Below are 131,524 nucleotides of genomic sequence, written 5' to 3'. Positions count from 1 at the left end.
TGATAATGCTGCTTTGTCATTTGCTTTTTTGGCTTGAGAACAATATGTTCTGACGCCGCTCACTCGCTCGTAGCACCGTCTTCCATTACAGAGCAGTTGAAAATAAGGGAGGGGGGGTTTCCAAAATGGAAAACAGGCCAGGAAGTGAGAGAAATCTCAGCACCTGATGGAGTGTCGTTGAGTCGTTGGTATTGATCAAAAACCCTATCAGCCTCCTACAGATATATTATGGCCATTTGTGCTATAGGACAGTGAAAACCATACTTAAGTTTTGTCATCGCTGCCTGTTTCTCTCTGCATGTGAAGGGGATGGGCATTATAGAGCAGCTGGATCCCATGTCCTTCACCAACTACTTGAAGAAGTACCACAACACCATCTGTGGGCGTCACCCGATTGGAGTGCTGCTAAATGTGAGTATCACAGTCAGCGTTCTATAGGAGGGTTGATGGTGGTTCGGTCAGCAGTGAGGGACAACTTAAAAAAAACTTGCTCGATGACAAATATATCTCATTTGAATTGCCTGACAAGAGGAAGAGGGGACACTCCACCCTTATTGCGTGTGTGTGTATACACTGGTGCATATGCGGCATGTCATGAACAAGTGACTGAGCGTGTCTCGTTGTCTTGCAGGCTGTGGCTGAGCTGAGGAAGAGCGGGATAGAAATGAACTTCTCTTTCCTGAACTATGCCCAGTCAAGTGAGTGCAGGAACTGGCAGGACAGCTCCGTGAGTTACGCCGCCGGGGCGCTCATCGTTCATTGAGGTCGACTTTCCCAGGGGGCCGCCGCAGCGCCGCCCCCGCCCTTACTATCTATCGCCATAACCCGACCCAGACACCTACCCCACCCACCCACCCCCCACCCCAATTACACCCACTATCTGCAGGAAGGACCTAGACACTCAAAAGCCAATACAGTCTCCTTTCTCTCTCTCTCTCTCCCCCTCAGCCCTCCTGCCTTTCTCCACCCCTCCTCTCAGTTTGAAGTGTGTCTCGGAGCTTTTGGTTGAAACATTTTTGCTTGAAGTGCAGTTTTGAGATTATGTAGGAGCGAATGGTTAGAGGAGATAGGAGGAGTGCTTATTATTTTGGCTTGGAGTAAAGCCCGGGTGGGGGGGAAAGTCTTATTTGGGATCTTGCAAGGACTGTAGTCGTCCTCTTCGTCCCTTTTGTTTTCCCTGACAAAAAGATGGATTTGAGTTGTGACAATGTAATCTTTACATTTGCACTCTTGGCGATCTGTGCTCATGTAATTTGCCTCAGAAAAGGAATGATAATAAAACTGCAGATATAAATGGAAATCAAGAATATTATATATATGTTGCCAGATGAATATGAAATGAGTGTTTTGACTGACTGCTTCAAGCTATATGCGACTTAAACTTTGAAAATAGCATCATAGGTAGCTACTACCGCCGCTCTTCAACATATGTTGTAGTTGCTAACAAAGGGCTGCACCCAACAAAGTTCACTAACCCCCTGCTGTACAAAACCAAAAACAGTTATTATTATTATTACTCTCATATTAGTCTATTAAATATTATCTTCTTTCATTCATCTTTTGTTCCCTTTATTTCTCCCTTTTTTGTAGTTTTATTAGACTTAGTATTTACCAGTCGTATGGCGGTATATTTTAACAAAAGCAGTGTTGTCATTTATGCTCCAAAGCCATCAACGTGGTTTGCCCAATAACTTGGTGAGAGCAACACTGAACCCAGATTCTAATGAGATTCTAGTAGCATTGACAATATGTTTTGGCGGTGTCCGACCGCAGCTGTGGGTGCTACAGAAATGTAATCAAAACTGGATATTGAGTAAATTACTCATAACCTCTGACGCATTTAGTCTTTGTTTACACTGCCACCTTGAATCTTCTCAGCATAGGAGACCTGAGCGCGGATTTTTAGGTCAACATTTCATCAGTCAGAAACAATTCTAGATCAAATCTGGATTTTCTTCTAAATATACATTTAATTCAAAGTATTTGGAGAGCAGCAGACATTTTTTTGTCTTGGTCTTAATACTCTCAATGAGCAAAAGGCTGAAGCGCAGATTGTCTGCTGAAATTTTAAGGGATTTTCAGTCTTATTCGTTGAACAATTACAAAACTACAGCTCGTTTTGATTAATGGATGCCAAAAGTAGTTGGGTGGATTACATTTTTATTCAATAAGGTATTGAAGTCAGTGATGTCAGTCATTTTTAGTATGTAAACACTACTGTGCAGTGACTTCCAGAAGTCTGAACTCCATAATCACCACCTGAGTCTTTATCTTTATTTTCAGGTTTGCTCTCCAGCCTTTTTCCATTTCAGTGTATGTGTATGATAATTTAGCTGTGATTACACTTCAGAATTACTCCATGGATAAATGGGGTTAATGGAAACAAGTAAACAAGAGTCTGAGTTAAAACTGCATTGAGTCACCATGCTCCTGCCAGTGAGCCTAAAGACTGACACAGATAACTGACTGCTGTTACTCCCTACTGTTTTCTCCCTACTCATTTTCTCACTGAACTCTGTCTCATCTTGGATGTTCTGTTTCCAAGATGAAAACAAAATATGAGTATTTGCACTTTGGAATGTCAGTCACCCATGAAGATCAGTAATTATGAGCAAAATTTCAGAAATTCTTTTTAAAAGTGATGTTTCCTGAACCCCCCCCCTTCCCCTAATGTTTTCATAGCTGAACAAAATGCATTCATGAAGCCCGACAGGGAAACCAAAATGGATTCAAGGTGGTAATGTAAATGCAGGCTTTTTTCTGGACTTGCTTCATTTGAGGTGTGCAGTGCACAACGTCTGCCATCCTATCTTTTGACCTTTTGATTATCAGTTGTCACTGATGGATGCTTTTGCTGCCGAAGTCGAGCATTTCCCCTGTTTTAGACGATGCAGTCCTCTCATCTCTATCCCTCCCTCTCGGCCCATGCAGGGAAAAACCTTGGTTGCTGTTTTTGCAGCACAACACCGTGAGCGGCGTCGCTCTTAACATTAAGCTACCTGGTTGAACCAAGAGGGCACAGAACTGACAGATGAATCCCCAGACTCACTTGACCTCTGAAGTTCATTTAAGGGAAACTAGTAAAGCATGACACACTGTGCTATTGTGCCTTGGATCACTGTTGCACATATATACATTTAAAGCGTATTTTTCACTTTGAGTCTTATCTTAGAATGTGTATCTTGAGTTTTTTTTTTGTTGTTCCACCTCCTCTTGCCTAGTGCCCGACAATGTCTCCCAACTCGCCCAGCACTCCAGGGGTGTGTGTGTGACCCCCCGTCCCCCATCTGTTGGTCTAAAATGGCACCAACTGTTATCTCCTTTCTCCAGCAGGGAGTGGTGTTCTGTTTTTCTCCACCTCACCTCATTCCTGTAGAGAGACAAAGGCTGAACCTCAACACTGTTCATTTTCTGTTTATGGATCTTTGTTTAACTATAGACTATAGAAATGTTTTTTTGTATTATTTTTCTTGCTTAGAGAGTGGGAAATTACACGTCACAACCTAAAGTATACTACTTAAATACTCCCCAAAAGGAGTTTTTTTGATCTCAGGTTCCACTGACAAAGCATCCCAAAATGCTCTCCAGATAAGGCCGAGGATTCATGTTACAAAAAAAAGTAAAATCTACTGAAAAGCATGTGTTCTCTGGTGTCTTATTCTTTAAGTTTTTGCAATCACGTTAGTGACTGAATGCATTAATGACTTGGAACTATGAATTTCATTTTTGAATCACAGGTTTTTAATTTATATGTTTGTTTGTTTGTTTATGTGTCTGTTCTTGCAAAACTGCAGTAGAAGAATATCCTGATGTATTTTCAGTGCCGCTGCAGATGAAGCGTCAAATATTAGTTAAGTCCTAAACTGTTTGTGTTTTTGGGGAAGAAAAACAGTTCACCCCTTGTCGTTTCTAACTAACATTTAGCCAAATGTGGCCAGCAGAGGGAGACTGGTGAATGGAGGAATTTAGTCAAATTCTCTCCTACAATGCCAAGAGCTAGCAATACCTACCATTAGGTAATGTTGTACATTGATCCAATTGGATGACATGAAGTACTGCGTCCTTATGGTGCATCCTTTATTTGAACTGTTTTTATTTGAATTTTCAATAATAGAGGATGGTGGTCACAATATACACAATAAAGACATACTGGCATGACCTTCACGTATGACCATACGACCAAAACATACCAAAACATACTCCATAACATCTACGTCTTTAACCTTTCTGGTTCATGGGAATATGCCTGCCTCCGACTTTGCAACAGTGCATCAAGAAAACGCTTGATTTAGCGCCACCAGTTTATGACCAGCCAGCCTGGCTGGTCATAAACTGGTGGTTACAGAAACTGATGAGGGCAGTTCATATACTGTAGGTGTTTTCTAATGTATCCAGACCACTCAGTTTCTCTTTTGGTAATCATAAATCACACTGATTAATGGTTAATGGTATTTAAATTGCTCAATGGTTAACAGTCAAATTGCCAAGAAGTCTTGAAACAAAGGTTAAATTTTTCCTATAACATTATGCTTTATGTCTTGTTTGCTCACTGTGATCATCATCCAAATTGTGAGACATCTTAGTGTATGATCTACTACACACTTCAACAAACACTGTGAAAGAACTTCTAATACACACTCTGAAACAGAAGCTAAATGTTTTCACCTGGACGTATACAGTGCATCCCTATATTTGACCTAAAAGAATGACCAAGGAATAATTTGTTTGCATTTCAAAATGTGTATTTGCTGTCTGTATTTGGCAGACCTGTTGCCTTTTTTTCTTTATAAAGGGTAATGTCAGGTCAGCACAATGTGTGATTATATGTAATCTTCAACAGCAGCTAAGCCTGTCTGGAAGTGTAAGATGTGTTGATGCAAGTTCTTAAAGCCCCAGTTGAATGTTTTTTGAGTGCATCAATCAAAACACACACACACACACACACACACACACACACACACACATACACACTTTTAGCTTTCACATACTAAGGCCTTCTATCAAGATTCCAAAAGCCATGACAGTTAATTTACTTTTCTTACTTAAATTAGTTCGGGGAAAATGCCTTCTGTCCCATATTTAGTTTTCCTGTCCTTTAGTTAAACCTCAGTGGATTGTGCGTCTGAATCATAAATGACTGCTATCGATGATTATGCTACAGACTATTCACACAAAGTTGCCTCTCCCTGAATTTGACCTATTTCATTTCCTACATCTCTACCAATTCTTATTTTCATTCTAACCACCAACAACTTAAAATGACATACAGGATCATTTACTTTGTTTAACTTGGTGAGAAAATAGCTACGTGTGCCACAACTGCCTCTTGATTAATGAATTTGGATGGGTTTTGGGGGCAACGGGGCCGGTAAGTGCTCGGGGCCAGGCGCACGTGTGCCATACAGCGAGGCCACCCAAATGCCTCCTCTGCCTCCAGTTTCCAGACAAGCAGGAACAGCTGGAGGGAGGAGGCTTTACTTGGCACGGGCTGGTAAAGCACGAGCCCAAAGGTGTCAAATGCTAGCCGTTGACCCGTCGGAGAAAGCCATTTCATATCCAATAGCAGCTCCGTCCATTATGCGAAATCATTACTTCTTACCGTATGTGTTAATCAGTAATGAGGGACGTCAGAAGAACAGGGTGGCATGAAAGATAGTCTGGCGTTGAAGTGAATTTACTGTGATCTTGTGGAGGAAAGTGGTGCACATCTACATGCACCATGTCTTGTCTATGTGTGTGTTTTTGTCACATTTTCCCCTGTCCTATTTAGGCTGGTGTCACTGGGTTGGAAGGTGAGGACTGTTGTGTCCGAACTGTCCTCAAATTCAAATACAGCAGCCTTGTTTCCTAGGTCTAGAGAAAGTCTAATTCTAAACAAAAAGACGAATCTAAAACAAATTAATTTGCTAAATGCAGTTGTAGTGGCTATACAGCACATATATATGGTCATGATTTGGGGAACTGTTATCAAGTCAAAAGTGTTAAAAGCATTTTGGCTGCATCTGGACCATGTTGTGATGTTGTGGTGAGACCGGTCAGTCCTCCTGTTCAAGTGTCCTGGCAGACGTCTAAACCTCTCACTTATTCCACCCACTCTTCTCTCCGGGACTGAAAAGGGTTGGAAAAGCTCGGAATCTGTCATCAGCGCTCAATTTGTGGGCTGTTATGACCATCAGCCTATCCAGGAGACTGGCTACCTTGCACAGTTTGGGATAAAAACAGAACAGAGCCCATGAAAAAGTCAATATTATGTTCATTTGAAGGCTGAAATCATACTTCATTTTAATGGGGCATGTTCTACACTTTGCAAATTTACTGCTTAGCTATATAATTTGGGTTTGGTGCAGATGTTGCCTTGTAGCGGTAAACAGGATAAACAGAACAGGACAGAGACAGACAGACGAGGCTCTCGGCAAGGGATTTCGTTAAGACATTTGACTTGAAACCAAGCAGAATTCCAGCAGCTGGTCGACATATTTAATTTTATGCTGATTACCATATTCCGTGCAATTCTGTCATAACCTTAGGATATTGTGCAACTAGTACATTCAAACACTGTACTCCACAGATAAGTGCTGCTGCTTGGCTGACTCACCTCTCTGTGTGTTGGGGAGGAGTCAGTGTGAGTTTCTCTCTCCTGAGCCTTACACAGATGCTTCAGATAAGTCTATGAGAGGAATAGGTTGCTGAGACCTGCGAGATGCACTGCTGCGGGGACTTGATCAACTGTCTCAGCTGTGGGATGATCCTGGCAGCTCTGGGGTACTTGGTCTGGCACAACAAATGCCAGTCTTCCTATGGGCGCCACATAGGACCCTCTCCTCTGGTTAGGACGGTGCCAGCCAGACTAGCCTGGTTCCTCCAGGAGATGCCAGCTCTCCTGGTGCCCCTACTGTTGTTGCTCATCCAGCACAAACCCTCCAGCATGGGGAGGCACCTGCTGCTCGGCACCTTTTGCACGCACTACTTTCAAAGGTAAAAGCACATGATAAGGCATTGATAGAGGCTTTTGATTTAGTTGGGCAGTCCTTTGATTGGCTGTGAAAAGGGGGAAATGTACTTTAAGATGTACAGCAGGGGTCAGGGGCTTTAAGTGTAGTGGTACTGGAGTTGTACGCAGCAGGTAAACACACAGTCATTCATTTATGAAGATACTACAAGAAACTAGACAAGGTTAAACTCTGTCAACAGGACGGTGTGGACTTGGGGTCACTATAATTTTATGATCTACTATTGTTTTATGTGAACATTATTTTCAGATTTGATTTGATTTGATTCCATTTCAGTTTAGTTTCAGTTACTGTTCAGACTAGTTTTGTGAGGTTTAGTGTTGTTTTACTGAGCTTAATCTTTCAATGATCATGCCTGAGGGATGTGTTGGTAGGGCCTGTTTAGTGTTTAAACTGTCAGAAAATGCATCTTTATATGGGCACACTGTGATTCTCTATCCATGTTGTTTTATTATAGCACTAATCCAAACACAGAGAGAAACATGAACCAAATTTGATAAAAACTAAGATGAATGCAAGTTTTCATTCAAAAACTTGCAACTAACCACCTGCTCCAGCTTGTTTTCAGCAACTTTGTGCAACAAGACAGATTTTCAGATGGAGACATTGAAAAGGGAACTTTGGAAACAAGCAGACTTCCTGCTGTGATAATCCCATGGCCAAAAACACCATGAGGAATGCACTGGTGACCTGCCATAAAGAATGGGCCCTAATGGCACCTCCTTTGACAAGGCTCACATGCTGGATCTATGCTAGAGACCCCTCAGCCCGGTTTTGAAATATGATTTTTGCATGTTCCCAGCATGGATGAAATGCAATTTTCCCCCTGTCTTTTCATCTACTGTATTATATTTCTTTGACAACAATAGGACATTTGTTTATTCCCTACTGATCCGTGGACAGCCTGTCCCACTGTCCGTGATGGTGGCAGCGGGTTTTTTCTGCTCTGTGAATGGGTTCCTGCAGGGACACTACCTGCTGCACTGTGCCCAGTTTGATGATGGCTGGTCAGCCGACTACCGCTTTAAATCTGGTAGGATCAAGATTTCACCTTCATTGGCAAGCAAGACATTTATTTTGAAATTACTTAGGCCTAATCAATTGCTTTGGTCTGTTTATCCAGTTTCATCCACTGTGAAACTTGTTGAAACAATGTTGATTTTACTTTTTAAGAGGCAATATTGCAACCTCATAACTAGGCATTTCTTCTAGGTTTAGTATTGTTTTACCTTGGAATGGCCATCAATGTACACAGCGACTATATTCTACGCAACCTGAGAAAACCAGGAGAAGTACTTTACAAGATTCCTACAGGTAAAGAATAAAGATCACACTTGGATTACCTTTCTTCTGTTCTGTAATTTTGGTGACTCGTGGTCTTCTAAATCTCCTGCAGGAGGTCTGTTTGAATATGTGTCTGGTGCCAACTACTTAGGAGAGATTGTGGAGTGGTTTGGCTATGCCATCGCCACCTGGTCCCTTCCAGCACTCTCTTTTGCTATGTTTAGCCTGTGTTTCATTGGACCAAGAGCGTATCACCATCACAGGTGCCTGAGACACTAATGAACAGCTACAGCTAAACACTGAGACTGTAAACAAACACTCCAGGAGAGTAATTCACCCATTCAGACTTAGAATTGATAAGTGTTGCATTCCAAGCATAGCCATAACCATGAGCAATTTGTGGATGATAACTGTTATCTTTTGCTCCATTGTTACAGGTTTTACCATGAGAAATTCAAAGATTATCCCAGATTACGAAAGGCTTTGATTCCATTCATCTTTTGAGAGAAGAGGCCCGGCCCTACTCTTATAGGAGCAGACTATGACTAAGCACCTTCTTGGAATCAGCAGGAATTTTTGCACTTTTGACACTCCTATTGTATTTTTTAATGTGAAATTGCACTCATTTTACTGCACAAGAATCATTTTGTCTTTGTCTTTTACTTGTACACAACCACAGTAATTACTGCATAGCATCCTGACATACAGACTGATTTACTGCTCTCTCACCATACCACAGATTTAAATGTATATGACTGTGCTGTCACTCTGTGTATGTTCTCAGCTGTCTGGTAATGAGTTATCTCACCAATCAGCAAGTTTAGTGTGGGAACATTTCTGGATGTAACATATGATAGAAATCAGGGTGGAAAATTACCACCAGCCAAGTGCTGGGTATCTTTAGCTGTGGCTGGTAAGTTTGTATAGTCTAGGTCAAAAAAACTGTTGCAACTGTGCAGCTCCTCCAACTGCTGACGAAGGCTATTGCAGCCGAAACGCACTGGCTTTTAATATTAAGGCTTTCTTCAATTGTTCCCCAAGAGTTGCTGAATGCTTTTCGTTCCTCAAGTTTGTATATTCTATCAGACATTTCTAACCATCAATCCCTTGGAGGTCCTATTCAAAATCTAAAAGTCTAATTGGCTGGTAAAGTTGTGAAATTGGCCAGTGAGTGGGGAAATTTACCAGCAACCATGGACTGCATATAGAAAAGTTTGTTTGTCTGACAACAAATATTATGGTAGCTCATACTTACACATTTCACACATGCAAGCCAAGTACAAAGCTGGGAAATGATTGTGTTATAATAATGTACTAGAAATGGAGATTGCACAGCAATATCTAATAAACCAATTTACACCCTATATAGATGTGGTTTCCTTGTGTGCATTTAATCACATATGGCTCATTGTTTTCCACATTACACCTTAATCAGTTAAATCTATAGTATCAAATTCTGCAAAGAGTGTGAGATTATATCGCAGGAAATATTGTAACATAAAGTCATATTACTGACCAGTAATAAATAAATAAATAAATAAATAAGCAAACAAAATGTTTAATGATAACAATTTCAAAAGACTATAGTAATAGAATGAATGCAAGACAATCCCACTGACTGACTTCATGGTTCTATTGTCAGTGATCAGACTAAGCCAATACTAACATCTAGTGTCTGAACTGAACACTGCATTTGAAAAAAATATAGCAAGACAACATTCACTCCTTATTTTCATCATCACAAATCAGAATTCTACACTGGGAAAAAAAACCTATTCAGCTAGTTCACATCTTGAATTATATATCGAACATCCAGCACAAGATTAGCAGTTTCTACAGCGACCTGCAAAGCATTGATCTTGGCTGCGAAGGAGTCCAGCACACGTGGCTGCACGGTAGCCTTTCTAGACAGGGGTGCAGGACAGAACTCTGAGTATTTAGAGTTTAGAAAGGTCCACTTCTCACCGGGCTGACTCTCCAGCAGCCCACAGCCACAGGAGCCCAGGGCGTCCTCCCTCTGGGCTTCCACCACATCCGCAGGCAGAGTCCAGTGGTGAGCGTGGGTCAGATCCATCAGAGAATTCCCACCGCTGTGCTCCAGCACCTCGGCCACAGACTCCAGAGAGCGGCAGAAAGCCTGCATGCCGAGCAGGTACTCTCTCTGTGAGCAGCCAAGTAGCGACGCTGCCTCTGGCACTTTATTCATACTCTAGGATGAAAACATGACATAATCAGGACATGCTATTACTCAAAACATACCACCTGTGATAGTGAATGTAAAAGGCAAGTCAAGTCAAGTTTATTTGTATAGCTCTTAATCACTGTTACAGTCTCAACGGGATTCACAACGCCCACACTGTGAAAACAATATATGAAAGCGACAGGTCAAGCGTGCAATGGGTGCTGAGAGTGAGCAAACAAAGATGAGTTATCTGTTACCTGTTCTACCTGCTTACTTTTTGCTGCTGATTTGTGCAATCAAAAACAAGAGTTACTGCGCTGCTAACTGGTTTAAAACTCAACAGTGGGTCTGACCTTGTTTCTGATGTAAGCAGCTAAGTGGGTCTCAGTGCACCCCCCTCCGAGCAGGGCAGATGGCTCCCTCAGGGTGAGCCTCAACACATGTTCTGTCTTCTGGCACGCCACCTGAAACAGACAGACAGGGAATTTAAAAGATCAACTCATCTTGTACATTTTCTCATTAATGGACATTCCAGTCTGACGTCTGTGTGATGTGAAACCAGTTTTATGATTGTTTTCAAAAATGCATATGTCATTTGGTGGATGACCCCAGCGGGAATTGAACCTGTAACCCTGGCAGTGTTGGTGTCATGCTCTACCCACTGAGCTATACAGGCCATTTCTGCTTCATTATATAATGTAGAACACAGACAAGAAATTTGGGAGACAGGGAATGAGATATTTTGAAGGGAGATGGAAACTGAGCTTACCTTCAACTCACTTAACATTGTCTCGTTCCTATGGCAGAGGATCATAGTGCAGATCGCTGGCTCTCCAGGAGGATATAGATGCAGCATTGTCTTGGATCCAAACTGCCTCATACTGAGATCCTTCACCTGCCCATAGGCCTTGGCTGGGATTGTGGTCTGCAATGTGGCCACAGGTTGAGCACCTGGTATGTAAAGGGGGACAGAAATGAAACAGGACCTCAGATACAGTGCAAAGGAGCAGTGCAAGATATACCATGGACAGTAGACTATACATATATACGTTCAGGTCTATGAAAGCTTTTAGCCTAAACACAGCACCCAATCCAACTATGCTAACAGACCAACCTGTCAGCTGAGAAAGTGGCTCCATGAGAGCGATTCCCAGTCTCTCTATCACCACTACACCATGACGCCTCAGGTATTGCTGCAGGACAGGGTGGATGACCTTCTGACATACAAAGAGCTTCACCTCATCTTTTACCACCCGTTCCCCGAGCTCCAGGAGCTGATCCAGGATCTGCGAGTCCGTGTCCGCACCCTGGTGCGCCTCAAGAGTCCCGTCTCCCAGTTCAAACAGGTCCCCAGAGAGAGACACTCTGAACAACACCATTCGTAGTGGATTAGAGTGGAGATTCTCCACATCGCTGAGGCAGAAGACATCAGGCGCGTCCACCAGCAACCCTGGAAACACTGCAGAGTCCAGAACAGGATGGCCTTCAACAGACACAGTCACTATCTTGCCAAGACTGACTTTACCTGGACTGTCACAGGGAACAGTCAGTACAAAAGCTTGCACGGCCAGTTTACTGATGTACAGCGCTTCCAGCTCTGTTAGCACACAGGCGGGCTTGCTGGAGATAACACTCCAAGCCAGTGTGATCAAGTCCTGGCTGCTGCAGAAGTCGAGCTTCACTTTGCAACCGCAGTCCTCTTGATGAAGGTAACTGGTGCACATACCCAATAAATGCTTGTTCACGCTGATAGCCACATTTCCCCTGAGGCCAGACTGCTTTGCTTGGTCAATAACAGCCAAACACAGAATGGCAGTAAACAAACCACAGTCACTGAAACGAGACACGTGGTTGAGAACAGAGGTTGTTATGAGTTTGATCAAAGGCTGTGAAGATGAAATGGCTTGAAGGAGAACTGAGGAGGTTGAGGTAGTTATAACGTGCCCTCCAATGTTGTTATGGACTTGCTTCAGCCTGCCAGACGGGCCAAAACAGGATTTGAGAAGCTGCCGTAGAACATTAAACTTGTGACAAATATCAGGGTTGTCAAGCGGTAAATCCGTGCACAGAGATGGCGATTTCTTGGTGAGTCGAGACATTCTCAAAGCAGGTTCAGGTTAACGTGAGGAAAGCCCTAACTTTCGGTCGATGATAGCCCGCTAAAGAAGCTTTGCTAGCATAGATAATGAGCTAACTTGCTGGCTGACGGTAGTAAAATAAGCGACGAACACATATTTTTCTCCTTTCGACAGTCTGTATGACCAAGTCAGATGGACAACACGTACAGGTAAACACTGACACGATCTGGATAGTGAGGATTAAGGCGATGCCTGATCTTAATAAAACTGATTTTTAGAATTACAGATGATTATGCTACGTTTAAATACATTAAAATATATGTAATTGGTGAAAGGATGGGTTTTGTGGAGAAAAGTTAAAATATAGATACATCTCGATGAAGTATAATTTCAAGATTAATACAGGCTTTTTAGTTCCGCCAGTCGTTTCCATGGTGTCGGTCATAGCGTTGGGTCCTCTGGGGTCCTACATCTTATGGCTAGAAGAGATCCGTGATTCGACAAAACATTCGTTTTCTCTCGCGAGTCTTTGTAATCAACACACCAAAATACCATAAACCTACTTGCAAACAAAGATTGTGAATTAGTTCGCTCGCTAGCTTAGATGCTAAAATATGTCTCCAAGTTTAACTACTTTACTTTCTGCAAAAAACTATCCGCTCATAGCTCCGACTCACACTTCCTGGTTATTCAACTGCGGGAGTATGACGTCATTTTTTACTAACCGTAGATCTCCTCTAGCCTTGACAACCATTCAAAACTATTGGCGGTAGGATATTTGGAGTTATATTTATACATATATCGCAATATATTAATGTTTATGTAACCGCATTGCTTGTAATGTAATCTCTTTGGACAATGATGGATTGGATCTATACTGTTTCTTGACAATACTAGTGTGTATGCTGCTGTTGAGATTAGAGCCCAAACTGCTAGCTAGGCTACTTGAAAACCTAAACAATTAAACATTAATTATAACCAAGATTTGAAGAAGCCACATGGATAGGCTAGTAATTCATATCAGTCAGGTACACTGTCAAAAAGACGCTTAGCTAGCTAATAAATAAATTGATTGCAGTAATCCTATTATAAAATGTAAGAGGACCATGTAACTACTATCAGTCAAAAAAACTAACAAAATAAAACAACAAAAAAACACCTCAGATCCTATCGTAAAACCATTATAGATTAATATCAACTACGATATGGTCGCTATAAACTCACTGTACTACCATAGACACACTATAAGTGCCTGTAGTACTATCGTAGTGTTTTTTGTTAGGAAAATGGTAATAAAATAAGGTCTCTATAAACACTAAGACTACCACAGACACACTATAATTATAGTGTGTCTGTGTACTATGTGCCTATTGCAATATTAACGTTACAGTGTTTTGTTTTGTTTTTTTGTATGGAAGGTGGTAACAAAACAGCCCACCAGTACAAAATGGTGTCTAATTTATTTTTGTTGATATGTGATCATTGGAGACTCTGAGGGCAAAGTACCATGTGTGATCCTTGAGCTTGCACTTGTTTCAGATTAAATTGACTGACTGCAATGACTCCTCGCAAATTTGTCATTAAGGTGAGTGCAAGTGAAATATATGCTTTCATAATAACACACTATTCTATATCATAACCAGATGATATCATAGCCAAGACTGGTTTTATTTGCATTACATTACATTACAAGGGCTACTAGTATGACAAAGCAAATACATTCTGCACCATCATATAGACAAACACATTCCCATTATTTAATTCCATGTGAAATGTTCCCATTAATTGCAGAATGAATTAAGTTTGTATCCCACAACTTATAAATGCATAATGTTTCTAATGATGCAATTTCAGTTCACAGTTGTTTACATTTGTATCATCATTCATTTATTCAGGTTTAGGCATGTGCAGCCAGTAATAGTTTGAAATGTCAGGCATACCATGGAGTACAAAATGTTTGTTTTTTTTTGGTCATTAAAAATGCATTAAAATGTTCAATATTCAAATGCCACAGCTACAAATCATTTTAGAGGGTTTTAGGCTATAGCTATTCGGTTTTGTATTGTCAGAAAACCTCCTCCAGTTCTATTAAAGGATAAAGGGGAAAAAAAAGATCATCTGAAGTGGGCTATTTGGGGTATGCTGGACATAATTTACCCATCATTTGAATAAACAAGAAACTGAATGACAAAACGCAAAATAAAAAGTTATAAATATTTTAGATTTTTGAGTTTGATTTGATATTGATATTGCCCAAACCTCCTCAGAACAGCAAGCTCCATTCTGTTATTTTCATGTTACCTTATAAAACATAAATTTATATTCTGTGTATTTACTGCACTGGCTGCTCGGCAGTTGGAGAAATAACAAAAATACTGGTCACATGGTGCACAGTGATATAATCTTGCTACTGTAACAATTACCGGCTAAACATCTGAACTTCATGTTGCAATGTCTGTGTTGCCTGTTGCCTATTTCTTCCCGCTCTACCGGTCACCCATTCTTCAGCCACTAGAGGGAAGTATAGATACACATTTCAACTGTCTTGCCTTTGACATATTTGACATTGCTTTAGTTCCCTTCTATGGAGTAAGTTATTCAGTGTTTCAAGTCACCTTTTGCAAATCTTAAGCCTGACTGTCTCTTTGAAAGGCTTTTGTTAATGGCCACAGCAATGCGGGGCAGAGGAAACTCATTCTATTAAACAAGCTGAGCCGTCCATCCTCCGTCTAAAGCTCTGTCAGGAATAATGCACATCAGATGTTTTTGTTAAGTGCAGGGAAAGCAGCTGGTCTCTCCTGTTGTTGATGTTTCATTTATTGAGAGTTTTGGATGAGGGCCGTGGACATTTGCACTGATCTCTCATATCCTCCATAATGCCATGTGTGCCTAGTTGACCAGATATTGCGTTCACTCTCTTTATTCGTTTCATATGCATGCCTGCGTACAGGCTACCCCACCGCCCCCTCAGTCGGTTGTGGGAGAGTAAAGCCCTGGAGGTTCATGAAAGGTTCCTTCCCAGTGGGCACATAATGATACTGTTGTGTTACCCTGCCTGAGAAAATGCAGAGAGCCTCTACCATTCTTAACCAACTAACCACAAACAAGCATGCTAGAAGGGATCAGTCCAAACAATAGCATTTAAGGCGCAACCCTGAGCTCCTCTTTCGCAAAACAAACAGCACTACCACCATGTTTTTTAATGAGCGAATGACTTCTCGGGATATGAAAGGATGTAGAGACGTTGTGTTCAGGAAGGGCTCTTGCAAACTTGTTTACCAGAATGCCTCGAGTGCAAGGATAACCCGAGGAATTCTAAATAATGTTCTTGGATTCAGCTTGCGGTGTTTAGGTGGGCTGTTCGGCAGTGTGTTTTATGATGCTGTCTCCTCAAATGTTTTCCAAGCAGCTCTCTGCCTGGTCTGGGGAGCTGCAGGAGGTGCTGGTATGCTCCTACTTAAATAGGCTTAGACTATAGTGACCTGCCACTTTTCAGACCTCCCCAAAAGGGCCTGCAGGCTAAAACGCTGATCCACTGAACCGCTTGCTGTCTGCCAGGACATTACTGCTCCAGAGCCCTGCAATCTGCCTTCTATTAGCGTTATGTACTGCTGACTTTCTAACCATCTAATGTAGTGGGATGACAGGGAGACCAAATTGTTTTTGAGTATAAAACGTTTGAGGTATCGCAGCGCAGTTTAATGTCAGAGGTTTATGTGCTGTTTAGTGTTGTTGTCACTCTGTAGATGAGCTCATATCAGACCACACATCGGGCTTCTGTACAAAGTCATTGCAGTCTGATCAGAAACATTTTGACACATCCCAACTTGGGGGAACCTTTCCGGAGGGTAAAGAGAGTGCTCTTTCACCCCCGCGCTGCCCCATACTGCCCTATGGAATTCACGTGTCCTAATGAGCACTTCTCAGCTGCACTGCTTATGTCTATCTACCAATTCTCAGGGATGTGTCTACTTGAGTTTTGTTTGCCGAGTGTTACCTGGAGATATTCCTGTCTGTTCTTGCTGCTGGAATTCCGCTCCTGGGTTGTGTCCCTTTTTATCATCAAATAAAGAGGACTCAGGTGTGCTAACATTCACCTGAATGAAAGGAGCTTTGCACACAAAGCACTTCCGCCAACTCTTGTCAGTAAATAACATTTTGCCTCGGTGATAATCACATTCATGCTCTCAAGTCTCTCACAGCCCAGTATCTGGCACAGTATGAAATATTGGAATAGAGACTTGTCTTTTTTTTTTCTAAGGGGAAACCCAGGTGACTCACAGAGAGCAACAGAGAGCTGGGAATGAGGCGAATAAAGCCTAAAGAGCAAGGTTGTCACACCCACAGATCTGAAGAGCTCCCCTGGGCTCTTTGCAGACTGCAGAGAGAGAGACAGAAAGAGAGAGAGAGATGCAAGTTTTATTGAGTGAGACCGCATCTGCTGCCCCTTCTCTCCCAATGTAAACATCTGCGGCTGGTTAGTGTTAGCCTCTGAGCTAAGTGCAGGCCGAGGAGGTCTGGTTCTTATACGGCGCGATAGCAGTGGCAAAGGGCAGCGAGGTGGGGAGGCGGGTAGAACTGCTCCCAGAGTTTGGGCCCCGTGCCCAACTTGGAGCGGAGCAGGCGGGAGGATGGAGAGCGGGGTCTGGGAGAGAGATAAGGGAAGGTAGAAAGTGTCTTGGGAACTGAGAGTGATGTAGACCAGAGCCCCGCAGACCAGAAAAGGGAAAGGAGCCGTCAGTGGGATTGATTCACTATTTGTTTATTTACTGATTACGGACAGAAAATCGAACGACTTTGTCTCGAAGCTGAGCTGTGGACTTCTGGGTAGTTTAGGTTTCGAATGTTTCTAATGTTTTTGTCTGTGTTTTTTTTTTTTTTTTTTTACGGGTCATGCTTATCAGATTGGCAGCGGGGAGAATTAGGATAGAGAAGTTGAGCTTAGCCTGCAGGAAGACTCGGTCCTATTCATTCACTGTGTGACGGCACACAAAAGATGGCACAATAAAGGATTTGGTATTAAGTAGCACTCTTAGCCGCTTCTCATTCAGCCTTCAACCTCTGTTCATAACTCTAAAAAGCCTGTGCAAGGCAGAGAACAAAGCAGTACTGGCCCACTTTAGTATGTATGAAAAGAGTAACTTCCTCTAGAACTTGGCCCTTTATCCAACCTTTCTTTCCAACAACAGCGGCTCAGTATATTGCCTTAAATGTGTCAAAGCAAAGTAAATATATTAGGATATCTTATGCATTTGATAAATAAATATGTCATATTACTAAAATCCTTTAGAACCATTATACTGCAGACATGGTATTAAAGAGAGAGGCACATGTGCAGTATTTGCTGTGCGGGACCCTTTGAATTAGCTCTATTTTGCTATTTTTGGTGTACACTCTTTCAAGGAGAATACTGGATTTTGTAGTTTTTTTTTTCCGATCTCCTCTTTGCTCAGGGAGGATAAGGTTCTTGTGGTTTCTATTACTGCATCCACAAAGGATTAGGCCGCTTGTGGAGATCTCACTAAACAGAGGTCATAGCTGGGCTTGAGGGGGGGGGGGGCCTCATCACATGGAGGTCATAGGTCATGGCAGGGTTCACCTTTAGAGACCCACTGGTCACTCTTTGTGCTCAGAGATGACAAATTTGGATCACATGATCTGATTGTAGTCAGAGCCTTTGTGTAAAATTAGATTCTGCCCCTTTTTTTTTGGCTCTCTTCATCCAGTCTGTCACCATCCACCACACTCAGCATGAAAAGCCTTTTCTAAAACCACTGATTGCTGCACCTAAAGAGTGCAGCAAGGACTAAAAGATTCACGCACTAGAGGGAAATTAGTGCCTCCACTTAATCAACAATTATGCTAGCAAATTAATCGTTGTCCCATTAGTGCGATTGCGTTAGTTTGCATTCCTGGCAAAATCCCCCTTTTCCGAGAGGCCCAGGGAATCACATGCTGTTTTTGCGTGAGGGACAGACCAATGTTTATCATTAATGTCCAGTTCCCAGTCTTGTCTTGTCTGCTGCTCTAATGTGATAAAAGGGAGCTAGTCTAAGGCTAGCTAGTTGTCTGGCTTTCTGCCCAAAACACAAACTCAATCAGAAGCTCAGAAACCACTTTAGGGGATTCACCCAGCTGTGCCTCTCCACAAGGGCTGCACTCTGAGACCTAACTGCTCTCTCCAGTCCAAGATATTGATCACATTATCCTTGTGTTGCTCCTAAGACCTCGCATTAGGTTGCGTAATTCTAAGCCACGTAGCCTAGCGGAGTGATCCCGTGTTTCTTGCTAGGATTTTTTTTTTTTTAATTTTTTTATCACAGATATTCTCTCCTTTAGGTATTGACTCACTCAGTAATAACACTCCTTATGATTAACAACATCTTTTCCAAGTCTAATCCTTCAAAATGTAGCATGGTTGATATTGACTGTGACATATACATATTAGCATATACATATTATCATATAACATTCCTATGCTTATCTGTAATGGCATTCTGAGGTCTCAAACGGCAAAAACTGAAGGCAGGATCTCAAAGCCAGTCCAGCGTCTGTCAAGTCCAGCCCAAGAAGCCACTGTGGGACTGAGCCGCCAGTCGGTCCCTCTCTGTGTGATTGACAGGGCCTGGCCCTCCGCTGCTAGGCTTTCCCACGCACTGGTAATTGTTGGAACCAGTCAGCTGAAGCCACCGGTCATCCGTAGACCGCCATGAGACAAAGGGCAGAGGACGGGGAGAATGCAGATCTGTAGGGAAGAGCTGGCCCTACACTGACACTGACAGACACACATGCACACATTTTATACATGGAGGAGCTTGCACATAAGGAGAGCTCTGTTCTGGCCCATGGCTTTTATGTTTTTGTGAGAGCGTATTGGTTTTTTTTTTTTTTAAAGGAAAACAACTAAACTTGTGTTTATTTCCTTCAGGCTAAGCTGTGCAAAATCCTATTATGTTTTGTATAGACTATTTAGTATTTAGCAAGATTCTATTCATGGTTATCACATCTAGATGTTAATGTACGGAATTTTGTTCACATAAGTTTCATGATATGTATGGATAGAGTCAGGGGATCAGTGTTTACTGAGCCACCTTGACAGACTCAGAATCACATTCATTAGAATAAGTACTAAGGAATTTGTTTTGGTGACATGGGTGCAGAGACATATTGACAGTACATACTGACACACACAGTACCTAACATTCTGCAAAAGCATGGTGCAAGACATAATAAACATGAAGTGATCAGCCATATGGGGGCGCCCTATCCACTAGTTGACCTGCGAGGAGCAGCTCCACTTCCATCATTGTTTACAGAGAGACAATTAGAAAGAAAAATGCTCTCATGTGAAAAAAGAAAATATTTGGCCACTTAATTTGCCCAGAACCATCCTTTCACTGATTTAGCCTTTTAATCCCACTAGACGAAAGGTTCTCAGCCCAACTGTCATTTTTATGATCAAAGTAAATTAGATTCTCTCTCTCCCTTTCTCTCTGAGGAGCTGGCCTAACTGCTTCTAGTAAAGGAGAGGAGGAGGCAACAGGAGGGGAAATGCAGGCTTGTGTCCAGACTTGGGACCTAAGTAGCAGGGGCCTTCCCCTACACACACCCTGTTAATTCTCTCTCCCGCGTCATCCTGAGAGCAGGGCCGCAGGAACACCCCTCCAGTCTGGGTTCGTAACTCCGCCGGTGGAGTTTAGCCATCATGTCTGTGAGATCAGCCCAGGGGACGGGCCTGGCTGGGGCTGATCGAAACAAAGCTGCTGTCTCAGGCAGGATCTGCTATGTGGAGTTACTCTCTTTGCGTGCTTATACACTCACTATTGCTAAATGACTACCATTATCATCTCTTTTCTCTGTCCACAATCTATTCCAGTTCTGCATTTCTGAGCCTGAACTCTCCTGTATGTCTGGTTTTGTCTTTATATGTCCCTCTGTGTCCTCGCTCTCCATTTCCATTCAGGTCGGTGCCTCGGGTGCATTATCAGTCTGGGCTCCAGGGCCGTGCTTGTTGCTCCTCAGTGTCGTGTTGCGGGTGGTCTCAGTCCATCCATCACTTCCTTGTCCAGGGAGAGGCGAGGTTCACACGAGACCCACATCCATTCGCTCTCCGCAGCGGGCAGCTTTTGCACTCATGTGTAAACCATAATCAGGCTAGCTTGAGAAAGATGTAACGGCAACTTAACCAGCCGCGGCGTTTCTGGCCCCTCTGTCCCATGTGGCTTATTGTCGATGACACGATGACATAGTGCCTCAGGAATCCACTCTGCAGCCCTCCACTCAGCTTTCTACAGCACTCACAATTTGCAGCTCAGAAGTACAGAAACACTGAATGCTTTAAGGTGGATGTTGTGTGGTGTTTCTTCACCACTCTTCTAAAACGTAGGATAGTGCTCATTTACAAAGCACATCTTTAGGCTGTTTGGTGCAGCCTAATCTGGCCTGAAATAGTGACTATATGGCACAGGTGATGGAACAGGCAAACCCTTTTTATGCTGAGAAAGGGAAACACGAGGAGACAGAGGTTAGGCCATGCTTTTTTGTGAGATCGGTAGAGAGATGGCTAGACAGAGAAACAGGAGGGAGGGCACTGTTGCGAGAGGCCTGGGGTGATGTTTGAGGACGTAGGGGGTCGTTGTGGTTTGTCTCGCTGTCAATCACCCACACTCTGATTTCCTTTGTTGTCTGTGAGCCTATTGCCCCTCAGCAACCTGTGGCTGTCCTCCCTCTTTGTGTTACAGTGTGGGAACTTTGCTGTGCTGGTGGATCTCCACGTTCTGCCCCTGGGCGGCCAAGAGGAGGCCAGCTGGTTTACTACGGACCACATCGAGGTACAGACACAGGAAGAAGGGCGTGTGTGTGAACAAGTGTGTGTGTGTGAATGTATAGCTTATGTTCTGGTGGGAGCCTTTTCAGAAGAAAGCAACAGCGTGGAATCTAAAATGACTTTGAGCCTTCTCTTTTTTCCTTCCTAGGGATTTTCATTGTTGCAAAATGCAAACTGTCCCCCTCTCTCCACCCAGCCACTCTTGGTGTTGCCTCTCTGGCCTTGCACTTGAGACTTCTGCTGACCTGTGCGACTGGGCTCCTCATTAGATTAATCTTTACTATAAATGCTATGCTTTGCATCTTATCTTCCACCAGTTTTTGCTTCCAAGTCGCCATTGGAAGATACTGTATCATGCACTTCTACCAAATTGCAACCTATGTAAATTTCCTCAGCATTTCACAATATGTTGCTCTATTGAATTATCTGCACACCGTTTGTAGGAAGTTACAGCTCTGGTTCGAGATGCTGTGGACCAGAGAGTTAAGCAGTACACAGAGTCTCTCCACAATAGAAGACAGCCCAAACAGAAGAAGGAGCTGGCACCTGCTGCAGCTCTTTGTGTGAAAGGTAACTACATCACGTCCTGCAACACTCATTCTCTCACACACTGCACTAGAACCAAATAGTCCACATATTAATTGTCATGTATTATAGACCATTCCTCCTCCAAAATGCTGTAGAATCCAGTATTAAAAGTACAACATTAGCTCCTTCTTTGGTTACTTGGAGCATTCATTTTAATTGTTATAATATGATAATGAGAGCTTAAGTTATTTATTACTTCTGTTTTGGTTTCAAGTCTTTTCTCATTCCTTTGGCATCAGGTCATTTTTGTCTTCCCTCGCCGTGTCTTAGGTGTGTCTATCATCAGCTTGAATAAGTGAAATGGTTTATTTTGGCTGTGAACTCAAAACCATTATTTATTCACTTGGACTTCAATGCGCAGATATGACTCTCTGCATGCAGGCAGGGCAGGTTACGAAGCTCTGTAAGCAGGGTGGGAATAGAGTTGCAAAACATTCTAAAAAGTATGTCATGGCTACCTTTTTTGAGGAGAGTGTGGGTGGAGAAAAAACAGAACTAGTCGGGACACGGTGGCTTTCGACGCCCAGGGTGTGACCCGTGGAGGTGAGAGCTGATAGGAGTTTTTATATTGTGCTACGCTGTTTAACTTGGCACGTCTCAGTCACATTTGTACATGCAAGGTGTAAGTCCTTTAAAATGGCTGATGTTTGTTACCCTTGTGTTCAATGTGGTGTTGGCACACCTATGTTGATCTGCATTTCTTATGGTTAACTGGATGCCAGCAAAAACAGTTGTCTTGACACCTAACCATACACACAATACACAAAGAGAAAGATCAATATACTCCCAGCCCACACAAAGCAGCCAATTCAAACCATCCCCATCTATGCAATCTATGGACATTCCCCCAGCCACCCACACACATGCCTTTGAAGCACTGTGAACCCAGCTTCACAGGAACCCCCAGCTGTGTGGTGGAAGGCAGACAGGTTTGTCACAGGTAGCAGTTAAGGGCAGTTAAACCGGGCTCACTCAGCGGGGCAGGCCTACTGTGAGAGTGGGATTACAGGGCAGCCGGCCCCATAAAGTTTCTCCTGTGGCTGCAGCGCTGCCTCTCACGCTACTCTCCACCAGTTTAGTCTTCCCCTCCACTACATCTGTGTATCCGTGCATGCATGTGTGCATACATTCATGCATGCGTTGTGTGCTCATGCATGTATACATGTATACAAGTGTACATGTTAAACCCACCTGTGGCATTTTCTTGGTATACAGGAATGTGTGCAAGCATACTGGCTGAGGTGTGTGTGTGTGCGTGCGTGCGTGTGTAGCGTGCATGTGTAGCGTGCGTGCACACGGGCACACACACACATGCACACACGTCAGGACCAGTGAGAATCAGAGGGAGCGACAGTGTGTTGGAGAGATATATCCTCCCCCTGGGCTAGGTGTGAACAGGCTGACAGTGTAAGGTTACTGAAAAGCCTGACTCATATTCCCCGTGACAGACTGAGGAGAGACAGACATCTCTAATGATGGAGATCACAGACCGAGACTCCACACACACACTTATGAGCACATACACACTCCACTGTGTGAACAAGGGGACGATCGGTATTTCAACAGTGAAATATGCATGTAAAAATGATTAAGCTCCTCGCAGCTTTGCCAAAAAGAACGTAACCAATGGAACATGACTCCATGCCATATCAGAGTGTTTTCCCCTCTCAGAACATGAAACGGGGTAGCGCCTCAACAGGCCTACACAGTTCATGCGCTCCAGTCCTATTAAAGGTCTTAAGTGAGTGTAATGACATTCTTGGTCTCTCTGTTGTCCCATGTGAGGGAGGCGGCAGAGCAGTAAAGGTGGAGACTGTGAGTGTGAGAAGCAAGCAGGCAGGCAGGAGCCATAAAAAGGGGAGGACAGACTATAGGCTTAGGGAGGGAAGCCCAGCAAACCTCAGGGTGGGTATTAAGTATTGGGGTCATCTATTCTGCAGGCAGGTCAAACGCTAACCTGCTAATCCTCACAGAACCTTCAAACTGTCCATAGCAGGGGGAATGGAAGCTGAGTTTCTGTGTGTATCTGCTTCGGCGTAGGAGCTATGTGTATCTATGTGTTTGTGCGCAGCATTATGTTATTTGAGAGGAGAATTAAGTAGGCTATCCCAGAGTGAGGTGTGTGTGTGTGAGGACATATGTGTCTGTGTGTGGGAGCACGTGCACACGCATGTGTTGCATATAGATAAAGGTGTCGGGTGGGGTAGTATTGATGTCTGGGCCAAGAATAGGAGGATGGAGCGTGGTGCGTGGTGCTATGTCTGGGCTGGGGGCGGAGGGGTATTCTGGGTCTCATATGAGGCGGTGTTTGCGCTGGTGCCAGTGTGGAATCACAGGGGCTTCCGCCAACACCCAGCAGTAAGAACAGTGTAACAGCCTCAGCTGTTGGCACTTCAAATGAGCCATCAACAGCTTTTAACATTCCAAGGCCCGTCAGTGCAAGTGTTTGTATCCGATTATCTCCACGGGTTATTATATTTATGTATGAATGCTGCGTTGTGTGCATGTGTGTGTGTGCAGTATGTATAGCACCCAGTGAACATGTCAGCTTGTCCCATGTCTCCCGCCAACATAAATCCAAACCATTACTCTAAATCTCAGCTGCAGAGGCCAATTTCCAAATGTCAGTCCCCCCCGTTTTTTTTAAGCAGGCTACTTGAGAATTCATGATTAGCTCATAGTGATGTGATTTATTTATGTTTTTAGAGAGCTGAACAGAGGGAACTTTTCCCACCAAACATCTTGGCTCTGGACATGCAGAATGGACATGCCGGACTTTAGAAGCCCAGGGAAGGGGAGCTTGGGAGAGGCTTGTTGCATTCTCCCTGGTAGACTGCGTTGAAACACACCCACATTTCTCAGAGGGTAATTACAGATTGAAAAATGAGTGGATAATAGGTTCTCTGTGTTTTGAGGAATACATTTTTTGTCACTTGATATAACAGATATTTGAGGAAAGAAGCTGCCGGTTATGCTGTGTGAAAGCAAGAGTGTCACAGTTATCTTTATGAAGATGCCACTGATCTGCCCCTGGACCGAGGAGCGGGAAACCCCTTCATGTCAGACGTGGCCCTCTTGGATAACTCGCAGTATCCAACCCCTTATTATGCTGTACAGACGGATTGTTCGCAGGTCTTTACCAGTGTGCTTTTACTTTTTATATTAGATTAGCTCTTGTTTAGTTACAATGCTGATTGTGTGCTATCTCACCTTCTGTTTGGTCTTAGTCTTGTACTATTTTTGACTCAAGTAAATGTTGATTTTGTATTTCTGAGTGGTGCGTGTATTTGTGCAAGTTTGTGTGTGCTAGGCTCCTTAGAGTGTAAACCGAGAAGGTCCCCTTTTTACACGGATTTAGTTAACATGCCATTTCAAACTGCCAAAGCACATTAGCAGATGTCTTATTTCTACGGTTAGTATTGATTCAGCCACATTGATCTCTCCATAACAGGGTTCCTCTTCTGTGTACTTACGGCTAGAGACCGAGACTCTGCGGCCAATCACAGCAGTCAGAGACGCCCTGGCAAAGGCTTCTACTGGTACCTAGCGTTCTTTTCAGCCCATGGGCAGAGCTGGGTCCCTCTTCCTCTCCCTGCACAGGTGCCAGGGCTTAGGGGGAGGGAACACCTGCCAGCCTGTTTCCCCATGGCCACGGCAGGCTGGAGAGGCATTTTCCCAGGCTCCCCAGATGAATGGTCACTAATAGCCGTGGGAGAGGGCTTTGCGAGCGCTGCACAGTGTACCACTGACTCCTCTTGGCAGCCCTATGAAGGGGGCTTAAGGCAGCCTGGCCACGGCCGTTGCGGAAAAAGCACAAGTGTTGCTGGATAACTTTACTGTTGGAGAATGTGTTTACGAATGGCCATCTCCCTCCCGATGAAGAATGCGGAGGATGTGTTGAGATTGAAAGGGAGAAAAGAGGAGTAATGTTAATTTTCGCTCCCCTCTGTCATAGATTTAGCTTTGTTTGGCTTCTCTGCGCCTTTGAAGGCCTGCAGCCCCAGACTAAAACAGTTTTTCAAATGTGGCAGAGCTCATCGGTCAAACTGTCAGCGAGACCTTTCATGAGCAAAATGCATGAACATAATGAAACACTCCCTCCTCTATAAACTGTTACCTGCGTGCTGGGTTGCCTCCCCTAGGGAGAAGCCATAGACTCCAGCCATGCAGCCTACTACTGGGTCTGTTCAAAGCAGCTCTCTGAAGACTCGCAAGTAATTCTGTATTAACAACCTGCAATATTCTGCCTTTTTTCTTCTCAATCCTACCACAGCTATTACTATTTATGTGTGTGGCTGTTGTGCTGTGCATATCCAGGCCAGTGAGGGACTGGTCTGTAAATAGAGAGGCATGCCTGCGGCAGAGTTACCTGCCCTGCTCTGTGTTACTGGGCGTGAGGCAGGCTGGGATTAAGGCGAGGGGGAAACGGAGACCTGTGACAGGAACAAAGGAATTCCAAGGCCCAGGCTGGAAATGGATCCTGATCAGAGTAGCCGCCCCAGCCTGCCTGCCCCTCTCCCCGCCGCCCCTCCCTCCCCGTCCCCTGCTGGGCAACCCCCTTCCCCCTGGTGCTTTGTGGTGTTGCTGCGGCTCTGTAAATCCTTCCTGTAAGCCCCCGGCCTTACTCAGCAGCAACACATAGGACAGTCTGACTCCAATGTTAACCCCCTCCCCATTATTGCACACACACACTTTCTCTCTTTTTCTCTCTGTCTCTGTTCTTGTGTTTCCCATTATCACACATACAGACAAACATTCTCTTCTCTTCTCTTCTCTTCTCTTCTCTTCTCTTCTCTCTTCTCTTCTCTTCTCTTCTCTTCTCTTCTCTTCTCTTCTCTTCTCTTCTTTTCTCTTCTCTTCTCTTCTCTTCTCTTCTCTTCCCTTCATGTCCTCTCACTTTCTCTCCCTTTCCCTCTCCACAGGGTCAGCTGCAGTCTCTTAGGACACGACCGCAACCCCAGCCATAGCTGTCACACCACACTCTTTCCCATATAATTAGGGCCGTGGAATGGTAGCCTGAGCACGGATCACATTCATGTGACTGTTCCCCTTTACCACAATCTGGTCGGGGAGACGGCACACACTCTCCTGAACTCAGGCTAACAATTCGGCCCGACCGAAAGGCCTTGTTTTAGGAATTAGTGAAACATTTCGGAGGATCTCCGTGTTTTTCTCTCCTCTTTTGTTTCACTTTGAGTAATATCCTGGGCCTGTGTCATGTGCTCTTGTGAGCTGTGTGTTTTTCCTGGGAACAGGTGTCATGGCAGCGCAGCGTGCCAAACTGGCCTTGTGTTGTCATTAAAAGGCCTGCCTAGGATGGCTTTATGAAAGCAGCACTCACTGCACTGCACTGCAGTGTAACTGTAGACATTAATGCTTTCCAGGCCTTGAAGGTATGAGGTCAGTACATTACAACACTTAAACTTTTTTTCTTTTAAAGTTTAAAGAAAAACTTTGAAACTTTAAAATTAATCCAACACTTTTTTTCTCCTCGCTGTGGCCTTACTTGTCTGTTGTCGTTAGACACTGGTAGCGAAACATTGATAGAATCTCCATGTGTTCCCTGGGCCTGTTTCATCTATCTAGATTTATAAACACACAGGCTAGCAGATTTACAGGGGGAACCAGCAAGCAGAAGCGGCCTGCTTCCAATGAGACCTTGATCGGAGATTTAAAGGGCCAGCGCAGTGCATAACTCAAGTCCTCAAACTGCCCCGCACAACATTAATCTAAAGGAGCCTAAAACAAAATAAGCAGTTTCCATCTCTTCCATTTTGAATATCTTTTTTTTTGTATAAACAATGGCGCAGGCCTACTGTACTTTGAGAGATCTCCGGCTGTCTGGGCTAATTAAGATATAAGATATAATGATGATTGAATGTGACATTTTGTATTGTGACTGCACTTCTTTCATCAGATTATGTTTCTGAGAAATAGATTTTTTCCCCTTGATAATTCTTCTGTCCTCCCAACTGCTCCCCACCACTCTAGTCACATGCTGCATTATGGGCTGGCCTGCGCTACCATGCTGCGGCGTATTTCGTAACCGCGATGAAGGGGTCACCCAAATGTTAAATTGAACACTCATGTGCAAATATTGTTTCAGGTGGACGTTGAGCGGGATGATAAGGCACAGCGCTCCGCTACGGCTGCAGTTACAGTTACACACAGAGAGTGATGTCCTTCCAGGAAAGCCCCCACTTACATGTGGGTAACTTCCTTCATGCTCTCTCAAGTACAACCCCCCCCATCCCTCCCTTGCCCCAACCCCCCCAACTCTCCATCCCGCTCTTGAGGACAGAGGGAGGCGGTCGACATCAAAGCGGAGATGTCAAAGGAGCAGGATTCTCAGGCACTGATGTCTGACTGTCCTGCTGATTCAACTCCTGTTCATAAAGGGCTTGCGTGGGAAATGCGGCTCTCCTGTCATACAGTGAAGACATACAGTGAAGCAGTCCTCCTTACTGGCCCCTGACCCACTGCGGTCCGGCTAATGCGTGGCAGAGACCCACCAGGAGCCCCCGAAAAAAGCCTCCGTGTCGGCGCAGAAATGCCTACGGATTGCTGTGTGAGTCACAACAACACGGGCCGCCAGGAATGCGGATGGCGAGAAAGAAGTAGGCTATGTTTTCTATGGCTGTTTTAATGATCTCCTCAGGATATGACTGGAGTTAATGAAGTCTGTTCCATGGGGGCTTACCTTTGACCCTGGTCTGAATGCCTCTCACCCCTGCCTGTTCCATTTTACAGTCCTAGTCACTCTGGATGCCTCTCGGTTTGTTGACTTTTCTTTCCTCTCATTGTTTTCCCAGGAAGCGGTGAAAGCTGCAGGGATGTGTGTGTGTGTCTGTGTGTGTGTGTGTGACTGAGTCGCATAAGTACAGTATTCTAGCCTTGGCACCAGCCCTGTGGAGCCTGTGTCTTGTTCAGCAGTTGTCTTGCGGTATATTACAAGATGGTAGAAGTCTCTCCCTACAAGTGGTTACAATATTATCTACCACATTTCTGAAAACATGGCGTGCTGGCTTGTTTACTGTTTGATTTGACCTGTCATAATATTGTTGTGCATCGGGTTTCAAAACAATTAAGCAAGGCCTTCCTCCCTCGAAGGAAGTAGAAATCAACCCCTTTAAGGTCTCTACTCTGCAGATTCGGGGTGTTGCACCACTGTGGGCTACAGTTGCCACAGAAAGGGGCCACTCATTCCCCAAGGAGGCACCAGCAAACTGTTTGTGAGAGAGAAACATGAATGTAAGCTTAGCACGAGAGAGCCCGGGCAGAGGGCCAAGAGCAACTCCGCGCTGTGCAGGACGTTATAAAGTTGGAGCAACAGCTGATGTCTCGAGTCATGCCGTTTCACTGGTTCCCAACTCTGCGACCAGACGTCCCTGTCAGGCTTGTCCTGGGAATTGGCAAGCTCAACCCACCAGGGAAGGCAATGAGAATAGTTGTAGAGCTACACATGAGGCTAAAGAGTCTAATGGACTAAATCAAAGCTTTTAAAAACACACAAACCCATCCATGTGCAATGAAAGATGCTTGCTTCCTGGTCCCTCCTGAACCCAGAATGGGCAGAGAAAACAAAGCAGAGATACCGATCTGCATTCCTCTCTGTGTAGCCATCCAGAATGGTCAGTAGATGACCAATGGGTTGCTATTTAAAGAACAACAGAATACTGGACTTTTTTCCCCATAAAGAAATGCTGCTATTCATGTTGTTGACAGTCAAGGTGCCATACAGTGTATTGAAGCCTGGCTGATATTATTGCATATGTTGTTTGTGTGCACCCCTTATTTGAGGAATGGACTTCTGAGGAGCCCAAGTCTTTAGATAATTAAGTGTTAGGTACCAGAACAGCATGTGGTGCTCATAAATGTGATATTAAACATGTTCTTGCTCTCCTGGCTCAACAAGATGTCCATTCCATCAGTCTCCATATTCATACACATAGGCTACCTGAGCCCTGGGTCAGCAAACAAGTTGTAAAACGACTCTTATAAATCCCCATTTATCATCCATCTAAAGCTGTCACATGGACTGCCTCTTGCTGCAAGAGTCCCACCCAGAGGGAATGGGCCTAAGGCAATCTTGACTGCTGTTCTGGATGGTGCTGCTGTCATATGAGAACTCAATTCCCAGATGGGGGAAAACTTACCTTAAAAAAGGATTTACATATGTTATTCTCATGATCTTTGAGAACACAAACTACTCTATTCCAAAATTACAATCTTGAGAATTACAGCTCTGTTCTGTCATGTTATCAAGCGACATTTTCTGAAGCTGCTGCGCTGACAATATATGGGTTCAGATCTCATTTTTTACACATGAACAAGGTTTGTTTTGCAGTAGCGCTAATATTTCTCAAACAAAATATGTAAGCATATTCCTGGTAAATCGGCCTTCTTGAAGTTTCTACAAAGACGATCTCCTGTTCATTGCCAAAAATACAGATTAGAGATTAGTTTTGTTTCTAGCTTTGGGAGATTTTTTTTTGCTTTGTTCACAAACCTTGACTAAGCTGTCCCAACATCATAAACTGAGAGAACAAGGTACAGAGTTGTACCTTCAAAAGGATACAGCCCAGTGACAAAAGGCCCAACTCTGTACCTTGTTTTCTCACAGTGTAGGAATAAATTGTGGGTATTCTGCTTTAGGCTGAATTTCTACTTTAAAGCTTTGGAGGGTCATAAATATTTCCACAGGAGCCAGACTGGCACTTCTTGCAGCCTGTCAGCTAGATAATAGCTTCACCCTATTATCTTGGAAAAAATATTGATCGTAATTATGTAGTACCATAGTAACAATCTTTGGGTGTTTCATATTTCGAAACCCACATTCCTTTCTCTGATTTGTTGTGCATTATTTCCTCAGGTCATGCTAATGTTGAATGGAGCTTAATATTGTGAGCATTTAGTTCAGACTATCAGACTACTGATATCACAGGCTGAGTTTGTTTGAAGTAGATTTGAAGTAAAATAGACCGATGTCAGAATAATAAATATATAAATAAATAACGTTGCTACTATTAATTCTCACCGAAATGTTCACCATGTTGGCCAAATCATCCACAAGCAAAGGGAAGAAGAAAGAGGTGGTGCCATTAATCATTGACCAGTGGACTTAACTGTTTACCTGTGGCAGTTTTGTGGCAAGCTGTCTCTGTAATTGCATGCCATTACCTACAGAATCACAACATGGCTCTTTTTGAAGACGATAATTAGAGTCTTTGAGCTGGAGCTGGGATGACATCAGCTAACAGAGAAAGGGGAAATGTTCACACAGGCCCCTACTCACTTCTGTGTGGCCTCACGCTGTCAACATGCTGTCTATTTGGTATGTTGTATGTTCATGTCCTGAGTGTTTGTCCCAGTTGTAGGTCAAGCTTTTGTAAGAGAGTGTACTATGTAGGCTGTCAGTATTGATTGTCCAAGTTATTTCTGACTGTAGGGCCTACAGTCAGAGTGGTGCGTGACTGTCAGCATTGTCGCTATTGGGTGACAACCTCCAAAAATCTCCAAAATGTCAATTTTTCAGGAACGAAGACAAACAGCCTTGTTTTTAGCCTGATCACAATGCATTTTTGGCATTATCCAACGGGTGTTGAAAGGGTTTCATGAGCGGAAGAGGTCAGAGAATTTTCTCAACCCGTAGAAGACCGTGTGATCCTTCAATTAAAGTAAAAACCAAATGAACAAAGTAGGAGTTAAAGAGGTTTTCACACGACAACAGCAATATGAAAAACTGAGAATAAGAATAAATTAAGAGCTGGTGATAAGGTCATGGTTTTACAATCCCTCTATGAGCTATAGTGGAGAACCGCAAAGGTAGACTGGGACTCTCTCGCTAGACTGTGCAAGGCTGAAGCGAGGGGTAAGCAGGCTCCGTCAGCCTCCCAGGACTGTTGTCTTGTTTACAAAGAACAACTGGATAGCGTGTTAGCCAGACCCCCGCTTTTAGTCAACAAATTCCTACCAGATTAGCCAACAGGCCTCTGTCTTTGCCCAGCGCATCTTACATTCCGCGGATAATGACAAACAGAGCGGAGGCCAAGGACACGGTTTCCCTGCTCCCGCCAGGCTGGACGGTCAGCTAAATGAAAACAGAATGAAGACTTTCTCACTCCATGAATGGATGAGCTCATCTCATATGCCAGAATGAGACCCAGATTAAGACCGCTGTACAGTGGGGAATGAACAGGCCGTGTTATCTAGGACAAAGTGGATGTTTATAGACAAGAGAAGGTCATCCGGACTGGCCTCAACCTTTGGCACGCAGAACCAACAATATGAATGGACATTGTTTTATGTATTGATGAAACAGACTTGTTGCAACCTTGCAAATTTGGATGTTCTCATCACATCAAAGGGCTCTGTGTCCGTGGGCGTCATCCAGGACAGATCCGAGTGCAGAGATGAAAACAGATAAGGCGTTCTTCCTTGACAGTCCTGTATTCACTTTAATTGTTGCTTCATGGTTTTCGCCTCAGCAGTCTGTGTCCAATCAGTGAGCCCAGTCTGTGTCTATGTTCTTGAAGCGGTGCCAGTTGTGGAATGCATCACCCACAGGGCTTTTCGTCGGAACAGAAATATTTGCATTGAGCGTCCTTTCATTAACCACTTTAACTGTCTTGATAGCAAATAGATTTGAATACCAACAGTGGCCATTGAGTAAATGGTATCAGTCTATCACTCTATGAGAACAGTGCCAGTACACACCATCCAAAAAGTCCAACCCACTGGTGACAGTAATTAATTTTTCCAATCTGAAATGACGATTTTCCAGCCTTGTAAATGGTTCCAGAGGGAGAGGATGATTTTTGGTGTCTAGTCTTACGTTTTACTGTTAACTTGTTTTTTCTTTTTTCTTTTTCTATAGGGAAAAGCTTCAACCTTGTGGCCAGTTTTCTGAAGCGGCATTACAACCTCAGATGTGTTGTCAAACAGCTCTATGGGGGTAGGTAACCTAGAAAGTTTCAGTAAATCAGTTCTCTCAGTTAAATGAATCAGAAATAGCCATCTCAGCCTCTCATACTCGTCCAAATTTCCCACAGAAAAGAGCAAGTCATCTCATGTGGTCTGCATGTTGATTTTTCTCCCCCTCACTTGTTTTTATGTCCTGTCCCTACCTGCTCTGGGTGTTGTGGAGCACAGGCAGCCATTAAGTGGTTCCCTCGAGAGGCTACTGAGAGTGGGAGAGAAAGACTGGAGGGCTGTCTGTGGAGGGCAGTGAGAATCTATCTCCATGGCCCATCTAGCGCCTGTGACCCACGGCCACCTTTTCATGGGACCAACATGGCCCTCTTCCTGTCAGTAAAGTTAATATCTGCACCCCAGGGAGCGGGATGTTAAGGCAGCACTGACCTGCTGCAGGCTGAGATGACGGCTTCTCTCAGCAGGCCCGTTACACATCAAATTAGACCTAGTCACCCAGGGGTCAAAGGTAGTGTAATTTGGTCCACTGCGTTAGCTGTGTATTGTGGTCAGGTCGTTTAAATTTGAAATAAACTATAAAATGTCTCTGACAACTGTTGTAGTTACAGCCTGAGAAAAAATATCTGTGTATCAGTTTATTATTCAGGCTTTGTCCAGAAGCTATAAAAGAATGTACAGGAATCAATGAGATAGTGTGGTTTGTTTATGTGCAAGAAAATCACAGTCCCTCTGAAGCCTCAGTTAGATACTGGCCAGCTAGGCGACTGTTGTCCAGTTGAAGTGGTTATATGAGGTCAGTTCTTTTGGAATATTAATGGACTGCTAGGCAGCATAATAATATAATAAATGTAATATAAAGTATTGTTGTTCTTGTAAATGGTCATTACCCCTGAAGCAGATAAAACATTCAGATTGCTCCCTGAGAGCCGTTGTTAATGTAAAATTTCCTAATATTTCATGCTGTTCACGTGGCTCATAAAGACCGGCAATCGTCTGTAAACTGCCATTTTCTATTTGGTTTGAGGGCTAGTAAATACTTGGAGCTTGTTGATGGCCTTACGAACCTCCACCACAATTCCCTCTGCCTGACTTTGACTCCTAGCCAGAATTGAGCCCACATTATTAACTAGTACGGTCTCTGTTGTTTCTCCGCCTGCCCCAGAGTTGCGTGTGTTTCCTGAACGCTATGTTGTGTGTGTGAGCTGTCCAGAGGATGCCTCAGCGCACCATGGAAACCTGAGCCTGGCCGCGGTGAGTGCTGTTTATACTCCCCTATTTCCTCTTCCAGTCGCCTGGCAAAAACTCCTGCATGGGTCTGTGTGTTATTATAGCGGTGCGTTGCCAAGTTGTGCTCTCACTGTATATATGCCGGTCCTGTTTACATAGGGTGGCCTCTGAACCTGCAGGGCCTGTTTCGGAGCCGGTCCCCAGACCTAATGATGGGAAAGAGAGAGGTGGGGGTGTTAGGGGTGTCCAAAGCTGCTGGGTCACCCCCTCTTAGAACCAAGGTCCAGAGACTTGAACGAAGCCCCGGGGAACCTCTTCTGTCATAGTGGCGTTTAAAAAAGCTGAATCAGTTTAATAAGCTGGCATAGGAAGAACCTAAAGGGGGGCATTGGGGGACAGGTCTGCCCAAGGTAAATCTGAAAATGTGTCAGAGTTTATCAATTGTATCTCCATCAATTTTAATGATTGAATGTGATATATTGCCTGAAGCTTAGATTCTTATCTGCTGATTGATCCCCCCCATAAAGTAAACACAACCAATACTATTTCTCTCTACTCTTCATTTCAAATTCTTCTACCTGACCTCATGTTATCTAAATTCATATTGCCTCTAACAGAATCATAGCCATTTCTTAATGATACAGTCCATATCCTTAGATTTCAGGAATGGTTTTTAACAGTCATGCTGTAACACTGTATAACATACCTTTTATGATAGCTTGTAGGGGGGTAAAGAGGGCATCATTTTTCTCAGAGGGAAATGTAATCATTTCCTCTCATCTCTTCTCAAAGACAATTTTGTAGAGTTGTGTCTTTAAAACTTAACATCCATTTTAGTCCTAGACAAACCCAAGCAAACTTAATGCCATAGAAACCAATGTTTGACAGGACAAAGATTTGATTCTGGTGTAATGTAACATATTTTTAAAATTGCAGTGTCTTTTGGCTTTACAGAATTCGATACTGAATATAGCTGACAGGTTGTCTAGAAACAATAGAGTTCAGGACCTTGTGTTTAAATGTCTTAATCATTGAATACAACTTTAAAAATGGCGGGATTTCTCCTTACATATGGTTCCAATCACAGTATTGATATCAGTCAATCATGTGTTGATATCAGTCATTAACAATTTTATACCAAGACTGCACTATGAAACACATTCCCTCCCTAGGTGCCTGTCTGCCACCTTCCATGAACTTAAAATTGATATGTAGCTTTACAGACTTACAAGGAATAGTTGACAGGTTTAACAGACAGATGTATCTAAAATTACATTAAATGTGCACAATTTTCTTTTGTGGAGCCCCCCCTCCCACTCCCACCCCCGACTTTGCTCCCTCCTAATGTGGGAGATACTGTTACACCCTTGCAGAGCGACACATCCTGCCAAGTCAGCCCAGCTGCACAGTTTAGTTCATTTTCGTCAACTCAAAGACGGGGCAGTTGTAAACGTCGGAATTATTGGGAAGTCACAGGATGATTATACCAAAACTAATTCTGGAAATTGCATGTCCTGAGAAAGTGTAGTTTTGTCCTAGAAAGAATGATGAGTAGAAGTTTGACAGATTCAATATCTGGTTTGGAAAAATGTGGCAGAGGACAGCAAAAAGTTGAAATCTCTCTACTTTTATCGCAGCTCACTCTGCCACTGCAGTCAGTGTAGACATTGTAGACATACAGTACATCATCACCTGATATAAAGATCCAGTATTTCTGTCCACCCTTCACCACCTCTGTCTAAGTGCAAACACTTTATTTTCATGAGCGTAACTTCTCCAGTACAGATCTTTCATGCTGCCCTGTTAGAGTTTATGGAATTACAACAACACCTCTTCATCTTTCTGTTACATGTACATTGTCTGGGTTGTTCAGGCAGGATTCAGTTGACACGATTGTCTGCCGTCAGATGTCATGTGCCTTGATTGATTGGACTCAGATGGAGTTGGGGGCAGCGGGTATTTCCCTTTAAGAGTCCATGCTGTGTATATCGTATTGCACTCATGCCCATGTCATAAGACCTAACACTCTGGTTCTTTTTTGTCCATTCGTATTACAGGCAAGCATCCTTCGGCCAGTGTTCATTTGAACCCAAACTCCCCAGAGTATTCTGGGAAATTGTGGTGGAGCCTCTCACCTTGGCACTGACATCAAGGACAGACATCTCTCCGATCACATCCCATGATCAGTGGCCCGCTGTTTTTCTATGGGGTTTTTGCTATTGTTTCCCTTTGAAATGTCTCTGCACTCTCCGCAGTTTGGCTCCCAATGAAAGCAACGATTGTAATATTTTTAGTGGAGCAGCACAGTCGTCAGTGAAAAGTTCAGATTGTGTAACCAATTTTCCAGTTCAAGGAGGCATTGCTGTCGATTGCGTTCCTCTCCTCAGGATGTGGTTCTCTGGGCTCATACAGTACAAGCGGAGGGAATTGGAGGGTGGGAGTCCTGCGGTGGAGCTCTCACTAGCCCAACCTCGAGCGTGGTTAGTAAGGGAAAGATACCAGACGGCAAGGCTGAAGTTTTTCACATGACAAAAACAATTATTTGTTTACCTCCTTCACTCAGTTCTAATTCGTCAGAAAGGGAGTTTTTGCAGATTTAATGGTGCCAGGAAAGTCCTGAATCTAAATGAAAAAAATGTGGGTTTTTTTGCACAATGAGTCACAACTGATGCAAATGCATAATGTTGCCATCTAAAAAGTAATGGTGTCGTTGGAATTGCACGTCAGAGGTAGTATGTTTACGAGGGGGTCTTTTAGCCCGCAACTCTTAAAAAAAATGCCACGTTTCCCAGCACTCTGGGATGTTATGGACTCTATTGTTTGGATTCAGTGTGTGTGATTTGTTGTACAAAAGTCCTCGACCGCAGTGGAAATATAGTCTCATCAAATTAGCACTTCTCATAAGGTCAGGGGGTTATGTTGTGAGGGAACTAAGGTGACATCATGTTTGGCCTTTTAATGTCCACTGAAAGCCAGCATCACACTCCCACACTCATGCTGTACAGTGTGTCTCTCGCACAGTGTGTTCACTGATTAGTCATATCCTGAGCTGTGGTTCGCCGAAAAAAAGCGCATGGAGAGCTTCAGTCATGTCCAATACTGTAGAAGAGACCAATATTGATTTTTAAAGGCCGATACCATTTTTGGAATGAAGCTGACGATAGCCAATATTTTCGTGCCGATATTCAGTATTTATTAAATTTTAGCATTTTTCATGACAAAAAAAAAAAAAATATTACAAGGATTCAGTGTTTCCCCCCAGATTTTTATTCTTGTCAGGGTGGAAATTTAGACCATCATAAGACACTAAAACTCAGTTGAAACCCAGACTAATGAATTTTTTAAGTGGGTTAGCAGCTCCGTAAGGCAGAACAAAGCAGGTTTCATTACAGGTTTTACATACAGCCCCCCTGAAGCTGGGAGTAAAATCAATCCTTAGAAATTGACTGGCTGTCTGATACCTGATCTTTATTAAAAGGACAATATCGGCCCAAAATATCAGCAAACCAATGCATCGGTCTAACTCTAGCAGGGACTGTTGCCCTGCAGAGGTAGGGCCTTGAAACTCAATGCCTGAGAAGTTTGCACGAGAGTGTGGGAATCGGCAACAAAAGGCATCTCTCAAGACCACATAGCCTTTTTTTTCCCTTGACATTTCAGTATTACGAGTTGCTTATAAAAAAAGATGCTCCCCTTATGAGTCAGCACCAACAGTGAGCCGGGCAGCATGGGAAGGAAGAGCCAGTGTTTTGTGATTGTGGCCGTTATTTTCTAGTCAGGCACAGAGTGGGCAGCTGAGGTGAGTGGCGTGCTGGGCTGCAGAAGGTTGGATCAAAGGCAAAGCAGATGTGTTTCCAGCCCCCCCTCTTTCTCTCTCTCTCTCTCTCTCTCTCTCTCTCTCGCTGTCTCTCTCACTGGAAGAGCCTGTGTGTTTACTCATGACCTCAGCATGCCTCTGTTCTTCACAGCTCTCAACAGCCAGCAGCAGCTCGTTCCCAATGGCCGGAGTAATGGCGTCCTGCGTCAACTGCGTGACTATAGTGTGTTACAGAACATGATCATGCCGCCTCATTGCACCCCGTCAGAAGCTGGTTTCACTGAGACACTGTATGTTATACCGTACCCAGCCTGACCTACCTACCTGAAAAGGAGGCCATCCAAACAGTTAATGGCTCGCCTTGATCCTTGCAGATGGGTGGGTCCAGAAACTTTCTCATTGTGAGGGATAACAACTGTCCTTTTTATAGAAGTATGTGCCCATGCATGTTTGTTGACTTTGTTGCATGGAAGATGTGGTGAGCTTAGACAAACAGGGCATTCTTGGGAGCAAGGCGAGTAGGGGGTGAGGTTTGTGAGTGTTTTGAGGGCAAGTGGAGACGGTGGAAGTTGTAGACTTGCTTGGTTTCACGCACATCTCCACGGGAGCTATTCTACCATGACACTGTTCAATAGTGTTGCTGTTGTTTGTTGGTGCCAGTGTGAGGATTTTGTGGACTTAAGTCTTACCACTAGAAAGACGTTCAAAGGTCCTGCAGTGGAAAGAATAATTGTGTTATTATATCTCTAATACTTTGAGTGACTCAAGCGTATCAAAGTAATATGAATCAAATGGTGTGACAGTGCTGTGACTGGCTTCGTAGACATCTCATCAGTTTTGTGTGGCTTAGGTAAGATACCAAGACAACAAGGAAATCCCAAAACAAACAACCTGGCTCCCAATGCGGTCCTATCAGATCACAAGCCATGATGAATTGATGGTTGATTGCAGCAACTGTAGCTTTCCTATGCAGACCTGTGCAGAAGATGGCCTATTGTCAATGTCGGGTGAAAACCTCGTAAATCCAATTTAGGTGATTTTCTTGTTTTAACTTTAATTGAAGGATTACATGATCCTCTGTGGGTTGAGAAACTTCTACGAATCCTTGGGCTTATGAAATCCTTTCAAAACCCATTGGATGAACTGAAAAGTGCATAGTCATCAAGCTACAAACAAGGCTGTTTTTCTTAGCTAAAAGCTGGCATGTTCGAGATGCAAGGTTTTCACCTGCCAAGAGCACTATGCTACTGTGCAGATGAATACATTATTAAGACTCATTATATAGGGAATAAATCTACTATATGTCTACATAGTCTAGGCTGCTATATAAATAACGTCTTCAAATACTAAGAGGAAAAGTCTCGTCATCCTCTGCAGAAGTTGAGTATTTCGGAGCTGCACTCAGTGGGACCGCCAGTCAGAGCCTATTAGGCCATATCAGTCCATTACTTTCAAGTGCAGCTGCATTAAAAGATAACCAACATAATCTTCCTATCTGTGTTCCTACCTTATCTTAGACGGCAGGAGAGTGTTCTCTCCCTGCGTTTTATACAATCTCAGTCGGTTATCTGTTTGAAGTCGTGTCCAGCAGTCATCCAGGGAGCAGAACAAGAGTCGGGGGGCAAGTTGGGAGAATTGGTACTGGTGTGTTTTTAAACCTATTGATTTATTTGCTCGCCTCTCCTCGCTCCTTTGCCGGGCTTAACTGTGTGTAATCTGACATCCAGATGCGCTGTCTGTCGCAGCTCCTGTGGTGGAACCGTGTTGTTTGGAGGCCAGGCTCCGGAGCCGGGGAGGGTAATGTTAGTCTGCTCTACATGTTGCATCACGAGAGCTGTTTTGCAGCTTTGTGTGGGGGCGAGCAGACTGGCTGGCGTTGGGGGGGTTTAAATCCTTGTTGCTGAGGGAGAGGTGGTGGTGGTGGTGGCGGCTGGAGGTTCTTATTTACCACCATCGCTGGCCCCTCCCTCCCTCCCTCCCTCCCTCCCTCTCTTGCTCTTTCCATGGCCGCTCTCCAGCCGTTGGGGGTTTGCATCATTCCGTACAAGATTAGGCCACCCTGGTTCCCACACGCTACTTACCGTTTTATCCACATAGCTCGTGATAATTATTCATGCGGCATCTCTCTCTCTCTCTCTCTCTCTCTCTCCCTCCCAATCTCCCCCCCTTTCCAGTTGCTGCCCCTTCCTCCCTTCATCCTCTTCCCTCTTCCATCCCTCCGTCCTTGTCTTTTGCTCTCGTCGGATCCCTCTACGCCTCGCTCTTTTGATGTTGTGCCGACAGGAACAGAAAGACACGAAGCTTTCCCAGCGAGCCTCCCATTGGCTTCTTGTTGGTTTTTCTTTCAAGTTCATTTTTCAAACGGCATTTATTCATATTAAACAGATGAGAATACATATCAAGGCATTACAATGCAAATGAACGCACCCACATCTTTCTCAGAATTGTTGTTGTCGTCCGGGGTGGGTGCGTGCGTGCGTGCGTGGGTGCGTGCGTGCATGTGTGTCACTGTCCCAAATCCGAGGCTAGCCATGGTTTGGGGTATGAGAGCGCGTAGAGACAGATCCCCAGCCCACACTCTTAACATGACTCCATCTCCACACAAAGGCCAGCCTGTGGAGGACTTCCTGTGTGTGGATTCTTGTGTTTGTGGGCATGCTGGAGAGACTGCTGAGGTCAGGGGATGTGACTCTGGGGGGGGTGCCTCCTCTTTTGTTGCGCTCCTCTCTATACTCTCTCTCTCTCTCTCTCTCTCTGTCTCTCTCATTCATTCTATAGTATCTCGTCCCTCGTTTCTTGTCCTCTCCGCCTACTTCCCTGTTGCTCAACTCCCCCGCTCCCCTCCATCTGGCCTCTTTATACCGTCCACCGCACCGCAGACCATAGTGCAGTGGCTAGGTCTCAACACCCAGTGCCAAGCCACAATGCCCCAACTTGCCCTTCGAACTCGGAACGATTACTCCTTTCTTGTGTATCGGGTCTTATATTGTCACTGGTATCTTGAAATCTCAATTTTTGTAGTCAGCAGGACGGGAAACAAACTTTTTCTTTTGCTTTCTGGTCACAGTGGCGGCTGGATTCCAACTCTTACAAAACAGTCACTTTGATTATTTTACCAGCCAGTTTTGGAATAGTAATAAACCCACAAATAACAATTGTTAGTGGCTGGTAGAGTAAACATTTAGCTTTTGGCTGGTAGTAATTTCCCACCCCAGTAGTCTATAGAGTATAGGGTAGCTGTTAACTCTTTTTCTTTTGGCTCCTTTCATTAGTTATTTCTAAATACACTAACAAGACATGAGACACAGATAGTGTGTATTTCGCTTTAACTCATCTATACACTCTATGCTCATTCTGATGAAATGAGTCTACCTAGCCTCCATCTCTAAGCCAGAGCTACTCTGACATTCTCCCACCAATGTTTTTGCTGCAATTAGTTTGGGATAAATTGACAGGCTCTGAACCTTTAAGTTCTGCTCAATTTCCCCCCAGCGTCCCTTGTCCTCTCATAAGTCCACGTTCTGTTCTGGCTCAGCCAAGGAAAGGACCCGCGATTAACCTTCATTAGTGGCCTGTTGAAGGCGCACGTTGGTGAGATCCAATCTCTTGCTCTCCCCTCGTTCTGCCTCAGAGGATGCCTTGCCCATCACCGATATTGCAAAGACTTCAAAGTGCGTGTGTATATTGAACTTTTAACCCTTATTCAACCAGGCAAGTTAACTTGGGACACGTTATTTATGACAACGGCCCGGGAGAATAGTGGCAGGGGCAGGGAAGGTTACACACACACACACACACACACACACACGCACACACACACTCACACCTTGGAGGTCTCATGTCAGTCAGCTACAGTTGCTGAAATCAACCATCAATTCATCATGGCTTGTGATCTGATAGGGCTGCATTGGGAGCCAGGTTGTTTGTTTTTGGATTTCCTTGTTGTCTTGGTATCATACCTAACCCACACAAAACTGAGGAGATGTCTTCATACGAAGCCAGTTAGTCACAGCACTGTCACACCATTTGATTCACACTACTTTGATACGCTTGAGTCATTGAAAGTATTAGAGATTTGGGCTGCAACTAACGATTATTTTCGTTGTCGATTATTTTCTTGATTAATCGATTAGTTGTTTGGTCTATAAAATGTCAGAAAATGGTGAAAAATGTCGATCAGTGTTTCCCAAAGCCCAAGATGACGTCCTCAAATGTCTTGTTTGTCCACAACCCAAAGATATTCAGTTTACTGTCATAGAGGAGTAAAGAAACCAGAAAATATTCACATTTAAGGAGCTGGAATCAGAGAATTTTGACTTATTTTTCTTAAAAAAATTACTCAAACCGATTAATCGATTATCAAAATAGTTGCCGATTAATTTAATAGTTGACAACTAATCGATTAATCAATTAATCGTTGCAGCTCTATTAGAGATATAATAACACAATTATCCTTTCCACTGATGGACCTTTGAATGTCTTTCTAGTGGTAAGACTTAAGTCCACAAAGTCATGCTGTTGGCCACAAAGCAGCAATAGTCTGGGATTCAGTGCCTTGCTCAAAGGCAGTGTCAGTGTTAGTTGTTAAGGGCGGGGAGAGGGCTCCTATTCCTTTTCTTGTCTATGGATTTGAAGCAGTGAGCCAACCAGTCAAAAAGTTGCGTCACTACCCATGAGACTACTGCCACTAAATTGTTCATTTATTATCCTCTGTCCCCCTAGACATGTATTTTTCTTTTTCTTTTTTTTGCCTATTTTTGCATTTTTCCATTGCCGTGCTTCAGTTGCATTTTTCCCTTGCCTTGCTCCATCGCCCTATTAATGAGCCTTCTTAAATGGCTGTTTTAACTTGTCAACATGGTTTCGCAGTTTAGTAATTCTGCCTTAGGCTGCAAGTATCACTCCAAGCCTCAGAGTGGAGACTATGAAACGCACGTCACACTATGACGGCCTGGTGATTATTTTCACAAGCCTTTGAAGTGGTTCCTTTGGACAGTGTTAGTCAAGTGGGGGACTAATTCTCTGTGCCAGCTGGGGTGTTAGTAAGTGTCTCTGAAGGCATGATAGCAAACATTCTTAATGTACTATATCATAGTTCAATATAACTGTCTGCCTAAGCTCAGACAATGTCTAAGACAGCTAATCAGTGAGAGTATGAAAGAGGAGACAGCACTGTCTGGAATTCAGCAGAATCAAAAGGGGATAAATTTATATAAACTCAATGCACAACCCACTTCTTTTTGTATTGCATTTTTAATTATATGAATTATTTTATCATTGTTCCAGCAGGTTAAGTCTAGTGGATGTAATCTGCCTTTCTGTAATGTCTGAAAATGCCAGATGATGACAGCAGTCCGCTGTGGAGCCAAACCTTTCCAGAGCATGCCAGGAATAATATTTTTTGTTTACACTGATTCTGTTTGTCCTCTCTAGACTGAGCTGAGTGAACAAAGCAGATCCGAATATTTTTCCAGAGTGGGAGAAACCCAAGAGCCTTTAAACGGCCCCACAAAAACAAAGAAGACCGTGCTTCAAAAGATGTAAGCATGATCTAATGCAGAACTTTCCGACCCCACCAGTCAGAGAGGACGCTCATGTATCTGTTCATATCCTCTTATGCTTTCAACGTTTTCAGGGCCCGACAAGCCAGTGTGCAGCGAGAGCTCTGTGGTTCCAGTGTGGGGGTGCAGCAACCTGACCAGAGAGCCAGTGCTAAAGACCAGAGAGAGGAGCTCAGACCTGGAGAGTCAGAAACAAGCCCTAGAGAGACTGTGTGCAGCCCTGGAGAGAAGGTGCCCCTCCCAGAGGCAGAGCAGCAGCTAAACTTGCTGCCTTGCCCCGCCGCCCTAGTTGAAATGGCCCAGGTTGAGAGCACAGGAGAGCAAAAGCAGGGCCTGACCCGGGAGCGGCTGACTGAGAACAGACTCCCAGACAGCATCAACCCCAATGGAGACTCAGCAGTTTCCTCCCAGCATAAAATCAATCAGGAGACCGGCAAGAGCAAGAGGTGCAAGCCGAGCGACGTGAGGGAAGACCCGCGCCCGCAGAGGGCCAAGAGGACGTGCCTTGGAGCGCCTCCAGCCTCCTCAGCCCGTGAGCTCACCATGCGAACGCACCCCGTCGAACGCTCCTCGCAAACATCCAAGTATGACCTCCTTCCTCCGCCGCCCCTTCCTCCAGTCGAAGCCAAAGCCGAGGCAGAGTCCAAGGCTTTCCCAGTCTCAGAGTGCAACAAAACCACACTGGAAGTAGAGCTGCTTACTCCAGGGAAACGGGCCCAGAGGCTCCCCCTCACAAGCAATAACACGGCACAGACAAACCAAAACAGGCTGGCCGCAAGTCTGAGGGGCCTATCTGTCAAGCCTGCATCCTCGGGCTCCTCTATTAGTTCCAGATCCACACTCGCAGAGGAGGGGAGCGAATATGTGCCCAGAACCTCCAGATTACGACGGCTGAAGAGGTCCTGAGGGGGAGAGACAAGCTACAGTAAAGATGCCTGACGCCACGGAGATAGAGATGATATTGTGTCAGGCTAGATGTTTACCCCGTGCAGTCTCCTCCGCAGACTCGCATTTTTAGCTGCGCACACACTCGTACACACTTCACATTTGAATACAATCTCTATTCTTCTCACAGACGCAGACGCAGACACGCACACACACAGATCAAATGCTTAACATATTGTGGCAATTGATACATGAGTGTTTGAGTTATGCTTTGTCAAATAGTTGAAACAGACTTTGCCTCCACCCATAAGTAGTGGTGGTCAAGAGAGGCTCGCAAATGAAAGTCAAAAACCTTTAATTGGAGTTTAGATTTGGTTTTGTGTTAAAGATTGGGGATTTCAGACAGGCAGGAGCCATGCAGTACGTCATGGCTCTCAGTCTGAAGCACTGGCTCCTATGTGTCTGAAAACTGTCCAGTTTCCCTGCTGAAGCTCTACTATGTGATTGATTTCCCTTTCCAGATTTATTTCATCACCCTCTTTGTTTTTAAAGTTGTATTTAAACCTCTTTTTATATTGTGGTTAGCATGCATTCACATTCTATTTGCTCAGTACTTAGTTACTGAGCACCTGAGGTTTATTTTTAAAGGGAGTGTATTTTACAACTCCTATTTTGAATTTAACTGTCCAAATATGTGTTGGTACTGCAACAGTGTTGAAATATTTGTGGTTTTATGTGGCAATAGCCGGAGTTCTTGAGTATCAAAGGTTAAGGTGTAGGCTGCTGCTGTCTTCTCCTCTGCAGAGGCACTCTCTACCAATTCAGGATCCACAGAGGGAGCCCAGGGGAGGGGCCCAGGGGCCACCCCGGGGGGCAGAGATACTCCTATCGCCCCATAGGCCCAGAGAGAGCGTGGGGCAACTGTCACACGTACCCCAGTACTGGCATGGTGCCCCCATTTAAGGCCCAAGATGTTCCACTAGATGACTCATAAAAGTTGCCTGAACACGTTACTCTTGATTAATCACTTTTATTTTCATGGAAACACATTTTATGGTTTCAATAAAGATGTTTTTCCCCAGGAAAATGAGTCCCTGCGTCTTTGTGGAAATATGCAAATAGGTCTGAAGATTCATGAGGAGCAACCAGCATGAAATACCTTGTTGATCCTTGTTGTCTTGCTCTCACACACAACAGACCGGCTGATGCTGGTGTAGTCAACCAACATGACTTAACAGATGATCATGGCAGTTTGACAGTGTCCTGTCCAACATAACTGATGAACCACTGCTCCTCTGTTCTTCTTCCCCTTCAATTACTTAGTGCTGGGTGTAATCTGAGCCGGGACCATCCCAGTTGCTAAGCAGAGGCCTCTTGATCCAATTCTGTCCTTATCAAGGCACAGACAAGATGGTGGATTAGTGAAAGTGACCCTGGTGTTTCAGATCGTTCTGGAGAGGTGTTGCTAATCTGCTGCCTTAGCTTTAATCCTTTTAAACAGATTCTGCAGAAGACTGGGTCTTAAGCTCAGTTCAACTCTACACCACAACGTAGGCCTGGTAGATTGAAAGGGTTTTGTTAAGTCCGTTAGTTAAACCCGTCCCAACAAGGGCAACATTGTCTGAGGATCATGAGGAGCTTGGGTATTTTTGTCACAATGTCTGTCTTCAGGATTGACTTGATTAATGCGAGGCGCGTTCGCTACAACATAATTAGTTGTAAACACATTTGGACAGAGACCTTGCTCTCGTCTATGATGTGTCTTCAGTTCCCACGCTAAGCTCTCTGAGAAGCCCTTCATATGCTCTGACATGTTTGGCTCGATGCATCAGAGACAGACTCTTTTCACTCGCTTTCCAGAACAAAGACAACTTTAATTCTCTTTTCATACAAAATATTTAATAAATATGACTTTCAAAAATATATTGCCAGATCAACACAAATAATTCTCAAGTTCATAACACAAGTCAAAAAAAAAAAAAAGGACACAAAATGTTGCCATGATCTCAAAGGGTTAACAAATGAGATAAAACATGTTTGTCTTTTAAGAGCCTCATTTAAAAAGAAACAAATGTGCACAGAGAGAAAGCAGACTCCTGCAGAGCAAGGCAGTGTGTTTTATCTGATTCTACAGTGTTCCCATTGCCCCCCTACTGTTCAAGTACTCATGGTCTAGCTTATGATATTATGCTGACTAAAGCAGATGGGAATTCTGGCGTGTCGTATTGATGTGATTTGCCTTACAAGCTGCTGGATTTTGACAGCCTTTGTATGTCAATGGGTTCAATTTTGGAAGCTGCTAAAGGATTTTGTTCCCTTAAGTGTTTATCCATTAGTGGCAAGCAATATGTCTGCCACTATGTGCATCCCTCAACGCAGCCAGCCTCTTCTGTTGTCCTAACCTCACTTGCCTTCAATCAAGGTCCTGGCAAAAATGAATCCAATACAATGAAATGTCAAATGTGTGAAATAAAAAAAGAAAGAAAATTCTTTCAGGCCAAAAGTGCCCATCCTTTGTCTTCTTTGAAATTTGGCATTTATAGAATGAGTAAAAAAAAAAAAAATTAAGTCATTGAAAGAAACGGTAAGCTCCGCAGCTATCAAAACCTTCAAACTCTAGACAGAACATATAAATAAAAAGGAATGATATCTTAAGGCTCTTGATTATTAAGTTAATAAATCAAATATACACAATGATTAATAAAAAAATGTACATATCTACATGTTCTAAATCGACACATAAATTCTTCATATTGGCAGCAACTGCTGACATTGATCCCGCCCTCCCCACCCCACCCGCCCAAAAGAAAACATAAAAATAAATAATAAAGTTGATCTTTTTTTTCTCATTTTTGACAGTTGCTGAGGTCTAAAGCTGAAAAGGCACTTTCTCCAAACAGAACTATTTGTTCGTCACCTAGGGAGAATTCAAACACGTACTAAAACAATTAGCTCTAGTGTTGAATGTGTTGGGTACTTTTAGTCATTGTACAACAATTACTACTAAAGAAAATTTTAAATAATGCTGGAAAAAAATAATAAATGAGAGGAGCGGGAGCCCCTTCGATGTGTCCACCAAATAAATGGGAAATGAAATGCATTGAAGGACACTTTCAGTTCTGCAGTGAAATGTATACCAGTGCCGAGCATTTCCAGCCAACCAAAGCAACCGTCACTGCCAGTGTAAGCCAGCTTGTCAAAACTTAAATTAACACGGGGAATATCTGAAAATACTAACTGCGGGGTCAAAGATTGACGCGACAGTTTAGGAACTACACATCCCGAAGCTTCCCCGTTCCACCCGCCACCGGGGTCTGAGGGCGTAGGGCTTGGTTGCACAGCAACGCAACTGTCTGCTATACAATGTAGTCCATCCTGTTTATGCTGTTTGCTGTCTCTAAGTCTCTGTTGTCCTGTTTATTAGTCCAGTTCGGGTGTTTGCTGGATGTGGAGTTGGGGTTGGAGATGGGCGTCTTCTCGTCCCTCTCCACCAGTGTGTATGCTGGCTGTTTGGCAAAGCGGCCCTTCTGTAAGTGCCTCTCCTTGTCGTCCTCATCCCCCTCCGGATGATTTGTCCTTATTTTGGCAATGATGGAGTTCTTGTCCTCGTAGTCTTTGATGGCCACCGTGAGGCCCACGTGCTTCTCTATAGGGTTCTTGATCTGGTTCAGCTGCTCCCGCACGTTGTTGGTGGTGTTGTCCTCCGAGCCGGTGGCCGACGCGTTGCCGTGGTTGCCCTGTTTCCGCCGGCGCCGCATGCACCACAGGAAGATGGAGACCAGCACGAGAACCCAGATGACGATGAAGACGGAGCTGAGGAGGGGCACCAGGTAGTCTGACAAAACACAGAACGGACAGTCAGGGTCACGCACTAGTTACACAATACACATCCATCTAAAAGAATGAAATCCCCCCCCCAAAAATAACTAATATACTTTTTATTATATATTTGCACTAAATCAAGGCTTCTACCATCACTAACATGCTCCCGCTAGTGCAACCTGACCTCTGAGCCCTAACAGGGGAGGAGGCGAGGCTTCTGTCTGGCCGTGGTAGAAATCTGCTGTCACCATGTTGATGAATGGTGGACACACATGCGGGAGACTTGCTACGTCTCCAGACAGTCAAGCTATGAGCCAATCTAGAGCCAGCATAGCCAAGCGGCTCTGGTCTTTCCATAGAAATCCTGGCTCATGAGAAGGCAGAACTGGGCAGTCTGAGCAGTGTGGGAGGCTCAGGAATTACTTTTCATGTATGTGTGTGTTTTGTTTTTGTTTGCTCAGGCGTAGAGCTGCAACGATTAATCGATTAGTTGTCAACTATTAAATTAATCGGCAACTATTTTGATAATCGATTAAGTAATTTTGAGTAATTTTTTAAGAAAAATAAGTCAAAATTCTCTGATTCCAGCTTCTTAAATGTGAATATTTTCTGGTTTCTTTACTCCTCTATGACAGTAAACTGAATATCTTTGGGTTGTGGACAAAACAAGACATTTGAGGACGTCATCTTGGGCTTTGGGAAACACTGGTCGTCATTTTTCACCATTTTCTGACATTTTATAGACCAAGCAACTAATCAATTAATCGAGAAAATAATCGACAGATTAATTGACAATGAAAATAATTGTTAGTTGCAGCCCTACTCAGGAGTGCCGTCATATTCAAGGCTAGGCTCTCTATCTCATCTATCTCTCTCTCTGGGAAAAAAAAACCCAATAAGCTCCCGTCCCTCTTTAAACATGCAAGTGTGTGCAAGTCTAGGACACTTCTAAGCAGCAATCAGCAGAGTAAGGCGGTGGTTCATACCAGTTTTGCTGGGGCTTGGCACGCGCACCTCTGCGATGGCGGTGATGATGGTGTTGTTCCCGTTGCGCTTGCTAACCAGGTCGATTATCCTGTCTGTGATCTCTTTAATGGGGCTCCTGTCCAACCTGTGGTCCTCAGTGGACTAGAAACACCAAGGAGAGAGTGAGGTTTGAATCTGTCTGTCAGGGTTTGTGTTTTGCATCCAAATTCCATATTGTCTGCTGTGTTTACTTGTCAGCTGTTCCCACAACTCACAAACAAAGCTAAATCCACCACATATCCCGTAAGAGCATGCCTAAACGCTCCTAAGAAAGCATGCTGCAGGCTATCAATCGAAGATAAATCATTCAGCAGCAGGTTAGCTCACAGAGGTTTTTTTTTTGTTTTTTTTGAGTATGATGGAGTCAGACAAACATATGGAGGAGGCGGACGACAGTGGGAGGAGGTACTTACGATGCAGACGTGGATCTCGTTGCTGGCCGAGAACGAGGGGTCGCAGGTTATGGACACAGAATGCTCTAAGGAGAGATTCTTCACCACATACAAGTGCCTCAGCTCCTTGCACACATGCTCCACGGTCAGGCCCTGGACACGACACGGGGGAGACAAACGAAGCAAAAGTTAATGCACACGGAAAATGGAGAAAATAAGAGGGGAACTGAAAAGCAAGGAGGAGTTATGCCTGTATTTTGGCAACATGTCCAACCCTATCTGGTTGGGATCCACCTCATTTAGATTAAAGACCACAGGCTCATATGCTTGTCACTATCTGCTGTCATGCTTGTTAAGCAACTGGCGAGTGATGATCCCATGTGGTGACAGAGTCGCCAGTGGTCCCTGTTTTAGCTCAAATCCATATGATCCTGAAATTAATCTCGCAGTGCGGTCAGGTTAAGAGCGGATTGGCATCAGTCATGAAGTCCTGAATGCTTTAGTTCTGAGGAACACCGAAAAACTTGGATGCAGGCAACAACACAGGGAAAGGAGAGTGAAATCCCCCCATTTTTTCTTCCTGGAACACACCGATATACATGACTGAACACTTCGCGAGAGAGACTTGGACTGGAAACTTTTTTCCCCGGGAGGGATGGCTGAGCACTTCTGAAAACCTGATCTTTCACAGTTTGCTGCTCCCATTGAATTAAGAGGGGTGGTGGAAAAGTAGGGTGGAGGGAGAGGCATGAAAAATGACCCAAAAACCTTTAATTCAATCTGTCTCTCTGGTGCCTAGGTAACTCACTCGAGGCATGGTCTCCTTGTTGAAGGTGAAGGTGATGTTGGCGCAGCTGTTGTCCTGGTAACTGGAGCTGGGGTGGCATTTGGTGGGGGGCGGCGGGGGGTTGGAGCGCCAGCACTCTCCGAGGCCGAGACAGGGCCTCACGAAGCAGTAGCTCTCCCTGATAGGGACGCAGCTCTGGCCCGAAGGACACCCGCCGCGACCTTTGGCACCCAGCTGGCATGACTTGGGGCCGCACCACATCTGGACAAAATACGACAAAAGAAGCCACATTCGTTCAGTAAAACCTAATGTATAATTATGCCTAAAAAGCTATTTATATACCATGGGAATGAAACAGCACTGTAAACAGGGTATGGGCAAAATAATGGAAACACTAACACTAATTTTCCTCACAGTCAAGGATAGTGGCGGCTCTGTAATGGTACATTTCCTCACATGGTTTTCAGCCAACTAGCCCTTAGATGTCAAGGCTAATACTTTACTGGACTGAAGTGCAGATTTATTGGGATCCCTTTGGGTGCTATGGCCAAAATTTCACTGCATTTTAATATATTTTTTTAAGTTGTTTTTGACTGTGTAACTGTATTTCATGGCATTTGTTCCTTCCTTTCCCCCCAGTATAAACTAAACAGTGATGCCTTTTTGGTAAAAACTATGATGTTACTTTAATTATAGTCTATTCTCATCACAAATTACATGTAATAATGCTAATATTGCTGCAATGCACATTTAAAATATACTTAAAAAATAAACTATTGTAGGCAGAAGTAGTATAAAAAACATCTACCTTTTTGTATTCATACTAGAATATGTTTAAATACGGTATACCTCCCGGCCCCAGATCACTTTCATCCCATGATGCATTTCTTTCCCGAGGGGAGCAGAGTCAACGAGGCACAATTGTTCACCGAGTGGTTAGACGAGCATGATAATGATAGCAATACCACGGCCTTCTAAATCACAAAATCTGAACCCCATGAGCTTATGGGAAATTCTGAAATGGCATTTGACACCTATTTTTAACAACGCCTTTGTGTTTCTCTTCAAAGCGAACTGCATCATCTCTGTATAGAATTCGCCACTCCACCCCATGACACAATCTGTTGTTGTGTTTCAGCTCTCTATAAAAGCAGTGGAGTCTCCAATGCCATTACAATAATTTCTTAGTTGATACTCATTTAGGTTTATATGGTGATAATAAGACCATTGTCATGCTTTTCAAATACTTGTGCACCCATCTAAACCTTGTGGATTAAAGCCTTTAACCATTTATTTCCTGGTCTTTCTGCATGGCCCTTCTCCCATCAGTAAACAAAGACATTATGTGTTCTTTCATGGGAAGATAGGAGGATCAAAAGCATGTGGAGAAAATGCACTTCGCAGCATTTTCTCTATATTCAGTGTATATACAATAATAGTGTGTGAAGACCTACCCTTGTACACACAACCTTCCCATTGGAACAGTGGCAAGTGTTGCAGTCTTCGTCCCATTTGGATCCATCAGGGGTGACGTGTCCATTAACAGAGCAAGGTCTTCTTGTCACTGTGTCAAGTGCAACAAAAGTGTTAAAAATACAACATCAGAAATAGCATGTGTGATTGTGTGATTGTGTGTGTGTGTCTGCTCCTGTTTGTTCTGAGGGAGATAAGTACCTTCCTGACAGTGGGGTCCGGTCCTGTCTGGTGGACACAGGCAGCGGTATCCGTTGATCTCATCCACACAGGTGGAACCGAGGACGCAGGGAGAGGACTGGCACTCATTAATATCTGCCACAGAGGAAAGAGCTAGAGGTAAGAAATGGCTCCACCGCAACACTGGATTAGCAGTCAGCACACAAATCTAATTCCTAGGCCAAATTCACTGAAGTCACATGTGTCATTTGAACCATATGTATACATACACACCAGTTAATAAAAGACAAGCAAACATGCTTTAAATCAGCCTTTGGACTATTTGCCCCGTGCAGCTCGATATTAAAAGCAGCATCATTAGCAGGTATGCAGGAGCTAAAGGCTGGACTTAGCAGAACAAAGGGTTCCCAATGGGAAAGAATGTGGCCATCTGAAAGCCTTTAAGAGGGAAAACAATCTGTGTAATCAGTGTCAGAGAGCATGGCTGATTAGCTGTTGGCCTGGTAAGCCCGTTTCCCCCGGGGCCGGCAGCGGGGCCGAGAGCAGGGCCCCGGCGGAGTGACACCGACATGGCTGGGCCTGGCCCGCAGCCCACTGCGCAGATAATTGGCCGGCTAGACCTTCCATTTGGAGCGACCATGACAGTCCCTCGGCCCGGGCCCGCTCCAACCCGCGGCTCAGCCAGGGATCAGGGAGGAGGGGGTGTGGGTTGGGCGGCGGAGTTAATACTCACTGATCCGACAGTCTGGTCCCGCGAAGCCCGGGGCGCACTCGCATCGGTACCAGTTATCCCCGTCGACGCACGTTCCGCTGTTGTAGCTGCACAAAAAAGAGAACAAAACGTGAGGGGAAGAGAGGTCAGTGTCAATTCATCATGGAGACACATCTCTGCCCCTCTGGGCCTTCTTTTACAGACTGACACTGATGTACGCTCCTATGCCCTTAACACTTCACATGAAAAGATCTCAGGCTGGTATTTTCCCCTGCAATCACCATATAATAACCATTTCTGAAAGGCAATTAAGGCAATCAGGCTTGTTCTTTTTAATGGACAAGTATGCATGGGTTTGGGAGTGAGCTCCAGTGGTGTGTGGTTAACTACAGTCGCGCCTGGGAGCTCACAATAGAGGGTTAGCTGATTGCACCCCAGGAATGACAGGGAAGGGCGTGTGCCTGTTTCTCAGCAGAGACAGAGAGACAGACAGAGAGAGAGAGAGAGAGAGAGAGAGCCTGCAGGTGAGAAACTACCGTGCAGGAGGAGCACCCTGTTTACGTGTCTCTAACTCTACAGGAAATGTTTGGCTTCCACTTACCATGGGTGGGGACTGCAGTCGTTGGTATCTGAAAGAGAAAGAAAGAAAGAAAGGGAGGGAGGGAGAGAGACAGAAAGGAGTGAGAGTGTGTTGTTTTTTTTCCCCACACGCATGAGTGTTTAGGGCAGATGACGGTAAAGAGCACGTCTGAGCTTGCGTGTGCAGAGGCGTGTTGGGCCGGTCGGGCCCGGGCTCCGCGCTGCCTGATTACTCTGCCTTATTAACTACACAGAGCAAACAATGCAGTCGACTCTCACCCTCAAAATGAGTTCCAGCTTTGCCAGCACCCCCCCCCCCACACCCCGCACCCTCCACACCCCAACTGCTTCTCCCTCCCGTTATAAATGTAGGGGGAATTTATGTTTTGGAGTACATGCATACGAGGGGCAGGGATCCCAGGGAAATGGAGGAGGGCTGCAGAACAAGCCGACATGTCACTGTTTGGACAGGAATGCACAACGAGAGAGAGGGAGAGAGGGGTGTGTGTTGGAGGAGAGGAGGGGGGGGGGGGGGGGGGGAACATCTGTCTCCACTTTCCTAAGTTTGAACCCCTTTCTCCTGCCCCCCCGCCCCCCCCCTCTTTCTCCTCTCATGGCCAGCAACAGCCTGCAGCCAGAGAGTGAGGGAGAGACAGAGGGAGCGCAGGGAGGAAAGAGATTAAAAAGAAAAGAGGTAAGGATCAAGAGGGGATGGGAGAGGAAAGCATGGGGGAATGAGGAAAGGTATGCATAGGGCTGCACTCTTCACTAGGCGGGGGGGGGGGGGGGGGGGGGGATTTATGATCATTTAATAATAATAATGGTCCCCAGCCTAACTCCAACTTCTCCCCCCTGTAAGGAGCACTTACTCTGGGTGCAGGTGGGGCCCTCCCAGCCCTCCTTGCAGACGCAGGTAAAGGACTCTCCCGCTCACCACACAGGTGCCGCCGTTCTCACAGGGGTTTGGAAGGCAGCTGGAGTTCTTGGCTGAGAGAGAAAGGAGAGGTTCAGTTTTTGTCAGTGTAAATTACAGAGCGTTCCACTACTTTGACGCGGATTATCGGCGCAATCAGCGTTCATAGAAGTTACCAGACATACAAGGCTGGATGTTGGTTAGGTTTTTTCTTTTTGGTGAGGTTTTTATTTTCTCTAAGGGGGAATCTGCGTTCCCAAACTTTGAAGTGTATTATCAGTGCAATCGGGGATTTTAAGCAGATATCTGTCAACGCACACAGGAGAAGGAAAATGGGCGAGGAAGGTGGGAAGGGAGGGAGCGTTGACAGAGTGAGGGATAAAAACTGTTTGTGGACCTCACGGATCCGCCAGATCTGATTAAATCTGAGACAAGGCTGAGCTCTCCCACAGAGCAATCTTCTGTGTATAAATATATATATAGCGCTAACAAACTGCCCCTACTGCGTGACTCACCTATGTTACAAGTCGTCCCCTCCCACCCTGGGGAACACTTGCACTGGAACGTGTCTCCCTCGTCATGGCAGGTGCCTCCATTGTTGCATGTGGCCTCATCACACTGGCTTTCGCCTGGAGGGAGCATTTCAAATCTTAGGGTTGCTTAAGCTGTGCAGAGTTTGCATACACATGCACACACACACATACACACACTTGTGCGGTACACACACATGTATAGAAGATGGGGTAATTACATACAGCCATAAGCACATACCATGAGCCTGCACAGGCAGACAACACGGGCGTGGAAGAAAGAAAAAAGGGCTCTTACGGGAGTGGCACGTCTTTCCCTTCCAGCCATTCTTGCACTCGCAGAAGAAATCAGTCACCAGGTCTCGACATGTCCCTCCATTGTGACAGGGGCTGGTGCTGCAGTCATCAATGTCTGGTAGAAACATCGACAGACGGGAATGTGATTCATGTGATACATCATATATGATCATATATGCAAAGCACTTCACAGCCAACTTTATGCACTGAAACACAGTGCCGATGTTTTGAAGAGGTACACGCGAGGCATGCATCGGATCATTGCGTGCACAAAGGAATCCTACTCACTGATCTCGCAGTGTTCCCCTTCCCAGCCGTCGCCGCAGATGCACTGGTACACACTGACTTTGTCAATGCAGGTGCCTCCATTACGGCATGGGTTACTCTCACAGTCGTTGATGTCTGAGAAAGGGGGAAGAGACAAACACACTTTAGATGAGGAAGTTGATGTTTTCGGAGAGGCTGGGCTCATTTTTCATGAATGCATTTTATTGTGGTCTGTTGTTGGTGTGTATGTGTGTGTGTAAACATGTCTTACTCTCGTGGCAGTAGGTGCCTCTGAAGCCCTCCTGGCACTCGCAGCTGAACTGGCCCCCGGCTTGGCTCCGGCAGCGGCCGTGAGGTCCACACACATTGGACGAAATGTAGCGCTCTCCTCCTGGTGTGCTGTTGGACGCCACGGCAACCGTGCAACTGTCAATCACTGCGAGAAGGAGAGACAGGGACACCCACTGGTTAAGAGGACTATAGGAAACAACTGAGGTCAATGCAATGCGTTTCAATGAGCGCCCACTCCAAAACTTAAAATGCGGTTTGTATTGCTGACTGAAAAAAAGTCTCTGCAAGCATGTGATGGAAAAATTGTATGATAGAGGCAATAGCGATAAGCTGTTATGCTTTCATAAGCAATTCAGAGTGATCTTTTTCATTCTACACTGAAATCCCTCCCTTTCCCCCTGTCTGATCCAGTTAGGAGAGGGGGGCGAATTTGCTCCCCCGTAATCACTCAATTCTTGCCAACAGCAGAGAGAATCTCACAGTCTATGGTATCTGGCTCCGTGGTTGGTCCACACACACACCCACGAACATACACGCACAGACACACACACACAAAATGTGCACACTCACTGAGGGAAGAAAAAGAGGTAGCCCACCAAGTCATTACCAAGAACACACACAGTGCTATCAGCCTTTTGCCAGATTTTCAGGGAACTCAGAGGAGGGGAGAGTCATTGGAAAAGCTTTACTGAGGAGATGGGGGGGCATTCATCAAGGGAGCTGCACTCAAAAATAGCCCACCTTGGCCAAGGAACTTCAGTGTATGAAACTGAAACTTAGGTATTGCTCCCATGGGAAACGTGTGGGCAAAGTGTTCAGGCAAATGGCGAAGACCTAGCCTTACTCAGCATTTGACTACAGCACGCAATACAGATCGCCTTACAGAAAAGTTCTGGAAAAAGACAAAGACAGAAGAGATGGTGGTTACTGGAGGCGGGAGACGTACCTTTGCATGTGGTGGTGCGACAGTGGTCTTTGAGGTGAGAGCAGTTTTTGCCCTCGTAGTCCTCTGAGCAAGCGCAGTAGTAGTCTGTGGCCAGGTTGAAGCAGGGCGCTCCGTTCTGACACGGGTTGGGCAGGCAGTAATCGATATCCAGCTAAGGCAGAAAGGTATTGAATAGAAAGCGGTGAACCTGATAGCTGACATAGTTTCTGCTACACTAAACAGAGCACAACCCACAGCATCCTCCCTACAGGCTGTGCCAGGAAACAACACACGCACAGCACTCTTGAGGAAGGGAAAAATAAGGCAGAGACATAGGAGCCGTCCTCTGAGTCTGGGCTTCAGCGCTGAGGAATGTATCCCACTGTAGCCAGGAGCAGCTTCAACAAAACACTCCCTTTTAAAAAGGAGGATTGTGGAACAACAGCCATTTAAGAGGGTGGGGCAGGAAAACTTTACAACGAACTCAAAGATACAGCAATGCTGGCAGAAGAGGGGGGGGGGCAAGGGCTTGAGATGCTAAATGATAGCTGGGTGGATTGTACATGTTTATTTGTGCAGGATGGTGGTGGGAATTGTTTGACTTTGTCTCACCTGGCAGAGGTTTCCTGAGAAGCCAGCCAGACAGAGGCACTGGAATCCATTCACCTCGTCCTGACAGCGGCCGCCGTTCAGACAGGGAGCGCTCGCACACTCGTCGATGTCCCTCTCGCAGTGCTCCCCAGCAAAGCCAGGTGGACACACGCAGCGATAGCCATTTACCAAGTCCTGGGAGATGGAAACCAAAACCCAAGGTTAACCTCATGCAGCCGCGAATTTGGTAACTGCTTTGACAGGGTGGGGTCCAAACAATAACTGTCAAACCCGGGAAGAGAATGAAGAGCAGAGAGCGAGGGGGGGAGGGGCCGAGACAAGTTTGAAGGAACATTATCACAGCTCCGCAATTATTTCAACACATTTTCCTGGCACCGGCTCAACACAATAATGTTTATGGTAATTCAATCTAGTGTGGTCAAAGAACTTGTGTGTCCCTCCCTTAGAAACCCCTCTGAACCCGCTCCCCTCAGATTTGATTTCAGAGAGGAATTCCACAACAATTCCACTGTCGGTTTGGAGGGAACGGTTTACAGCAGCTATTTATAAAACCACGGTAAACGACTAGGGCTTCGACATGAAACGGGAACAAAGGGCTAAGTAAATAAACAAGCTGGCAAACAAAGTGGTGATACCAGATAAAACGAGGATGGCTTTGACACAACACGTACCTTGCATGTTCCTCCATTCTGGCACTGGTCCTTGCAGTCGTTTATATCTGAGCAGGAAAACAAATCTCAGGATTAATTATGAACAGCTTGGCTACATAGTCTGTCTGTGAAACCAACTCTGTGCCTCACGTTTCCCATGCTAGGGCCCTTTAAAAACTTTGCAAGGGCTAGAAAGCACCCCGCAGGAGCCGGATAATGTGGCTGCAGAATCAATGCAACACAGACTATTGAGCAATACTGTCTGCTGCCAAGTGAAACTAGCCCTGGGACTGTTTTGAGCCACCGCTAATCACCATAGCCTTGGCCAATACTCCGGCCAATAATGATAGAGCAGGGTCATTTACACTGTAAAAGAGAAGGCTACTCTTGTCCAACTGTTAGCTCTCTGCCTTCATATTATAGCTACAAATTAGCCTGTGGTGAATGGATAGAAAGAAAGCGAGAGAGAGAGACAGGGAGAGGAGGCAGACGCTAGACAGGTGTCCCATTCCACAGCTGCAGCCGACAGCCATCAACTCACTGGTGTCGCAGTTCTGCCCCGTCCAACCAGGGACGCACTCGCAGAAGTATCCGCCAATCAGGTTGCGGCAGGAGTTGGCATTGACACAAGGCTTGCTATCACATTCGTTGGCATCTGGAGAGTGAAGGGGAGGGGGGAATGGTTAGTGGCGTGTGTGTGTGTGTGTGTGTGTGTGTGTGTGTGTGCAATTGACAGGCGTGAGGTAGAGACAGAGCGAGGCTCACCTATCAGACACGTCTTGCCTGTCCACTGTGCAGGACAGTGGCACTTGTAGCCGTTGACCAGATCCTGGCAGGTGCCGCCGTGGTTACAGGGGTTTGGAGTGCATTCGTCAACGTCTGGGTGGGAGAGGTCAATTCAGGTTATTGGACTTCAGATTTTGTATGAGGACGGTGATATTTTATGCGCGCACAGTGTGTTTGGTCTTACTGATGGTGCAGGAGGGGCCGCTCCACCCTGGCGCACACTGGCACTCGTAGCCTTGACTGGTCTCTGCACAGCTCCCTCCGTTAGAGCATGGGTTGGACAGACAGGCATGTTCCGCTGTAAAGAGGGACACACAGTTTTGGAAACAGGCCTACACCTTTACACACACATTTGTGAGTGTAAACCTTTGGATACGGTTACACGTTTATAGATCATCAATATGTGATTTTCAGTGCATTCCAAGAGTTATTTTGTCATGAAGTGCTGCGCCCATTTTCCCTCGAACTGCGTCATCTACTTTCCTACATTTCCCAGAATGTCTTTCAACTACGCCCAGAGAACGTGTCTGAACTCAAACTTTATGAGCAATAGCGATAGCAGAGTGAGAGTTTTTCCAGTCAGAAAAAGTTTATTGAGGCTACTGTTGGTTAAGAAATTGGTATCTCTTCACCTTCTACGATGGATTCTCCCTGTATGGTTGCTGAACATCGGCGCGAAAAGGTGAGTCTAGACAGAAGCCCTTGGTCTTTGATTCTGAGGCGCTGACACCAAAACCTGACGCTTACCATTGAGGTTTTAAATTGCGGAAAAATAATTCTCCTATGAGACTCCATTGTAGCTGTGCCGGAAATATCGCAGTGACCTCATGTCATCTATGTTTGGCCAGTTGTCCAGAGGAATAAGAAAGAAATTGCCAATAGTCATTATTTAAGCCTCTGCCTCTCATCCTTCCAGGACCACCCTAATTGTCAGCAGAGCAAACCCAGGAGTGGACTCCCTCCCACCGTCATCACCTAACCCCCCACCCCTCCCCTGACCGCCCCAATAGCCCGCTCAAATCCCCATCTCACTCTCATTACCCGCGCGGCAGACCACACCGCCAGGAAATCATCTTTCATGCTAAGTTGACCTGACCAATGCACCGTGACTTCCCTCTGACTCCCCGCCATTCTTCTTCTGAGAGGCGGCACAAGATGAGAGAGTGGCGGGAGGGTGGGGGGGGGGGGGGGGAGAGGGGGGAGGCTCGGGCCTGGAGTTTGTCCCTTTGTGGTCGAGTTAAGGATGAGCGGGTCCCAAATGAATCAAAAATGAATGATTCACTCGGGGAAGAACTGGGCAGTTGGAGGTGACCAGCGGACAGCCCTTGGTATGCCGGAGAAAAGGAGGGGAGAGGAGGGGAGAGGATGCAGAGCTGCACCCGGGGGCCTCTCCGCTACAATAGCCCGCCGTATCCCTGGTCTGCGGACCTCCTGTTACGAAGGGCACGGTTTCCTGACATCTCCGCAGTTAAGCTGTCAGCACCCTGCGAGTCTCAGATTTAATGAGGAAAAAACCATCATCTCCATGGTAAGTGTTCCCAGCAGCTGAACTTTAGCACCACACCCATCTGTCTCGAGCGTCTGAGGAGCTGAGGGATGACCAGCCCCTGCAGATCAAACCGGTGGATTACCTGACGTGGGGCCACTCAAGCCGGGGTGGAAACAGATTAGGGCCAAGCGACCACCTCCTCTGATTACAAACTCCAGTCACCCCTGACCTCTCCTCTGTCAGCTCGCCAAGCCCAGAATCCTTTCCTTCCCTACGTATTATCACTGCAAGCATGACTTTGAATCCTCTAATGAGCAAATCTTTTATTATGCTTTTAAGTGTAGACTGTCTTCTACATAATATAAATGAAGTCTGGGAGTTGTCATGCTTTGTTTTGTCTTTATTAATTGTGAAAAATAAGCAGAGGTGTGGAGGCATTTGCTGCATGTTGAAAGAATTTCTTGAATCAAAAACGCAACTTTTGGTTCGCTTTCATGTCATAACTGGCAAGAATATGGCAAAGAAATAAAATGAAAACTACATTTTATCCTAGAAGTGTACTCAGTCAAGCATCGGCACACTCACCTCTCTCACAGTTGGCTCCGGAGTAGCCCTCAGCGCAGGAACACTGGTACTTGTCAGGTCCTGTGTTGATACATGTACCTCCATTCAGGCATGGCTGGTGAGTGCCGCAGAAGTTCAGATCTGTGAGGAGGGAATTTCACACAGCTTTAGTTTGTTATGACACAACACGATAGAAAGCCGCGTGAACCGCTTTGAGGCTGCGACTGCAATTGAAACGAGAGAAGGAAATGAACCTTTATCACAAAGATGGCCGCCCCAGTTGGTGTCGCACAAGCATTGCCACGGCTCCACACAGGTGCCGTGCACACAGCCGGGGTGGGGGATGCACTTGTCGCAGTACTGGCCCTGCCAGCCATAGAGACACCTGCAAGACACACGAGAGCCATGCTGTCAGACGTTCAGCCTCAGGAAACGGAACATAAAATTAAAATCAGCACGCACGCACTTGACCAACACACACAGACCACACACACTGGAGAAACACGGCACAGCGACCCACAGAGGACATTCAGGCAAATTCAAAACAATCCTATCCAGGTTAAATAATCCCTGTGGCATCTGAAAACGCTAATATCTTAATCGTTTAGTTAATTAAAATTCCTCTGTAAGCAACCAAGTGATAATCTGAACTTAATGAACTACACATTAGCATATACAGCATGGAGCTGTGCAAATGAAACAAACAAAGAGGCAGTATTCTTGCCCTCACAACTGGGCGACGTCTTAACAGACCACAAATGAATCTTAAGTAGCAGGCATGTTTATGCAACAGCTTTTCAACAATACTTGGGGACAAGAAAACAGAGGAGTATTTAGCTTTGTACCAAACAAAAAAACAAAACACTAAATTACGGTTCCAATGGGACCTTTAGCACGGCTAACATTAGCATGCGGCCAGACGCTCTCTGTAACAACACTGTGCCTGTGGCTTGGCAGTAGCAGCAGCCTTGCAGAGGGGGAGTGCTCAGCCTCCTCTCTGTTACTGACAATACAGCAGGGCTCCTCCAAGCCGCTCAGCCTGGTTCCCATGAGTCAGGAGTCAGGCTTGCGCCCCAGGGCCGGGGAGGGGGACAGAGCTCGCTGACCACAGAGCTGTCCGGGTCCGTAATTACACTGATAAAGTTGACCTTCTCTTCCTGGGCTCAGTAATTAAGAAGGCAATCCAGCCCTTGGCCCTGACTGATAAGTCCACTCTTTAAAAGGTGGCGAAGTGGCGATATGGTTGCTGCCCTGGAGCCTAGCGACAGGAAACCCAGCGTCCCTCGGGGGGGAACGGCACGCTGATTAGCCCCCAGAAACGGACGGACTGTAAAAATAAACGCGGTGGTTAAGTAAACCTCAGTCTGTGATTAAAGAGGCTATTCTTAAAAGCGTGCTAATCCTCTCCATGAGAAGCGGAGCAGGATTCCCCAGCGGGATCCCAGATCGTCTCCAGTTATTACACAGCCAAATTACTGGGGAACGGGACATTACATTGTGCAGCACTAGTGACGCTCATAAAGTTTCAAGTTCTGGACACAAAACAGAGCTGTTTTTACAGAAGTAATCGGTATTTGTGGCTGTGTAGCTAATGCTCTTGTAACTAGTGGCGATCTTGCTCGGGTAAATGCACTGTTATTAATATATTAGTGCTGAGTAACTATGAAAGTGGGGGAAACATTAAATAATCTAGGCTGAAATGCCCCAAGGAGTGCTATTAGCTGTGACTGTGCTGACATAAAGTTAGTTACAAGGAGACTGCCCTTGCCTGCAGCCAGTGTGCTGTGTACTGCTGTTGTGCAACACTGTAACACAGCCCTATGATGGGAAAACTTCTCACTGACAGTCACAGCAGTTGGCAGAGTGCATCTAAACAGACTTGAACCCAGATCTTGAAATATGGCCACACCTGTACAGAGACTAAGGCAGTTCAAACTCTAGTTCTGCCAATGGCCACACCAGCATTTACAAGAAACCTGATGATGTCAAGAGCCTGGGAAAACAACAAAGCCGCTGCAGAGAAAGAACAAACCTGATCGTCCATGTGCTTGATTTATGGCCAACTCAGACAACCAAAGACTACCAATCCCTGAGTGCTAGGGAGAGTGTGGTAGTATAGGGCCTCCTCCAGGATGAGGATATGATTGCTTTTGGTTTAACAAGAAGTGCACACAATGCCCCTGCTCTGATATCCATCTGCGCCTGGCTTTCCCTGTGGCTGTGTGCATAAACAGCATTAGGAAACCATTAGCTGCACAAACAGTACACTTTAAGGCTCATCCAAGAGTTATACACGATTTGACTGATAACGCTTGCCTCATTAGAGGGAACACATAGCCTACATTTCCAACATGGACTCTTGGCGGTTCAGCCTCTCCGTTCCCCAGACAGCTCCAGTCTATAGCTCCGCAATTTCTGAACAGCTCAGAGTGTATCTCTGTTAAAGCCCTGCTTCTGATAGTCTCTTGGCCAGAAAACAAGCACGTACAATAAACTATACATGATAGAATTGGTGCTTGGACATGATCCCTACACGACTGAACGCTCAGCACCGCAGGCTTCTGGCACGGACCCCTATAATAAGTGAAGGCACTTGAACAAACCACTTCCAATTCTAAACGGAGGCCCTGTGACATTTCACATGATAAAACTTTGTTTGTCAAGTCATTAATAATACAGAGATCAAAGAGGGGAGCAGAAGAAGCCTTGATAACTTACTTGCAGCCACCTGGCTCTTTGCATGATCCGTGCTCAGTGCTGCAGCCTTGTCGGCATATAGCTAGAGGAGGAAGAGGAAAAATTATTTACTTGCCTGGTATCCAGATTCAAACTTAGCACCAATTCTGGCACATTGTAATTATAGCATAGAATTATATAATTACTAAGCTCTATAACTTTTCAGTCTGCGAGAATGAACGTTTACTACCGTCTCATCTAGACAGAAACAAGAGGGCTTGTCATGCATCTTATGCTATAATGCACAGTTCCATGTCTAACAACAAAATTTGACTGGGACAGTGTCCAGGCTGACTTCCTGGGTATATGTCCTGGTCAGAAGTCACAGCAGTACCGCAGTGAAAAGCTCATTCGTATGGAAAAGGTAAGAAAAACATAGTTCATAAAGAAAGTTTCCCATTCATGCCAAAGTTGCAGCTCCAGACAATGTGTCAGCATGACATCACAGATTAGAGTCTGGCTTCTGGTGTTAGAAGAGAGTCATTTATATTCATAACTACTATCCTGACTGCTGTCTTGAGCAATATTCCCATTTTACATGCCGTCATCTTACCTGTGTTGCAGTCAGCACCGGACCAGCCTTCCAGGCAGGTCTTGTTGCCGTTGTAGTCACAGGTGTAGTGTCCAAAGAACTCATCCCTGGGCCGGCAGAACTTGTTGCAGCCAAAGCCGTAGTAGTGCTCATCGCAGCTGACCCGGATCTGGTACTCAAACTGGGCTATGGGGCCGTTGTGGGTCAGCTTCTGCCAATGGGGGCTGGGGTTGATCATGCCGGAATGAGAGGCTTTCTCTATCATCTGCCCATCTGCACCTAAACACCAGTTTCAACACTATCAACATTGACTGCAACTGCATCTATAGATGACATTCCAAAATAATCATAAAAAAAAAAAAATATCCGTGGCTAGATCAGTGTTCATTGAATGTTTCAGTCAGGGAAAGAATAATAACACAATACAAGATCCTATGCTGTGTACGTGGGAGTTGCAACGTTAGACGTGATCATACAGTGGGAAGCCAAAAATGTCCCAACAATTCTGACACAAATTGCAGAAGATCTCTTAGATGGCAGATGCTATGTAATTAAAGCAACTGTGTGTGCTAGAGAGGAAGAAAAGTGCAAGGAGGAAATGCAGAAAAATGAAAAGCCTGCCTGTAATGAGTACTGTTAACTGCTTTTTTTCTCACGCTCCCTCTCCCTGTCTCCCCGGTTGGTTTCTGTCTCTCAGGTTTACAGCTTTAGGATATTACTGGCCTCGGATGCTGCCCTCTCCATCTGCTCAAGCGAGGACAGAACCACAGCCACCATAAATTACAGCATGAGGACACCAATGCCACAGTCACTGCTGGGAAGCCTGCCAGTGCGCCATCAGCACTTTTTCCCTCCCTCGCTGCCTTTCTCACATACATTCATGTGCAAACACCAGTCAAAAGGTCTTGACTCAAGACTTTGTTTTACACACTTACAAGTATCTGTCTGCACTTCAGATGGGGGAGCAGAGGCACAGCCTACGTTGTGACCCTGCAATCCTTGAGGGGACCCCAAACACACACGGACCTCTCCTCTCTTGTGTTTTTTTCCTAGCCATGTCAAACAAGACGAGGTCAGATGGGCAAGGACCGGCCTGGGAGCCAAGGCTGTAATGAGCTTCACACACCAAGCAAACAGGCTCGTACTGAGCAAACACACAGTAGCTCAGCCTGACCCCCAGTCCCTCTGCACTGTACACACACACATACACACATACGTACAAGACACAAGACTTGCGCATTAACACCACACACTCGCTCACAAATGTAGTACTCGCTACTCGATATCTAAATCTTCACTTGGGAGAGAATGAAAAATGTGTCAGACGAGTTATTTACTGTGCTGGGATGAGGTGAGGTGGCTGACCGTTGGGTGAGTCGCTCCTCTGTTAAGTATGATGCAATGCAACAGACCAGAGGAGGGCCGCTGTCGTTTATTTACTGCCCTCGGATGGGGGGGGACGGGGGGCCATGCTGAAATCACAGTGCCCGGTAACATTTCACAGCGGTCTGGAATCCAGAGCTCAGCTGTGTGGCATTTCTCTACCGGCCGCTGGCCTGCAGTGTCAGGAGTGGCACATCCTTACTACCTGCTGCCTGGCTCAGAGCTGAACATAAATCAGACAAGCTTCATAAAGGCCAAGGACGCTAAATTGATCTTATATAGAGAGAAAATGAGCTTTGTTGAACTGTGAAAAGCAGCTGAATTTCTCAGATACTGATAGATATAAAAGAAAGTGCTCTAGAGTTTGAAAAACATTTGTATTTTAATATGCTTGTACAGCTACATTATGAGTATATAAAACTAAAATGTAGGGTATTTTTTTTTTTTTAATTTTAAACAGGAATGAGTCGACATTAAAATATCAGTTAGGCTGGTGATGGTGGGTCAAGCTAACAGAGCCATGGGCTAGCCTAGCGGAGATCAGAGGGGCTTAACCAGCATTGAGTGTGTACATTCAGGGGGCTTTTCACACCAATGCCCTAATAGCTCTCTGGGGAGCGGCAAATACAGCAGAAAAGACCGAAACCTTGTTGACCTCAAACGGACCTGCATAAACAAGCATGGGATAAGGCAGAGAGAGGCGCGGCCCACCCTCAGCTGGAATCGCCACACCGTTGCCAATCTAACCACCGACCAGCAGGAATCTCAGTCAGGACTATAAAACGGCAGAAACCAAACCCAACGACCGGAATACAGATGGAGCTCGCTACCGCAGTGAAACTACTCGGTAAGTCTCTAATATGAGCCGCGTTCGCAGAGAGAAATAACACCACCCCCCCCACCCCCCGCGACGCACATGTCCGACAGCTCTGAGCTCCGTCTGCGGCCCACCTGTGCCAGAGGTTAACTTTAACCTACGGGACAGCATAGCTCAAAGGCCTCTGCCTCGCATCGAGACCGGAGCCAGGCCGCCGCGCCGGGCCGGGCGGCCGGATGAACTCTGTGTTTCACGCCTCAGTGACAGTGAGACAGTGTGACCCTGACCCCGGCTGGCAGCACCTGCCATCAGTCATCAGCCAAATGAAAACATTTTCATAGGGGGGCAGCGTGGCCCCGTTCAGCACGACACCCACCCCGCCTCCCCTCCTCTACCTCACCACACTTCCGTCTTTCTGTCTGCAGCCCCCCCCCACTCCTCCCTCCCCCCTCCCCCCCACCTCTTCCTCTTTCCCCTCGCTTCCCTGTCCTGCCCTCCCTTGTTACAGGCACCTGTCAACACACTTTCTTAACACAGACACACACATACACCCAATGGACCATGTGGAAGAGAGAGAGGGGGGGGGGATTCAGGAAGAATAAACTTCCTTTTCTGACCTTCAACACACCTCCTCCCAGAAGTTACCTTGTGGGAGGGGGAGAGAGAGAAAGGGAGAGAGAGAGAGAGAGATGGAGATGCCAGAGAAGGACGAATACTCACCACTGGTTTCATTGTTGGAGTCCAAGGCCTCCACTATCAAAGTGTAGGACCTCTGAGGAAGACAGAGATACAAGTAGTGTCAGCCAACAACAAAAACAATACATCAGAGAGCAGGATCATCAAGCAATGACCGGATCTTCATGAAATAATGGTTAACATTCATGGAGTGCTGACCTGTGGCTCTGTATTTGTTACAGTGCAACTCCAACTAATGCAGGGTTCTGGCACATTTTCTGCACTAACACATCTCATGACTTGGTGCAACATGGCCCAGGTTTTGTTGCTATATAAACTTACTACTTTGGACTTGTGTACTCAGGAGAAATTTTATTTGGGCTATTATTCCTTCAAAAAAGGTGACCAGCTCTACCAGCAGCCAAGTTTGATGTTAAAGACTTAATGAAAAAAAACTTTTGGTGACATTTACAAGACAGTGACATTTACATTTGCAAGCCCGGAAAATAACAAATTCCATTTCCACGACTTTTCCAGGTTTCCCATGACCTTGGGAGCCCTGCTAATGAAGCTTCATCTCCCTCTCATTGAGTTAACTTACAATGAGGCCTACTACAGAAGCTGGTAACTGTTAACTTATAACAATGGTCCCGTTGATCTGATTAAGAGAGGATAAGCTCGCGGTTGTTCGGAGGTCTCTGCGTCCCACAGATTAGGATGACAGACACATCGGCAGTGTGGTCTGGTCTAGCTGGACACCCACCCAGCAGGAGGGCGTCTGAAGCGCCAAAACCAGCGTGGTACAGCAGGGCAGCACAGGACAGAGTGCCAGTTTAATAATGATTAGAATAAGACACACAGAAAAGGCTATCTCTGGACCTAATACCAAAAATATGTCTTCACCTCGGCTGGGCTAACTTTGCTCACTTGGATCAGCTTCAGCAACAGTTTCCCCCCCCCAAATACAGTTTTCCACATATTTGTATAATGTGGCAAGACAGGTCAGTGAATGATTTCCAATCCTTTGGGAAAACACACAGTCAAGTCATTTGTTTTGCACTGCAGACAGGATTTTCAATTTCATGCCGAATTATTAGACATCCAACTGAGTGCTATTTTGCTGTGAATGATCCAGACTAAAGTGCTTAAGGACACTGTTTTTTGGCGAAGTCAGGACAGGCAGAAAAAAACGAGGAGACAAAGTCGACTAGGAGAGAAAAAACTAGTGAGTGTGTGTGTGTGTGTGTGGGGGGGGGGGGTTGGGGGTGCAGAAAAAGAAAAGGGAGACAGAGAGAGAGAGAGAGACAGAAAGAGAGAGAGAGACTGAGACTGAGTGTTACACTCTGGAGGGCCTGTCTTGATTTCAGCACTCCTGAAACGCTTTGTCTGATTCAGGGTCAGTAGCGCTCACACCAATATCAGCTTACACATCCACATTGCCCTGTGCCATAGTCATGGGGGAATGGACAGCAGTGTGTGTGTGTGTGTGTGTGTGTGTGTGTGTGTGTGTGTGTGTGTGTGTGTGCGCGAGAGAGAGAATGAGAGAGAGTGAGAGAGCATGCGATTGTGAGAAAGTGTAATCCACTTACAGTGCTTGTGCATCCACTAGAAACACCTACTTGTTACATTCGCACACACACTTCTCCCTGACAGCGCTGCTCAGAGGCATTTCTGAAATTCTACATTGCCACTACTGCCGTCTTTACTGCGATGACCTCATGGTAATCAGGCCTGCTGGAGGGAAAGGCCAACCTCCTGTTCACTTTACATCGAAAGAAAAGGGTATGACTCACTCCTGAATCTTTTTCATGGCTTCACCTTGTTTTGTCAGCTACTCAACATCTCTCCTTTCCAAGAGACATCTGTCTGATCCTATGCCAGTATTCCACAATAATTAGTGCAGCTATCATTTGAAATGCAGTGCTGATGAACAACACAGCCCTTAAGGTGTATTCTGACTCAAATTATCCCAATCACTTGACATAAAACACTGGTAGGTGATATGTGATACCTAATCATCTACCACTACAACCCACCCTACAACTATCTGTATTGAAGCAAAGAACATGAATCCTCCAGCTCCTCTTCATGCATTAGGCAGTATGTGGTACCGCTCTGCTGTGCTGTCCACTTCATGGGTTCACACTTCAATACATAAAATGATCAATAAATACAAACATTTATGTAGAGCCAAGCGTCTCAGCGCCAAGCAACAACTAGCTGAAAATAGTAGATTCGAGAAGCCTATAATGTTGGTGAGCTCATCCAAAAAACGGGAACTCAACTGCAACGTCATTGGACACACATGACCAGGACACATCTTCTGTCTCTCAGACTCTAATATTACTCACCATTGCAACACTGAATTGGTGTGGTCATGATAAGTAACGTGAGTAAGCCTATATTCATAAGGTATGAAAAAAGAACAACCAAAAAAACAGTCTAGCATTTGAGTGCGTTTTTACACTTAAGTTAAAAGTTGCCCTCCAGTGACCTCTCAAACAAACTGAACATTTTCAAACAGGCTTTGCGAGCATGTTATTGTTTTACAGCGGGGTAGGGGACTTATATTAGGAGCAACAACCGACTCCTGCCAATAAGAACAATGCTGAACATCCCCGCCCCGATTCACTTGCTACAAACCTGAACCTCATATTTTGATCGAGACTGACTGGTGAGGAAAATCAGGAATCACTTTGAAATGGACTGTTGACAGACGGGCTTAGAAATTTGAATGGGTTAATGAGGTCACTGGCAGACGCCTTTAAAAAGGCAGGATCTGCAACAACATGGGAAAATGCACCGATCTCTTGCGCACTCTAGACTTGCCTCGACATGGAAACTATTGCAGCATCATCACCGTCATCCTTGGCTGATCCTTTTATTAGTCCTCCTACATTAGCATGATATGGCCCACACCACAAACAGGGTTGAACAGTTTGGTTAACACTAGCTTACATTTAAAAAGAAGCAGCCGTGGACAATAATGTGTACTATTCAACTACTTTGCAAGAAGAGTTAACTGGGTCCACAAATTCTAATTTTGCTCTGTTGTTGAGTTCAAGTCTTAAACTGAGGCTGGAGATCAATGGGCTTTGTATTCTGTAACAATAATGCCATAGTGCTGGGCAATGTCTTGGTCAAACATTAAGTGAACTCACTCTATTGGGAGGCCCAGACCTAATAATTGCTTCCAAAAAGTGAGATACTGCATGCCGCCTCGTTCACTAACACTCCATAACTCCTAGGCGGTTATCAGCTAGGAATTGTCTGCCACTGCCAGGTTCACTTTTCCCAGGCTCTCAGCTGACTCACAACTTCTCTTTGAACTGCACAAGAACACACACACACACACACACACACACACACGTCCAAGTCAAATAAGTGTGACCATATGTCTGCTTATCTTTCCTGGCCATCCAGACACTGTCCAACCAATGGACAACATAAGTGATAAAGATCACCCCAGTTCGAATCACATTGACTTGCCAAAGAACACTACTGAATTCACTCTCTAGGGGAATTTACCAAACACACAAAGAGACAGCTCTCTCTCATTCTGCACTCAATTGGAAATGGAGCCAATTGATGTACCCTTCCTTCTAAGTATTCCAACGCAATAAAAAGAGAGGAATGTCTCCCTGACTAATGGGCAAAAGCAACAGCCAAAGGTCTAAATAAAGGCTAGGCAAAACAGATTAGAGTTAGGTAGCCTGGGCCTACACTCGGCAGAGAGGGAACGTAAACAATGTAGTCAAAGGGATGTTGACCTTCTGTATCAGTTTTCCTGAGTCAATCACTTAAACAGTATCAACCCTAGATCTGGCCAATGATTGTGCCTGCTAAGCAACACACCCTGTTTGCCATAAAGCTCAGGCTCAGTCAAGACAACTCTCATAATCACCTTCAAAGCCAGTGCACTGATGGGCTGGAAGGAAGGAGTACATCGTTTGCCAAGAGAACTTCATCAAAACACGAGTTGGAGATAGGATGTTCTACAATCAAAGACCTATTAATTAGTCCCTAAAGCATAACCTTTCCCCGAGAAAAGTACCTCATCATGTGCCAACCGACACCAAGGCATACAAACAGATTTTGGATGTCTTACCAGTCAAACAAGATCAAAACTCAAACCCACGAGGACAAGTAAAAAAAATCACATCAACCACTTACAAAACAGCCAATCATCTATATATTGAAAGGGCCATTAACCATTTAAGAAGGTGAATCAGGCGCTGCTGCCGAAGCAAAAACTAAAAGCGGAACAAGTGATATTTTCTGTATACATCATCCATATAGCTTTAGATAACTCCGATTAGCAATAACAGTTCGAGTCCTTACATAACGCCACACTGAGAGAACACCACAAGCACATTTAAAAAGTACTTGTTAAATTGGAGGACTGGATGAGGTGGGGGAAAAAAAAGAAAGAACACATTTTTTTTTTCCTCTTTCACTTGAGTAATTTGCACTTAACTGCCACATCAGAGCCGACTATATAAAGCAAACATGTCATTACTCCCACAGCTGCCGGCAGCGCTTACCCTCAAGGCTGAGCTGACTATTGTTCAACAACTCACCTGACCCCCAGTTCTCAGACTGCTCCGACTAGTCATCAATCATTCTGATGCCGACACATCCCAGGTCCGAAGAGACATGCCAGCTTTGTGTTAAATGAAAGATTGGGGAAAATAAAGGCATGATGTATAGTCATGATAAAATCAAATTGGAGTGCAATTGGACTGCCAGAACAGATAGAACGTGGTGTGAGGTAAGAGGTTGCTCAAGAGAACTAGAAGAAACTAGTCTTTTTATGCAAGAAAGCAGGCAGAGAGAAGCCGAGAGCAGTTGGATCGACTCAACCCAATTGAGAAAGGTCTACTCTTTGAATGTAATGTCTATGGTGTGGGCCAACATGCTGAGGTGGCCATAGAGATGAGTATGGTCACAGTTTGTCTGAGAGCCAACTTCATCACTGCTGAGTCTACTACAACTGCTTCCTGTTGCTTGCCCTGCGCTGGCATTATATCTGCACCGCCTCCATTATGCTCTGTAATCCTCACTGTAGTCACTGAGGGCACACCATTGTCCCTGCTTGATACACTGTGAAGGCCTGCTTCAGACTGGGTGGCTGGGCCCACACTTCTCTGTGGACTAAAAGCATAAAAGTGGCTGTAGTGGCGTGCTGTTGAGCAGAAGCTGGCGGATTCATATAGTGCTCTGAAGCAAAGCAGCAACATATTCATGCTAAAGACGTCCCGGCTGAAACATTCAGCTGGATGCCTGGCTCTTGCCCTACCTGATCTAAGCACATGTGTGTAGCCTCATTAAGTGCAGCAGTTACTGTGGGTGGCAAGGTTAAAGCGATGAAATGCCTGGGGTCCAACCGAGCGTGACTTAAACAAAGCCCTAGGCCCGGACAAGAGGCCAACTTCATGCAGCTCACAAGAGAGGATGAAGGGGGGAAGAAAAAAAAATCTTCATGAACTCGAAGTACCCAAAAACCCAATTGCCCCGCACTGCCATCTGTCCACAACAGCCAATCAACTCATGAAAAGGACAAAGAGTGATATCATACCTAACCTGACAATTGTTAATGTGCACTGAAGTAAAGCACTTGAAGTGAAGGATGGGAGAATCAAACGAGGGGCTCTGTTGCTCTCTACTCTCTCCCAATGTGCCTGGAACTCCTCTTTCCTACAGTATAATTACATTTAAATCGCATTTACCTGAACCTGAGATTTCCAAACTGATCCACTAACCAGACAGGCATAAAAAACAAAATATCTAGTAATATAATTATATTATTTGATAATTTTCTCATTGGTGATATACACACATTGACCTGGTATTTCCAAGCATTCAGTCATCCGAACATGTTGCTAATTTGAACGCCCTCTTCAGAGAAAGGCATCACTACTACTGATATCTCAGACAAGCGATGTGAGCAAAACTGGGAGAATCCTGTAACTGTAAATAGTGCATGAATTTCATTTCATGTCCACTGGTGCTGTTTTCCAGTAGGAAGCTGGTAAGATGAAACTTTCATTTGGCACCGGTGTCTGAGGTTTGATGCCAACTTAGTGTTGCCATAGAGTGAACATAAACAGCAACCTTTGTGTTTTAAAAGGTGTGAGGCGCCAGTGTCTAAGAGGAGAGCAAATAAAAAATATAGACCATATCAAATTGCATGGTACCCTGTTAAGAACATTGTTTCACTGGCTATCGAATTATAGCGGGGGGGGAAAAAACAATCTTTAAATAATATAGTGTTCACTGCATAACAATCGGGTGAAAAAAAACTTAAAAAAAAAATGTACAACATGGCAGGAAATCACACGTGAGCTCAGGCTTTCCAGTTCTTTCACTTATTCTGGCTGCTCCAGATGATCAATGCACACAAGACTTGAAATCTCGACAAGAACCTCCATCCAGATTGCGATAAAAATAGCCTTTATGTAATTGGACACATGCATACCAATGGACTGTGCCTTTCACCCATCAGGCACAGAGGAGAACTTTGTGGGCCAAGCTATGGGGCCAGTCAGTCTGTGCAGTCCCACTTTTTCATTACTTCGAAATCTGCTCCAGCATGGCAAATCATCTCTCACAGACCTACAACACTCCCACAGGCCTGTCAACCCCATTTATTTACTCTATGAAGAAGAGCTGACACTTGGGAAGACAGAAAGTGGGCTTTCACTTGGAGTTGGGCTTATGTTACTGTACTGTGCAACCTTGTGACCAGCTGCCAGGGACGCAGAGGAGGGAAAAACACACCGAAATGCAGTTTACTCAACTTTTGATCTGACGAAAATAATTTACCCATGGTTTTAGGCTGGAATAAGTCTTATGAGGTACAATGATAGTATACATTTTAAAAAGTAGTGTCCAAATGGTCTTTTGGGGAAAAAACATTAATTGACAATTCTCTGAAAATATATAGGATTTTTGTTTATATTGGTGGTTGTTTGCCTGATGATGATCACCGAGTGGAGGTCATAGTTTACCCACTTTATTTACCACTACATCACTGAAAACACAGTTGAGGTTGATGACCTATTACACAAAGTTTTAAAACAAATATTTTCTGTATATCCTCATATTGGATGCAGACAAAAAGAATAGGGCAATAGGCCTGATAGAGAAAAAAATGCCTGCACCTGGTTAATTGACCCAGATAATGAGGAGACCAGGGGGTCTTTCCTCAAAAGGACAATTCATAGAGGGTTAACTACCAAAAGAGAGATTCATTCTTTGTTTGTTTTCTCTCTCAGGGGTTGGGGGTGACTGACTGACTGACGGACAGTAATTGCGCAGAATTGCCCTACAAGCCGATATTTTCCCAAGCTCGCGCGTCGGGAAGCAGAATGTTTTTCAGTCTCCAACTTACCGGCCAGGCAAAACTGAAGGGCAAAACTATCCTGGATCTCTCATTCCTGACAGTGCTCTTGAAAGAAAAGGTATTCCCTCCCAGGACAGGCGTAGATCCCGTTCCGAAGCTGCAGGGCCCTGCAGCGGAGACTCTAGACTGGTATTCCTTCAGGCAAACTTTGAAAAAGGTATCGCACTCATCCCTTGTGCATTTTCGATCCGCCGTGTTCCTAGAGCCATCACAACACAGGCCGCTCAGCAACTCTCCGTTCACATTATGCATCGATAAGATTTGCAACTCGAATTGTCCCGATCCCTCTGACACCTGTTGAAGACAGAAAAGTGAATGCAACGGAAAACTTTGACGTTAATATTTGAAAAAGGAAGACAAAAAAACACATCGCAGAAGTTGCAATACTGTGTCCGTAAGCCTAGGCCAAACACTAGACCGACTGCTTTGCCTTTGGGTTAACATTATTTGCACTTGCAGCAGGCTAACTGTGGAACCCGACGCAATTTTGCATGTGAGGCATGGTTACATGTAACGTTAGCATAGCCGTGCATATAAGGCTAGATAAGACATGCAAGTAAAGTGCATCCATACAGTTGCATTGACTGAGCTTATTCCACTGTTTTCCTTAAGTAATCCACATACCTTCGCAAGAAAGCAGAGTAAAAAGGCAGCAACGACTGAGCCCCGTCTCAAAATCATGCCTCCGCACTGCTGTTGCCACTCGTTTGTACTAGTCGTCTGGCCGACACACGGCACGAGAGTACTCCTCTGATTTAAACATGCACGAGTGGGAAACAACAACTTTTATCAACAGAGCACAGGTTTCCAATTCATAGAAGACCTCGTCCTAGTATTTCCTCAACCTTACGAAGCGTTTGTTCTTCTTGTTGTGAGTATCCGACAGCTTCCACTTGTAAATGAAGAAAGTCTACACAGTAGCCATGCGGCAGCCGAGCCCACTGCTGACTGCTGGTCCGGACTGGAACTGGCTGCACAAGTTCAACAGGAGGGAGTGGCCGCGGAGCCATGGAGCTCCATATTCATGAGCTGAGGAGGAGTGACCCCGCCCCTCTGGACATTATGAGGATAATAATCAACTCAAGTTCGCTTATTAGGACTATTAGGCCGTGATATAGTGGAAAATAAAAGTGGAAAGTAAAGTATGACCTCTAGTCGGTGATCATCATAAGGCATCAACCACAAATGTAAACATAAACCGATTATATTTTCAGAAAAATGCATTAAATATCCCACCCCCACTTAAAAGACCTCATCCTCATACATCATACATACTACTTCATACTAGTTCATACTACTTACTACAATTTATGCTATAAATTTACCTCATAAAGATTTATGTCAGTTTAAAAGGTGGGTAAACTGAGTTTAGCTGGGTTTACCCTCCTCTGCATCCCTGCCATTAGGCAACACAATAAATCATCTGAATTGCAAAATGAGCTTGCATCAAGGCCAGTAGCTGAGTCAAGGGCATTTCAGTGAATGCGTGGTATGTTAGATAGCTTTTCTTGAGTAATGCATGCATCTGAAAATAACCATGAAATTCCAATGTAAAATATTTCAACATCAGCATATTTTTAGTGCATTTTCTTGGTCAAGAAGTCAGTAAATTTAATCAAATGCTGAATATGACAACAAACACCATGGTGATATCAGGGTGCACCCAACAGTGCCCCAGGGTGGCGGCCCTGCAGGCTTTATGTCTGTCTGGAGTATGTGACACATTTTAGATAACATTTATGGTTTCCAATCCAAGGCTTTATACCACAATCAACCTCTAATTTATGGCCAAACATACTGCCAGGATAGATAGCAGACTGAATGCAACCTTTGCTGACCAGAGTTATAGCTTAAACATTGAATTCATTGAAGTGGTAAAGACAACAGTGACTGATTGCTGAAAGATATTATTGCCCCAATATCTTTTTCTGCCCTCTAGTGTCGAAGGGCAATTATGCCCAGGTGTATCTCCGGAAGAAGGTAATGGGTGAAGTGGATCAGTGACTAAGCTTACACACACACACACACACACACACACACACACACACACACACACACACACACACACACACACACACACACATTCATATGAGAGGATGGGAACCCCTCTGCCCCTGTAGTTAGTGATTTGTGTGGACCAATTACACAGGTCATTCAATGGGTCACAATCAAGGAAACACAGTTGGGAACTCTCACATTGCAGAGAAGGCCATATCAATCAGTAACTATGTAACTAACTATGTAATGTTTCACCATCACACTTTATAGCTGTTTATGAGGGTGTTACACATGTCTCAATTGTATAAGTTCCTACCTGATAAGCAGAAAGGCCTGACATTTTAGTGAGAAACCTTACCAGTGACAGAGGCCCGGTTCACTGTTTTCTCTGAAGAAGCGAAGCAAATCCCTTATCTTATCTTTGGTTTGGATGCCTCAGTGACACGGAGTGACACGGAGATGGTGTACAGTAGCAGAAATACCCGTTTTATGTCCATATTGTCGTCTTTGCAAGGAACACATTCTACCCAGTATTTACTTATTATTAAGTATTACAGATTTAATTTGTGTCAGATATACAAAGTGGGAGACTTGCTGGCAGTAAGTGCCATGGCCACCGCTCTAAATCACTGCTGTCAATATGCAGATGTGATGTTTCCTGTGGTTGAACTTCAAGATGAAAGGTATGGCTTCCTCCTCCCGCCTCAGTCATTCAACCCATAGACATCTCAGGTTACGGACCTCATTGAAATGCTCTTTCTCTGGGTAATTAGGGTTAATTGGAGAACTTTTTAACCCTAGGGAGACTACCATTTTTTCCTTGATGGCTTAGCCAAAATTGAGTCTAGGCGACCTCACAGAGATGGGATCCCCTCCGCCGTGCCCCCATGACCTGCCCAGAGGTGATGCTAGTGTTGGGATGACGGAGGTGGGGGGAGGGTGGTAGTTGTGAGCCTCAATCAAAAGTGTCTTAGTGGCAATGTGCAGATGATCCCATAGAGCTATCATATTAACCAGCGAGAGAACAGATCATTTTGTCTATTCGTTTTGTAAAAAAAATGTCTGACATGGCCATAAGATTCAGCACAACTGTGAATTTGAGCCCCAAAATGTCAACCAGACATAATGTTTAACTCTTCTGACGCTTGTATGTCGTTTACACAAGCTGGACATACTGACTGTCTGTTTGCCTCTCTGTCATATAGCTAACAGGCATCTAAACAGCGTGCTCACTGTTCCCCAAGCATGGTCTGCAGTCGTCACGGAGCAGAGTTTCTCCTCTGAGGCCGTGGTGCTAATCTCCTGCAGCCTTAATGTGATTATGGTAATGATCACACAAATGACCCCTGGGCTTTTGGGGATCCGTGATTCACACATCCCAACACAGGCCGCACAGGCACTGTGACTCCACTGGCCTGCACACTAGACCACCAGACTGAGCCGGACCCCGGTGGCCTGCTCCTGTTCTTCTGTCCTTGCTGAGCTTGGAAGAGTAGAGTGAATGACCAAATAAATTCCAGCCAGCAACAAAAGAGCTGAGCGGCCGCGAGAGAGATGGATATCTTTTGTTGTCTGACACTCAATGCCGTATTCCAATCCAATTACCTCAGCCTTTTGCAACCCCTCCTATCACACCGCATGGCATTGAAGCTTGTCTGAATTCAGACTCGGACCCCTAACAAGAATGCGGTGGATTATGTGCTTAATGAGCATTCCCTTCCCCCTGCTTTTTTTTTTTTTTACTCAAATCTGGTGAGCACTCTCTCCTAAAAAGATTTAGTGCTGCCAGGTTTCTATTCCAAATTCAATCCTATTTATTTGCGGTGCCGTCATTGTCTGTCTTTCAAAGAAATAAAAGGGAATTATGTCTGCTGGCAATGTCTTATGGGTAAAAGTGACATGCCAGTGTTGCTTCAACAAAAGGACTCCCTTTGTGGACAGTCAACACACCGAAGAACGAGTAAGCAGCACTATAGAGTCAGAAGACCTGCGTGCATAAAGATACATGGCGAATTAGTGAATTTACTGAAGTCGGTCTGTCTATGTGTGAGTGAAAGATGTGCTGTGTGAAGGAGCACATCTGAGCGAGGGAGGAGAAGATGAGTGTCCCTGCACTGCTGATCCTGGCCAGAGCACTTTCTATAAACCCATTGCTGTTTTGGGGGGTTTGAGTGAGAGAGAGCAACAGGGAGGACCGCTGCAGTTCAGCCTTCGGCCCATTTAAAAGTCTCACAGTGTTTACACGGTGTGTTTATGAGAGCCGCTTTTACAGAATGTGTTACAGATGGTATCGACGATCTGCTCTCGGATAAATATTATTTTCCACTGTAAAGGTGGCCGCTTTGTTATTTTCAACATTTATTCAAAGGCTAGTTCTGTGAGGTGATGGGTAGTTTGATGTCTGAGTGTGTATGAGGTAAGTCCCTCAATGTGGTCAGCGCAAAGGGAGTCCAGCTGCTATGTGGGGGCTAAGAAGAAGAAACTGGATTATGGAGGGTTAGGTGGAGAGCTTAGGTTTTGGTTTTCATTGGTTCATACTGTGCTTATTTGCTGTGGGTGCCTCCTTCATGTCCTGCTGACTTTCAGGTTCTTGCTGTGTTATGTTTTTCCCCATAGGGTTGCTGTGTATTACTGGACACTAATGACACCGGGAGACTACAGCGGCTAAGAGGGTTACTCTTTAGCGTGTACGTCAACACCGTCATTAGCGGTGACTGGATCAGCACTGTGTGTGGGTGTACGCTCAGCACGCATGTGTCTCTGTGTGAATGGATCATCAGCCTGTGTGTGTCCTCACACCTCTCACACCTCCTAATGGTTGGGAGGTGTTTGATCCTGTGAGGGGAAGGGAGGTGAGGCCAGAAGGCTGCAGTCAGTGAAACAAATCAGATTATCCCTGCTTAGGCTAGTAACCTACTACTCATCAGCGTAGCATTTCCACCTGGCTAACAATACGCAGCCTCATACTAGCTGACCCTTGTGATCATGTGATTAAGCGATTTGTGTGCCTGTGCGTGTGTGTGTGTGAGTGCGTAATATGTGATAGCACAGTTGTTTCACTGTGGAGAGTAAATATGCGTTTGATTAGATTTGTCTCTGCTGTGGAACGGACGACTCGGGAATGAGCCGGAATGCGAAGGAATGTTTTACGGCTTAAATCATTGATCAATGTGACAATGTATCAGGTGGGTGGACGCAAAACTATTCAGGCAGGAAGATTAGATCCTTTGCACATCACACCATCCAAGGTGGTCCCCCTAGAGTGAGGAAGGCCTGTGTGTGCCGCCTTCAGGATCAGCGAGTCAGAACAGTGCTCTCTTCAAACAGGATATTGGCCCTCGCATGAGGCGAGCGAGGCTAATTACCTGAACTTCCTATCTGGAGGAGGTGACGCTGATAAAACTCTTCCTCTCTTTTGTCCCTGTCAGTCGATCACATCACACTTTGGATCGTGTAAGTATGTGTGTGTTTGAGTGAGAGAGAGAGAGAGAGAGAGAGAGAGAGAGAGAGAGTTAGTTATTCTTTCCTCAGACACAGGCTTGCAAACTCTCGGAAGAATGATCTGCAGACTGCAGACTTGTAGAGAGGAACTTGAACATGTAGGCCTGGTCAAATGACAGCCATTGCCAGCACTGAATGAAAATATTGATGCTGGCAAAGTCTTTACGTCCCTAGCAGCATGACGTAGCGGTTTTTCCATGACACATTTGATGATTGCTTCCAAATGGGCCTGTCAGTTTTAATAAAGGCGACCCCGGCATTTCACTTTCCTCTAAAGTAAACAAAATCCACCGGCTCTCCCAGACACATACAGAACCTATGATCACACACCAGGACCGGGTCTTGAGGTAGAACAGGCAATCGTGAGCTGATGTATGTTTTCATGTTCAATCTTCTCACTCTTCGAGGACTGGGTGAGGCAGTTGGCGGTTTGAATTGATATTGTTTTCTTAAGCTTGCAGATTGAAAGCCATAATGTTATTTGAGGAAACTGGATGTGAACCGATGATATGACATTAAAGAATTAGCATGTAGCTTTAGGAAGTCAAAACATGCGACCAATAAGACTTATGTTAATTCGATACAGGAAGGCTGTCAGTACATGTCATGTACTTTTTTACTTTTCTTCACAGTAATGAATTAAAATATTGTTCAACCATGTTCTATCAATCCTATACAACAATATTTCTTGTATTATTTAATGCTGGGCTTTGACCCAATATCAACATTTAGTGAGGCAATATACTGAAAATTAGATTATACAGTGTTAACTAACAAGGAGAGGACAATATGAAGATTGTATGTAGAACTGCGTAAGGCTGTACTGTAGGAAAAGTGGAGCAGCCATAGAGAACATAAAAATATGTGGGAACAACTCTCGCTTACAAGTAACACGCCAAAGTAGAATATTGGAAAGGTCCACTTCATCGGAGCATGTCAACTACCTGTTAATGTTAAACTAATGAGCCTACTTCCCCTCTCATTGTGATTGTGCTGCTCTTTTTAAAGCTCTGACACTTGATGAAAATTGCTATGTACAAGTGTAATGATATAACAAGCAAGACTGTGGCTGTATGTGTTGGCTCACCTCAGTATCCTTTGTCATGTCTTCTGTGTTCTGTGTACACTCAAACACTCATCCATCATAACTTTAATCGAGTTGGATTAACTAATGGCTTGTTGGAGGAGCCATCTCATCTCCTCCTTAGTGTGTGTGTGTGTGTGTGTGTGTGTGTGTGTGTGTGTGAGAGATCTCTGGTTTAAGAGCTTGTGAGCACATACCTCCAGGATACAGTGACCACAAAGTGCCCAGGACATGATAAATATGTTTATTCAGATGGACTATTTAAAATATGATCTGGTCTTGATATAGCTCTGACAGATAAAACAAACTGACTTATGATATACCGACCAATAAGGAAACACTCCTTCATTTTAATCTAAATTGTGTCCGTAGTCAGTAGTGAGCTTTTAAACAAATTTACAAGAATAATAGAATAAAGAGGAGCCATGGCCAAGTTTTTGGAAGTTGCAATAGGCTATTAACGTCTGACTAATGTTTACTGACTTGAATCGACAGACTGAAAATTATATGTCATATCATGTGTTTTGTAGAAAAAATGTCAAGCTTCTGCACAGTTTGTACAGTATATTCTCAGAAGAGGAGCTGATATATGATGGTAAACCTCAGTATGGTTCACTATGGTAGGAGGGTTTTACTGCAGTTTTTTTCTTGGCCATGATTCGCAGATGCTGTGTGAAGTCGTCATAAAGCTGTCAGTAGGAGCAATATTTTCCATAGAGCATGATGATGACAAATAGCGTGTAGGCAATACATGCATGGCTGTCATACAGAAAACACAACCACACTGGTAATATACCTAAATCTAAATAAGATGTAATACATAACACTCATACTATTTTATATCAGCAATTATATCCATGTTGATGTACAGTCTATCACCTTGTATCACCTGCCAGGAAACATACAGTGGCATCATCAGGGAGACTGGAGTTTTAGTTGGCAGAGCTTCTCTGGAGGCAGAAATAATCTCATTGGTTGAGTTAAACCTCAGGGGGCGGAGCCAAAGAATCACAGTTTTTCTGGCTAAGTTAGGACACAAGGAAGCTAATATTATGAAGTCTAGCAGTCTCGCTACTAAAAGCAGTCTATGCTAATCTATCTAGGTTAGCTAGTTAACCTAGCTGACTGTCCAAGTTTAAGATAGCCATAGGCCTACTAACCTTTAGCTAGGTTAAGTTAGTAAGGTAGCCTGCTGACCTTCCAAGATCATGAATACCATGGTCATGAATGAACAAAAAAATCATCACCATTTCTATTTTCATGTATATTTTGACCAGAGTTCCTTCTTTGCCATTCAAGTCTGCCAGTTAGCTTACTTGCTCTCCAAAAAACTGTCTCTCTGGCTCTGGCTCCAGGAATGTACAGTGGCACTGTCAGGCAGGCAGGTGGATACCATGCAAAACACCCAATCAGCTTGATTTGGAGGCCGAGTCTTGCCTTTTGAACTGAGGTCAGAAAGAGGATACCCCTGCATGGTCTCAGCAGACACATGGCCCTTTGAAGAGGTGTCGGCTTGCAATAAACTGGCATCTCTGCCTGGTTCTGTTCTCTTGTGGTTACACTGCACTAAATGGTCCAAAACACCACTGTAAAGTGAAGTGTTCCCGGTAAGAGGGAACAAAAATCATATCTAAATCTTGACAAGAGGCAAAGAGTAAGCAAAGGCAATACTGTATAAGGCCAGACTGAGCACATGTTGACAGAATGACTCAAAATTTTTAAACGCATGAATGCTACTGATAAGTGAAGGTATTCTTTGGAGAGTGGAGGGTTAGCCTGGGGCTGTAGATGTAGGGAAGACAGTGCAGGAGGAAATTCACAAAATATTGAGTAGTATAAATGTTTAAAATGCTGACTAGGCTGGACTGCTCTGTTGCCTTACAGTTGTAAGACATGCTGCTCTTTTTATCCCTCTATTACATGTTTTGAGATGTCAGGCTGGCAGAGACAGACAGTGTTTTGACACGAGGGTGCCTGTCTGTCACTGGCCAAGAAGACTTGTGCTGAAAGAGAGAGAACCGCTGGCAAGTCTCACAGAGTTTCTGAATCGAGGCCTGCGCAGGAAAAGGGGCCCACTGTGTTTCTTAATTCACTGACAGACACAGCTAATTCTGTTTATGATGATGGCTAAACAAAAACAGTCTGGAAACCATAGAACCTCAACCTTGTTTTAATTATTTTTATTTGATAATGCTTTTCATTCTGACCTAATCACAATCCCTAAATCCATTTTTATGTGGTGTGCAAAAGCATGAGTGCCTTGTCTCCCTTGATGCAGTATGCTTTATGTAAATCAACGAGAAAAAGCATGGAATATCATTTGTGTCAGCACAATTGACATTCCTTTGTGTTAAGTAAAGGACTTGTCTTGTGGAATGATGCTTCACCGCTATTGTGGAGAAGTGGTTTGTGCGGCTTCATTATTAGGAGGTTAGATCATAGGGTTTAAAAGTGTGAGGTTCTGCTCATTAGCAGGCTAAGAATGTGGCCCGGTCTGGGACCAGTCTGTCTAATCTTAACATTCATCCTTTATTCAGAGGCACAATAATGTCTTCTATGGAAAAAAAAAATAAGCCGATGAAGGAAAGCCACCTTTAGTTATTAGACAATACTAACAAGTTTTCCCTTGCCAACTTTAAAAAAACACACGCTCAAAACTTCATATTAATTCTGGCTCAATTAATACAGAGCGCATTCACGTTAACCAGCAATCATTACGCTCCAGTGATCTAAAGGCCATTGTCACACAGGCACTTGAAGAACTCTTTTGTGTAACAGAAGAATGGCGAAGTGACCCCCGGCGGCGCAGAGCAAGGCCAGGGAGACGTGTGTTTCTTTAGCCCCACCGCCCGCTCCACTCAGCAGCCTGGAGTAAAATTTCAGGGTCCGAGTGACCATGAGTGCCGCTGAGTGATAGGGAGAGAGAGGGAACCCTAAACCCAATAGCTTTGATGATTGAAACAAAACACAGAGTCCCCCCCAGATAATAGCCTGCAGCTCTGTGACTAAGTGCACTGTAATGCGTGCATGAGGGTTGCAGCCCCTTCAGTTTGAGTGTCCCTGCCTCTCTTCTCCTTACAGTGTTTGTGTTTGTGTTTAGTCTAGATTTGTATACATTAACAACTCTCCCAGAAAGCTAGAAACAAGACAGCCAAGGCTCTAATGTAGAGTATGCTGTCATCAATCAACACTTTCTGGCACTGCTTCATTGACGGCAGGAGTCTGACTTTGTGGACACTGACAATGATTTTCTGAGGTCAAAGGTGCATTTTCTGGGTCAGAATTGTTTGACCTACTATGAAATAAAAGCTAATTTCCATAAGTCCACAATATCCACCCCCTCCTCCATTCATTGTCAGTGGAGCACATACAAAATATGTTGCTTGAAGACATCACAGATTAGAGGCTTGGTGCTTTAGAATCTAGCTCTGTGAGAGGACATACATATAGAGAGTTATTAAATGACCAATGTTCAAGATCAAAGGGATAAATAAATGTGAATCTGTTTGAGGGTGGATTTCTCTCAGCCTTTCAACTCTGCTGCAGGCTTCACATCTTCAGGATGTATGAGAGAGAGAAAACATCGGATTGTAAAACAAACTTTTAGCTTCATGTGATGTGTTAAAATTCGGTCTTGCTCAGCAGAGCAGATAGCAGTTCCTTCTCATCTTACTACCCACTAGAAACATGCTCAAAGTATAATTATGCTATCAAACTGGGAGAGGGAGGGAGCTGCTCAGACAGCTGAACAAAGGCAATGCAAACAGCTGTGCCAGTGCAAACAGCAGTCAGATTATTTGCAAGTGCAAAGTTAGACAGGCCTCTCTAACATAATACCTGCCATCAAATCATAACAGCCAGAGCGCTTTTCAGCTGTGTCTGTTTGTAGATTTGACATTTTGCTGTTATTGTTTTTTTTTAGAACATTTTCCTAGAGTAAACTATTATAGTAAAATGCAGTGCGATGAGTCGTATACAGCGAATTGTAGTCAAAACCTGGTTAGTTTAAGGGTCCAGTCAAGTAATAGAGAACTGCCTTGCCTCGTCACTGATCAACTGCACTCAGAGGACGGTTCTCAGACTACATGGTTTCTCAGTTGAGGTGGCTGGCTGCAGTAGGAGGACCAGTGTTGATACAGCTGATCTCTGTTGTTCCAAGTGAAATATATGGACCTGTTTGTTTTCAGAGATAGACCCAACGCTTTGCTTCAAGTTCATATTTATCTATTGAGGGAAATATGTCAGTACTGATCCAGTTTGCACTTTTACACACTCTTTTCCCCCCTATACTGCTACTGCAGAATAATTAACCTGCATGCTGTTGTGGTGGATGGAAAGATTAGTTATGGTTCTGGCTGCCTCACAGGACTATTACCATCTTTATTGTACATCTTGTAGGCTAAGAGAGCAGAATGATCAAATTACATGAAGACACAAAACATTCTATCTTAAGGTTTTTTTTGGTGTCAAATTTCTTAATTTAGGGATTACACGTCAAATTCTTCAGTGTCAACTCTTCAACTCGTCAAATTCGATATGCCCACTGTGACCTCTGATCGCTTGCTTTATGCTGTTTAATGTAAATGGAGCGTAAAAGAACCGCGCTTGCTCGCGATTACGCCTCCCTGAACTGCATATGATTAGAGGTGTTAGATTTTAAAAGCCATGTTCCAACAGATTTGAACATTGTTACCCATACCGTTCTGACACTCCTCAACACCCTCAAGGTGTGGGAATAGTGCCAGTGACTTCAACCCTGTGGATAGTGGTAATTTCAGAGTTGCGTGCAAGAGACAATACCTCGTGGAACTGCTGCACACCCATGTGATGGATTTCCCCTCAAGAAGGTTTGATTGGTATCTATTAGGGGGGAAAAAACATAAAAATGACTAAAAGCATTGTTCAATACTCTTGGCAGGAGTCGATGTAATGCGCGCTGCTGGAGAACTCTCAAAAGACTGATATTACAACCAGAGATGGCTTTGTTACCTTGTACCGTGAGATTTTTTCACATACTACAATGATCCAAGAATTGTGCTTATGTTATTGCTTTCATAGGAGAAATTCTTCCTTGCTCACATTCTCCCACAGAACTGGGTTGCACTGTACACATGATATTCAGGTTAGACTTCACATTATTTCAAACTTGGTTGAAGTAATGATATTACCTCAGTGGTGTATGAGGCAATACAGTGTTCCTCTACGTCTTTGGAGGGAAGGGGAAGTCCCCGCGTCTGTGTGCTGTTTGACTGGACGGTTGAGTAATGCAGCCTGGGACTAGGTGGAGCAGGCTCACAGCAGCAAACCCTCCCTCACATCGATCTGTCTGGACCCACACAAGCGAACGACTGGATCAGGACCACAGCTGGCCTACATCCTTCCACTGTGTGAGACGACGCACATTCTAGTCTTAAAGCTGCAACACGCAACTGTTTCTGACATTAAAATAACTATAAATAAATGGATAAATGAATAACCAGAATAGCACTCAGAGAGATGCTGCACCCGCGCTGCTTGCATGTAATGTTATTTAATGGTCGTGAAGGAAGGTGTTACACATAGAAGTCATGTTTTACAAAGTGAAAAGGGGCTGGTTGAGTCTGACCTGCATATTATGATTATAGTGCAAGTCTGTGAAAGTGTTTTGTAGTGTAAGTAGCCTATGGCCTTCTAGTAAAATGGATCCGTCTCCTGCCAAATGCTTCCTCAGTGGGGTACAGTGATCTCACGCCACCTTGCTCCATCCACAAACAAATATGATTTCTCCCATCACAAAATGATCGGATGACAATCGTATTCAGAAAAACACAACATCTGTACCGGATCGTTGTATTCGTTTTGGTCTTTCTGTTTACAAGCCTGTGAGAGTCTGTTTCCATGACTACAGACATTTGTTCCTCACTGGGAGTGGAGGCTTTTATCAGAAGTTGACACACCAATGCAACGGGTCAGTAGCCCACACAAAACAACCATGTAACACACATAACCCCCGCTTGCACTTTGCACAGTGTGGGTGTGTGTAGGATATTTTATACATTATGAGTCTGTGTCGGTCTGTGACCCTGTTTGTAACTTGCCTAAATCTCCTGTTTGCCTTGAACTGGATTTCAATGATGTTCTGGACGTTTTGGGGAGTAAACTATTTGCTGTGGGTGTGTCTGTTTCTTATGGGCATGGCCAGCAGTGAGCTAGGTCATGGCTGTCAAGGTGAGGCTAGCAGCCACAGTTTGCCTCTTCAACAACTGTGGTAGCAAGGTAGAAAGCTCATCAAGATGAGTGACAAGTGTTGAACGTTGGAGCTAACAATACACCTTGCTGACTCAAGGGGAAAAGTTGCATATTCTAGCTTTGAGCATCTGGTTCAGTCTTCTTTAAATTGCTTCCTACACACACAAATAGTTGGTATTGTAAGGTAGCAAAAACACACAAAAAACAGCTACCAGTTAATGTAGTTATTTTAATAGAGAACCATGCAAGTCTTTCTGGACTGACTTCACAGACATACTCACAGTCTCACCATATCAAATCTAATATTGAGTGGAGCACAAATTTGGTTTGATTGAATTACAGCGCTTCAATGTAATAAAGCAACAGAATATATCAGTGGCAGAAAAACAACTCACTGTGTAATATATGTCATCGTTAAATCATCAGAGAGAGTTTGAGGGTGGCAGTTTAAAGGAGTAATGAAAACATGAATAATGGGGGAATGTGACAGACGGAGACTTCTCTAATGGGCAGAATCCATTCATATTAGCGGTTACACAGGCTGCCAATCTAAAAACACTGCTCCCTGAGTGCTGACAGACAGCCACAAATAAATAACAACCCCCTCCTGAGCCATCGTCATTTCTATCTTTCCACAGCAACAGTTTAATGGAAAATCAATCAAAATTAAAGCCACAACTGCGTATACAAAGAAATGTGTTTGCCTAATTAGGAAAAGATATGGTGATTAAACTATGAGACAGAAGACAGAACTATGCAGAGTTGCTTTATAGTTTTATTATTAAAATGCTATTACAACTTGTTAGGCATTATTCATGAAAACATGTAAATATGCAATCTTGTTTTTGTTTTTTGTTTTCAATTTTGAAACCATGTTACCTGGTAGGTAACGGGTTACCAGTTGTTGTGGAGGCTGAACTGAAGGAGGTTCAGCTACTCCTGGCAGCCACTAACACTGCACCAATCAGCTGTATGTAACAGGGTGGAAATTGGCTGTATATTATCAAAAGATTACAATCTAAGCAGTGCGGTGTGTGCATGTAATTCATCCCATATCCTGCGAGGGCCCGGGGTTAAACATCCAGACTTAGTCTGCATGTACAAGACTTCAATCACTGTGAGGCCCCAATAGGATAAAGAGGGGAATTTGCTGCGGGCAGTTTATCGTGAATGACTTTAGTTTAGACGGAAGCTAAACAATAATTATTGAGAAAAAACTGTCACTTATTTAAGATTTTATGGGCAAGAGTTATTTTGCTTGAGAAATCACATTTGCATGCAGCACACAAGAGTAATGCATTTTAAATAAAAATAGATAAATGTCAGGATTAATTAAAATTTGAGAAAATGGGGAAAAGAGTAAATTAAACACAAGGAATCTGTGAGAGCAGGAGTTTGAAGGTCTAGGTGATGGATAGGGTGTGTGTGTGTGTGTGGGATTGTGTGTGTGGGGGGGGTGGCTAACAGCACACAGCTGGTTTCTGTGTTTCTCCTGAGGCAGCGGTGGTAGCCTCTCTGGGGTGTCCTGGCAGAGCTCCACTGGACTCCCACACCCAGGCCCAGCCTCGGGCCCAGCATGCACCGGTGCGGAGTGACAGATTGTAACATTGAGCGAAGTGTTTAACCCCCGGCGCCCCTCCAATTAGCCACCTTGTGTCCCATTTCCTAAACGAGCTGGAGAACATATTTATTGGAGAAGGGCTTTATTTGTGTATGAAAGCGTGAGATCTTCCCGAAGTGTGGTCCTCGCGCCGAACAGTCAGCGCTTTTACGCCTTGGATTTGAAAAACTGCTTTTGTGTGAAACTTAATACTGGCGCACATGTAAGAGAAAGATAAGCGAGAGCTGTTGCGTGTCACAGCGCTGAGCTGGGTGGTTTGGCTCGGTGGAGGAAGGCCTCTGTTTAGTCTTCAGGTTTGTGTTAGTGGGAGTCGGACTCCGAATTATTTACAAACAGGCATCGGCGAAGGGATTTCAGGGACAACATACAAACACCAAGTGACAGATGTGCCTTCGCTCAGGTTATGCTGAGCCAAAGAGGATAAACATGAAACCAGATCTTTGACCCCATCCCACCGCCGCCACTGAGAACAATAAGGAGGAAACGGCAGGGATGGTGTTCAGGGATAATGACCCTTCTCTCTACAGGCCTTCCAACCCGTCCAGCCTCTTAAAGGCTCCCATGCTGCCAATCAACACCTGATTAACACCAAAGGCCTCAGTCCCCTTTCCCCTCCCTGCTTTCATCTCTATAGTGATCTACCCTCCGAATGAAATGGAGACTGCGGACTTGTCAAAACCAAGTCTGTGGACAGTCTGTGTCTTGTTATTAGCACCTCAACAGGTTTTACTTAAGCCAAGAAGGAGCAAATTGAAAACTTGGACGTGCTTTTTCCTCAAAGTTTTTTGTTTCTCAAAGCTTGGAGCAGCAAGGAAATTATCATTATGCTTCATCATAACCCCATCGTGGTTCTTTTGAAATCCGTTCAAACCGACTCTCAGACTCTGCTATTTTCTTGAACCATTGTGCCCACTCGACATGATTGCTTTGAACTTGAATGTCAGAAAAGGCGAAATTCAATCTGACCCACTCAAATGCTTTTCACAGAAAACTTGAGAAAATCTTCTCAGGTTAACGACAGGTCAGCGCTGAATGGGGGATTTAGGCCTATACACTTACTGAGTCCTGAGAGAAGGACTATCTGATGGTCCATCTGGTGAGCAGGTATAATCAGAGTAGGTCACAGGTGAGACACAGATGGTAGATGCATGTTTATGTGTATGTGTGTATGTATATCAGTGCATCTAGATCTTAATCGCAACTTCTGCCTCTGTAGTCATAAAAAATCTGAATAAATCCTCTTCCAAAACGGCAATAAAATGATCCCAAGAGGTAAGAAACAATAGACCAGAGACATTAAATGCAAATTTAACATGCCCAATATTAATTACAGGTTTGTTTATATAGCCCCATGGTCCCATGTGGGCTTCAAAAGTCGAATACTTAGAAATTTTGGAAGCGCTTCAGAAAGAAATTATCTGGTATGAAACCGCTGCCTCGCTCCTTTATCTTGTCCACATTGGAGACATACAGTGTTTCCACATCTGACTTCTACTATGTGAAAACCTCTTCAAAGTATGTGCAGGGATGCACTGACACACACGCACGCACACACACACACACACACACACACACACACACACACACACACGCACACACACACAGAGACTGAAGGAGTGATATTTCTGACGACAAGGCACTTTCTGTAGGTTTACCACAGTTGGGTCTATTAGGAGCATGTTTATTCGAGTCCGGCTCAACAACACATGCATATAGTATTTTATTACTAAAGCATCGCCATTGGACTTTCAGGGGAGATTTGGGGTGTGCTTTCAGGAAAACACAACCACTTATTAAAGTCTAGACGCAACATAAAACCATCAGAAGTCCTGGAGTAAGCACTCACAGACTCTCATGGACAGCGCTGTCAGTGTCTACTCAACCACCCTGGTTTTCCACCGCTGTCTGTGCAGTGTTAGGGGAGACTTAGCGCACGCATCAATACATCCCTTCTAATCACTGGCGACGGAGCAAAGGAAGTCACTTAACCAAATGTATCATACCAGAACAACGAGAGCACAAACAAAAACCCAAACCAAATACGGCTTCTCGGGGTCACTTGACTGGTCTACCAGATTGAACAATATGAGCTGTGGTGCTAAACATGCTGTCTGCAGAGGCCCTCCACTCCGGGGATTTGGAGACAGACAATAGAAAATCTGGCAACTCCTTTTTACTTCTTTACAACTTCCGTTTTACATCCAACGCAAGGAAGTCTTCGGCATTGCGAGCGTAGAATAAGAAGAGTCTCCCATTTCCTTTTTTTCCATATTACCCATGTGACTTGCAATATTTACAACTCAAGGAGATAGTCTCTTTTTACTGATAGTTTCCAGTGCCAAGACATGCCTCAATGTCCAGAGGTCCCCCACCTACAATATCGTGAAGATATCCAAGTTAGATTTACAGGCTCCGAAGCTATATTCTGGCGGCTGGAACTGAATGCGGAAGAAAAAAATAACACACATAGGGACAGGCTCAAGAGAGTAAGAAACTTTTGCTTTTAAAAGAATTTCCTGTCCGACGATCTCCTGTAGCTAGGACTCAGAGAGATCAACCCATGATTTTAAACGGATCTTCCTAATATCGTTAGAATTAGGCCGGAAAACAACCTATTTTGGAGCCTCAGCAGAGAGGTGCAGTCGTTAATTTGTGGGCTACTTACGTAACCGAAACACTCAACTGTCCTCTTTGGCGATGCTCGCACATTACAGCCAAAAGTAAATCTTCCGAAAGAGCGAAGGCATTAGACGGCAAGTAAAGTTTTTATGTGGTGCTTCTGACTTTGTATATATAGTTTACAGTGCAGCGCTGATCCGGAGAACAAGTTCAGATCTTATCGTTTGTTGTTCACCGTGACTTTGTGACCTTTGTAACAGAGGAGCGGGGCGAGAGGCTTTGCGGGCTGTTTGTCTCAGCGGCCAGACAGTATCTTGACATTCAAAGAGAAATCATGTGCACGTTTGGAATGATAGCGCTTCTCTAATCTGTTAGCAGACATTGAGATAGAGAACATAGCAAGGTGAAAGGAATGGGGCTGCTCGTTTCTGTGCGCAGGAACGGGTCTCAGGAGTCCGGAGGTCTGGCCCGCTCTTCAAATGGCACAGTGTTTGTTGGGGAATGTGCAATTATGGAGGCCAGGCCTTTGATCCAGGTTTTCCATCAGGGCTAAATTGTCCTCACATTGAGCGCTGCAGTGTATCCTTGGGCACTCCTTTATATTCTGCTGCTCTTTCATGTGCACCCCTCTGGAACTCAAAGCATCCCCTCTTGAAAAGTGAGCTTTGGCCTGTCCATGCTCCAATGCAGGGGAAAAAACTGGCCAGTATGTCTGCGTGTGTGTATGTGTGTGTATGTGTGTGTGTGTGTATGACCATATGTAGAGAGTAATGTTAAATGCATTGAGTTTGTGCGTGAGTAAAGGGAGTTTGTTATCAAATGCGCGTGGTAGAAGAGGAAATAAAAGTGGTTGTGTATACGAACATGTTTGGATGGGTTTAATTTCATATTGTGTGTGTGTAAGTGTGCGGAAGAAGTGTTTGTGACAGGAAGTTTGTATGCCTGCACTTGCGTGTGTTTGAGTCTGTGATTGTGATTCTTTCCACATGCTCCCATGTGTTATCTGTCCTCCTCATAATAACTACCACCTCTGTCAGATTAACCCAAGGGACTTCCTTTCTTTCTTTCTTTCTTTCTTTCTGTCTACTAGATGATAGATAGATGAAAACAATGGTGCACACCTCAGTCTCTCCCTTTTCCAACATCTAGGTTGAATGCTTCCCATGTTCTCTAAATGATTCCTTCATACAGTTAAGTCAGAATGTCAGTATGGCTCCCCAAAAAGACGGAGATTACCTTGTCCTCAACTGACTCAATCCTCTGACATGATACTACAAGTAAGCCTCTATAATAATCAACTGCAAAGTGAGACCAGATGTTTTATAAGCAAGTAAAATTACACCGCTGTCACAGGAATTTTCATTTGAAGCCTCCACATGAGTTTTCAGTGTTGTGTGTTGTGTGTATTCATCATTTCGATGATTTGTAATATTTACGATTGCCTTTAAAACTGTATGCACATTGGATTACTATCTTTGCCTGAAGTCTACATGCAAGAATATCTTCTGCATGGGGGAATAAATGAAGGAATAAAAACCTTTCTTGAGACCTCATCAAGCCATGAGAAATGGAGCATTAGTGTCTTTATTGGTCTTTATTGCACAAAAGCTATTCAGAAGAATGAATTAGTGCTAGAGGAAACCTTCTCGCCAAAAGTAATAGCTTCAGAGGCTGAATCTGAAAGTTTCCTCTTTCCTTCATCTTCATCACAGCCAAAGCATATAAACCAATCATTGCAAAATCTGTACGACATGGTATTACTGGGCTCAGCGTTCAACTTATTAATTTTTTTCTTTGTTCTATTACTCCGCTATTGAATAGGAAACAATAAGCTCTTGTCGATAAGATCCGAAATGGGCTGCAATGATGAGCGTAAGACCTTAGGCTAAATGATGCAACAAAAACACACACTTCATTAACCATTCCCACATCTCACCTCTTCATAATGCAGCACTGAACATGCGTGCCTGTAAAAGCAGCTGCTCGTTAATAATGATGTGCTTCTATAAGTGCCTCTACCTGAATGGCTGCGAGGTGTGTTCGCAGGGAACAAAACGTGACAGGATCCAACCCGTCAGTGTAATGTGGGGGCTTCTACTTCTCATGGACGTAAAAGTTTTATGCTACCAGCTAGATTGCTTACATGTGCAGTTTTGAGGGTGAGCCAATGCGAGCGAGTTTGGTTTGGGATAAGTCTGTAAGAATCCCTTCCTCTCATCCCGCTCCCTAATTCTCTACCAATTTATTCTCATCCGATGAAGCCTTGCCAACCTTTTAGTATTATGATGACACAGCGAAAACCCATGGTGACTAGAAAGTGAAGACTGGAGATAAGGATTTAGGAAACAGAAGATCTGTGCATCAACACGCAGTTCAGCTGGAGCTTTGGTGAACCGACTGAGTTTCATATTTCATGTTCTTCCTGTGGTTAAGGTAATAGGTTTATCCCACAGCCCCCCCGCTATATCACCCCTCTGCACCCCGACCCAACCCGTCCAACCGCTCTCAGAGTTTGGTAGACCTCAGCTGTTGGGCTGTGTTGAGCGGCTGTGTTAAATAGCTGCAGGAATGTGTTTTAAGTGGTCTCTGCGTTTTTGGATGAGGCGAGGCCGGGCTCCACACTTAAAACCCCCTCTTCCCTCTCTCCGCTGGCACTGCGCCAGGCTCCGCTGCCTGCTGCTGCTGCTGCTGCAGGGTGGTAGGTCCCCTCTGAAGGTGATGGTGTGTGAGCGTGCGGGGAGTGTGGGAGTGTTTGTGTGTTACGAGCATGTTGCCGGGGGTGTGTGTGTGTGTGTGTGTGTGTGTGTGTGAGGGGAGGTTGAGGCAGTCTTCGTTAGCGGCTCCCACTGTGGTGAGGAGAGCTGTGACGTGACGTCTCCCGTCTCTGATGTCTGCAGGCTTTGCCCTGTGTTCCCTGTCACTCAACTCCAAAATAAACATGTATCCTCCGCACACCCACAGACCACGGGTAACCTGCACCACATCTCAGAATATCCACGTGCCCCTTTAATAGACCTTTACTGCGTTTCATCCGCGGCCAGCTGCTCATTACATTCCCTCCGACTGAAGAAGCCCAGACAGTGTATACTGTAACAGAGGAGTCAGGACAAGAGGATTTAGCGTTTCATCTCTTTGGGGGAACAAGCCACCATGAGTATTAAGTATCAATTAAATGAGTTGGACATCCCTTTGTCACACAGGCTCTCGCTCTGTGATGGCACATGATTAATGGACCTTGGGATGATTGTGAGACAGCCTCATCTTGTTTGGATTTACCGACGCGGCCGCACAGTCGCAGACCAAAAGAGATCCTGGATGTCTTTGCTGCTGCACTGAAGGCTTCAGGAAGCATGAGTGGAAAGGGATATTTCAATCCTGTGAAGCACATTCCCTTCTGATAAAAATGTATTACCACAGACAAAGGGAGGCGCTTGTAGAATTAGACCGGACTGGGACTGGTGCCGACGAGAGCTTGGCTGGCTGCCCTGGAAAGCCACACATGAGCGTATTTAATTGCCAGACAGACCAGAATAATTCTGCCATAATCTGAATTTATACAGTCACTTGAGTGGGGCCATAACATGCTGACAGTGTGTGTTGGATATCAAGACAGAGTGCCTGGTGCACATCAGTAGAGGCAGAGAGAGAAGGATAATGTGGGTATTGTGAGCCCCATCGCTGTACCAGCGACTGTAATAGCCGTGAACAAGCGCTCCTTCAGAGAGGGCCTTCCATGTCTGCCTCGGTTAGCGGCGGGGAGACACAGAAACGGCCCTCAGCCCTTTGACAGAGCGCACTTGTCTGGAGTCGGCTTTTCAATCGGGTTATCTTGTGAAACGCGGACGTGCGAGGGCCCCTCTGTGCCCTGCAGTACCCCAAGAGTCAGTGGTAGGAGTGAAAGCGACCTCACTTCCTCTCAAGGGTCTTCTGAGTACCACGCTCATTAGAAGTCTCATGTTGTGTGTGTGTGTGTGTGTGTGTGTGTGTGTGCATGATTTTTGTGTGCATGTTCAGGCATGTGTATGTGTTCTCTATGTGTGTGTGTGTGTGTGGTAAGGTGCCAACATCTCCAGTGAATGATAGATACCTCAAGTAAGGTCAGCGCTCCCTCCCTCTCGAAGCGTCCCTGTGTTTTTCCTTGACCCTTCCCAAGGGTCGCCTTGCCTTGTTGCATCTGTCCCACTCTGGAGACACTCAGGGAGACCGAGTGCTTTTTAAAAGGCAGGGTGCAAGGCTAAGGCTTCTCCTCCAGTTGTAGATCTTTCATGTCTGGCTCCGTCCTTGAGAAGCCTTGAAGGACTACTCTGTGTGGTCCCAGCTTCGCCTGATGACATGTCTGTCATTGGTGCGTTTCCTCTAGGTTCCTTGACTTGTATCGACAGGATTTTCTTGGGGCAAAACTTTTTAAATCAAAAACTAGTGGTTGGCTGAAAGCACTTATATGTTCTTCATTTAGACTAGATGATATTCAGTGATAGTCAAAGTCCTGCCTGCTGGCACTTTCCATCCCAAAAGACTTCAGAGTGGGCCTTAGAAACATTCTTAACTTATTTCCTTACAGTTTCGATTACATATAACTTGCAGACAGAGCAGTAGGAGGGCATTCATGACTAAAAATAATTTAATCCATAGCTGTAGTTTGTCATGAATATTACATTTGCCCTTAACAAGCTGAAAGCACAGTATAATGCTACAAAAATGACAAAGATTACTGTGGTAGGGGTAGGATGTTTCAGAATTACTGAATGGTCACATTTTTTATTTCCCTTTCCCCTACACTTTGCCTTCATGCATCTTAGTTTTTTTTTCATTTATACAGTAGTATCAACTAGACTCTGGCCACAGACTATTATTTGATTATCTTTGGTCTAGATGAATCTGTAATATTAGATGTCAATTGTCTATAATGTTCTAAATCGAATTTCATTGGACATATATTACATTACAATGTAATTGAGAGTTTTATATCTGTGGGTTAATCTTGTCATCTGGAAAGTACATAATTCAGACAGCAACTGCAAGTCCATCTGCTATCTACATCCACTCCATGCACGACATTAGATATTATCTTCCGGATGAGGTGGATGTGTTTTGTGTTTGGAAGCAATCTGATGATTTTTTGACTTACTGAATGTGTTCTCTCCTTGACCAGGGGGTATGTTTTCACCCATTCCTCTTTTCTCTGCTTCACTTGTGATGAATGGCTGGGCCCCAAGTGAGCAGTAAGTACTTTTCATAGCTGAAGGCGGTGTACAGTACCTGCAGCCCAACATAGTGTAGCTCTCATATTCTGTTGTCTGAATGTTGAACAGCGTTGAACCGATTGAAATTGCGTACTTAAATCAAAGATTAAACATGAATAAATACCCACCCCATGTGTTTTCAATGCTAATCTGCCCCCTGAGTATCAGGGGGCAGACTTCAGTACCTCAGCTGGCCCATCATCAACCTAATCCCATCCCTAACCCCTCTGAGGAATGAATTCAGCACCACATCAAGTAATTGTGTAAACAGAAAAATAACCTTGCCCCCTCAATAACAAGTTTGATTGCATGCTTGCCCAGATTTCCACCTCCTGTACTCATCAGAATATGATAACACCGGAAGGAACACAGGAAGAGATTACATTGAATATTCTTGTTGTTATTCTATTATAGTGGTTAGCCTTTCAAACTGTGAATGTTCCAGAGTTACACAAGTACAAGATACATGTGGCTTAGCCATAGCTCGGCCCTCGGAAACTTCCTTGCAACATGGAGCAGTTGAGGAAACTTGAGGCTTCAGGGTTGAAGTGATGGGCTGGACGCTGCAGAGGAACCCCCTGCTTGGAAGCAATTTAGGCTGAAGAGATGCGCTGTAAATCACGTCTCTGTGGTCTGCAACAGCAAGAGAACAGAATCAACTTTAGAAATGATAGCCTTTCAGAATATTAACCTCCAGTCTCTCTAGAAATGTAATTGTGACTTTCTGATTTTAACGAATAAGAATACATACAGAACAATACCATGCGGCACTTACCTCTTTCTCTCATGTACATGTGTGGTATGTGTCTTCATTGACTTGTAATACAATTTAAGATCATAAGGCTGTGTGTATATGGCTGTGCAAGTACTTAAACATATGCTCGTCTCATCCCTCTACAATGAGACTCCATCATAGCTTCTGTTTGATTTGTAGAAATAAAAGAGAGCCGGGACAAGAAACAACAGCACATAAAGGAAGAAATAACACATAAAGGATTGTGGAATCTTTTAATTACAGTAATTTGGATGAGGAATTACATGTGGCTATTGCGTTCTGGGTGAATGTATTGTATGTACTCTACGCCTAGGCTATCATTAGTGAATGTGTGGGAGGACGTTCACAGCAAGAAGTTGACCTCACACTGTAATCAAATGGATCCATAAGTTAATAAATATTCACTGCTGGGAGCAAAACAAAGGCTGTTTGTGAGCTTCTAAAGCCACTTCTAAATCCCAACTATGTCATTATGGAAACCGTTTGGGCCTTGTTTGCTGTAATAGCTTTGCAGGAGTGTTTTACAATGCTGAGGGGTTGTATGTGAAAGTGTCAAAGTTTAGCGTCGGCCACAGGATGTCGGATTGTGAGAAAGTTGTGTGTGACAGAATCCATGAAAGTGAAGCGGGCAGTTGTGGTCCACGAAAACGACGCATTGTGACAGAGATTGAGAGAATGAGGACACGAGCAAGGAAATGGGAGGAAGGAGGGGAGAGAGTTCAAGAGTGAGAGCGTTAGTGGGGAAGGGGGGCGGGGGGGGGGGGCAGAGGGAGGGATAAAAGCAGGAGGCCCAGACAGGCTAGAACAAGAAAGCAAAGAAAAATATCTAATTGGAATCAAGTGTCCTGACAGTGCGTGGGCGACCGAATTCCGCAAAGCGTGCTGCTTTTCCACTTGCAAAAAAAAAAAAAAAGGACGAGAGTGCAAGAGTGAAAGAAGAAAAAATAATTGAAATCCCCTTGCATTTGAGTAGTTTTATTTCTGGGCGGGTTTGGTTTAGACAAATGACAGAAGGGTGTGGAGGAAGGCCACAACAGCATTTCCATTTCAAACTCCTTTTCTACACGCAGGCCTTAGACACCACACTGCCATTAAAGCCCTGAGTTAAGTGTGCGGTTGGCTGACAGACTGAGGAAATGGCACCCGATGACAAACTCAAACCACTAATTAAATTTCCAATTTCTAATGAATCCTAATTGCCAATGAGTGCAAGAGGTGTGGGCCTGCATGTGTTTTGAAGTGTGTTGTCTGTGTGTGTCCAGAAGTGTGTGTCCCTGTGCCGGGATGGAAATGGGTCAAAGGGCACCTCTTCCTTTTAAGGGGTCAGCTGGGCTTTACATCACTGATGAGAGTCTCTCTATACTCCTGGATAAAGGCAGATGTTTGATTTGTACGGTTTATCTTCCGATCGCCTTCACAACTGCAAGTGAAGAAGACATTTGATTGATGACTAAGAAAGAAGCACTTTAGCAGGACTTTGGGACTGAGCCATCATTTCTTGGACACTAAACCACTGAGTTATTGAGCAAGATGACTCAGGAGAAATAAAGGTAATTTCGTTGATGAGGCCAGTATTTCAAAGATAAGTGCCTTTATGACTGCGCAGCCTCACTTTTGACCCTTCATATAAAATATGAGCTCTAGCCTGCAAATCGTGAGTGTATGCGTACAGTAGATGGCCATTGCTGAGTGTATGCATGTTCATACCAGTGTGACAGTCTTCAAACTTTGTGTTGTTAAAAGCAAATCGAGGCTTCGGTCCGCAGTATGGAAATGCTATCTCTGCCGACACAAAGCCCTCTTTTCTATCCATTGGTTTACCATTGATTGTCCAAGATAGAACATGCAGTTTCCTCAAAAACTGGACAGACCCTCTGCCTGACCAGTAGGCAGGACCACAGGATATACCTTTACACATGGCACATCGCAAAGGAAATTGGCCTGATTTAAACATGATATGCATGTTAGTGTTTTCATTTTTCTGGGTTTTGGTTATAAGTGATAAAAATCAATCTGTGTATATTTTCCCGTCATGCTGCACTGTGGTTCCCGCTGTGTGGGCTTCCCCCTCCGAGTCCTCTGGTGGAACACCGTGCTTCTCTGGTTTGGGAGTCCAGACACAATGCTCTTTCTCTCTCTCTCTGTCTTTCTCTCTCTAGCTCTCTGAGAACAGGAGCTTTGTGTTCTACTTTGGTGGCTTATCCCCCCCAACCCCAAATAACACATGTAATACAGATGAATGTGGGGAGAGGGCTGGGTGGGACTCAGATATTGTGTACCCCAAGACCCCCCAAAGCAATATGGGGCCACCCGGCAAATGCCAACCACAAGGTGACAGACACTGACAGAAAGTGGCTTTGGGTTCCAGTTTAGCTGACATCATTGGAGAACTATTGGAACAGAAATTTCATAAAGTTAGTTACACAGATACAGTTTTTTTTGTTTGATGATACTATTCAAGGTTTCTTTTCAGTGTTGGATCATCGTGAATCATCATTATGAAGTTGTAGCATCACTCTTTGCACAGAATGCTATATATATAACGTGTGAAGTGCAGTGATGCCGACCAACTGGATTAAGGGGCTTAGCTGATGCTAATTTGTGGGTGAAAGAGGAGAGACATCGTTACTTTGGAGTGACTCTGGCGCAGTAGGAGCCACATCTGTCATGCACTGTCTGTAACCATAAAACACTCCAAACACATAGGGCTCAGAGCGACTTTTTCCCACATATTTTTTAAATGGAACACCAAGTTTGCCCCTCCACACACATCCCACCACCTGTGTCAGGGGGAGCGATCGGGGACCACTTTGTGAGCGTAATTGAAAACCAAAGGCCCTTTCTGCGGTGGACACGCCATTTGAGACTCACGGGGCACAGAGGGAAACTTGACTCCAGTTATTGTTCACTGTATAACCATAATCAAGGGAACACCCTTTCTCACTATAAAGTCAAAAATAGTGGTACAGAGTGAGAGCCTTGCACTGATAAAATGCATTACGTGCAATATAGAGTTATTTGGGGACGTTGTGGTTAGTCGGGGGAAAAAAAAAAGGAATGGAAATCTAGTGTATTAAAGCAGCTCTGTGGGGCCACTTCCACTCCAGACTCAGACGAGAAGCCATTTTTCATTAGAGCTAGTATTGTTGCTTCATTGTTCTCCAGCGTATCTACACTTGGCACTAACATTCAACTCTAGCCTTGAGGCAGGGTGTACCTCCCTTTCTCTCAAACGAATCTCAGTCACACACTCTTATCCTGACACACCCCTCCAAACATAAACATTAGGGGATTCCAGTCTGATAGCTAGACACTTCTTCTCTGTAAAGGCCATCCTTCACAAGCCATACATTTTGTTTTGAAGTCAAAGGTCATGGCCTTCCATTGGAGTGAACTGTTTTCTTGGACATAAACAGATTATGGAACACTCTCCTTTGATAATCCTCTGAAGTATGCAATGATACAATGATTTGTGTTTAACAGGCAATCTTTATTTAGATTGCCCCAGCTACTGTTGGAAGCTCAGCTCTGTTATGTAAAGGTTCTGCTGTTCATAGCTTTTTTAAACCCTTTTCTTTTTCTCCATATATGCATGTTTTTGTCCAACCTGTTAGACAGACATGTAACACCTCCTGGAAGGTTATTACCCAGGCTGTATTCATTATGCCACGGCACATAAATAAGCATTGTGTTTGCTTTCTGATCTCTGAGGAGAACTCATGCTGTCTGTTACTGTAAGTAATGGCACAGAACTCGTGATGTCTTGCCCCTAACCCTGTCCAGATGGGACGTCTGAACATTGGTTTGGAAAAGTTAAAAATAGTCTGCAAAGTAACACTTCATCTTTCACTCTCAGCCCTATGGCAACCAGCTGAAAGAGAAAAAACCACCTCACTTTTTCTCAACAATGAAGGAGAGGCTGGAACAGCTTTGACATTTACTGAGATGTTGTTTTCATTTTTGCGGACTAAAGAAGAAAAATTCCTCAAACGTTTCTATTCAGACTGTCCTTCTTTTAAAATGTCAGATTCAAGCATGCAGAACACGGCAATATTTCTCATGCACAGTGCAGCGGACTAATTCATTAAAGCCAACATGAAACTGGAATTATTTACTTTGCTGTTAACACTAACAGCTCGCAGGGTAAACCACTGCTGCCAAGCCGATTATATTTAAGTAACTGTTAAATGACATTATATTCTAAAAAAGGAAAGGGAATGATGTCGTTTTTTCTTTGTCACTGGTAGCAAGATGACTCAGGCCGAGCTTTGTGAACACAGAAGTTTCGGAGCGGCTGTGTTTTAGGTACATGCTGTTACGGTGATACATGCCTCCAGGCCCAGAGGTATGCCTTTTTTTTTCAACGGTGTGCATGTCATAACATATTTTTGGTGCAAGCTCCTTTGGCTGGTTGGTTTTAAATGCAAAAAGGCTGTTGCAGGTGTGTTTGTGTGTGTGTGTGTGTTCCATATGTGGGTGTGTTTCATGTGAAAAAGCTTGTCCTGAACACAGGTATGTGTTATCTTGCGCGGGAGAAGAAGGGAGGGAGAGAAAAAGGGAAGTGAGAGCAAGAGGGAGAGAGAGAGGAGAGAGGGGAAAAGAGTGAGAGTCAGATAGCGCTCTGCACGGTTCACCACAGATGGTTATTGTTTAGAATTCCAGGGTCATGATCTCATGCTGCGCTCTCCATTCTATCACACAGATCCTGTAGGCTATGAATTAATCAAACGAAACACAAGCCTTGATATTGTAAGTACTCTCCTATCAGATTACCGACTACGCTGCCTGTCACCAGAAATCGGATTTCTTCAGCAATAGGCAGAGACACTTGTGATTATAGTTGTAGCCAGCGGCGCTCAGTATCCTTTTGAGAAGAGCGCCGACCCTGCCAAAGTTCAGGGGGAACTAATCTTTTATACATCTAAGGACATCTGCAAGCGTCCCACCTTGAGCCTGTGTGACAGAGCTGGACTTCCTCCTCTCTCTTCTCTTTCTACTGTGTTTACTTTGCTGCTCACCAAGGGGGGATATCCTGTCGCTGCATGCTCTCTCTCTCTCTCTCTCTGTCTCTCTCTGTCTCCTCGGTGGAGCAGCCAATGGCAGGATCACAGTCCCAGGCCCAGTCAGGATGTCAGCAGGAGAAGCCTCTGACAGATAACGCTCCAATAAAGCCTCTTTGTTTGCTGATTGCACAAGAAGAGCCAGCGAAGCCTTTGATGGGATGAAGCGTCCCACCTGTCACCCACCGCCTCACACCTCCCATTATCTCCCGTCTCCTCCTCCCTGCGCACGGTGATGTGGGACTGAAGCATTTAGCGGCTGTCAGTCAGCGAGAACAGGGGTGTGGAAGAGGACATAGAAGATCTGTCTTGGCTGACTGCTGGCAAACGAGCCACAGAGGCCCCATTACTTTCCCTGCTTGTCAGGAAGGAGTTAACCCCAGGGGGAGGGATGGGGGGGGAGGCCAAACATTAGGCTCGATGGTAACTGAGTGTGTAATTAATGCCGCAATGTGTCCAGTCCCCAGGACCTTCTCAACCCCAGGACCCCCTTCTCAGCCTCTGGTAGAGAGAGAGAGGTCAGGAGGAGGGGAGGGGGCATCCGGCCCCCCTTTAGGCCACTGCATCTGTCCAGAGAGGGGATATAGTCTCCGTAGAGGCCTCAGGCAAATGACCTTTGTCAGCCGTGAAGTTATGGGAGACAACAGATTAGTCTCCAATGACGGATGTGTGGAAGGAGAGGGCATTTCACAGTCCCATGATTTACATTTACTTAAACCAAAAACGATTGATGTTTGGATGAAAGGAGGGATTAATCGTACCAAGGCGTAATTGACTCTATTAAATCATTTTGGTAATTGTTTTCTTGTTGTTGCTTGTGAAATACTGTGAAACGATTTTCAAATTCCAGTTGGCTTATTATTTATGCCAATGTTTACTTGGTGAACTCTGTTCCAAAAGGCTATTTAAGGAACAAGGATACATTTGAGAATGTCCAGTTACAGTATGAATAATGGATCCATACAAATATTTTGGCACATTTGGTTTGGGTAACAAATTGCTTTGGCTTATCTCTTTAGACTTCTGGCAAAAGAAATCTTTATCTTCAGATATTGATCATAACATAACAGACGACCCAACCACTGCAGCATTCATTCCCATGGCAGAAAGGGGCTAAAGAGGAATGTTTTTTCTCTGTGACAGTCAGCTGTATGGATGGTATTGGGAAGCCATTATAAAATTGGTTCTGTTAAACATCAATTTAAAAGACATAATAATCATTGTTAGCATTGTCTGGCTTGGTCAGTTTGATAGAATAGATGGGTTTGGACAAGTTAAAGCGTTATAGCATGGGAGGTATTGTGAATTAATGTCCTGTCCAATGAGATTAAAGCATAAGACCAGCAGACAACAGATGACTGGTGGGCATTATGAGTCTATGGGTGCGGTTGGTCTAGCTTAGCCAGTTCTGGATTCAAATGTCTGATTGATTCAATCCCTGACAGCAATGACTGATCTTATCATAGTTCATGTTTTGTTTGGCATTGCCCTCAGATTCCTCACTTTCCTCACTTGTTCATTTTTTGCCCACATCCTACACTTTGGGGCCAAGAAAGCTATGTCGGAGTTAATTTTGGCCTCATGGAGACTGTGAGAGCATTTCTGAGTGGCATAAATAAATATGGAAAGACATTCAAAGAATTGCTCTTGATCTGGGAAATGTTCCTGTCGACGTTGTCATTCCATGTTTGTTTCAGATGCTTGTAACTGGTGATTAAGTGCATTTTTGGCTCTGGTCGACATCAGTCAGCCAGTAAACAATAGTGCGATCGGTTGCTGCGTCAGAATTCGGAGTAAACAAATAACACGCTTTAGTAAGAGACTTGAGCCAGAAAGGAAACTGGCATCGGCAGCCACGGCCTCAAGTCTTCAAGTGAAATGGCCTCCTATGTAGCTCTCCCCACCAGGAATCTTGATGACCAAAAGCCATCTAACTCTCTTGTCAATGGTGGTGAGAGCCGCTGGACCACATGTGAGCATTCCTGGGGCACCACGGCCTCGCCACAAGCTCATATTTATCGTGTGTGGTTGAAGCGCCACAGAGGAGCCCACAGCTAACACATGGCTCAAGAAACACACACACACACACACACACACACACACACACACACACACACACACACACTGTATACGGTCTTGCATTGCTCTGCTATGTCTGTCCAGCTCCTTTAAAGACAGAATCAACAATATTGTCAGTGTCATTGGTCCAACTTCTGTAAAACAAGTCTGCAAAGATGTGTGGCAGTTAGGGAGACTCCCATCAAGATCAGTGTGCTGTAACCCGCTCACAGGTTGACTAACCAGACTGGTTTAGGGTAATTACTGCTGCTCTAAGTCTTTTGTGTTTTAATTAACCCAAACTTAATGGAGTTTAATCACTAAGACCAAAAATTCCCCTCTCTTTACAATGCATGCAGCGTGTGTTATAGGAGATATAAAGACTGTCAGATCAGTTGTCTCTGACACACACAGGCCATTAGCAGCCAGTAAGAAGTGCGGGGAGTCTTTCCTCTGGGCCCTTTGATTGTGAGTGTCTTAGTAGTTTTAGTGGTGCTCGGCTATTATCATCCTCCAAGGTAACATGCAACGGTGCTTTTATGTCTTCCCTGAACTTTGGACCCAGCTGGATGTGTTTAGAACTGTTATAATGTAACAGAGGTTCAAAAGATTTCACTACCTTCCATTTAGCTCTCCTGCCGACACTGTTGGGCCACTTTAATATGCTTCCACACCGGGTCTGGATCTCATCACGGCCATATGAGGGGAGGGGGGGAAAGGTGGGTGGGTTGACGGACGTGGGGGGCAGGTTTACAGGGGGAATCGATGCGATAAAGTAAAGATCCATTAGCCACAGTGGTTTTGAGGGTTGACAGATGTAATTGGCCTGTGGGCTGATAAGCTCAAGTTGAGAAAATTACATTAACGCAGCGATGATTGCCATCAACTGTGACACAATACTTTGTTTTGGATGCATTTTGGAGTCTGCTTGATTGTCGTCTGCTTTTACAGTGCAATATTTGACTACAGTGACATTTGGGATGGCAGGAGTTGTTTGAAAGGGACATGAAAAGGCTCCGCTGTTGCTAAAGCCAGACTTTCATAGCCTCAGTTACCTAACCACCCCCAACTCAACCATACCAGAGAGTCAGCCCAGGCATGAGTACAGAGTATTTTCCTGGGCTATGGCGTCACTTTCCCCTGGCCTCTCTGGAGAGTGTGGTGGGACGCTGTAAAACTTTACAGAGGGGAGTAGTGCGACATGGGAGTGTCTCCGCCTCACCTCCATTAAAGTCCTTGCCAGGCTGCAGTGGCATTAAAGCACTCATAAATAAATAACGGTGAGACCCAAAAACCCCTAACATGGAGTTTCCCACTCTGAGGGTCCGACTTGAGGGGAACGGCGCGGGGTACGGTTGGGTGGGAAGGGTCAGTGGAGGCGTGCTGGTCTGATACCAAACTCTCTGGCTCCCAGAACACTTTACGGTAACCACTAATACACGCTGGCCCTCTCTAGCCGCACTGAGCCTCAGCCAAGCCTCTGCTCCCTGGGAGAACGAGGCCACCAATATAGTCATCATAACCAGGGTGTTTTTCTTATTCTTGTTTTACAGGCGAGGGGTTAAGTCACCAGCATCTGGAGGCCCATGCCGCAATCGAGGCAAGGTCAACACGGGAGCAGGCTTTTTCAATACTGTGAAATGGCTAAATCAAACAGTACTGCTGGAGCGGGTGAGGGCAGCTCACACAATGTAAATCTCCTTCAGGTGTGACATGGATATATCACGCTTTTGGCAGTTTGTATTTGTGCCAAACTACTCAGAAAGCGATGATTGTGCATTGGAGAGCTATGGGTAAATCTACTGGCAGGGTTGCCAGTTGACATAGAGAGCGAGAAAGAGAGAGAGAGAGAGAGAGAGAGAGAGAGAGAATGAGAATTGGGAGAGAGGGGGGGAGCGAGCCGTTAGCGGGGCAGGCTGACATCATCAGAGCTGATACAATCAAAGTTATGGCTGTAAACGAGGCTCCCAGTCCAGAGCGGAGGGGCTGGGCTCTGTCAGCCTCCTGAGGTAATGCACATTGCTGTGAGCTGGAGCCCTGCTTGCTCTGCATGAGAAGGGATTTGGGGGGATTTTGGGTGGGCCTTTCGCTGTGGCGTCCCCGGTGTCTAGATGGACAATGCTGGTGAAGTGAGATTGATCTGTGGTTGGAGCCCAGCCCTGTGACCCTGACAGCGAGCAGAATGAGGAATGAAGACAAGCGAAGGCCCCTCCAGCAGCCAATGATCTTCATCTGTTATACACAGAGAGAGAGAGAGAGAGAGAGAGAGAGAGAGCAAGCGAACAGGACAAGAGCAAGAGCATAGTGTGTTTACCCAGGTGTGTGTTGTAGCTTGCCAGCTGCTGTGGAACAATATTGAAAGCAGACTGAAAGCTTAGCTGTATGAACAATTCTGAGCAAGAAGAGCTCGTCCTTTACAAAAATGGCTTGGTTTATTATTTTCTGAAGGCAAATCAAGGCTGGGCTCTCCCTCAGAAACATGCTTTCCTTACAACCCCTGCTCTGCATTCCCATATTCTGTGTGAAAGAGAACCGAAAACATCCTGCAGTTATCTTAGCTGAGGACGTTTTCAGCAAGTTGTAGAGGATTTCGACAAGTTAGTGAGGAACTGTGACAGTAAGTTTGTTCTGTATATAGCTGAGCAGATATAGCTGAGTCTAAAATTAGTTAAATTAAGCTGCCAGGGTATTGGTCTACATAGTTCATAATTCATATGTTTGACATTTCAGAAAGAAATTTAGGAAAATTAGTTTGGGTCTTAATTGATTGCTATAATATAACAATAGTCAGGCAAAAAAAATAAATTCCCAGTGATAAATATCCAACAGTGTTATACTCATTCATTTCAGCACAAAATGGACTTACATTTTAATCTTTTGCAGAGCTGAAATTGGAGCAGAGTGGAGTGGAGAAAACTGTCTTGCTTGCCTACTTACTGTATATCTGTAACACTGTGGATTCATATTCCCTACTCCAAATTTTCACTCTGCATGAGAGAAGTATTGCAACAGCTATTGGCACAAGAGCTTGACTACAAGCTTTTTTTCTCAGTTCAGTGTATAAAAGTATTAGTATGGTAGTAATGCCAGGAAAAGTAAATCCTCCCGAGCTCTGTGCGTGTGTGTGTGTCTCTGTGTGTGTGTGTCTGTCTGTCTCTGTGTGCATGTGGGTGTGTGTGCGTGTGTGCATGCACTTTTGCACATGCATGAGTGTGTGTTTGTAGATGTGTGTGTGCAGTCAGAGACAAAATCAATCTCATCAATTCAGTGGGGTATTTCCAGCAAGCCCACTGCTTCTAATTACAATAGACCTTGCAGTCATTGTCTATTTTCTCTTTCTTTCATTCGTCTGCCATCAGCTTCATATGGTTGTAGTTTGCATTAATTCATATGTGGCCCACATTTGTGTTTGCAGCCTCAGAAGTTTAATCTCAGCCCAATCACAACAGAAAGGTATGTTCCGGATGCTTCTAAGAGTGATCCCATCCCTGCCCCCTGGATATACAAGACTAGCTATATTCTCACATGCCTATGCCATAAACGGCATTGCTCAACACAGCAGAGCATAATCAGCACCCTTCCCCCTGAATACACACACACACACACACACACACACACACGCATATACATACATACATACACACACACACGCACATTCTGTCTTGGCCTCACATTTATTCACACACAAAAACATTGTTGTCTTTGCCCTTAAGCAAAACTGAGAGCATCTCAATTTAAAATTGCTCAGTTTAAAACACAAAGATGAGAACTTGAGATGAGAGCGGCGATGGTTTGCCAAATGAAAAACTATCCATATGGCACATGGATAGTTTCTTTATGCTCTAAAGCAAACAGTGTATGTTTTGCATTGCAGGAGGTGCAGGGGAAGAGTTTGTGAAAGCTGCAGACATGGAAAGAGGTTGTTTCATTTGCATTCAAAGGAACTTGCAAGTCAGTAGATCAGATTAAACAACAATCATACATCCCCTGCTTCAATTGGTCAAATAAATAAAAAAACAAATCTTAACATTGTTGCCTGCTGTGTATTCCCTAAAAAAATATTTCTGAAACATGTGGAGTGAAATGTACAGTGCGTAGTATGTCTTACACTGTCCAGCATGTGAGGTCTTGTTGTCCTTGTACTATGTATGTCAGTATGTTCTGTAAAACTTGAATGTTATCCATATGCCTCTGAACTAATAGCGCCAAGACAAATTCCTGTAGATTTATTTTTCTTGGCAATTAATTTGACTTTGCTCCTTATTCAGAAAGTGGAAGTCATTGCAGTGCAGACCAAAATGGAATTAATCCACTGGCCAACAATTGAATTTGACAATAAAAAGTGAAAAGAAAATGCAATATCTGTATGATTAGAGGGATTGTAGGGAGTCTGTTCATTTTATTGCTCTCATAATAGGGGCAATCAGGGCAATGATGACTGTTACTAGAGCTGGTCTGGTGCCACATATTGCAAATGTGACAAATTGGCCCTCATAGTCAGTGTGGTTTTCCACGGACCTGATCTGACTTGACATTTGAGAGGGTATTCCTCCTTTGGCAGGGCCTGTGGAAGATAATGACTGCCATATTACATCAACATAGTGCCATGCCAACCGTTCAACCAATGATACATCCCATGATGCAAAGCCTTAATGCCCTTCCCGTCAATGGTTGTCATACGGCTCCATCGATATAATTATCTATCTAACTATGTCGTATGTTCTTAAGGATAGTTACAGAGTGTTGCATGATGTATAACTGTGGCAAAAAAGGTGATACATGCCCTAAAATGTCTACTATAAAGCTAAAAAAACAACAGAAAAGAGCTTGTTTCCCACCTTAAAGCTACACCAACCACTTTCACACGTTGGCAGCCCCAAATAGCAACGAGAGCTTACTGTTTGAATTTTGAAGGACTACAATACCCATAAATCGCCAGGGTCTCAATTAGGGGAATGGGCCGCTCATCTCTGTTGCAGCCCCACTTTGTGGTTTAGACTAAGATGGTGTATTTTTACATAAAAATGTTGCTTTATATCTTAACCATTATGGCCTCCTCCCTCTTGATCTTCTTCTCCTCTTTGGATCTTTAGAATAGGATTGTTCCTTGTAAAGTAATTTTTTTTTTTTAAGAAAGACCAGCATCTACCACAAAGTCCATACCAGATAAACACCAAGCAGAAAAAGTTCTGTCCCCTTTATTATGCATTGTAACTGCACTGTTGTAATTCTGGTAAATAGAATCTGTTTTGAAGAAAGTTTATTCAAGGTCCCGTTCCACCCCAGAAGAACTATGCAAAAAGATTATTATTCTATTTACTTGACCACAACAGTTCTCATTGAGCCCTTGTTGGATTTTTCTGCTCCTGGAAACTATCGCGAAAGACTGTCGATCAGCATTTTGCTTCACTCACAAGCCAGACCGCCATAGATTGTTTACAATTGCTAGAGCAAAAATAACCCTAGAACTCTGTGGTAAGTTGATATAGAGTAAGCCCGACTTCTCAAGAGTGAGTGAAAATCAAAAAGCAAATCCCCTTCACTTAATGCCGGCCTTTTTATTGGATGTTACTCTGGATTGTCAGGTGTGGGTGGGCTTGGCTGTCCTTCAGCCTATTAGCTTCAAGCCACAGACTCCCACCTTGTCAGTTTACAAGTCACAGGCAGCCAAGACAAGGTGGTGGTCTAGATTTCCAGAAATCAAAGCAGAGTGTTGTAAATCCTGGTCATCATTTCCTTTAGTCATCCAAAGAAAGCATTTTGGAGGTGGTTGGAGATTATTCTACCAGACAAGTTGGTGTAATGTAGTATGTTTGGCTTTACCTATCCATCTGGAACACATTTCGCGACCCAAGGTGCACGCTGCCATGGCAACACGGGCAACACGGTTCCAGCAGGGCGAACCACAGCCAGATCTTCTGGCTTGACGCTCAAACAAAACAACTGATGTCACTCCGCCGGCATCAAGCAGAGATGCCAGATACACTTCGCCACATACACTGCAGGTTAGTGAATGACTGAGCGAATGAATGAGATGACCAACATTTATGCACAGCATTCTCTAACCTATTGCATGTCCTAATAGCTTAAATAAATGCATGAAAGTACCACACACTTACTTGCATAATATACCCGAGACCACTGGGTGTTTTAGCTCGGTGGCTGTGGTGAGCGGACTCCCTGCTGGGTGCTGTTGGGAAGGGGCCACTCTGTGGTTAATTAGTGGGCAGTGATTTGGCCCCAAGAGGGCCGGGTCGGCCCACCAGTGAGCTCACTTCCCCTCGTCTTCACACTCACATGCACGGCCGCTCCCCAGCTATGAGTCAGCCCATGGAGAGAGAGAGAGGGAGAAAGAGAGAGAGAGAGAGAGACAGGAAGTCATTTTACCCGCACCGGGCCCATCTCCAGTCTCATCGCCTGCCAACTCCGTGAGCAGTGTGATTACAGGCGAAACTGATTAAAACAAAACAACTCAGCCTAGTACCCCCTCCCCTCCACACCACCACCACCACCATGCCACACACGTATACACACGGACACCAACACACACACACACACACACACACACACATACAGCCAGCAGAAACAGGAAGTTTGAGCAGGATCCTGGACGTGATCTTTTCAGACCCTAATGGCATCCTGATGGAACACAGGTGCCTCCTGAGAGATGCAGCCGTGGAACAGTTACTCTGAATACACATGAGATGACTCAGTGCCCGCTTCCCCTGGTTTAATCATTTAATGATTATTATGTCTTTAGGTATTTCCTCATGCTCATGCTTAGGTACTGCTCAGGAGCTCCAGTCTGGCTTCTTACGGTCGGGGGTTAAAAGAGTTGATAATAAAGTGATGAGAAAGCGGGTCTCTGTGGCCGCCACATAAACGTGCCACTGACTTTTAAAGGATTTTCCCTGAGCCATCGGATGCAGGTGCTCTGCCAAGATCAAAGAAGCCAAGTAAAACCCTGCTTAGTTTGAGCACTCCGAGAGCACTGATTTATTCTGCCAGTCCCACTGTAAAAATGCCCTGTAGTTTGCCTATGATCGAGAAGCTCCAGCTAATGATGTATTCCCTCAGAGCAGTCGGTCAGGAAGATGCATTTTCTTTTGCTGTAATGGGAAATAAAGCATCCCATGGTGAATCTGCCAGTCATTCAAGTTGGATTTGAAACTATTGTGCTCAAATAGATGAGTATTGAATGTACAGTAAGTGATTTGAGGAAGTTTGTGATTTAGACAATGAGCATGGATCTGGGATCTGATACCAGTCATGGTTTGTTGTGTCCTACAGTTTCTTCCAATGATACAGTGGTTCGAGACACAGATGGTTCCAATGATAGGCTATGTGGTACTAAGAGCATGCACCAGTATCCTAACTATTTACCATACACTCAAGGCTGGGGAATTTTACATTTTGGAAAACAAATGGAATGTATTCAATCAACACAAAAATGTCATACAGTTTTGGGTTTTTTTCACCATGGCCCCAGTGACCCTGCCACACCAACTATGTTGTTTTTAATATGAGATTTTAGCTTTCGCTGTAAACTGGAATATTGGGTCAGAAATGGACCCTTTCCAATTCTCATTCACATTTGCTGTTCGCTCATCAAATCCTCCAAACAAGTGAGTCCAACCCAAGGCTGCGAACCACTGAGGGTGAGAGAACCATCCAGCACAACAAATAAGGCTTTCACTGTGCAGCCTCTCCATTGCCATGGGAACTTTGTGTTTTACAGTGCAAATCAAACATAATAAAGCATAATAGAGCAGGATGATACAAGCGTACAGTACTGTAGTAGACCAGAGTGGAGTGGAGAGAGCCAGTGGGGTTTGGAGTAGCAGCGCAGGCTCTCGTCAGTCCTGGCATTTGCCTCATCTGGAGGATGTTAGGTCACTAACACGGGACACACAGTAACCTCACCCTATCAAGCCCGGGACTCTTAACATTGAGAACACAATCAGGAGAAGACGATTCCACCAACATCTGACAAAAAGATCATTAATCTACTGTCTATAGAGCACAAACCCAACACTGAAGCTACGTCTCTGTAAACGTATGCATATTGAACCCGCTGGAGTTGCATCTGTGTTGAAATCACATATTGTGAAATCACCCAGGATTATGAGCACACTTCTCAAAAGTGCCAACTAATCTTGAACAGTAAGCATAGGTATGAGACTATGTGAATGTCAATCAAAGGACAGCTTGAGGTAATTCGGGCATGTAATATGATGATCATTTATTGTTCAGCCCTACCCCTGCAGTGATATTGGCATGGTATTGACTCTTGTGGAAAAAATTGAAATGGAAAGGTTTTGGACCTGTCAAAACATGCTTGATTTTCCACGGTTTCAATTGGTTTATGATTTCACTCCCTCATGGAGAGTGGGGTGGCAGACACTGAAGCCCAACCAACTAACCCTAACCCGTGTCCTGTAGCTGACCCTGCACTCTGACCACTTTGTGGCAGGGGACAAGTGAAAAGAGGATTTCCCTGCAAGCATTATTAACATTTCATTACATTACAAATAAATTGTAGTGACAATTTGGATTGTGTTGATTTGTGCTGGCTGGGATGAGGTAGACTTTTTGGACCTGTGATACATTCATGATATTCATTTGCCAAAAGCTGCGTTCTCAATATCTGTCAATATCTGTTCTACATATGCATATAACACTTTCACAGCCTTGTCTTCCATAGCAGAAGCCTCTCTCCACTCACATCCACAGTGCGCAATTATCTTTCTAGTCTCACGCCATCCTCAGTAATGAGTTTGACCCAAGGGACTTTGTGAATAGAGCAGAATGGAGATCTCTAACATGTCCAAACATTGGAATGCTCATGGATATTATTGTGCTGACTACATATTGTACTCATCATTCATGCTGAAATCCTTATTTATGCTTTAGTCATTACTGAATGTTTGCAGACTGCTCTTTCACAAACTTGCCGTTTGATGTGAAGCGAGCATTCAGAGTTCCTTGGAAGTCTCCAAACCATGTTTCTCATTCTCAGTAAAAGTAAAATCCTCTCACTATAATGTTAAGCAGCTTTTTGAACTAGGATTTATCCTCTTGGTATGTTTATGCCAAGTGCTTGGACTTGGCTTCCGTGTGTACTGTGTCTGTGTGTGTATCTGTCAGAGTGGCCATAAATAACATTTATTCAGTGCTGAAACAGCCTTTCCTCCTGGAGGCTTCCAACAGGAGATGAATGCATTACACAAACACACAACTCCCATGCTGAAATGATGGCATGTACAAACATATGTACACACACACACATACACACATACACCCACAAACACACACATACGTACCTATGCACACCTGTGCGAGCTCCACCCAACCCTGTATTTTCACACATCCCACTCCGTGTGCTGAAAAGTCAAGATACACTCCCACCTCACATGTCAGTATTCTGGTGATAATCATGTTGGAGTGATTCCAGCCCCTCCTTCAACAATGCCTGATATTATACTAAGCACTACTATAGAGTGCAGTTGTAGAAATGAGCCTAAGGATCACAGACCTAAACACTGCAAACATATATGAGTCCATATGGAAAGCATGCACCCCGTCATCAGGGAGCTTGGCCTTGGCTTTGTTTCCCTGTCATTGTGTTTAAAGGTTGGAAATCCCCAAGACCGTGAGTTCCGTCCTCCGACGAGGACTATCCTCACCTCGAGCACCCAGCCCCGTCCCACATCATGTCAGGCTTGCACGTCTAATGGTCACCCCTCAGTTCAGCCAGGGATGAGTGGATTTTCTGGCTGGTTTGTCTCCAATGCCGCCTCCTGTACCTCCTTGTATCCCCGCTGAGTGAATGTTTCACAGACATCTTCACAGGGAGTTGACACAGGATGACACCGAGCGCGGCCCGTACTCAAACATGAGCTGCTTTACAAAGAAGGGCAAACCGGAGGTGAAGCGCAGCTGAAAGCGGTACGGGTAAATAGGGGACACAAAGCGGCAGCGAGCAGTTCAAATATTGCGGTGGAAGCGAGAGGTGGCTCGCAGGATCATTACCTGAGAAAAGGACTGAGCTTCTTGTTTTGACATGTACACAGTGCAGCCATAAGGGCTCTGGAGTGATCGAGTGCATTCATACAGTCCACAGTCACCTGAGTATACAGCGTGAGCAGAGTATATATGCAGTCGTCATGTATAGTCGACTGTCCATTGTATGGCTTGCACTGTGTCCTTGCACTGTATGTCAGGTCCTGGGTTTTCTGTGTAAATTATGTAAATTGACTATGTAAATTGCCAATGCCACCGGGACAAATTATTATTTTATTTCTGATTCTTCTTCTGATTATGCTGAGTAAACACAGAAATTCATGGCAAACGATATTAGGTCACATGCATAATTCGACTCAGTTGAAAGAGGAAGAGCAGTATGAGAAGGGCTTCTTTCAAAATATATACCCTTAAATATGACTTCATGCCCGTTTAAAATTATAATGAGCTCCATAATCCACTGGTATATTCAAACTCAGCAATGCAACCTACTAAAATACTGTAATGGATTGCAGTTACCATGTTTTGTGTTTTGTCACATGTATTCCTTTAACTCCACAGCCCTGAGGATAAGAAAGGGACTGTATGGATGGCCTGGATGACATTACTTGTAAAGCTGCCTCAAATGGAAAGTAATGACAAACACACAAGTGAAGATCTAGAGTTAGCAGAGTCCAGGCCTCAGAGCCACTGAGGCCGGGCTTGGCTGCGGACACTAATTTGTTGTCCAGTGGTCATTACTGACAGAGAGCACTGCTGCTTATCTGGTAATGAGAGGTAACTCTGGACGTAATGAGCGCATATTTGTCTCCACATCCAGAACGTCTCCCGACTCTCCCGCTCTCCTTTCTCCCCTCTGTCAAATAAATCCTCTGTGGCTGTTTTGTAAAATTCCTCCACCTTTTTCTGCCAAACATTCTTTTCCCGCCTCTCTCCCTCTCTTTCTCTCGTTTCTCATTAAACCCGCAAAGAAGAAAGCAATGTTTAGTGCAAGCCCGGGGGCCCCCCGGCTCAGTTGTGGGAAGGAGCTGTAACGGTTAATGGAGGGAGGTCTCACCCAGGGAGAGAAGACACCCACATTCACCCAGTACAGACGCGCGCACGCACACACACACACACACACACACACACACACACACACACACACACACAGATCAGAGAGGAAAAGTGCAATGTTTTCTAGGGATGTTAATGTTAATGTTAATGCAGCGGGACTTGTGATGAGACTCAGGTGACAGAGGCAGAGAGAGAGAGAGAGAGAGAGAGAGAGAGAAAGAGAGAGAAAGAGGGAGGAATAGCCCAAGGAGACATGGCGCTTGTCTGGCCTGTTTCCCGGCCTCCCGTGTTGGAGCATGAAAAGGAGCAGGTCGTTTACACCCCAGTGAAAAAAGCCACCATAGCCACAGCAGCACCTGGATGTTATTTGGGCTAATGGACTCGGGGCTTACTCAATAGCAATCAACTTGGGGGGGCTTGTCGCTTTGTTTCATGCGCCGCCTCTCTCTCTCTCTCTCTCTCTCTCTCTCTCTCTCGCCAGCACCGCTCTCCAATCCCTCCCCTCCCCTTTCCTTCCCTTCCCTTTCTTTTTCTTAACCCACTTTCCTCTCTCTTTCCCACTTTTTCCCTCCCTACCTGCACTTCTCTCCCTCTCTCACTTACTCCCTCGCTGTCCTTATCTCTCTCCACCCGCGCCTTTCTCTCTCTCTCTCTCTCTCTCTCTCTCTTCCCCCCTCATATGTTTATTTTATTTTTCTGAGAGCTGTGCGCGGAGTGTTATGACAAAAGGCTCCACTCCCCGGATATGTGCAGTCAGTGCTTGTGTCATGCCCTTATGAGGTATGGGGGCCCTCGCAGCTCTGCCAGCCCCACCCGGCCTGCCCTTCCCAGGCTGAGAGCAGTGGGAGGGGTTGGGGGGGGACTCCTGCCCACACCCTGCCCTGTCCTGCCTGCGCTGATGGAAACTTCAGTCCCAGAACACACACACACACACACACACACACACACACACACACACGCACATACACACACTACCACACACACATGCAGATAGGGGATACATGGATTCATGCAGTAAGATTCATTTTTTTTTTCTCTTTCTCTTTTGTTCTCATGGACAGTTGAAAATGCTGACATGAGACTTCCTGGCACAGTCCATTTTCCTGTCTCTCTGCTATTACCTCATTCATACACGTTGGAGAACGGTTCAGTATTGTTTACCATCCATCAAGAAAGTCCCGGAGGGCTAAAACCTATAGTGCAGGCTGAAGTCATGTGAAGCTCGATAGTCTCACAGCGTAGTTTATCATGCAGCGGACTCATTTATCCTTTGTTGACTTTTTTTTTTTTTTTTTCGGTTGGAATCACCACAGGGTTATTTTTGAGTGAGAACACACGCCTCCGTTGCGGAGTGTTTTCTATTAAAGCGTTTCACTCTCGATCTCTATCTCTTTCATCCTCTCGAACAAAAATGACAAACACATTTCTCCGTTCACCATGAAATTCACTTCATTTGTCATATCATGTAAGGATCTCTCACCCCCAGACACAAAGAGCTGAGACAAGAGGGGATTTCTGGTCTACCGATGCCCATGTCTATACACACAGCCTCTTATGAATGGATTCAAACTGAAAGTTGAGATGAAACGATGATACGTTAATCCACAGAAATTTAGTGCTGTAAAAATATTTAGCTGAGAGATTTTGACTCCTTTTCTCACGTCTGATTCACTTTACTGCTAGACAACTGGTAGAGCTCAAAACCAAAGATGCCACCCAAGACATATCACTTTATGCGGATTTTGAAGAAAGCTGTTTCAGAAAAAACAATTCTACTGTACATGCAAAATAATCCCAGCTCGATAAAGTTTGTAGACTCTCTTTCCATCACTCTCACATTCTCTCCCCTTTCTAACAGTTTGAATGTGAAAAAGCCTTCAGCAAAATGTTACATTTCATCATTTTTCCATTCTTTAATTTTCACCACAAAGCCTGACATGTTTTAAGAGGTGCAACCTAATATTGCCTGAACTCCAGGACCTACCACAAAGATCTCTGGGTAAATGGGAGGGAAGGAAGTGCACAGACAGGAGGACGGGCGTGGATGGAAAAGTGCGCAGTAACTTGGCTGCAGTACACCCTTAAGTAACAACACATGGCAGTGGAGGAATTCCACATTCGCGGACACTCTACGTGAGCAAGGAGGGAAAGGCTGTCCGGGCCGCTCGCACCGTTTGGCCGACCGTTCCGAACGGGAAGCTGATAAGACTCTGCCATACCTAATTCCTTTCCATGTTCTCATCCCGGGGTAGGCATCACAATGGGCATGATTCATGGGGGTAATTCCGCCAGCTACTGACTTGGCTCCTGCCTGCATTTGGGAAGAATGTGACCTCACAATACGCCTCTTTCAGGCCCATCCCTGTCTGACTTCGACCAGCCTCTCCTTGAAGCCCTCTTCTGTTATAGACCGGAGAGTGAGGACAAGGGAATGCAGCAGAAAAGCAAGGAAGAGAGGTTAGGGGGGGGGGGGGGGGACTAATGTTTGTGAACGTACCCTCCTTCCCTGTCTTCTCTCTTTCGCCGTCAATCTCTCTCCCTCTTCCTTTTCTCCCTCCCTCCCCGGTCTAATAACTAAATGATGTGCAGTAAGGAGCGGAATTTAAAACAATGAACTTGAAAGTCAACCGCCGTGACGACCACAGAGACAAGCCCTGATTGCGCGGGGGGAAGTTGTAGGTGTGATGCCTGTTTTATGTTTCCATATATCAGTCAGAGGGACTACCACAAGTCTAGCCTTGGCGATGATCTGAACAGGAACACATGTCATGCAAAACACATTGTTTTGTTACATGAAACCCCAAAAGCATTCTATATCTAGTGCTTAAACAAACTGCAATCATTGTGTGTAATTATTTAGCTGCATTATGCATAATTCCTGGTTGCATTCCATCTGTCATAGACACAAAGGCCCTTGTCTTTATCTGCAGTCAGCGCTGACATATAAATGATCCTGTGGAGCGGCTCGGGCAAAAATAAGCCTGCAATGGAGGGGATATAAAAGTGCATCATCAAACTCATTCGCAATAGTTAAAAGTAAAGAAAACGTGGTTTAAAAAGGCCTTCAAAGACAAATGAGGATATAATACTTATTCTTTAATGCATTCCTCATTTCTAACCACTTCTCCGCGGACCAATAAATTCTGCACTTGCAAGACTCCAAGCAAATCGCTATAAGGTAAAGTTTTATAGTGTTTACCTTTTGCCTTTCAATTAGAGCAAGGCTTGTGGATGTGAGGCAATCATAAGCAGTAGATTGAGATGGGAGCAGGGGTCGGAGGCGGGGTGAGCACATTATCTCTTAAAGGGGGAAAATGTTAGCGGCTAATGCAGAATGTGTGTAATTTGCAGAGCACATCAGGCATGACCCTGCCCATCAGTCGGTGAAGGCCTCTTTCTTGGACGCCTTCGCTGGACCTCAGAAATATGAGTTGCTCTGCCCCTTTCGAAGAGTTCAGAGAAAATAGAATAATGCCTCAGCGGTCCAATAAATCTCCTTTTTATTCAGGCAGTTCACCCAGACCACTACCCCACTTAACATGGCTGCAGAGGAAAAAAATTGAAAGTGACTTTACAGACCTGCACCATCATCAAAAGCTGAACACACATGACCATAAACACGTAAAAAATCTGGCACGGGCGACGGCACGCACACGCTGGCACACACTTTCGCACCGCACACATATAAAAAGGGCGTTGACACGTACACATTCATAAGTAGTGGTGGTTTTGTCATGACACTCTCCTAACATCCTGCTGCAGTCTCCCTCATAGGAGGAGAAAATATGGTGTGATGTCACCTCTGGCATGGCCATGGTGTCTGAAAACTTTCATGCGCCGCCCCAATGAATGAGAGGCAGACATTACTCAGAATAAGAGTGGAGACTATCTGTTCTCCACAGTTAAAGCCGGTATTTGTTAGCATGAGCCGGTGCCAGAACTGGCCCCCGCTGTCTGTTGACTGCACATCAACACAATGCGGATCAGATAATTCAGACTCCACAGAAGGTCCACAGTGCGTAGCTCCGTCACTCACAAGTCGTCCCTGTCACTCTCCCTGGCAGGGGCAACGCTGCTCCCCCACTGGCACTCTTCAAGCGGCCCGGCGGCACCATGGAGAAACCACCGAGCGGGGTTAGTCATAATAGAGCTTCATCTGGCCATCAATCTTGACGCACTCCCCCCTGTGAGCAGCACGGCTTGCGTCTTGTGTTGCAGTTAAAAGCCTTTGCACCGCTCTACCAGGCCTGTGATAAATTGATTGCTCTATGAAGTCTGTGGAGAATGTTTGGAGATCCTGATCCATCCTTGCTGTTTGTCATTGTGCATTAGCAGCGTATGAGGAGATTCCTGAAGCCTGACTCATACGCTCCTTGGGGAAGCACCTCCGAAATAAAATTTGTCGAGGAACAGCCGACTGGAAAGCGTAAATTGCATACCCATTTGGAGCGTTTGTTATTTTTTCCAACACTTCAGTGAAAAACAAAAGGCAGAGGCATTTTGGGCGAACAATGTGTCGGCAGTTAAAAGAAATAAACTGTTGAAGGACCAATAAAGTAATGGATCTCGGGCATTTTCTCAAATGCACACACTCCCTGCTTTTCATCACCAGGAGGACCAAAGGAGCACACTTACTTCAGTCTGCTCAGTTTTCCTCTTTCCGAAATCGGTTTTCTTCCAACTATTGTTCCCTCACCCAGTAAGAAAACACATCGCTTTTCTGTGCGCCCAAAATAATATCAAAGTCAATACAAAGGTTTTAACAAGACTGTGTCGACACTATGCTCGCTTCAGTTCTTTGTTTATGCATGCAATTCTTGCCAAAATGGCGTAGTGATTTTTAAAATTTTTATTGTTGTATGTTGTATAATGTGAAGGCTGACGTTTGTGCGTATGTGAACTTCTGCTCTGCTTAAATTGTTGCATTTAAAAGGAAATAGTCTTGAACAATCAGCAGCACTCTATTATCATCAATAAATATCTATATCTCAGTTCAATGTTCCAACGCTTGTCTTCATATCTAGATTAGATATTCGCTGTTATCTCGCCTGTCCTTATCAGGCATTGCTGTATCGACATTCCTATTGTACTGTGGAGTCGCAGGCCCAATAATAGTGTGGAATGGGGCTTTTTTTCAGAGTCATGAGAAAGTACACTAGTTCTGTTGGTAGGATAGAGTTGACTCTCAGCCAAATTCAATGTTTCTATTTTGGTAGGACGTCTAGACGTAAAAACATTTTATTAGGGGACCAAAAGCCACAGCTGGGTTGTGCAAAGCTGGACTAGACATGGAGCGGCCTAGGAATCAGAGCCAGAACACATCGGACTAGCCTACATCTTGGGAGCGAGCGAGACTCTCCTATTGATTTACTGCCAAGCACCTTGCAGGCTGTATATTTTAACTCCAGAGATAAAACATAGTCGATGAAGTCATGCCTTTTGCTTCCTATAATGTCTTTGTGCTGGGGAAAAGATTGTCTGCGGTCATAAAATGTTTATATTAGTGCCTTTTATGAGATGTTTCTTGTATACATAATTGTTCACAGCATCATAAAAAACAAGGCCAACAAAGTGCAAATTAAGGGGTTTGTGGGGGTACTGACCACCTATTCTCACACACAAAGTGACAACATGTGTAAACAAAGCAACTGTGTACACACACCCAAAAAGTGTTGTGACCACAGATGATGTCATTCCGGGGTAATGAGCATTTGGAGTTGAGGAACAAGTTGTACATTCAGTTAAAAATGAGGTCGCTTATTATTTTCTTATAAAACTTGTGTCCCCTCTTGAAATTTAGCATTGGAAATTCGCTTATTCATTCCTGGCTGGTTAGCAGGCAGAATGAACAAAATATGCCACTATTTTGTGAGACCTTTGGAACTTTCTACTTTATAAATGCTATGCTAAAAGTGACTAATGTATGTGGAATTTTGGAATGCATGTTTCATACTTTCAATAAAGCTTTTCTCTAACAGCCTCCATTTGTGAGAGATTAATTTGGATTAAATTGTTATAATCTGCTGTTTGTGTATCTAAATAAGAAGCACCTGCGCTCGGCAAAATCGCAGTGAGCAGCTAAAATAATTTTTCAAACCATCCAGCCACACATTTATAGAAACAGACTAGCTGCTAATCTCTCAGTAGTTATATTGCACGTTGTAAAGAGCCTTTGTGAATCATCAGTGCGATTATGTCTGCTGCATCACTTCCCTCTGGGCTTCCCCTGCTTCCTGCCGTCGCTGAGTGAATCTCAGACGTCAGCGTCTCCTACTGTACACTCCCACACATTTTGGTATGCATACATAAACTTCTCATATTCACACATGATGTGGGCCACAAAGGAAGGGTGGAGCATGGGATACACGTACTGCAGCGCTTCAAGGCAGAACCAGTGCTATGAATTATCTTCATAAAACAATACAACAGTTCCACACTTCTCAAAATCTGCACTCTAAATTCCCCAAAAATGCCAAAAAGTTGCTTTTCTCACCTCATTTACTTCATAAATCTTGTTTGTTTCAATGCTCAGTCGCTTTTTTGTCCTTACACAGGGCAGTCTTGCTATAAATTCACTCTGCGCTTTGAATTATGTCATTTTTTTCCTCCAATAGAAAAAGCTTTAGTTTGTTCTAATCTTGAGGAAACATATTGGTCAGCACAACGCTAATCTTTGAAAGGCCTTTCTTGATTAAAAACTAAAATTAAACTAAAAAACTAAATTAAGCCAAACTGATACTGTAAATGAGAACAATAAACACAAAGAGAAAGCAGGAAGAAAGGGCCTCCATTAGCCTTCACTGTAGCCGCTGATGATTGATATGATAGCCAGCCCATTCAAACTGCAAATTTTACACATGATTGAGGCTCTATTGGATGTAATGAAATGGCCTTCCTGAATATTGCACTTGAGTGACTGCGTGACCACCAGCACAATAGCTGCTATTATAGTTTTGGGCCCTCAACCCATTTTTCATTGTACCAGGTCCACCGTGTTATTACTGCAGGACTCACAGTGAACCCACGGCTTTGGTTTCTTGCTGTTACGGATGTGACCGTTCACTCCACCGGGAGCAATTCACCAAGTGTTAATTGACCACCGCAATCACTCAGCAGATTTATGGAAAGTCTGAAGGGTCACAGGAGACTTCCAGCGGAGGCCATCCAGGGAGCGGGCCGGCCCCAGAGCCGTGGCTGGGGAGTTTCTGGCCTCTGTAACTGTACTGTAGCTTCATAAACTCCTACAATGACCTCAGTGGGAAACATATATAGAATAATGACATATAAGTTGAGATTGATATCATCTGTCGGGTGTGTTTGTGTATCGTCTCGCTATGATTAACTTACAATACCACACTGTAATACTACAATATTGATTATGACTCAGAAATCTGAAAAAAAAACTACTATGATCATCACTATACTCACAATTTTTCATCTATTATCTCTTAAAGGAATAGTTCACCCAAAAATGTTGTCATCATCTACCCACCCTCATGCCAAATGAAACACGGGTGAAATTTGTTAGTCCATATAACACACAGGGAGGCTGCCAGCACAACTTGGTAGCAGCCTTCTCCAAAACAACTGAAGTCAATGGGGACCTGTTCTTTAGAGTTCCAAAACAAAAACAGCCAAACAATCACACTGTGAATAGAAAGACCTAAATCAATCAGCTGTAGTTAAGATTTGCACTAAATGATGGTGTAAATATACTGTAGGTCTTTTTGGAACTCTGAAGAACTGGTCCCCACTGACTTCAGTTGTTTTGGAGAAGGCTGCTATGGAGTTGTGCTGGCAACCTCCCTGTGTGTTATATGGACAAACTTCACCTGTGTTTAAACTGGCATGAGGGGGAGGAGATGATGACAGAATTTTCATTTTTGGGTGAACTATTCCTTTAAAAACAGACCTGAATTTGAGTGACCCAGTTTGTGTCGCTCTGTCATCCACTCATACAGATGTGTATGCTTTGCTGGGGGGGGAGGAGCTGTAGCGCAGCCAGACTAGGCGTGAGCGGTGGGGTCCATCTGGCCCACTTTAATCAGCTTTAAACAACAGAGCTACAGACAAGGAAACATGTACAAGGCGCATGTGTCAGAACAGAGATCCCACTGTTGTCTAGCTAGCATCTCTGCGGCTGCCTCACCGCTCTCACGAGTTGCCTTATGGCGATCCAGTGTGCAAATACTAGTATGATACAGTTGGGGGGCAGATATCAGTTGGTTTTGAGTAACGTGATGATGTTTTTGTTTATTGTTTATCCTGTAGTGTAGTGTGTCAGTATGTCGAAGTATTAGCTTGGACCCATCTGCATGTGGCCCTGCATCTGGACACTCTTAATACTATATAATCCCTCTCTGTGGGCCAACCAGCTTTGTCCTCATGCCAATGCACTATCTATGTCACTTTATCTCCATACAGAGAAAGTGAGGATCCGGTAGTGTAGACGGTGTCTTCAATTAAACTGTAAATTCACAGGAGACATTGAGGTTCAAATGCTCACAGGAGGGCCTCCATGTACTAAGGTAAGACTGAACCTTGTTTTTGACATTTTAATGATACCTTCACCCTTTATCTCCCCTGTAATCCAGCCTTGAGATCCAGCATTGTTAACAATGGCTATGTGTTGCGTGCTTGATCCACCGTACAATTAGGTAAAATAAGAGGGCAAAACAATTTAGCCAGTGTTTTAAAGAGGGGTGAAAGCAGTGCACTTCTCTTTATAGTAAGTTAAAAACACTGGTATGATTTAGAATTTAATGGATCGTTTTTGTGGACAAGATGGTTAGGAAATTGCTCTTATGGTTTTACATCAAGGAGTCGAGAATAATTGCCTCGGGCCTGCCAATAATTTTATAGTGATTATGTGATAAGCTGTATCATTTCTTTTGATGAAATGTGTAACTGCCTTTTGTAAGAGCTGCCCAGACCTGATGATTTATAAGGGCTACGAGTCTCCATTTTGCTGCATGGAGTCTGCGTGGTGCATGGAGCCGGCATGCCATGCTTGCTTACACAGAAACACTGCACTAATGGGTTTGTGTTACATTGCTAAATCAACTCGAGCTGTGAACCGGCTCCCAGCGAACCTTTATGATCCATTAACCACCAGGCATGGTGGCTGCCAGGGCGCCTTTGCCAACTGGCAAAAACTGACATGCCTGTATCATACACAGCCGCGGCCAGTGATAGCTTTACTGGGGTTTGCAGAATTCCCAACTTTCTCTCTAGTTGATTACACACATGTTGTTTTCCCATTAGCCGAGGCTCCTCGTGGTCCTCTCTTGTGGAAATGGTCGATGGAATGAAGGTAAAGTAGGGTGTACAGTATGTTAGACTTGGATGGCTGCAGACAGCTTGGGAAGAGAGAGAAGTCTGTGGAGTGGTTTGAGTTTGGGTGGAGACAGCAGCATTTACTGTAGAACTGCAGACAAATATGCATGGACCCCACCCTAGGCTAGTGATCAACTCCTCTGTCATCAGTGTCTTTATCATGCAGACAGAGATTGATACCCAAGGATCAGATTCCTTGGGATTCCTCTTGCGAAAGAGACTCCCATTTTTCAAACATTTGGAAACAGAGGGAGATTTCTGTAGCCCTGTTTGACTGTTTTATTGTGTTATTCATGAAAGCTGGCAGAGCTCAGCAGTATCTACACACAAATAAGCTGCCGCTTTTCCAAGTTGCCTTCTCTTTTGACAGTTGTCAGTGCATGGCTTATGTCTGAAAATGTACAATGAAATTTTTATGACTTTTTTGTGACTGTGCAGTTATGAGGCTGTTGTTGTCATTTTCCATGCTTTTCTCCTGTAGTACACTTGTGTCTAAGTGTTCTGTGGATGATTAATTGTCTCATGTTTCATGGCTCATGTTTAATGGGTGAGTAATTGTGAGGAGAAAAGGAATTCAACTACAAAAGGCATGTATAGGATGAATGGAAATAGAGTTGCTTTCAAAATGCATTGTGGGGTATCATTTGTCCGCTTAAATTTTAATTGGTAACATAATCCTTTGGATTACATGTAATCCTGTTGCATGTAATCTGTTATTCCCAAACCCTGCTCCTTCCTGTAAAGTGAACCCGATATATATCTACCCACCCATGGTTCCCTCTGGTTTAAGAACATTACATTTGTTTAATGACTTTGCAGTCCAGTGTAGGGGAATTCCAAGTAGAGTTTTATCAGATTGAAAACACTTCCATAGTGAGTCAGTATGAAGAGTGGCCCAGTTAAATCTACATGTATTCATTGAGTAGACAAGGACACAGGCTCTTAGATGAGATAGGCAAATCAGATTTTTCCTCTTCCTCTAGAATGCGGCACTTTCACTGAAAAAGGAGCCTTTGGTTGGTCAGATAGAGTGCTGTATCAGGAGCAGAGGAGGAGATGGCCACGGTGGGCATGAGCAATAGAATGAAAGAGAGTAACAACAATAGTTCAAAGCCTCTCAGTTTGTATTTGATCCATTGTCCCAACTGTTCTTTGGAGACCACCACCAACAAGGCATCGTCTTACTCAGGTTGAAAGGGTTTGTACAGCTAAGATGCCCTGTGAGATTAGGTTCAGGTGAAGCGCAGGGTTAGAGGAGAGAGGGAGGAAAGGTATTTCCCCATTGTTTTGGGCTCTTTGTGCAAGAACAGAAGACAGCTCAGTGAAACTGTAATTCTTTAAATTATATACATTTTGTCAAGAACCAGTGTAACCTACTCATTTGGTTTTTCTCTGTGATAAAAGTTATTATTACATGCATTGTTTGTTGGTCAAAACTCCAAAAAGAAAATCCAGATAAGCAGTTTCTATGGCTTATTTCATCATCTGGTAGGGATTGTCGACCCAATCCAGCCCAAGTGCCCTCACATTAGAGCGTTGAACTGTGCGATGAAAACTTTATCACAATGGCTCATTTTATTCTTCAGCAGTTTTCCCTCCTGTGTAATTACCATTTGCCTCTGTCCGCAGTGGCAAAATTGATGGGTGGAATATCTTGAGAAATATGCAAGTAAAAGCCAAAGAAGGAAACATCTTGCAGGCACACCACAATGAATGAGAATTAGAGGATGCTAATTAAACAATGCCATGATTTACAGGCAATTACGAGACATCCAGGGTCATGCATCACTGTTTCAATCCCAAAGGCTTGGATTCCTGGAGAAAATGTATAATTTAGTCACAGCTCTGTTAACTTCTTCACTAAATTGACTCATAGCTCTAGTTGTTTTTAGGATTTTCGAGTGATAAGTAAGTCAAGACTTCCAATTTCATGAGGCTTGTCTCATGGGGACCTGTATTTATTTGAAAGACAGACCATAATTTAGGAAGTAGGCTGCAGTCTTCCAGGTACACGTTTGCCCTTTCTCCATTAATAATCTTTCTAACTTTAGGCTGTGTAGACATAGGTCTAAAAACAATTCAAGGTAAGAAAATCAATCAAAGGGTTTAGACAGTCAGACCAGTTCTAGTAGTGTAGCATTCAAATAGGTGAGTTGATTACAAGTTGACAAGAGGTTTGAAGAATTTTCTGTGATGTTTGTACAGCTGTAACATCTGAATACAAGTGAAACTTTTGTATAGTGTCACACAACTTAATAAATAGTGGGCTACCTAAGCTTCTCTTCATTGATTTCAGTGCATGTGGTTGGACCTGTGCAGCGCCACAGCTTCACAGCACAGGCTTTAGACCGGCTAGTGAATGGACGGGACAGAGATGTTATCTGGCCTTAGGGAGGATGTTTGGGGAGTGGGAGTGGAAGGGCTGTGGAGCTTCAGTGTGCTAATGCAGCTAACAGCCAGGAAGGCAGAGTGTTGACTCTGCAGATTTGAGCCAGCCACTGGTGGCTACGGGGCTAAATACTGACCCCATGGACTAATAAAGAAAATCACCTCAGGCACGAGCCGCAGGGGTCAGAGGTAAAGGCACGGCTGGGAAAAACACAGGCCGTGGCTTTCGATCACTACTCTGGCTAATTGAAATGACAGTTGAAGACCAGTGGGGGTAACAGTGTTTATTTACGTCTTTGTTACGCAGTGAGCAAGCACAAAGATATGCCTGGCCCGGCCAGGGATGACATCGCTCCCGTATGCTGTCTGGCTCCGGGATCTCTGCACCAGTACAATAAGGACTTCCTGTCTGCCATCAGATTCCCCTGCATTCCATCCAGGCCTGGGATGGGGCGAGGGGGCTGATGGGGACATTTGGGGAGAGGGAGGGGGGGGGGGGGGGGGGGGCTACTGGATGTAATACTTATGCATGCCCAAGCATTTCCCCTCCTCTGTAGTTTTGTGAAAGAGTATGAATCCTTATCAAAACTGACAATATGGGGTGTTCCTCTCTTTTAGCCCCCGGGCCGACCCTCATCCCGAGCTGCCGTTTATCAGCTAGCTGACAGTACAGTCACTTTGTAGCAGGTCGACTGGGGTTTGAAGCCGTAGCAAGATTGGTTTCCTTTGCTTTAACAGATGCCTAGGTATGGCCTTAGGGCAAGGCTGGGCCTGACTGTTAACACTGCTGATGCTAACCCTTCCATAAAGGCTCTACAGTCAGTCTTGCTGCAGGATAGTTATTGTACAGTACGATGCTTACATAGGAAAGACAAATAAAAGTAAATCTGAGTGATAGATTTGTTTTCTGTGTCTCTGTTCATTTCTATAAACAGTGGAATGAATCGACAGACTCAAAATTTATTATCTATTAAACTGTATTTCAGTGTGACACAATAGCCTTAAGCATTAAGATAGTCACATTGCAATAATGATTTAAAAACAAAAATATATAAGTAACTATACTTATTTGTTCATGAAAAGCTTTGTGTAGTCAGGAGACCCTATGGATGGGGGGGACGCAAATTCATTGAGCTTGAATAAGATTACAGGGGCAGTTGTTTTTTGGAGGTGTCATGTTATGCAAAGAATGTCGGGGTGACATGAGAGCACGCTACTGGTAGCTCCTAATGACCCTAAAGTATATTACTGATACAACAAACACTGGAATAGAAGACGGCTGCAGAGAGCAAGAGGCTTAACCCCATATTGCTCTTAATAACTGTGAGGGAAAACAGAGAGAGAGAGGGAGAAAGAGAGAGAGAGAGACACAGAGAGACGAGTTAAGAAATAGAGAGAGAATTATATATGGGCTGTGATAAAGAGTTAAGTAGAATATATAGAAATATATAGAATGTATAGCCTGATTAAGCATATCCAAACCCCAGTTGCTTTGACCGCACTGCAGGGGTGTAAAAAAAAAGAACCCTGATGTTGCTATTTGAAGGAATGGGGGAAGACGGTATCCAAGCTCTCCTGTTTCAGCTGGGGTCAAGGTGACAGAACAACCTTTAGCAACCTGAGTACTAAAACAGCCTACTGCTGTCTAGCATGGCTTAATGGCCTCCAGAGACGACCCTCAGCAGTGGAGGAAAAGAACACAAATACTCCCTTCTCACACCACAGCAGCGGCCGGGACTCCCAAAAGCATCCGGTGCTAATCGGAGAAGAGCCTATATAGTATGTGAAAGCCGATATACTTTCCAAAATATGTTGTATGTAGAAATGATTGTGGCTTATAGGAATACATCAAGTTTTCGGGAGAATCGCCCATTGGCCAACTCACCCTTTAAATGATGAGAACATACACACCAAAATGATCCATGTGTCCCTGGTAGATCATTGGCTCTGTGCTCTCTATGCTGCATGCTAACTCATGGAGCATAGACCTTGCACTGTGTTGAGTGATAGTAGTCGACTAGCATTATTTCAACTGAGAAAATGAGAACCTGTAGCAGCTAAATGGTAAGTCATCTTAAATGACATGTGGCTAAGTCTAAGAGTTTTGTGTAGAAGATTCCCAGATGTTAGCGTCAGCTCTCTCGCTACTGTGGACAGCATGCATGATATGACTGTTTACAGCTGATACCATGGCAGTGGCAAGTGTGTGGGACTGCCATAAACCACACTTGTGTTGAATCTTGTAATCTGGCGCGTGTACAAGCATCAGCAAGTGGAAAAAAGACGTTTTTCTGTGACAACAGTGTCCTTTGGAACTAATTTTAACACTCTGTGTTGTATAAAATTCATCAGTGTTCCTAAATATGAAATGTAAATGATAATATGCATGTCAGAACTTTAGATATACAGACGAATTAGGCCCAAGATGGTGCCCGATTGAACCAACTTCTCTTAAAGGGATTTTGGTCTATATTCCAATCACTTCACAGGTAAGATGATCAATGGTCCAATCTCCCAAAACATGGTGCATTCCCTGTAAAAGTACTACAGTTGTATTTCTAATGATTCATCAAATACAGTTTCCTCTATGTGAATATCCTCTATGTAAGGAGATAAGAGACCATAAGAGAATGTCATCGCAAGGACAGAAATGGCAAGAAATGTCAAGCCACTAATGGAAGGGCATTACCAGAGCCGAACAGGAAAAGCACTTTGTATCATGCAACTTCTAATTGTGGTCGGGGCATAAATAAGCTCATGGTCATTTGAAAAACCCATTCAGCCCAGGAAATGAGCCGCTATTGTGCTCCCTCTTGCTAATTGAGCTGCTAAGAAGGTTCAGGTTTCTGTCGACAGTCCGTACTACGAAATGAAAGGATCACTCCCTTGGTTCCTAAAACGTTGGCAATCTGCATGAACATTAACTGCTGTTATGCAGTGATCAGTGAGTATACAGTACATTTGATCCCATTATGTTTCCAGGTTTTTGTCAAAGCCATTCTAGGTGCTGATTACTCATGGTATTATGCTCTCAAAGGTGGCCTTTGTGCCATCCAGCATGGGTAATGCCAGACCTTCATTAATGGTTTTCAGCGAGAGATGGGGGGGAGAGAGAAAGAGAGAGAGAGAGAGAGATGGGGGGGGGGGGGAGAAGTGTGTGTGTGTGTCCCACTTTCCTTCCTAGTGACCTGTCAAACACAGATTTTGTCTTTTGAAAGGGAGGGTGTGGGGCTAAATGCCGCGTCCTTGGTTATCATCCCTAGTGAAAAGCACAGGACAGACAGACACAACAATATTTCGTTTGATGGGATATGTTGTGGACAGCTCAAGACTGAACAGGTCTTCCCTGACTAAGATCGGTGCACATGTGGTTGTCTGGTTCCGATTCTGTGATAACCTGCTAGATCCATTAAGACTGGAACTTGCCACCACTTCTGGCTTGGAAATAACTAACAAATGGACTCAAACTCCTGGGATGGGTGATATCTCTCTGCCAGTCAGGAGAGGAGGAGAATGAAACATGCGTCTTTATTTTGAGCTCGGCAACAGTGAATAATGCAACATGAGTGTCAACCAGATGGGAAAGTGATTACGCCATTCACAGAAGGTTTCTGACTCCATACACAGCTGCCTGAAATTCATCTGGGGACACTTGAGTACGTCCAACAGCGAGGTAAAGGGATCACACACACACACACACACACACACACACACAAACAAACCTGTACTCCACTCTCCATGACTCAACTCCTCACACAGTTTTACACTACGCTTCTTTACACGACATGTTTTGGCCTGGTGGTAAAAACAGGCCAACAGACAAAGGGAGCTTTAGCGTTACAGTAGGACTAAACACTGTACATGCTCAACTGATTCATAGTGGATTGTGAATCACTTTAAGGCCTTTTAGATGTTTTGTCTGTTTAAAATTAACCTCCTTAATCATTCTTTACTCAATAAAACTATCATAGGTTTTATGATTTCTCACAGGTCCCATTTGTTTTATCCAAACTATTTTCAAATAAGTAAACACATTCCCTTTTCATTCAGCCATGGCATGAAGTTAATTAGAAGTTTAGCCAACGCTCCCTCAAAAGGTCACTGGCCTTCCAAAAATAAGATTTATGTACCTTTAAATGAATGTAATTTATTCAGCATTAAAAACTTGGTCATCATTCAAATATGATTCTCGCTCCACTCCCATACTGGTAGCCAGCAGACAAACTCAGACTTGCCTCCAAGTTTTTGTCTTCATAAATTTCTCCTATGAAACTGTATAAACTACAACTTTTTACAACAG

At 44.5% G+C, this 131,524-nt stretch overlaps 5 protein-coding genes across 8 annotated transcripts in view; 3 read left to right on the top strand and 2 right to left on the bottom strand.

The window, feature by feature from the left end:
- memo1 (mediator of cell motility 1) overlaps nt 1-4,000 on the top strand; it is an 8,715-nt gene extending 4,715 nt beyond the window's left edge. For all 4 annotated transcript variants that reach the window (XM_071534591.1, XM_071534583.1, XM_071534566.1 and 1 more), the window contains 2 exons: nt 307-411; nt 632-4,000. In XM_071534591.1, coding sequence (XP_071390692.1) covers nt 307-411; nt 632-763 — 237 coding nt within the window. In that variant the 3' untranslated portion in view covers nt 764-4,000. The remainder of the gene's footprint in view (nt 1-306; nt 412-631) is intronic.
- Nucleotides 4,001-6,700: 2,700 nt separating this feature from the next.
- On the top strand, nt 6,701-8,879 carry srd5a2b (steroid-5-alpha-reductase, alpha polypeptide 2b). Its single transcript, XM_071535002.1, has 5 exons — nt 6,701-6,975; nt 7,880-8,043; nt 8,223-8,324; nt 8,407-8,557; nt 8,732-8,879. Exons 1-5 carry the CDS (start codon nt 6,701-6,703, stop codon nt 8,796-8,798), a joined length of 759 nt encoding a protein of 252 aa, XP_071391103.1. The 3' UTR covers nt 8,799-8,879.
- A 1,021-nt stretch (nt 8,880-9,900) lies between these two features.
- mkks (MKKS centrosomal shuttling protein) lies at nt 9,901-12,575 on the bottom strand. Its single transcript, XM_071535038.1, has 4 exons — nt 11,591-12,575; nt 11,246-11,427; nt 10,830-10,940; nt 9,901-10,503 (listed from the first exon to the last, which is right to left on the bottom strand). The coding sequence occupies exons 1-4, from the start codon at nt 12,573-12,575 to the stop codon at nt 10,075-10,077; spliced, it is 1,707 nt and encodes a 568-aa protein (XP_071391139.1). The 3' UTR covers nt 9,901-10,074.
- A 709-nt stretch (nt 12,576-13,284) lies between these two features.
- Nucleotides 13,285-45,468, top strand: slx4ip (SLX4 interacting protein). The gene is made up of 8 exons (XM_071534481.1): nt 13,285-13,323; nt 14,094-14,139; nt 21,296-21,385; nt 21,825-21,951; nt 32,846-32,923; nt 34,064-34,152; nt 43,379-43,485; nt 43,581-45,468. The coding sequence occupies exons 2-8, from the start codon at nt 14,113-14,115 to the stop codon at nt 44,410-44,412; spliced, it is 1,350 nt and encodes a 449-aa protein (XP_071390582.1). The 5' UTR covers nt 13,285-13,323; nt 14,094-14,112; the 3' UTR covers nt 44,413-45,468.
- A 1,724-nt stretch (nt 45,469-47,192) lies between these two features.
- On the bottom strand, nt 47,193-75,134 carry jag1b (jagged canonical Notch ligand 1b). The gene is given in 27 exon segments (XM_071534469.1): nt 47,193-48,226; nt 49,200-49,341; nt 49,653-49,784; nt 50,440-50,679; nt 51,873-51,982; nt 52,093-52,206; nt 52,805-52,890; nt 53,385-53,412; nt 54,232-54,289; nt 54,291-54,349; nt 54,791-54,904; nt 55,104-55,217; nt 55,391-55,504; nt 55,641-55,805; nt 56,607-56,757; nt 57,198-57,371; nt 57,869-57,915; nt 58,389-58,502; nt 58,613-58,726; nt 58,818-58,931; nt 60,708-60,827; nt 60,941-61,071; nt 63,405-63,465; nt 63,976-64,233; nt 66,875-66,926; nt 74,223-74,528; nt 74,859-75,134. Coding segments are annotated over 27 exon segments (3,654 nt in total). The 5' UTR covers nt 74,916-75,134; the 3' UTR covers nt 47,193-47,747.
- Nucleotides 75,135-131,524: the final 56,390 nt, after the last annotated feature.

This window comes from Centroberyx affinis, unplaced genomic scaffold (genome assembly GCF_046629955.1).
Source record: "Centroberyx affinis isolate AG114_WGS23_722 - 3 ecotype Tasmania unplaced genomic scaffold, CSIRO-AGI_Caff_v1 ptg000171l_1, whole genome shotgun sequence".
NCBI lineage: Eukaryota > Metazoa > Chordata > Actinopteri > Beryciformes > Berycidae > Centroberyx > Centroberyx affinis.
This window is presented reverse-complemented; position numbering and strand designations above follow the sequence as displayed.

Excerpts from the sequence above, each read along its gene's own strand:
- mkks (XM_071535038.1), bottom strand. The coding sequence starts at position 12,575 with ATGTCTCGACTCACCAAGAAATCGCCATCTCTGTGCACGGATTTACCG. Across the intron at positions 11,428-11,590 it reads GCCACTTTCTCAGCTGACAG|GTGCTCAACCTGTGGCCACA; the intron begins GTTGGTCTGTTA and ends TTTACATACCAG. Across the intron at positions 10,941-11,245 it reads CAATGTTAAGTGAGTTGAAG|GTGGCGTGCCAGAAGACAGA; the intron begins GTAAGCTCAGTT and ends TGTCTGTTTCAG.
- srd5a2b (XM_071535002.1), top strand. The coding sequence starts at position 6,701 with ATGCACTGCTGCGGGGACTTGATCAACTGTCTCAGCTGTGGGATGATC. Across the intron at positions 6,976-7,879 it reads TGCACGCACTACTTTCAAAG|GACATTTGTTTATTCCCTAC; the intron begins GTAAAAGCACAT and ends TGACAACAATAG. Across the intron at positions 8,044-8,222 it reads CGACTACCGCTTTAAATCTG|GTTTAGTATTGTTTTACCTT; the intron begins GTAGGATCAAGA and ends CATTTCTTCTAG.
- slx4ip (XM_071534481.1), top strand. The coding sequence starts at position 14,113 with ATGACTCCTCGCAAATTTGTCATTAAG. Across the intron at positions 32,924-34,063 it reads TGTCAAACAGCTCTATGGGG|AGTTGCGTGTGTTTCCTGAA; the intron begins GTAGGTAACCTA and ends CGCCTGCCCCAG. Across the intron at positions 34,153-43,378 it reads GAAACCTGAGCCTGGCCGCG|ACTGAGCTGAGTGAACAAAG; the intron begins GTGAGTGCTGTT and ends TGTCCTCTCTAG.